The 115,665-nt window shown below is 42.4% G+C and overlaps 1 protein-coding gene across 1 annotated transcript; it reads left to right on the top strand.

The window, feature by feature from the left end:
* The first annotated feature begins 18,494 nt into the window (after positions 1–18,494).
* On the top strand, positions 18,495–72,925 carry LOC141129930 (uroplakin-3b-like). The gene is made up of 6 exons (XM_073617958.1): positions 18,495–18,650; positions 35,942–36,094; positions 53,430–53,655; positions 65,331–65,407; positions 69,891–70,020; positions 72,877–72,925. The coding sequence occupies exons 1-6, from the start codon at positions 18,560–18,562 to the stop codon at positions 72,923–72,925; spliced, it is 726 nt and encodes a 241-aa protein (XP_073474059.1). The 5' UTR covers positions 18,495–18,559.
* Positions 72,926–115,665: the final 42,740 nt, after the last annotated feature.

Here is a 115,665-nt window from a genome sequence, read left to right as displayed (position 1 = left end):
CTCATAAGTTTATGTCATTATTATGGAGATGCTCTGTAATACATATTACTGTGCAAAAGTTTGAGGCAAGTATGAAAAAATGCTGGCAATTAAGAATGCTTTCAGAAATAGAAGTATTAATAGTTTATTTTTAAATTAACAAATAAAATGTAAATGAACAGAAGAGAAATCCAAATCAGATTAATATCTGGTGTGACTACCCTTTGCCTTCAAACAGCATAAATTCTTCCAGGTACACTTGCACACAGTTTTTGACAGAACTCGGCAGGTACTTATCCATCAAGCCATACTATCAGGGAGGCATGTGATTGCCCTCAAATTTATCCTGCAGCAGGACAACAACCCCAAACATACAGCCAATGCCATTAGGAACTATCTTCAGCATAAAGAAGAACAAGAAGTCCTGGAAGTGATTGGCCCCCACAGAGTCCTAATCTTAACATCATCAAGTCTGTCTGGGATTACATGAAGAGACCCAAAGGCAGCCTACATACCCAGAAGGTCTATGGTTAGTTCTGTAAGATATTTGGAACAACCTACCTTCTGAGCTCCTTCAAAAACTGTGTGCAAGTGTACGTAGAAGAGTTGATGATGGTTTGAAGCCAAAGGGTAGTGACACCAAATATTGCTTTGATTAAGATTTTTCTTCTGTTCACTCACTTTGCATTTGGCAAATTGATTAATAGAATACATTAAAATATATATTTTGAAAGTTATGTGTGACACCTATACTATTGGATTTTAGACATGAGGCTATAAAATTGCAATAGTTTCCCTCAAACCTGCTATGCCTCATTAAATGTAAGGTGGAAGTAAAACAAGAAATATGCATTAGTTGATATTCTTCATGGTGAGAGGGTACTTATATGCATTTTTTTTAACAAGCTGTTCTGATAAATCCTCTTACTTAAAAAGGCTTCATAGTAAATACTGGTCTTGGGTAAATTCTATGTAATTGTTCTTTTATATAGTTTATACGTTTTTCACTGCTGTTTTGTGTTTTTTTAAATATATGTATGGAGTCTTTATTTTACAAATAAACATTTATTACAAAGAAGCCACAAACCTGATAGAAGACGGAAATGACAAGGGTGACCTCTCTTGTATTTCTTATGCCTTGTACACACGGTCAGATTTTCCGATGGAAAATGTGTGATAGGACCTTGCTGTCGGAAATTCCGACCGTGTGTAGGCTCCATCACACATTTTCCATAGGAATTTCCGACACACAAAGTTTGAGAGCTTGCTATAAAATTTTCCGACAACAAAATCCGTTGTCGGAAATTCCGATCGTGTGTACACAAATCCGACGCACAAAGTGCCACGCATGCTCAGAATAAATTAAGAGACGAAAGCTATTGGCTACTGCCCCGTTTATAGTCCCGACGTAAGTGTTTTACGTCACTGCGTTCAGACCGATCTGATTTTCCGACAACTTTGTGTGACCGTGTGTATGCAAGACAAGTTTCAGCCAACATCCGTCGGATAAAATCCATGGATTTTGTTGTCGGAATGTCCGATCAATGTCCGACCGTGTGTACAGGGCATTACTCAAACACCACAGGATATGGGACAGAGAGTGCCAAGGGACTAGAAGAAACACAAGTGCCAAAAGATGTTGATTGCAGAAGCTTGAACTGGAGATCAGCAGAACCATGAGGGGAACCAGCAGAAGTTAAAGAGGAACTCTGGTTGGGCCACAGGTTCAGGATGGCCAAGTCCACCAGTGATTCCAATGGCAGGTGGCAGGGATACGCATATATGGCTCTAGCTGGCTGCACAGGAGTCCAGAGCTGGCAATAGGTGGGTGGAACATATTTAGAGACAGTAGCAAAATTAAAGAGAAAGCCGGGGTCAGCAACAAGTGGGAAATGCAATACAAAATCACAAGCTGAGTCAAGGTCAGGCACTAGTAGGCAGTAGTATAGAGCAGGACCTAAAATCAGATGAGGGGACAGCCAGCTTAGTAACAGAAATCATAAGCAGGATAGAGGTCAGAACAAGAAGAACAATCTGAATACCGGTCATCGCTGATACTGAGTTAGAGCATCCTTAAATAGGCCCCTACTGGAGCCAATACTGATTATGGGCGTACACATACATTCCTGCGCATACTGCACGTGAACGAACATGCGCTCTTCTGCACACAGGTGCGCACCTAGCCACAACTCAATCTGCAGACCTGTGAGTAAAGATATGCATATGAGTGTGTTTCTGAACCAGCTAGATACCAGGAATTCCCTGATAAAGGATTCCAAGTTCATGAAGGGTTAGCTAAAGAGACATTACAGAAGTAGATGCCTTCCTTTTGTCTGATTGAAACTGTCAGAAAAGGAATGAGTCTCTGTGGTGACTCATTCACTTGTATTTGTAAACTTCAGTTTGAGTCAAGCTGTTGTCACGTAGGAGGCACTAGGAGAGAAACATTTTAAAAAGCGTGAAACACTCCACCTACCTGCTGAAAAAAAAAACACAAAAAAAACCTTACCGAATATTATCATGCAGTATTTCATATTTATGTGTTTTTTTAACCTTTACTATGAATGAAAATATGTACAAAACAACAATATATTACTTTAAACAACAGAAAGTCACTATGATAATTGAGGCACTACTTAGAAGATGACAATATTTTGTAGATTTCTCTGGCATGTTTTCTTAACAAGCAAAAGGAAACTCTATACAGAATCAACAAAGCTGTCCATCTGTAATCCAAACACCAAAGGAACAGCAAAATTAGGAAATGATCATCTTATATGCTGGGTACCTTTAACATTTTTAATAATATTCATAAATGCAGTCATGACTATTATTGATAACATTTTAGTTGTATTGTATCAGAAAGAGGAAAATGATATCCCCTGTATATGATGCCAAGGGAGGTTATTTACAAAAGGCAAATCCACTTTGCACTACAAGTGCAAACTACAAGCGCAAACTGCACTTGAAATTGCACTGAAAGTAGATCCAAGGGGGACATGCAAGGAAAATTAAAAAAAACAGCATTTTAGCTTGCACATGATCGGATGATAAAATGAGCAGAGCTTCCCCTCATTTCAGATCTACACCTCAGATTTACAGCGACTGCACTTCCAAGTGCACTTTCAAGTGCACTTTTCACTTGTAGTTTTCACTTGTAGTGCACAGTGGATTTGCCTTTCGTAAATAACCCCCCCATGTCTACCTACCTAGGAGCACCATCAAATCTATCATAACCATATGGAAAGAACATGGCACAACAGCAAACCTGCCAAGAGACAGCCGCACGCCAAAACTCACGGACCGAGCAAGGAGGGCATTAATCAGAGAGGCAGCACAGAGACCCAAGGTAACCCTGGAGGAGCTGCAGAGTTCCACAGCAGAGACTGGAGTATCTGTACATAGGACGACAATAAGCCATACGCTCCATAGAGTTGGACTTTATGGCAGAGTGGCCAGAAGAAAGCCATTACTTTCAGCAAAAAACAAAATGGCACGTTTTGAGTTTGCGAAAAGGCATGTGGGAGACTCCCAAAATGTATGGAGGAAGGTGCTCTGGTCTGATGAGACTAAAATTGAACTTTTTGGCCATCAAAGAAAACGCTATGTCTGGCGCAAACCCAACACATCACATCACCCAAAGAACACCATCCCCACAGTGAAACAAGGTGGTGGCAGCATCATGCTGTGGGGATGTTTTTCAGCAGTCGGGACTGGGAAACTGGTCAGAGTTGAGGGAAAAATGGAGCTAAATACAGGGATATTCTTGAGCAAAACCTGTACCACTCTGTGTGTGATTTAAGGCTAGGACAGACGTTCACCTTACAGCAGGACAATGACCCAAACACAGTGCTAAAGCAACACTTGAGTGGTTTAAGGGGAAACATGTAAATGTGTTGGAATGGCCTAGTCAAAGCCCAGACCTCAATCCAATAGAAAATCTGTGGTCAGACTTAAAGATTACTGTTCACAAGCGCACACCATCCAACTTGAAGGAGCTGGAGCACTTTTGCAAGGAGGAATGGGCAAAAATCCCAGTGGTAAGATGTGGCAAGCTCATAGAGATTTATCCAAAGCGACTTGGAGCTGTGATAGCCACAAAAGGTGGCTCTGCAATGTATTGACTTTAGGGGGATGAATAGTTATGCACATTGATTGGGGATGGCCTCTTCCTGTTCCAACATGACTGCGCACCAGTGCACAAAGCAAGATCCATAAAGACATGGATGAGCGAGTTTGGGGTGGAGGAACTTGACTGGCCTGCACAGAGTGCTGACCTCAACCTGATAGAACACCTTTGGATAAATTAGAGAGGAGACTGCAAGGCAGGCCATCGCGTCCAACATCAGTGACCTGACCTCACAAATGCATTTCTGGAAGAATGGTCAAACACTCCTAAACCTTGTGGACAGCCTTCCCAGAAGAGTTGAAGCTGTTATAGCTGCAAAGGGTGGGCCAACGCAATATTGAACCCTACGGACTAAGACTGGGATGCCATCAAAGTTCATACGCGTGTAAAGGCAGGTGTCGCAATACTTTTGACAGTATAGTATATATCCAGCAAATATTAACCCCTTCCCGCTGAGCGTACGCAGATGTGCGTACTCGGCTTTCGGGGGTTATACCGGGATGATGCCCGCAGCTGCAGGTATGATTCCGGTACTGTTTTTTAGAGCCGGCGATTGGCTTTCCTGGTATAACAACCGATGCGGCTAAAAGCCGCTCGGCTGTTATACCGGAGGAGCAGGAGGGGATGTCCCCCCTCCCGCCGCCCTTACCGGGCCTACCATTCCATCGGTAGGCCCGATGACCAATCCGCCGCCTCCGGCGGCTAGGGACAGACTGGAACGTTCCAGCCTCCTAATAGTAAACATGACCTCACTTCCCGTTTACTCGGCTGCCAAAGGCGCCAGTTTTAAAAAAATACACAGTATTCAAAATCGTCGAATATGGCGATCTGAATACTTTGAAGTGCAAAGGGTCTTTTAGACCCTCGATCCCTCCATAAAGAGTACCTGTCACCACCTATTACTGTCACAAGGGATGTTTACAAAAAAATGTTTTTTTGTTCAAATAATTTTTATTGAGAAAATATTTAGTACAAAGGCACAAAAATGCAGTCATACAGGAAAAGATTTAGTAACAATCCTGTATTAGCTGTACAGAAAACAATCAAAATCATTAAATATTATTTTTTAAACATTAAATATGTTTGTAGCATTCTTCAAGTATTTTATTGGCTATTGCTGTAATACTGTGAGGTAACTGTGAGATAAGAGTAATTATGCGAGTCTCATAAAGAGCTGTAGACATGTAATAAATGCATGTGAGATTTATATAGAGGGGGGGAGAGATCTCTCGGGCACCCCATTGGGAACAGACTGTGCACACAAAGAATCCCACCCCCTGGTAATGTATTAGTAAATCAATAAACAGTTCAAGAGTTATTAGAGTGACTCGAGGAATCTGGAAAAGTATTATTTTACATATGTTACCAGTAACATCTAGTTTGAATGACAAAATGAAAGATTAAAACAAATAATTAGAAGAGAGAAAAAGTTTCCATGGAGACCAGTTAAATTCAAACCTTGAAAAGTTTCCATCTCTGTATGCCATAATTTTTTCATATTCTGTTATAGTACTTATTTTTATTTTTATGTCCCTAATAGTAGGTACTTCAATAGATTTCCACCTGTATATCAGTTCCATTCTTGCTGCCAGCAATACTTGTGTTACTATACATCTATGTTCAGGTTTATAATGGTCCATGTTTAATCCTAGGATAGCTTGTTCTATTTTTGGAACCACCGTGCAATTAGTTAATTTAGAAAGCATATCGTAGACCTTCCAACAAAATTTTTTGACTCCTGGGCATGACCATAGCATATGTGCTAGGGTCCCTACCTGTCCACACCCTCTCCAACATAAATTTGAGTTGTCTCTAGAGAATTTTGCCGTAATATACGGTGTGTAGTACCATCTTAACATTAGTTTTTGTGTTAGTTCCTCATAGTTGGCACATCTGGAAAATTTACGATTGTTAATAATAGCCTGTTTCCATTGGAGATCTGTGAATTCTTTGCCTATTTCCTTTTCCCATTTAATAATCTGGTTATTTTTTGTGAAGGCATCTTTAGAGTGGAGAGAGTTGTAGATCACTTTTATTCCTTTTATATTGGGATTTTTGAATTGGAGGAAGGTCCATACTTTTTCTATTATGGATACATGTGTGGCCTTAGCCGCTTGGAAATATGAGGTAATCTGGGTATAAGATAAGAAATCAGAATTATTGAGATTAAATTTCTGTTGTATTGAGCTGAATGGTAACAGCTTGTTGCCACACATGATATCCACTATATTTAGTATGTTTGCTTTATACCAGTTATGAAGGTTAATGTTGGGAATTGTCCATTGTAGTGCGTCAAGGGGAATGGGTATCAATGTTGATGGGTAAAATTCATTCCCTGTAGTGCAGATCTCTTCCCAGGATTGTAGTATCGCTTGTATTGTTTGTGGGAGGGGTCTTCTACTCTGTTTATGTGCTTTGGCTGCAATTAGAAATGATAATGGTGATAATTTGTTTAAACATGCTATTTCTAAGTGACACCAGGGCTTAGCAGAAGGGGTAGAGAACCAGTTTTTAAGTTGGTCCAGGATTGCTGCTGTATGATAATCTTTCAGTACTGGTAAGCCCATGCCTCCTACTGTTTTGGTTTTGGTTTGTATATCAGGGGAGCACCTTGGTCTTTTCCCTGCCCATACAAAGTTGGTTAATTGTTTTTGCATTGACCTAAAGAATGATGCTGGGGCTGGTATTGGTAGCACTCTGAATATGTATATTAGTTTTGGCAAAATAAGCATTTTGTACGCCGCTAATCGGCCTAGCCATGTCAAGTGGTGTTTCCCGATTCTAGACAATTCTGGCTGAAAGGAGGAGAGAAGTGGGGTATAGTTAATGTTAAATATTTTCGATACTGGGTAAGTAAGCTTAAAGGGGTTGTAAAGGTAAACATTTTTTCACCTTAATGCATTCTATGCATTAAGGTGAAAAAACTACTAACAATACCACCGTCCCCAGCCCCCCCGTTTTACTTACCTGACCCCTCGAAATTCGGCTGCTCGTTCACGTCCTCGATTCCGCTGCTCAGCCTGGCCGCTGATTGGCTACAGTGGATGGATTGGAAGCAGCGCAGCCATTGGCTCGCGCTGCTGTCAATCACATCCAATGACGCAGCGCGCTGGGGGGCGGGGCCGAGTGATACAGCGAGCGGCTATAGCCGCCGGCTGTATCACGGGAGCGCGCCCGCAATAACTAACCACCATGCGAGGGAGCTCGCATTAAGGTGGTTAATTATTGCGGGGAGGAGCTGAGACAGCCGCCGAGGGACCCCAGAAGAGCAGGTTCGGGGCCACTCTGTGCAGAACGAGCTGCACAGTGAAGGTAAGTATAACATGTTTGTTATTTTTAAAAAATAAAAAAAATACCTTTACAACCCCTTTAATACCTAAGTAATTAATTGATTCGTTTGTCCAGGGGTATGGTAGGGAGTGTTTGAGGTGATGTTCAAGTTTTTTATGTATATGCATTCCTAATATGCTGGACTTAGATGCATTAACCTTATAATAAGATACCTTGCTAAATTGTGCAAGGACATCATGTGCTGTGGGTAGTGATTTGTCTGGGTTCGTTAAAGACAGAATAACATCGTCTGCAAATAATGAGATTTTGTGGTGGCGGTCTTGTGATGTGATGCCATGTATGGAGGGATGGGATCTTATTTTTTCTGCTAGTGGCTCCATAAGCATGGTGAAAATTATGGGGGACAACGGGCACCCTTGTCTTGTTCCATTTGTAATGAGAAATGGCTTAGAGAACATACCTTCTGTGTATACAAATGCGGAGGGTGAGGAATATAATGCCATTATAGCTTTTTGCAATGGGCCGACCAGGCCAAACTTATCCATGACTTTGGACAAGTATCCCCAATGCACTCTATCAAAGGCCTTCTCTGCATCCAAGGCCAGAAGCAGAGAAGGCTCTTTGTTCTCCTCCACCAAATGAAGAAGATTTAACATTCTTCTGGTGGGATCTGTAGTCTGGCGACCCATTACAAATCCCACCTGGTCATAGTTTATTAGTTTGGGTAGAATACTTGATAACCTGTTCGCTATCAATTTAGCGTGTAGTTTGACATCTACGTTTAATAAAGATATTGGCCGAAAGTTTTGTGGAAGATTGGGTTCTTTGCCTGGTTTGGGGAGAGTTATAATTGTGGCCGTAAGCATTTTTGAGGGGAATTTTGCTGTTCTTGTTGCGGCTTCAAAAACAGGAAGTAGGTGAGGGGTTAGGATGGAGGAAAATAGCTGATAATATTCTGAAGAGTAAACGTCTGGGCCTGGGGCTTTGTTGCGGGGGAGCCGTTTGATAGCTTTGTTTATTTCTTTTAGTGTAAATGGTTGGTTTAAGGATATTAAATCATCTTGTGAAATTTTAGGGAGGTGAATTGATTCTAGAAAATCTGATATCACCGCGTCATTGGGCTGAAAGGTATCTGTGTCCTTTTTAAGGTTATATAGTTGTTCGTAGTAATCGCTAAAGGCGTCGGCTATTTCTTGTGGGTTGTTAACTTTTTTGTTGGATTTGGGATTGAGGAGGAAGGGTATTTTTTGTTTAATAGTTTTTTCTTTTAGTTGTGTGGCTAATGTCTTTCCTGCCTTATTCCCGTATCTATATTTCTGAGCTTTTAATGATCTCAATTGGTGGTTATGGCCTGCTATTAAGAGTGTTCGCAGTTCCTGCCTGGATTTAAACAGTGCTTCTCTTATATTTTGCGTAGTATGTTGTTTGTTTGACTTTTCTAACTGTTGAATTTGAGTTAGTATAGCATTGATCTTCTCTGATCTCTGTCTTTTTGCTCTAGCACTCATCTGTATGAGCAAACCTCTTACGTAAACTTTATGTGCGTTCCATAGCGTGAAGGGGTCGTTCACCGAGGGGGCGTTGATGGAAAAAAATTCTTTAATTGCTGTTTCAATTTTCATTAGGTTTTGTGGTTGAGAAAGTGTGAAAATGTCATTACGCCATCTGTTAGCCCTGGTCTCGGCACAACGATCCCCCACAACTACAGATATCGGGGCATGGTCCGACCAAGTAATACAATGTAGTTCAGATTTTGCAATCTGTTGCAGAATAAATTTATCTACTAAAAACAAATCAATTCGAGAATACGTATGGTGAACGCTAGAAAAAAAAGTAAAGTCCTTTTCGGCGGAGTGTTGGCATCTCCACACATCATAGAAATCGGAAGATGAGATGAAATCGTTCAGGGTCATTCTGCTTCTTGAGTGTTTGGACTGGTTGGATACATCTAGGTCTCTGTTGGGGACAGCATTAAAGTCTCCACACATGATGGTATGACCTTGTTTCATCGATGATACTTTTTTCCATACTTTTTTAGAAATGATAGCTGTTTAGAGTTTGGAAGATAAATGTTCACTAAGGTGAATTTTTTGCCGTTGAGTTCACATACTAGGATAATGAATCTACCTGAATTGTCCAAATGGAGATCTAGACTTTGGAATTGTACAGTATCTTTAATAGCTATAGCGACACCCCTTTTTTTTGAAGAATAATTTGCTTGAAAAATATGTGGAAACTGACGATTTTGAAAATTAGGTGATTTTTTTGCTGCGAAATGGGTTTCCTGGAAGCATATCACATCACAGTGAAGATTTTTGGCTTCTTTCCAGGCCATTTGCCGTTTGTATGGGGTGTTTAAGCCTTTAACATTGAGAGATACTATTTTGATTGGCATGATGAGGTTTCCAGTTATTCTTAGCTATAAGCCTTAACAACAGTATAGGTTCTGGTTACCTTGGGGTCGATGAACGGCTTGACCCTGATCTGGTAGGCGGTGATTAGTTGTTGGCAGTAAGGTGGTCCGGAAGGTGGGATTTGTGGTCGACGGTGCTCTCAGGTGGTGGTTTTTGCGGATATGCTGTGAAGAAATACTGCGGGAGGAGTGTCTGTTCAGGTGGTGTAGTAAGTAGTGCTTAGGGTTACATAGAGATGGATCCGATTCCAGGAAACTTCTTGAAGAAAAAAAAACAGTTAACAGCAACAAACAGAACTTGTGATTCTTAAAAGAATCTGTGCGGTAAGAATAACCGCTCAATCGAGGGGTGTTTAACAAGTAAACGAAAGGTGGCAGTCCCCGGGGCCATCAGGGATGCAATGGAAGTAGGGGTTGCCTAGAAGTAGGTTTGGATTGTGGGTCTCTTCCTTCTAGCCATGGTTGTCTTGGACATCTGCGTCAGGGAGAATGATTTGCCAATCTCGCAGGAGGCGGAGGCCATCTTTGATGTTGGAGATCACATGTGTAGTTCCCTCTCTTATTATCATGAGTTTTGCTGGGTATATCCACCGATAGGTGATATGATGGTTGTTCAGTGGTTTTGTGATAGAGGCTAGTTGACGCCTCTGTTGCATGGTAAAAGCTGACAAATCAGCATAAAAGGATGGTTCTTGGAACTCCACTGGTAGGGAATCACAGTTTCTTGTGGCTGCCATAAACTGATCCTTGACATGGTAAAAATGTATCCTGACTATAGTGTCCCTGGGAAGGTTAGCGGCTATATGTTTAGGCTTAGGCAGTCTATGGATACGATCCACAACTAGTTCATCTTGAGGAACTTCTGGAAGGGCAGATTTCAGCATTTGTATAAAGTGAGGTTTCAGGTCAGGAGTTTTAACTGTTTCAGGAATCCCACGTATTTTAACGTTGTTCCTCTTGGACCTGTCTTCTAAATTTGCTAGCTTTAGTTTCATTTGCAGCATGTCGTCATCTCTGTCATTATGGGCATCAACTAAGTCATTAAAGGTGCATGCAAACTCACCCATCTTTGTTTCAACATGTGAGATTCTCTTATTCACTGATGAAATTTCAGACTTGAATTGTCTGGTCAGAGACTGAATATCAGCATGCAGTGTGGATCTCAGAGAAATCAGCATATCTTTAAGTGTGGTGTCCATGATTGGTGTGTTAGCGGTGGGGAAGTCAGTTATGGAGTCCTGCAGTTCTCTAGTATCATCCTGAGATGAGTGCAGGCTTACCTCTTCATCTTCCTCCTCTGTGTGATCCAGCTTTGGCTTGCTTTTGGCTGGGCTGGATGAGGCTGAAGGAGGCAGGGAGTACTGCTCAGCGGTGGGTAAACTGTAAGCTCTGCTTGATCTTCTCCCCTGTGCAGCGCCGCTCTGTGTGTGAGAGCCTCGTGTGCCTTTCCCCTGCTTGCCGCCTCCATCTTGCTCCGGTGACCGCCGCTGCCACATGAAGTAATCTGGCAGTTTGTTGGGGTAGATATCCTCTTTTCTTTTCCTGGATGTCATCCTTGGGGTTCCCCAGGCTGAACCACTCTGATGGTAGCAGAAATCTAGGCTTTAGGTCGCTGTATAAGTGTCTGATGGCCCCTGGCAGAGAGGAGCTCTTTCAGTGAGCGTCCATACACCGCGCCAGCTAGCCACGCCCCCCTACAAAAAAAATTTTTTAAAGCGCCCCCGTCCCCACGAGCTCGCGCAATAAAGAAAATGCATATGGAAGTCGCGCCCGCATATGTAAACAGTGTTCAAATCACACATGTGAGGTATCGCCGCGATCGTCAGAGCGAGAGAAATAATTCTAGCACTAGACCTCCTCTGTAACTCTAAACTGGTAACTAGGGGTGCAACAGATCAAAAAAAACTCACGGTTCAGATCGTTCCTCGGATCAGGAGTCACAGTTCAGATCATTTTCGGATCAACAAAAAAAAAATCTGCCCCACTGTAATATCCACAATCTCCCCCACTGTAATATCCATGTCATATGCCCCACTGTAATATCCACATCTCCCCCACTGTAATAATATCGACAATCTCCCACACTGTAATATCCACATCTCCCCCACTGTAATATCCATGTCATATCCCCCCACTGTAATATCCACAATCTCCCCCACTGTAATATCCACATCTCCCCCACTGTAATAATATCGACAATCTCCCCCACTGTAATATACACATCATCTCCCCCACTGTAATATCCACATCTCCCCCACTGTAATAATATCCACAATCTCCCCCACTGTAATAATATCCACAATCTCTCCCACAGTAATATCCACGTCATCTCCCCCACTGTAATATCCACATCTCCCCCACTGTAATAATATCCGCAATCTCCCCCACTGTAATAATATCCACAATCTGCCCCACTGTAATATCCACAATCTCCCCCACTGTAATAATATCCACACAACCCCCACTACTGTAATGATATCCACAATCTGCCCCACTGTAATATCCACATCTCCGCCACTGTTGTAATATCCACACTCTCCCCCACTGTATATACAGTATGAGTATAGGAATTAGGAAGGAAGACTATTAGACTAGTGTTGTTTAGTGTTTAGTGTTTTTTACCTTACAGAATACAGCCAGCCAGAAAAGATCCACGATGAGGGGTTGAGGAGTGATGACGTCAGCGCGCACCGCCGCCGCCGGGTGTACCAAGATGGCCGCGCTCCAGAGCTAGGTCGAAGCCGCGCCCTTTCCTAAGGCCGAGGCAGCGGCACGCTCCGGGGAGCGCATGTGTGCCGATCCGAACAGGGTGAACCGTTCGGGTCACGAATCGGTGACGATCCGTTGCACCCCTACTGGTAACTGTAAAAAAAATTTAAAGCGTCATCTATGGAGATTTTTAGGTACCGTAGTTTGTCACCATTCTACAAGTGCGTGCAATTATAAAGCGTAACATGTTTGGTATCTATTTACTCAGCGTAACATCATCTTTCACATTATACAAAAAAATCGGGGTAACTTTACTGTTTGGTTTTTTTAAAATTCATGAAAGTGTCCCTTTTCCCAAAAAGTTGCGTTTAAAACACCGCTGCACAAATACCGGGTGATATAACATTTTGAAATAATCGCCATTTTATTCTCTAGATTCTCTGCTAAAAAAATATATAAAATGTTTGGGGCTCTAAGTAATTTTCTAGCAAAAAATACAGATTTTAACTTATAAACACCAAATTTCAAAAATAGGCTTAGTCATGAAAGGGTTAATACCCATAATAACAGATATGAATACATACATAACGAAAAGCTATGAATGGCAATTTTTATCACATTAACACGCGCTTAAATTAAGCTGGTCACATATGGTATATACTGTACATACTGTATACTGGAGATTTGAAATAGAAAGAAAGATATTTGAAACACAAATATTATTATTGTTTTAAACAAATAAGAGCATAATTGACACTGTTTTAAAAAAACAGTCCTGTAAGTTGTTGTGCTACTTAGGACTTCTAGGAAAATGAAGGTAAACACTTTTTATTATCCAATCAGATGAACTCTGATGTCATGTGTAATGGATGAATGGATTCTGTGATATACACCTCCTTGTTTCAGTACACTATTTTATTGCATCATGCAAATATAATTGCTTCATAAAAATTCAAAGTGTATCGCAGTAAAATAAATTACTATATTTAAGAGTAATTGTGGTTATATTTTACAACCTTGAGAGAGCTTGAAGCAAAACCAATAAATATTTGATGATTAATTGCCATAAATGAGGACATGCTTAAGTTCTCTGGGAGCATCAGCAAATTCTAAGGAAACATTGCTGTCACGTGTAACGAGAAGACACCTGAAGACAGATACTAATAAAACACAAAGATAACATCATTATAATCAATGCACAAATACAAATATGTGCACAAATACAAATATGTTGTTTTTAGGATTAGAAGACTACAACAATCCATTCTTTAAGAATACACACGGTAAATGCAAGTAGCATGATTATACTGTTACCGGCTGCATAAAAATAAGTAATAATACCAGGTTAAAGAGCTGACAGAACATGTTGCTGTGTGGTCAATGAAACACAAAAAAGGGAGTCTACAAAAGATTAACTAGCCAAAAGCAGCTTTAAGTTGGCTTGAAAGTAATATATTTCATTGTCAAACCTTCCAGTTCTTAAAACAAATAGGACTCCACAGCTGGCATAACATGATAATAATAATATATTACAATTATAATAAATAAGAACTGGATGAATTTCTTACAACTAACAATATCTGAACTATAATTAATAAAAGCATTCATTTTGGATCCAGAGAATTATTTAGGCTGTTCCTGAGGGGGGTCGGGAAATATTTTTTTTTTCTCATTTTACCAAATTGGAAAGATTTCTAGGTTTTGGTTTGCTTTTCTTATGCAATGTACTAAAGGATCCTCTTAGTGATGCTTGTAGGCACACAGTTTGGTGGCCAAAGCAATATCATTCTTTTAAGATCACATCTTTAACGCAAAACATTTTCTTGTTTTAACAATCTCAACCTAGCTTAGACTGTTGTCCCAAAGTGTAAAAAAGCTTATACAAAACAACCGCAGTTCTGCTGATGGAGAGAAAAGCATGGCAATAACTATACAGGGAAGAGCTGCTGCTTTGCTTCTGCCACCAATAGGTACAGGCCTACCATGCTCAATAGTAAACTCAGTCCTCAGTAAATTTGATGGACACACGTAAGTCTTTTTTGACATTGCATGTTATGTGCTGTTTTTGGCTTCTTTTGTAAAGGTCTAGTTTATCACCACCCTGTAGTGCTTCCAAAGCCCCTACTGCTCTTACTAGTTATAGGTGGCCTCAATGGCCAATTGGAATGCTTAGGAAGAAAGACCAAGCTTAAAGTGGACAAAAAGTGAGCCGCTGCCCCCATCTATAACTGGCCTATACAGCAAGGAGCATTGGAGGGCAGCAAATGACAAAAAACAGCCAAGGAAAAAACCAAGCTCATACCAAGCTCATCTTACCGACCAGCTACAACCAACCAAATTAACCTGTTTACCAGTATGCATTCAAAACAGGGGTTTAGTCTGCACACATTTGTAAATACATGCGTAAGCTACAGGCCCCGGCAAGGCACTCTGTTACCTGTAGTTCCTACCTCTAACTTATAAGAGGCAGCACAGTGGAAAAACATGCATTCTGATGGGATAGATGAAGGGCAGATGGGCTTCATCTATCCCATCAGAATGCATGTGATTCCACTGTGAAGCCTCTTATAAGTTAGAGGTAGGAACTACAGGTAACAGGGTGCCTTGCTAGGGCCTGTAGCTTACGCATGTATTTGCAAATGTGTGCAGACTAAGCCCCTGTTTTTAATGCCTACTGTTAGACAGGTTAATTTGGTTGGTCGCAGCTGGTCGGTAAGTAGAGCTTGGTATTTTCCTTGGATTTTTCCTTGGCTGTTTTTAACTCCTCACCAAAATAAAAAAAAAAAAAACAGGGTGTGGTCCCCCCAAAACCCATACCAGGCCCCTATCTGAGCAAGCAGCCTGGCAGGCCAGGAAGGGGGGGATGAGCGAGCGCCCCCCCCTCCTAAACCATACCAGGCCCCCAACATGGGGACCCCAAAGCACCCTCCCCATGTTGAGGGCAAGTGTCCTGGTATGGTTCAGGAGGGGGGGGTGCTCGCTCATCCCCCTATCCTGGCCTGCCAGGTTGCTTGTTTGAATAAGGGTCTGGTATGGATTTTGGGGGGGGACCCCAGGCCAATTTTTAAAAAACTTTTGGCTTGGAGTTCACCTTAAAATCTATGCCAGACGTGGAGTTCCTCTTAAAATCTATACCAGACCCAAAGAGCCTGGTATGGACTGGGGGGAACCCATGCCATTTTTTTTCTTAATTCTGTCATAGGATTCCCCTTAACCACTTCAATACACTGTATTATATACTGTACACTGACTGCACTATATATATATATATATATATATATATACGCTACACTGACTGCACTGTATATATATATATATATATATATATATATATATATTACACTGCCTGCACTGTATATATATTCTACACGGACTGCACTGTATATATATATATATATATATATATACACACCGTATTTATCAGCGTATAACACGCACCCCAAGTTTAGGAGGGAATTTTAAGGTAAAAAACTTTTAGGAGGGAAGTTTAAGGAAAAAACTTACATTTAAATGCCCATCAATGCAGCCTTATCAGTGCCCATCTGCAGCCTTGTCCATCATTGCAGAATGATCAGTGTCCATCTGCAGCCTTGCCCAGTCTCATTGCAGCCTTGCCCAGTCTCTTGCCCATAACACAGGTCCAATGCTGAGGAAATGCTGAGGGTGGAGTGCACATGATCCAGATGTAGCAATGCAAGCAATCAGACCCTTGCACAGGTCATATATAGAAAAACGTTCAGATGGGATTGCTGCACTTCAAATTTATTTAGAAAAATTCCAAATCAAATTCCATTCAGTGTCAAATGCATGACGGTTTCGGGCTATACAGATAGCGCCCTTCTTTAGAGCAGGACACATACAATGATAATGGCTTTTACAAACATATTTACTCCTATACAAAAAAAAGGAAAGGGGTTTTTAGGGACTTTGGGGAAATCATGACCTGGTAAGGTCACCCATTTCCATCCCTAGGGACTTTATATGAAACCATGACCTGGTAAGGTCATGTGTTTCCATCCCAATCTATATCACGAACAAGGGGAATTGCTTGGAGGGAGGGTGGGACTTTATATGAAGCATGTGACAGCAAGAGGGTAATAGGATGAACATAGAGGAATTTATTGACATAATACTAAAGCATACACGTTACCACCGTAAAATGCATACAGTCAAACAATTAATGCATAAATAAATAAATAAAATATAACATACATTGTAATATTCATACAAATGATGGATAGGTAACAAAGATAAAAAATTGAGTAATGATGACTCAAGATACCACGTTGACAAATTCCCTAAGGCACCACAAACAGAGTTAGGTAAAATGTTGATGGGGACTAATTAGACAAGGCGAATGATGAATGCCATTATTTGCCGTGTCTAATTGTCCCATTAGTCCCCATCAACTATATCATATCTTAACCCCCGCCACAGGTCCAGCAAGGCCTTAGGTCCAGCAGGCATTACTGTTTCTAATATTAATTTTACCTAACTCTGTTTGTGGTGCACTAGGGAATTTGTCAAAGTGGTATCTTGAGTCATCATTACTCAATTTTTTTATCTTTGTTACCTATCCATCATTTGTATGAATATTACAATGTATGTTATATTTGATTTATTTATTTATGCATTAATTGTTTGACTGTATGCATTTTACGGTTGTAACGTGTATGCTTTAGTATTATGTCAATAAATTCCTCTATGTTCATCCTATTACCCTCTTGCTGTCACATGCTTCATATAAAGTCCCACCCTCCCTCCAAGCAATTCCCCTTGTTCGTGATATTTACTCCTATCTCATGTGGGATCAATTAATCAATCAATCATTTTGTACCAATGGGAAAAACCAACCAATGCAAAAGAACATGTAGGTATACAAGAAATCATGGATCATCAGGTGCTATCACTTTTCCTATCACATTCGATATGCGCTGAGAAAAAAAACAAAAAAAAAAACACATAATAAATAAGCATATCAAAGAAATAAATATAAATCAAAATCAGAATTTAATCCATTCGGCCATAAAGTGTTTAAACGGTGTATCCATTGAACCTCCCGTTTTCTAAGGGTTAATTCCCTATTTCCTCCACGTCTATTCCTGGGTATACCATCTATCACCATGAACCTCAATTGAGAAACGGTGTATATACTGTATATATATATATATATATATATATATATATATAAAAATATATATACTAAACTGCCTCTAGCTAACTTCTCTCATTCATAACACTATATATGGCCGCCATGTGAGCAGCCTTATATAGTATGGGGCGTGGATTTAGCCCCCTGAGCCATGATTGGCTAAAGGCCTTTGGCCAATCATGGCTCTCACAGCAGAGCATGCTGTGATTGACAAAAGCATGCAGGTCAGGTACATACTTTGGCCAATCATCAGACATCAATGTCTGGGGCGTTCTACGGTGCTTGAATTTGCTGTGAACGCCCCATAATGTTCGGTATTTGCAGAATGGGCGAGCATCCCGATGGTTGTGTCGAACTTACGTTCGATTTGAACATCGGGACCATCCCTAATCTCATAGTAAAGATAAGTTCTAAATCCTCCCTACTGGGTACTGTAAGGATAAATCTAAAACCCTACTGTTTGCTAGTACAGTAAGGATAAATCCTAAACCCTGGTGTGTCCTGCGACTATACAGATTAATCCTAAACCCTGTTGTGTACTACCACAACGAGGGTGTACTACCACCCATGGTACATAAGTAGTGCAGCTGTATACTGCAGATAAGTGATTTTGAAAAGTGAGTATTGAAAGAATCCAGTGATGCTTTGGTAGTAAAAGAATAATTACTAGACTCTCGCAAAGGAAGGCAGGAAATCTAGTACAAACATGCCCAGAATGTATTTTTACAAGTTTTTAATTACTCTAGAGTTCCCAGAGGGCAAAGCCTTGACCTCAATATAGGACAGAAAATATTTTTATATGTGCCAGAAAGTTTATATCAACTGGTAACAGGACGAAAATTTTATGTTTGTGATTAGCTAGGAACGTTGCTATATCACAAAGAAGATGCGGTCCTGTGCACCAGTGATGAGGTCCCTGGCAATTCTACTTTTTATTTGTGTAACCTCCCTGAATGCACAACCGAATGCGCCACCCTGTAAGTACAATTTTATATTTGTATTTTCATATCTATCTATCTATCTATCTATCTATCTATCTATCTATCTATCTATCTATCTATCTATCTATCTATCTATCTATCTATCTATCTATCTTTCTTTCTTTCTTTTTATCTATCTGGTGTATGACACAAATCATACATCATATATCCAGTATATAAATTCAGTTCTAATACAGTCAACCTAATATTATTTTGCTAAAGATAGGTAAAGGTAGAATAGTAGTATATTGTGGTATCTTCAACCTCTGCCACGGGCTAATTGTGAACTTTTAGGCCCCTTTCACACTACCGCGACTTCAAAGTCGTGCGATTTTGCCGTGCTTTCGCGGCCTGCGATTTTGACGCAATTTCAGGGAATGCCTGTGTAACTCACATCAAAGTTGGACCAAAGTAGTGCAGGGACTACTTTGAAGTCGGCACTACTTGAAGTCATACTAATATCAATTGTAGTCATTGGAAATCATGGGGAACGACTTGTCCTACGACTTTGCAGTCCCAAATCTTAGGACAAGTCACACAAGTGTGAAAGGGACCTTAAAGTGAAATTCCAGGCTAGGTCTAACTAAGCCAAAAAAAGTATCCCAACCCTCTTTTAACTTTTATTTTACCTACCATGTAGAAGGAAGATGCTTACACTTACCTATTCTCAGGGTGCTCCAGTCTGGTCACCTGATCCCCTTAGCGGATGGCTTCAGGGGAGAGGAGGGACAGCCAACAATGAATGCCCATAGTAAGCCTATGGGTTAAGCCTAGGCATTCCATCTGTTGTCAGCGCTCTCTCCTCTCCCCTGAAGCCATCTGCTGGGGAGATCATTTGACCAGACTGGAGAACCCTAAGAATTGGTAAGAATAAGGCTCTTTCTTCTACAGAGTAGTTAGAATACAACGATAGGTGTTAGAAGGTGTTTGGGAGCCATTTTAAGCTTAGTTAGGTCTGAGCTGCACTTCTACTTTAAGCCTAGCCCAGCAATTTGTAAATATGGACCTTTAAGAACAGGCAAATAGAGAGCAGAGCAGTCACTGTCTGTAGGTAAAGGTCACATGGATATTCCTCTTTTGCTAATTAAATCCTAGGTTCTTGATTCAATGAAAACAGTCACAGGTATCTTTATGGAGGAGCAGTGAGAACTCTGCAATGTACACCGGCAGCAGCTTATGTCCAGCTTATGTCCATCTGGTCACTCTGTCCATAAGTCCAAAAAGCTATATGATGTGTCCAAAATAAACAGTTGAATGTGACTGGAAACACAATCCAAAATTGCACATATGTGAGTGCTGACTAAAACACCTCTTGACGACAGTGCACCACCACTACATAGATATGCGCTTACCAGAGGCAAGCTAAAAGGAAGCCTGCGGCTAATACCCAGCCAGGGCCTTTTCCACAAGGAAGTTGTCGTAACACCACCAGCAGAGGGAAGCCTGGACCACACTCCAAAAGGCTCAAGATCAAACGTCAGCCACCAGGGTTTAATATAAGTATTGGCCAAAAAATAAAGGAGCAGCTGCTTTGGTATATTTTAATTTTTATTTTTCCATGCACTTTAGCGCAGTGTTTTTTTTCTGTTCTCACTGCAGAACAGAAGCCTTCCCCTAAGGGAGGGTCATTTCCCCCCAAGCTGCTGTGTCTTGGAAAAACTGAAAATCAGAATTGACCCATGCAGATAGCAGAGAGAGGAGACATCAGAGAGGAACCAGACTAGGTGCTTTGGATGCAGGCTAGTACACACTGCAGAGAGATGTGCTTTGTTTGTTTTTCATGTCTGAGGTTTACAACCACTTCAAGGCAAGCTTCCATACTTTAAAGCAAGGGTATCCAAGCTTTCTAAACAAAGGGCCAGTTTACTGTCCTTCAGACCTCAGGGGGGGCAAACTGTGGCCTTTGGGAGTAGAAATTGTCTTTGCGGCAGTGGGAGAAGACAATGGGGGTTATTTACAAAAGGCAAATCCACTTTGCACTGAAAGTGCACTTGGAAGTACAGTCGCTCTAAATCTAAGGGGTAGATCTGAAATGAGTGGAAGCTCTGCTGATTTTATCATCCAATCATGTGCAAGCTAAACTGTTGTTTTTTATTTTCCTTGCATGTCCCCCTTGGATCTAAAGTGACTTTACTTCCAAGTGCACTTTCAGGTGCACTTGCAGTGCAAAGTGGATTTTCCTTTAGTAAATAACCCCCAATGCATCTTTGGTACCAGTGGGGGGACTAGTGGCCCATCGTTGGTGTCGGTGGGAGGACTAGTGCCCCGTTGTTGGTGTCAGTGGGAGGAATAGTGCCCCATCATTGGTATCAGTGAGAGGAATAGTGCTCCATTATTGGTATCAGTGGGAGGAATAGTGTCCCATCATTGGTGTCAGTGGGAGGAATAGTGTCCCATCATTGGTGTCAGTGAGAGGAATAGTGCCCCATCATTGGTGTCAGTAAGAGGAATATTGCCCCATCATTGGTGTCAGTGAGAGGAATAGTTCCCCATCATTGGTGTCAGTGAGAGGAATAGTGCCCCATCATTGGTGTCAGTGAGAGGTATAGTGCTCAATTATTGGTATCAGTGGGAGAAATAGTGTCCCATCATTGGTGTCAGTGGAAGGAATAGTAAGGAATAATGCTCCATTATTGGTATCTGTGGGAGGAATAGTGCTCCGTTATTGGTATCAGTGGGAGGAATATGTTCCATCATTTGGTATCTGTGGGAGGAATAGTTCTCCATTATTAGTGTCAGTGGGAGAAATAGTGACCCATAATTGGTATCAGAGAGAAGATTAGTGGCCCACCATTGGTATCAGTGGGAGAAATAGTGATCCATCATTGGCATCAGTGGGAGGATTGGTGACGCACCACTGGTATCAGTGGGAGGATTAGTGACCTACCATTGGTATCAGTGGGATGAATACCTCCCCGTTATTGGTATCAGTTTGAGGAATAGTGCCCCATCATTGATGTCAATGGGACAAATAGTGCTTCATTGTTGATGACAGTAGCAAGAAGTATGCCCCATTGTTGGTGCCGGTGGTTGGAATAGTGACTTGTATCATTGGGAGGAAAGGTGCCCCAAGGGCCGGATAAAGGCAAGCAAAGGGCCACATCTGACCCCCGCAGTTTGGAGACCACTGCTTTAAAGCTATCAAAAATAGATTAATTAATTTTATATTTATTAACTCAAAGTGAGCAGTACAAATATGCAACATTTACTGAAATTGTGACACACATTTATCTATGTTTAGAGACTAAACATGGATATTAGAACTGTTATGGTCCAGAGAGACCATACCTATTAAAGGGTTTGTTAACCCATCCATATAAAACTATACCAGACCCTCTATTAGAGGCTGGCATAGCACACTAGGGGGTTATTTATGAAAGGCAAATCCACTCTGCACTTCAAGTGTATTGCAAGTGCACTTGTAAGTGCAGTCGCTGTAGATCGCTGTAGATCTGACGGGAAGCTCTGAAATTAAGGGAAACTCTGCTGATGTTATCATCATAGGCGTGCGCAGCCTATTGCATTAGGGTGTGCACCCCAAAGCTCAAACAGACAAAAGTATTGGGACACCTGCCTTTACACGCACATGAACTTTAATGACATCCCAGTCTTAGTCCGTAGGGTTCAGTATTGAGTTGGCCCACCCTTTGCAGCTATGACAGCTTCAACTCTTCTGGGAAGGCTGTCCACAAGGTTTAGGAGTGTGCCTATGGGAATGTTTGACCATCCTTCCAGAAGCGCATTTGTGAGGTCAGGCACTGATGTTGGATGATAAGGTCTGGCTCACAGTGTCCGCTCTAATTTTTCCCAAAGGTGTTCTATCGGGTTGAGGTTAGGACTCTGTGCAGGCCAGTTAAGTTCCTCCACCCCAAACTCGCTCATCCATGTCTGCATGGACCTTGCTCTGTGCACTGGTCCAAATCATTGGTGGAGGGGGGATTATGGTGAAGGGGGGGGGATTATGGTGTGGGGTTGTTTTTCAGGGGCTGGGTTTGGCCCCTCAGTTCCAGTGATGGGGACTCTTAAGGTATCAGCATACCAAGACATTTTGGACAATTTCATGCTCCCAACTTTGTAAGAACAGTTTGGAATGGCCCCTTCCTGTTCCAACATGACTATGCCCCCGTGTACAAAGCAAGGTCCATAAAGACATGGACTTAGCAAGGGTGTTGGAAAATTACCTTCAAGTGCAAAAATTTACATTGTAATAGTAACTAAATAGTAATCTAAAATTAAGTGTAACGATCTAAAAAATAAAAATTCCAAAGTGCTATAATGGTTGGAACCTCCCAACTAAAAAATGTTTCACTTGAGATTAATCTGTATTTTAAATATCTATAGGAGGGGTTTCCACCATCCCTGCTAAGTTTATTTTTACACAGTATGTCTTATTTTCAGCTTGATGTGTATTATATGTGAAGTTGCGTATCACAGAGGCCGGTATTGTGGAATATTGAAGTTTTTTGAGAGTTCCATACATTAGAGGATTCCATCATTATTGTTAAGTTATTGATCAGTAAGTTAGCGCTGCACTTTTTTTTAAATTTTGTGGTGTGGGAACACATAACAGTGCTTAGCGGCAGGCCTTTCAATTACACTTTTTTAATTTTACCTCCAGTAGTTTATTGTAAATAGTAGTGTGGTGATTACCTATTATACTGAAATCAGCATGTGACATTAATAAACATCAATAGATTTCAGTTGTGCCCCACCAGGCCGGCACCCCCTTGGACAATGTGCCTGGCTGCTCAGTTCATCACCCCATCCCTGCACTCAGTGCACTGATGGGCACTGATTAACAGCACTGATTGGCAGCACTGATAAGCGGCACTGATTGGCACTGATAGGTGGCACTCATTTGCACTGGTGTGGAACTAACTGCCACTGACAGGTAGAACTGATTGGAAGCACTGATTGGCACTGACAGGCGGCACTGGCACTGATTGGCACTGACAGGTAACACTGATTGGAAGTACCAATTGGCACTAACAGGTGACACTGATTGGAAGCACTAATTGGCACTGACAGTCGGCACTGGCACTGATTGGCACTGACAGGAGGCACTGATACTGATTGGCACCGACAGGTGGTACTGATTGGAAGCACTGATTGGCACTGACAGGTGGCACTGGGATTGATTGGTACTGATACTGATTGGACAGTTGGCAATGATTGGAAGCACTGATAGGTGGCACTCATTGGCACTGACAGGTGGCACTGATTGGAAGCACTTGGCACTTATTGGCACTAACAAGTGGCACTGATTGGAAGCACTAATTGGCACTGACAGGTGGCACTGGCACTGATTGGCACTGACAGGAGGCACTGAGTGGAAGCACTGATTGGCACCAATTGGCACTCATTGGCACTGACAGGTGGCACTGATTGGAAGCACTAATTGGCACTGACAGGCGGCGCTGGCACTGTTTGGCACTGACAGGTGGCGCTGGCACTCATTGGCACTAACAGGTGGCACTGATTGGAAGCACTGATTGGCACTCACAGGTGGCACTGATTGGAAGCACTAATTGGCACTCACAAACTGACAGGCGGCACTGACTGGCATAGACAGGTGGCATTAGCCGGAAGCACTGACAGAGGAGAGGGGGGGTTTCCAGGGGCGTACCTAGAGCATTTGGCACCCGGGGCAGATCCTATATCTGGCAACCCCCCACCTTTAAATGTAAAAACACCCCACTGTGCACCACTGGACCCCTTTACGTTATTCAACCCCCCTTCAGCGCAGACCCCCCCCTTCAGCACAGACGGACCTCCCTCTTCAGCACAGATCCTCCCATTCAGCACAGACCCTCCCATTCAGCACATACCCCCCCATTCAGCACAGATGGACCCCCCCTTCAGCACAGACCCCTACATTCAGCACAGACCCCCTTAGCACAGATGGACCCCCCCTTCAGCACAGATGGACCCCCCTTCAGCACAGATGGACCCCCTTTAGCACAGACCCCCCTTAGCACAGATGGACCCCCCTTCAGCACAGATGGACCCCCTTTAGCACAGACCCCCCTTAGCACAGATGGACCCCCCTTCAGCACAGATGGACCCCCTTTAGCACAGACCCCCCATTCAACACACCCCCCCTTCAGCACAGATGGACCCCCTATTAAGCACACCCCCCTTCAGCACAGATGGAGCCCCTTATTCAGCACAAACCCCCCTTCAGCACAGATGGACTCCCCCATTAAGCACACCCCCCTTCAGCACAGATGGACTCCCCCTTTGAGCAACCCCCCCCTTCAGCACAGATGGAGCCCCCCATTCAGCACAAACCCCCTTCAGCACAGATGGACTCCCCCATTAAGCACACCCCCCCTTCAGCACAGATGGACTCCCCCATTGAGCACACCCCCCCTTCAGCACAGATGGACCCCCCATTAAGCACACCCCCCCTTCAGCACAGATGGAGCCCCCAATTAAGCACGCCCCCCTTCAGCACAGATGGACTCCCCCATTGAGCACGCCCCCCTTCAGCACAGATGGACTCCCCCATTGAGCACACCCCCCCTTCAGCACAGATGGAGCCCCCCCATTTAGCACAAACCCCCCCTTCAGCACAGACAGACCCCCCTCCCCCCACCCCATTCAGTACCTCAGATCAGCGTGGCACAGGTACAGCAGGTCCCCTCCTCTGTGTACACATAAACACTGGAGGGGGAGGCGGCTTCACTCTGCTCGCTGTGCCTGTGTGACATCCGAGCAGGACCGAGCAGCTATTGAACATCAGCTAATAATTGAGCAGCTTGAGAAAAGGGGCGGGGCTACATACACGTAATGGCCCTGCCAGACCCATGCCATTGGCTGGTATTCGATACCTGCTCAGTCCCGCCCACCCCGACATCATACATGAATTCTGACAGCTCCTCAGGACAGTTTCACACTAAGCGGATCTTACGAGCCCCAATATCGGCAATGTTTTACTGCCTCACAGGCAGTGCGGGGTACACATTGCACATCAGCCCAGGCAGATCACAGAATACAGGCGGCATGGGGCTAAACACTGCTGGGGGATTAGGGTGTGCCCAGGCACAACCGGCACACCCCATGGGCACGCCTATGGTTATCATCCAATCATGTACAAGCAAAAATGCTGTTTTTTATTTTCTTTGCATGTCCCCCTCAGATCTACAGCGACTGCAGTGCACTTGTAGTGAAAAGTGGATTTGCCTTTAGTAAACAAACCCCATAGGCAGTGAAAATGTTTTAATTTTATTTTACAAAAATAGCGGCGGGGGGGGGGGCGGCGCCGGCTGGAGACAGACACAGAGGGGGATGACAGGCAGGAAGGAGGGGGGAGAGAGGAGAGCAGAGCAGGGCAGCCTATCACGGAGGGAGGCACTTTAACCACGGTGATCAGGGCGGAGCAGCCCTGATTTTCGTGGTCTGTTTAGAGAGGCCATACAGGAAGTGACAAGTTCAGGGGGTTTTTTTACAGTTTAGAGGGGGGCAGATTACACAGCACAAGTGCTGTGCTGTGTAATCTGCATTAAGAGACTGGAATATTTGGGTTAACAAACACTTTAATATCTCTCTCAGTGATTTGCAAGGTGTGTGTTCGCTCTTTTTAGATCTCTCTATGAATCCAATATTTAGCATTGTTTAGCATTTTTGTGTACTGCAAAGTATAGTAGTTTTGAGTTATTAAACTGTTTGAAATGGTTTTAAACTACCATATTAATATTGTGATAAAGAAACAGTATGTAAATCAATTAACAGGATAATAGTCATAAAATCAATGGAAAGGGGGCCAATGTCATCTTTGGCTAATACATGTTAGCAGGGCTTTTTTTCTTGGAAAATAGGTACAGGAACTCAATCCCCCCCCCCTCCCCCCCCTTCCCGTCCCTTACACACACCCTCCAAACCGCATCAAATAGTGGGTGAAAGGGAGGGGGTTACACACAGACTGCAGAGTTCAGGGTGTGCTATGTAACTAGTGCAGAGTTCAGGGGTGCGCTGCATACAGAGTGCTGAGTTTAGCGGTGCACTACACACAGAGTGCAGAATTCAGTCTTCTTCCACAGCTGCTTACCTCTGCATCCCCCATCCACATCTCACAAATACCCCTCTTCAGCTCTGACCTCTGCATACAACCCCCCTCTACTGCCTCCATCTTCTCCCCATCTCCTTAAAAGCTCCACCATCTTCCACAGGTCTTACTTTTGTTGCTGTATTAAGCTGAAGCACCCAGCCGGCTCTAGTATCTCCCCGCATGCTATAGTTGGCTCCACCTCTCTCACTTGCGGGGAGATCATCCAGTGGTGATGATGGCATTTGCACTGCACCCCGTGTACCAGCATCTCCCTTGTCACCATCCTTCACTCTGTGGGAGCCGCTCAAGAGATCTGATCTGTGGGAGCTGTTGGGGAACAAGCTGCCACTTGTAGGCATAGAAGCCAGACTTTTTGTGTTTTCAAGTAATAGTGGTCAGCAGGGAGCAGAGGGCCTGAGCCAGAGGTGGTGGAACTGAGTCCCACCAAGTTCCAGCTGAAAAAAGCCCTGCATGTTAGTGACACAGTCATTTTTCTCCATCAAAGTATAGGGTATTGGTCACAAAGTGATTTTTCAATTTGCTGTTGTATGATAGTGTTTGCTTTTGATTGTTACTGTACTTCTACTACCCCTACAGGAAAGAAACCAAGCATGGAATTCAGGGATTCAATTGATGTTTATATAACACAGCACCCCTGGTTTTAGAATTTCTTTACAGGGTCTCTGTAGGTGCCAATTTTATAGGCACAGTATTAGCTTTATATGTTTAAAGAAAATCTCTCCTTCTAAAGATACTAGATCCCAAGCTGTCATAATCCAGTTGTGGGCAGTGCCCACAGAATCATAGAGTTTGCCCCCTAGAGGGTGGGTCAGAGACCAAAACCTTGTTAGTTAACTATTCACATTTCAGTTCCCACCTAGAACCAACAGACACTGCCATCTCCTCTTCCTCTCTTCCCAGTTGATTAGCTGTTACAGGATGGGGCGCAGAGCACACCCCATGCCTTGCCAGTCTCTTGTGTCCCTTTCTTGACACCTAATGCATAAATTCCATGACCATTTGTGTACTGAATTCATTCCGCTATACACACACATTGCAACAAGCCACCATTTTGTACTTGTTGCAAGGCCTTGCCCCTGTCACTATCCAGGCCTGGTCCCTAGGTGGACCCTGTGCCGTACTGGATCCTTATATGAGTATACAGCTCTGAGGTGGGGGACACAAGCACACCTGTCCTCCCACCCACCTGGGTCACCGTCACCTGCCACAGTCATCCATTTCCACATCAGACTGGCATCCCTGGTAGTGTTCCCCAACCTTGAAGGTTAAACGTGAGCTCCCGAACAGCGCTCTGAAATACGGTATATACTGCATTTTTTTTATAAATCACAGAGACAGGAGCACACAGCATTAGCACACACACAGGATTCTATACCTTTTTTTTATGTTATTTCAGCAGTATCAGCAGGAGGAGGGGAGGGGACGGGCATTTGACACAGAGCAGACAGGTAGGAAGGGAGGGGGAGAGAGGACAGAGGAGAGACAGAAGAGCTGCAGATAGCAGCGGCTGACGGAGGTACTTAAACTGAACACAGTGTCAGGGCTCAGCAGCCATGATATACTGTGGTCATTTTACAGGGGAGGGCAGAAACTGGCTGGATCAGCCAGGTTTGTCAGGTGTTACAGGGGGCCAAATGACACAGCACAAGCACTGTTCTGTATAACATGCTTTAACCACGTAAGGACCTAGCCTCTTTTTGAGATTTGTTGTTTACAAGTTAAAAACATTTTTTTTTTGCTAGAAAATTACTTAGAACCCCCAAACGTTATACATTTCTTTTTCTAACACCCTAGAGAATAAAATGGCGGTCGTTGCAATACTTTCTGTCACACCGTATTTGCGCAGCGGTCTTACAAGCGCACTTTTTTTTTAAAAAATACACTTTTTTTAATTCAAATATAAGACAACAGTAAAGTTAGCCCAATTTTTTTTTTATACTGTGAAAGATAATGTTATGCCGAGTAAAGTGATACTCAACATGTCGCGTTTCAAAATTGCGCCCGCTCGTGGAATGGCGACAAACTTTTACCCTTAAAAATATCCATAGGCAGCATTTAAAAATTCTACAGGTTGCATGTTTTGAATTACAGAGGAGGTCTAGGGCTAGAACTATTGCTCTCGCTTACCGATCGCGGCAATAACTCACATGTGTGGTTTGAACACCGTTTTCATATGCGGGCGCTACTCACGTATGCGTTCGCTTCTGCACGCAAGCTCGGCGGGACAGGGCGCATTAAAATTTTTTTTTTCTTATTTATTTTACCTTTTATTTTTTATTTTTACACTGTTCTTTAAAAAAACAATTGTGTCACTTTTATTCCTATTACAAGGAATGTAAATATCCCTTGTAATAGAAAAAAAGCATGACAGGACCTCTTAAATATGAGATCTGGGGTCAAAAAGACCTCAGATCTCATATTTGCACTAAAATGCAATAACAAAAAAGTTGTAATTTAAAAATTTTTTTTTAAAAAATGGGCTTTTAAGAGCTATGGGCAGAAGTGACGTTTTGACATCGCTTCTGCCCTGCAATGGTATGGAGATGGGTGGGGGCAAATCTTCTCTTCACTCGTCTCCATACCCGGCAAGGAAGAAGATCGATCGCCTCCGCTGCTGCCGATGGCTCCGGTAAGCGGCTGAGGGCACCAGAGCGCAGCGGGAGGGGGTGCCCCTCTCCCGCCACCGATAAAAGTGATCCTGCTGCGAATCGCCCGCAGAGACCACTATTATCGGAAACCAGACCGCCGGCCTGAAGAAGAGGATACTGGGGTTATGGCAGTTAGCTGCTGCCAGAACAACGATATTCCTTTTCAAAGTTAGAACGTATATCGGCGTGCGGCGGTCTGGAAGTGATTAAGGAAACATGATTTTTTTTTTTTCAGGGTAACAAACACTTTGCGGGTGTGCATATCTGCAGATGTACTTCTTTTTGAGAATTAAAGTGTTTGTTCACCAATGCCAGAAGTCTGCCAAACAAAATGGGTGAGTTGGAAGCTCTGGTGCATGAGGAGAACTATGATCTAATTGGTATTGCTGAATCTTGGCTTCATTCTTCTCATGACTCGGCTATTAATATTCCTGGCTATGCTCTCTTTTGGAAAGACAGGTTAAAACGGAGGGGTGGTGGTGTCTGTCTCTATGTGAGAAGTGATCTCAAAGTGAGTGTGAAAGAGGTCCTAGTTGATGGAGAGTAGGGATGAGCCGAACACCCCCGTTTGGTTCGCACCAGAACTTGCGGACAGGCAAAAATTCTTTCGAACACACGAACACCGTTAAAGTCTATGGGACACGAACATGAATAATCAAAAGTGCTAATTTTAAAGGCTTTAATGCAAGTTATTGTCATAAAAAGTGTTTGGGGACCTGGGTCCTGCCCCAGGGGACAAGGATCAATGCAAAAAAAAAGTTTTAAAAACGGCCGTTTTTTCAGGAGCAGTGATTTTAATAATACTTAAAGTGAAACAATAAAAGTGTAATATTTCTTTAAATTTCGTACCTGGGGGGTGTCTATAGTATGCCTGTAAAGGGGCGCATGTTTCCCATGTTTAGAACAGTCTGACAGCAAAATTACATTTCAAAGGAAAAAAAGCCATTTAAAACTACTCGCGGCTATTAATGAATTGCTTGTCCGACAATACACATAAAAGTTCAGTGATAAAAATGGCATGGGAACGCCAAACCAAAATTAAAAAAAAAAATGACGTGGGGGTCCCCCTAAATTCCATACCAGGCCCTTCAGGTCTGGTATAAATAGTAAGGGGAACCCTGGCCAAAATTTAAAAAAAAAAAGGCGTGGGGTCCCCCCTCAAAATCTATACCAGACCCTTCAGGTCTGGTATGGATTTTAAGGGGAACCCCGCGCCAAAATTTTTTAAAAAATGGCGTGGGGTCCCCCCCAAGGGGACAACAAGGGGACCCCCAGATCCCGGCCCTCCCCCCTGTGTGAAATGGTAAGGAGGTACTACCATTTCACAAAAAAACTGTCAAAAATGTTAAAAATGACAAGAGACAGTTTTTGACAATTCCTTTATTTAAATGCTTCTTCTTTCTTCTATCTTCTATCTTCCTTCGGTTTCTTCCTCCATCTTCTTCTTCTTCTGGTTCTTCTGGTTCTTCCTCCGGTGTTCTCGTCCGGCATCTTCTTCCCTTCTTCTCCTCGGGCCGCTCCGCATCCATGATGGTTCTGACGGTTCTTAAATAACGGGGAGCGGAGCCACCCAGTGACCCCGCCCCCCTCTGACGCACGGGGACTTGACGGGACTTCCCTGTGGCATTCCCCGTGACGTCAGAAGGGGGCGGGGTTATGTAACGGGTGACCTCGCCCCCTCTGACGTCACAGGGAATGCCACAGGGAAGTCCCCGTCAAGTCCCTGTGCGTCAGAGGGGGTGGGGTCACCGGGTCGGGTGGCCCCGCCCCCTGTTTAAGAACCGTCAGAAGAGGAGAAGCGTCACACAGTGGGAGCCTCCCTCCATGCCATCATGGATGCGGAGCGGCCCGAGGAGAAGAAGGGAAGAAGACGCCGCGGATGAAGATGCAGGACGGGAACACTGGAGGAAGAACCAGAAGAACCAGAAGAAGAAGAAGATGGAGGAAGAAACCGAAGGAAGATAGAAGATAGAAGAAAGAAGAAGCATTTAAATAAAGGAATTGCCAAAAACTGTCTCTTGTCATTTTTAACCTTTTTGACATTGTTTTTGAAATGGTAGGAGTACTTTTTTACCCCCTTACCATTTTACACAGGGGGGAGGGCTGGGATCTGAGGGTCCCCTTGTTAAAGGGGGCTTCCAGATTCCGATAAGCCCTCCGCCCGCAGACCCCCACAACCACTGGGCAAGGGTTGTGGGGATGAGGCCCTTGTCCCCATGGGGACAAGGTGTTTTGGGGGGGCTACCCCAAAGCACCCTCCCAATGTTGAGGGCATGTGGCCTGGTACGGTTCAGATGGGGGGCTGCTCTCTCGTCCCCCCCTCTTTCCTGCGGCCTGCCAGGTTGCGTGCTCGGATAAGGGTCTGGTATGGATTTTTGGGGGGACCCCACGCCATTTTTCTTTTAAATTTTGGCTCGGGGTTCCCATAAAATCCATACCAGACCTGAAGGGTCTGGTATAGATTTTGAGGGGGACCCCACGCCATTTTAAAAAAAAAATTTGTCCGGGGTTCCCCTTAATATCCATACCAGACCTGAAGGGCCTGGTATGGAATTTAGAGGGACCCCCACGTCATTTTTTTTTTTTAAATTATGGTTCGGGGTTCCCCTGTGGGGAATTCCCATTCCGTTTTTATCAATGAACTTTTATGTGTATTGTCGGACCGGCAATTCATTAATAGCCGTGAGTAGTTTTAAATGACTTTTTTTCCTTTGAAATGTCATTTTGCTGTCAGACTGTTCTAAACACGGGAAACATGCGCCCCTTTAAAGGCATACTATAGACGTCCGTTTTTAAAACTTTTTTTTGCATTGATCCTTGTCCCCTGGGGCAGGACCCAGGTCCCCAAACACTTTTTATGACAATAACTTGCATATAAGCCTTTAAAATTAGCACTTTTGATTTCTCCTATAGACTTTTAAAGGGTGTTCCACGGCGAATTTGCCGCGAACACCCCAAATTGTTCGCTGTTCGGCGAACGGGCGAACAGCCAATGTTCGAGTCGAACATGAGTTCGACTCAAACTCGAAGCTCATCCCTAATGGAGAGTGTGATGAGTCTGAAGCATAATGGGTGGAACTGTACCTGGGTGTTTGTGCTACAAAGGTTATCATTGGAGTTTGTTATAGACCTCCCAGTGTTAATGAGGAGGTGGAGACTCCTTCCACCGATAGAAAGGGCTGCAAAGGCTGGGACAGTGATAATAATGAGGGGTTTTAACTACCCGGAAATTGACTGGAGTAATGGCACTGCTGGGACAGTTAAAGGGCAAAAATGTATAAACCTATTACAAGATCTATTTTATGGTCCAGTTCATTGAGGCCCCAGACTAGGACTGACGCTCTGCTAGACCTGGTAATCTCAAACCATGCAGAGCTTATTACCAATATTCATATAAAATAACATCTGGGTAGTAGTAACCATAATATGATTTTATATAATGTTAGCTGTAAGCAACAAACACATACGGGAAAGATAAAAACACTTAACTTTAAGAGAGCAAATTTTACAAGGATGAGGGCTGCTCTCCAAGACTTAGACTGGGAAGGAAAATTGGCATCAATAGACACAGAACAGAAATGGAATTCTTCAAAAAGACTGTATGCAAACTCACTGCAAAGTATATTCCAATGGGCAATAATTTTAAAAGGTTAAAAATAAAACTTATGTGGCTCACGGACAAAGTTAAAATGGCTATAAATAATAAGAAAATAACTTTTTAAAACTATAAAAATTAAGGAACACTATCATTGTTTAAATGTTACAATGAATATAACAGAATATGTAAAAAGTCAATCAAGGATGCAAAAATTCAAAACAAACAGCAGATTGCAAAAGATAGTAGGACAAACCCCAAAATTTTTTTCAAATATATTAATAGTAAAAAGGTCAGGTCTGAGCATGTAGGCCCTTTACAAAATAATCTAGAGTGGGTGACTGGGGACAAAGATAAGGCAAATGTATTAAATACTTTCTTTAGCTCTGTGTATAGGAGCATGGGGGAGCTCATGTCCATAATGGAGATGGACATGATCCACAATGGCTCAAAAGTGATTTGGTCCAGAAATATTTAGACAGAATAAAGGTGGATAAAGCATCTGGACCAGATGGCATACACCCACGGATCCTAAAAGAATTGAGCTCTGTCATTTCAAAGCCCTTATTTCTAATTTTTAGGGACTCGTTAATGACTGGAATGGTACCACTGGATTGGCGTAGGGCCAATGTGGTGCCCATATTTAAAAAGAGATCAAAGTCTTTACCAAGTAACTTTAGACCTGTTAGTTTAACATCTATAGTCGGGAAGATACTGGAGAGTTTAATAAAAGACCACATAGAGGAGTTCTTGCTGAAAAAAAATATTTTTAGTAACAGATAGCATGGATTCATGAAAGACAGTTGTCAAACAAACCTGATTTCTTTATATGAGGAGGTAAGTAAAACCTTGGACAGAGGGGTGGCTATGGACATGGTATACTTGGATTTTGCAAAAGCGTTTGACACAGTTCCCCACACAAGACTAATGTGTACATTAAATAAATAAAGTCTACAGCCTTGGAAAGATCAATTTATAAATGGATAGAAAACTGGCTATAAAAATGAATTCAGAGAGTAGTGGTTAATGATTCTTACTCTGAATGGTCTAAGATTATCAGTGGTGTACCCCAAGGTTCAGTGTTGGGACCCTTACGTTTTAATACCTTTATAAATGATATAGGGTCTGGGATTAAAAGTACAATTTCTGTTTTTGGAGATGACACCGAGCTATGCAGTGGAATAACATCCTTACAGGATGTCTCCAATTTACAAGCTGACCTCAATGCACTGTCTAATTGGGCAACTAAGTGGCAAATGAGGTTTAATGTTGATAAATGTAAAGTTTTGCACTTGGGGGCTGTCATTTTCCCCTGTATAAATCATTAGTAAGACCTCATCTAGAATATGCAGTTCAGTTTTGAGCACCAGTTCTCAAAATGAATACCGGGGAACTGGACAAAGTACAGAGAAGGGCAACCAAACTGATAAGAGGCATGGAGGAGCTCAGCTATGAGGAAAGATTGGAGGAACTGAATTTATTCTCTCTTGAGAAGAGGAGATTAAGGGGGTTATAATCAACATGTACAAATATATAAGTGAGCCATATAGTGAACTTGGTGTTGATGTATTCACTTTAAAGTCATCACAGAGGACTAGGGGGCACTCTTTACGTCTAGAGGAAAAAAGATTTCATCTCCAAATACGGAAAGGTTTCTTCACAGCAAGAGCTGTAAAAATGTGAAATAGAGGTGGTTCTGGCAAGCTCAGTCGATTGCTCAAAAAAAAACCTGGATTATTTCCTAAATGCACACAATATAACTGGGTACTGACATTTATAGGTAAAGTTGATCCAGGGAAAATCCGATTGCCTCTCAGGGGATCAGGAAGGAATTTTTTCCCTGCTGTAGCAAATTGGATCAAGCCCACAACAGAGCTTAGAAGCTGAATGCATTTTTGGTGGATCAACAGGTATTTTTCTGTAATTGCAGAGTATTTAAAGGAATAAAACATGGGCTGGGTGTGTGTGTGGCTATGGTGCAGAGGGATCAGGTGACACATTTTTTCCTTATAACATTCTTTTACTGTGCTGAATAAGTAGCATTGGAAAATAGTATTAAACTTTCTTCCAGTATCAATGTAAGCAACTAGGCACTTATCCACATCAAACATAAGTGTCGTTCAGTAGTGTAGTAGGCATACAGTGCTTACATTCAGTAAGTTGCCAGAAGCTTGCTTTCTTATAGTTGTTGTGAAAGATAATATTTTTTCTACCTAAAATAAAAAACCTGTTATACTTACCTGCTCTGTGCAACAATATTGCACAGAGAGGCCCCAAACCTCTTCTAAGGTTCCCCACTGGTGTGCTTGGCTCCACCTGCTCTGTATCTGCCCCCCATAGCAAGCTGCTTGCTATGGCTGCAGACATGCAAGCTCACACCCGGGCCCCATCCCCTGCCTTCTGCTCACAAGATTTGATTGACAGCAGCAGGAGCCAATGTGAGACTAAATGTAGACTGTAAAAACAATTTCTGTAGTGCTTGTTCTACAAAATTTACATGTTTTAAATAAGTATACATGTTTACATAGATGAATGAAGCTGGCCATAAATGTTTTTAAATTGATTCCCACATCCACGCATTTGACATGGATGTGGGAATCCACTTCCACTATGTGAATGTATTCTGACAGCGGGACTCCCCTGACATCAGAATACACTGATCAGCGCTGCCACCAATTGGCTGTGTACGCTGATCAAAGGAAAAATTTCCAACAAGCCTGTTCATAGATCGACTTCTCATGAACGGGAACAGCCATAGATGGATCGAGATTTGACTGGTCCCTGCTGAACTGGCTGAATTGCAATCTGTCTGTGGCCAGCTTGAGCTTTCACACAGATCTGACAGCTGCTGTTGCTGCGTGATTGTGTTGCTAATGTTTCCACATTTGTTAAAGTTAAACACAGATTATACTAAAATAAAATAGATTTTTAGATATTAACGTCACCATTTTTACTCTTATTTTCCTATGTACAGTATCTATCAATTGTCCACCTGTGCTTGTTGGATCGAGCTTACTTGGAAGACTCACATCTTCGGGATTTGCATTGCAAGATTTCTGCTGTGCAGCTGCAGTTTCTGGCATTAACCCTACCGACAACGTTGTGGTAGTCGTGGCTTTGGCGAATGGTAAGCAATGTATAAATATAACTGCAATAACTTGTTATCTTGGTATTTATGCTGCTGTCTTGATAGCCAATAAACAATAAGGCTGCATTCACACTTAGGCATTGCAGTGTTGCAACATGTGGTAATGCAGATAATATGCATCACTGCGTTGTTGTGCCATTCATTTTGAACGTCAACGCAATACACGAATGCAATGCACCTGTCTTGTAGCATTCAGCAATACGTAGCAGTGCACTGTGGTGCGTTGTGGTGTGTTGCATTACAAAAAAAGGTCATATGCATTTTAAGCACATTGGGGTGCATTGGGGTTCATTTTGAATGGGCCGCCATAACACAATGAACACTAATACACACCATAACACATGTGCATTAATGCACCACAAAGGCGTAAATATTCCATAAAAGCTTTGGTTTAGCTTTTCACAATTGTGGCCATGTGGGACCTGAACTGTTGAAACTGTGCCCGTAAAAGGCAAGCAAAGGGCAAAAATTTGTCACCCGTATTGCCAGAGTTCCTTGCAGCCGATCTTTTCCCAATTGCTGACTTACCATGCCTTGTTCTGCACTCTATCTCTCTGTCTCTGAGGCCATATTAGTAGAAGAGCAGGGCATTAATTCCTCATGTCAGAGGTGATCTGAAAGCTGATATGTGTAAAGATCAAGAAGCAGTAGGAGAGGTTCAAAAAGCTCAAAGCCACAGAAGAGATAAAGCAGAAGCATGGATATCCTTCTCTACAAGCCCTTAGGTACAGTTTTATCTGCAGTAACCAGCATAGTAGTTACGTCACATCACAAAATCTCACTCAAAATCTCATCACAGCCACAGCACTTTAGTTGCATAAAGTAGTGACTTCTGAACACTTGTGAAGATGGGTGTAGCTTGACGGCATGCAGCTTGTAGTGTGGCATCCCTTTCCCTTTGCTTCACTATATTTTAGACAAAATTAGGTCTATGGATACACTGTAGAGTAAAATAAGCCCCATCACTGGGATCAATAGTAATAGTAACCCGCAGCACTGGTGTGGTGGATGCAATAATAGCCTCAAATATTTGTGTCAGTGCAACAATAACCCCTAGCACTGGGGTCAGTGGAAGCAAAAATAAACCCAAGCATTATTGTCAGTAGGAACAAAAATAAACCACTTCATGATGGTCAGAAAATAAACAAAACAAATAATACAATGAATAGGGATAAAAATTGATACTCAATTGCATGATACTCATATGACAATCTATGTAAAAAAAACATATTTAGCAAAAATGATTATCCATATATACCTAGGAAGCACTAGTATACACATCTATACTGTATATGTACAGTATATATACATATTGATGGCATTAACCTCTATTTCCTCATTGAGCCCTCCTGGGCTTTGCAGTATTCAGTGCATGCTGACGCTGAGAGCAGCAAGGTGGTGATCTTAACCAGAGACTTAACGGATATAGAGATATAATGAATTGTTTCATTGGACTTTTCAGGACTTCTGCTTTTGGACCCATTTTGAGGTTCATCCAGAGCATAAGTTCGAGCCAAACATTCGCTGTTCGGACGTTCGGCGAAAAGCCAAACAAACGGGTCATTTGACCGTTTGTTCCGGCCACCCGAACCGACCACAATGCATTGCGGCGCTGAACAGTGCATTGCAAGCCCTGATTGTCTGAAGCAGTGAAAGCTTCAGCCAGTCAGGGCACAGAGCACTGTCAGAGTCATGATTTTATTAGATACTGTCATTATGACTTTATCCAATCATGGCTCATTCCCGCCCCACAGTATAAAAGTATTCTTTCAATGGCAGTCATTTTCAGTGTGATTTTGGCGTGGAGAAAGTTAGAACAGGGCTCTGTTCAGTGCTATTAGTTAGTTAGTGTGCTATACTGTGCTATTTTGCTTCAATTGTCAGTCTAGAATATTAGTTTAGTGTCAGTCTAGGGATAGTGTGAGTGTAGTGAGGAGGACCATCATTCAGCTTTGCATAGTGTGCAGCTAGAGTAGGGACAGCTCAGATAGTTTCACTGTAGTGTAGTGAGACCGTGTCATTCATACATACATTAATGTAGAGTAGGGACAGCTCAGATAGTTTCATTGTAGTGTAGTGAGACCGTGTCAGTAATATTTACATAAGTGTATAGCTAGAGTAGGGACAGTTCAGATAGCGTCAGTGTAGTGACGGTTGAACACCGTCTATTCAATTGCGTTACTGCCAGTTTAACGGCGTTTACTTCTGTGTGCGTTACTGCCAGTTTAACGCCACATAGTTCTGTGTGCATTACAGCCAGTTTAACGCCATATAGTTTTGTGCGTTACTGCCAGTTTAACGCCACTTACCTCTGTGTGCGTTACTGCCAGTTTAACGCCATTTACCTCTGTGTGCGTTACTGCCAGTTTAACGCCATTTACTTCTGTATGCATTACTGCCAGTTTAACGCCATATAGTTCTGTGTCCGTTACTACCAGTTTACCGCCATATAGTTTTGTGTCCGTTACTGCCAGTTTAACGCCATATAGTTTTTTGTGCGTTACTGCCAGTTTAACGCCATATAGTTTTGTGCGTTACTGCCAGTTTAATGCCATTTACTTCTATGTCCGTTAATGCCAGTTTAACGCCGTATAGTTCTGTGTGCGTCACTGCCAGTTTAAAGCCATATAGTTTTGTGCGTTACTGCCAGTTTAATGCCATTTACTTTTGTGTGCGTTACTGCCAGTTTAACGCCATATAGTTTGTGCGTCACTGTACGTTTGGCGCATTATATTGCAGTATATTATAGTGTATCTGTAGAGTGTGTCTGTGTAGTGTGAGTAATTAAAGTGCACTAAACACCTCTTTACATTGATTAAAGTCCATCTACGTACAAATTTCAAATTCTTCTTTACATTTGCTTATAAGCACCGCCCCCTCCCTCCCAATAATGTCTGGGGAAACAACAAGGAGAGGCAAACATTTCCTTGGCACTGTAAGGGGGCCAGCAACAAATATGTCCGCAGGCAAAGGTGGATGTGGTGGTCAGCCCTCAGGCAGGGCATCATTTCCTCTGTTTAGTGAGTTTGCCCGTGCTATCCAGCCACAGCATGCAGAGGAGGTGGTGGACTGGCTTACCAAACCTTCCTCATTCTCCTCATCCTCTGTCATGTAAGCAGAGACAAGTATGCCATCCCCTGCAGTTGCCAGAGTGAATAAACCTGCCTCCTTGTCCACATCTATTCCTGCCAAAGCCCCAACATCACCCATTGAGGAGTCAGCTGAGTTATTTGACCACAGCGTCAGCCACTTGCTCCTTGATGATGCCCAGCCATTACCGGATTCAGATGTTGGTTCTGAGGTTGAGGATGACAGGAACACGAGCCTAGAGAGAGGGAGGAACACTGGTAGAAAAATTGGCATTCATGTTCCCCAAGCCGCAGAGTATTGCCAAGTTGTCTCCAGTGATAATTTTGAAGATGGAGGAGATGGAGATGATGATGATGATGAGGTCACTGATGCGACTTAGGTGCCAGAAAAAAGCAGAGGAGGAAACTGAAGGTGAGGCAACACAATCCCTAGGAGGCTGACATCAAGAAAGAGTAGAGAGCAGCCAGCCTACTCCATCACATTCTGCAGCTGTTATCTCCCGGCCCATTCCCCAAAGCTCAGCTGTCTGCACATCTGTAGCAGATCGCACTGTTGCAATCTGCAAACTGTGTCTCAGGCATATCAAACGTGGCAAAAACACCAACCATTTGGGTACCACATGCTTAACAAGGCATTTAACGTCCAACCACTCAGCCCGTTGGAAAGAGCACCTAAAAGCCACACAAAAGGGGCACAAATCTGTCCCAGAATCAGGCTAAAAGGTGCCATGCAGTGCTTCAGCTGGAGTGTTTAGGGGACAGGAACCACACCAGAGCAGAGATTCTTGCAGCTCCGCAGGGACAGGCCTAGAGGTGGTTCACACCACGTCAGCTAAAGCCAGGAATGGTGGTGGGTGATAATGGCTCAAACCTCCTGTTCACCCTCAGACAGGGAAAGTTGACACGTGCCATGCCTGGCACATGTCCTCAATTTGGTGGTGCAGCATTTCCTAAATACGTACCCAGGGTTGCAAGGTGTGCCAGAAGAGTCTGTAGCCATTTCAGGCAGTCATACACAGCCAGTGCTCGGTTGGCTGAAATTCAGCGAGAAATCCACCTGCCCGTAAACTGCCTGATTTGTGACATGCCCACCAGGTAGAACTCGACTTTGTCAATGCTGCAGTGTCTATACATGCAGCAGAGGGCCGTCAACGAGTACCTGTACGAATACGGCACAACGACAGGCTCAGGCCGCCTCGGCTTTTTTTCCCTACGCCAATGGCTGATCATTAAGGATTCATGCACTGTATTGTTGGAAGGAAGAAAGGTAACAGCGCTCTCTGCAGGGACAACTCAATCCATACACCAGGTCCACTCACAGGTGCCGAGGCTCGATGTGTCCCAACACACTTCAATGCAAAAGTAGTAAGAAGAGCCGGCAGAACTGTAATCCTTGAAGTGTTGTTTATTGGTACATTAGAGTGACAATAAAACAATAAAGTTGATGCGTTTCGGCAATAGCCTTAGTCGTAGCTAGTTTGAAACAGATATGGCAAAATATATATATATACTCACATACACATATGCAAACTCCATCTCTACATAATTGGAATATCAGGTTAGTGCAGAGAGTTCAGAAGAGTGCAGAAGTTAAAATCTCTTGAGGACACGTTAAAGAGGATTTTATTGAACGTTTTTCTTGACTCCAGTAGGTTGCAGTATTGTGGAAAACATTGTTTTGAATCTTCTGTTGGTCAAGAGAGGAGCCTCGGAGAAGGCTTCCGCCTAAATGAGGCATTTCAGAATTTTTTAAATCCTCGCACCCAGGGCTGTCAGCTTCCACATCCCATCGGCAGCGTCTGCATCACATGGTAGATAATTACCTCGTCGTCATTTTCGGTCTGTCGGAACAGCATACAGACAATCGGTTTTCCTGATAGGAATTGGTTTCATCTGAAATATTTAGAACATGTTCCATTTCTAGGTTTGCCAGAATTTTCGAAAAAAAAAGTTAGATGAGGCCTACACACGATCGGAATAGACTATGAAAAGCTTCCGTCTGACTTTTTCTGTCGGACATTCCGCTCGTGTGTATGCGGCTTTAGTTGAAATCTGTTGAATTTGTCTCCAAAAGTTTGTGACCAGTTGTTATTAGGGAGTGTTAAAAATGGAGGCATGATTTTTTTTTTGGTGTTTCTACAAATGGGGGTGAGATATTTTTGTCCCCCCGGATTTTATTTAGAAAATCTGTTGACCTTATTATATTACAATTGGTCACAGAATTAGAAATTAGTAAAATCAGCATTTATCCAGTGAGGTCAATGATTATAGACATTTCATACACTGCACATCTGTAAGATAAATAGCCTATGATATGTTCATTATTTTTAACTTTTCAGAAACTCTAACTTAAGTGGAAGAAGTGGCAAATTAAATTTTTACAAACGTGGCATTTCTTTATGTCAGTGTTTCTTATATTCTGTATTGATTTTGCATAGTGCCAGCTTAGGACAGCCACTATTTATCCACTTTTCTGGCTGTGGGGGTGGGAGTTCTTTCATCGAGGTCCCAGCTGTGGCAGAGCTGGGGGGCCTGTTTCCCAATCTCTGTTTGGAGCTAGTCAGGAAACCCCCACTGGAATCTGGTCTGGAGAGCTCAATGAAGAGTGCTCAGTGGAAGTTAGAAGGAGTCTGGCTGTCCTGTGGCGTTGTGAGCATTAACCTCACTGAAGAGTAGGGATGAGCCGAACACCCCCCTGTTCGGTTCGCACCAGAACATGCGAACAGGAAAAAAGTTCGTTCGAACATGCGAACACCGTTAAAGTCTATGGGACACGAACATGAATAATCAAAAGTGCTAATTTTAAAGGCTTATATGCAAGTTATTGTCATAAAAAGTGTTTGGGGACCTGGGTCCTGCCCCAGGGGACATGGATCAATGCAAAAAAAAGTTTTAAAAACGGCCGTTTTTTCAGGAGCAGTGATTTTAATAATGCTTAAAGTCAAACAATAAAAGTGTAATATCCCTTTAAATTTCGTACCTGGGGGGTGTCTATAGTATGCCTGTAAAGGGGCGCATGTTTCCTGTGTTTAGAACAGTCTGACAGCAAAATGACATTTTGAAGGAAAAAACTCATTTAAAACTACCCGCGGCTATTGCATTGCCGACAATACACATAGAAGTTCATTGATAAAAACGGCATGGGAATTCCCCAAAGGGGAACCCCGAACCAAAATTAAAAAAAAAATATGACGTGGGAGTCCTCCTAAATTCCATACCAGGCCCTTCAGGTCTGGTATGGATATTAAGGGGAACCCCGGCCAAAATTAAAAAAAAAAAATGACGTGGGGTTCCCCCTAAATTCCATACCAGACCCTTCAGGTCTGGTATGGATTTTAAGGGGAACCCCGCGCCAAAAAAAAAAAAAAAACGGCGTGGGGTCCCCCCAAAAATCCATACCAGACCCTTATCCGAGCACGCAACCTGGCAGGCCGCAGGAAAAGAGGGGGGGACGAGAGTGCGGCCCCCCCTCCCTCCTGAACCGTACCAGGCCACATGCCCTCAACATTGGGAGGGTGCTTTGGGGTAGCCCCCCAAAACACCTTGTCCCCATGTTGATGAGGACAAGGGCCTCATCCCCACAACCCTGGCCGGTGGTTGTGGGGGTCTGCGGGCGGGGGGCTTATCGGAATCTGGAAGCCCCCTTTAACAAGGTGACCCCCAGATCCCGGCCCCCCCCTGTGTGAAATGGTAAGGGGGTACATAAGTACCCCTACCATTTCACGAAAAAAGTGTCAAAAATGTTAAAAATGACAAGAGACAGTTTTTGACAATTCCTTTATTTAAATGCTTCTTCTTTCTTCTATCTTCCTTCATCTTCTGGTTCTTCTGGTTCTTCTGGCTCTTCTGGTTCTTCCTCCGGCGTTCTCGTCCAGCATCTCCTCCGCGGCGTCTTCTATCTTCTTCTCCTCGGGCCGCTCCGCACCCATGGCATAGGGGGGAGGCTCCCGCTCTTCTCTTCTTCTTTTCTTCTCTTCTGTTCTTCTTCATTTTCTTCTCCGGGCCGCTCCGCAATCCATGCTGGCATGGAGGGAGGCTCCCGCTGTGTGACGGCGCTCCTCGTCTGACAGTTCTTAAATAACCGGGTGGGCGGGGCCACCCAGTGAACCCCGCCCCCCTCTGACGCACGGTGACTTGACGGGACTTCCCTGTGACGTCACGGGGAATGCCACAGGGAAGTCCCATCAAGTCACCGTGCGTCAGAGGGGGGCGGGGTCACCGGGTGGCCCCGCCCCCCGTTATTTAAGAACTGTCAGACGAGGAGCCTCCCTCCATGCCAGCATGGATTGCGGAGCGGCCCGGAGAAGAAAATGAAGAAGAACAGAAGAGAAGAAAAGAAGAAGAGAAGAGCGGGAGCCTCCCCCCTATGCCATGGGTGCGGAGCGGCCCGAGGAGAAGAAGATAGAAGACGCCGCGGAGGAGATGCTGGACGAGAACGCCGGAGGAAGAACCAGAAGAGCCAGAAGAACCAGAAGAACCAGAAGATGAAGGAAGATAGAAGAAAGAAGAAGCATTTAAATAAAGGAATTGTCAAAAACTGTCTCTTGTCATTTTTAACATTTTTGACACTTTTTTCGTGAAATGGTAGGGGTACTTATGTACCCCCTTACCATTTCACACAGGGGGGGGGCCGGGATCTGGGGGTCACCTTGTTAAAGGGGGCTTCCAGATTCCGATAAGCCCCCCGCCCGCAGACCCCCACAACCACCGGCCAGGGTTGTGGGGATGAGGCCCTTGTTCTCATCAACATGGGGACAAGGTGTTTTGGGGGGCTACCCCAAAGCACCCTCCCAATGTTGAGGGCATGTGGCCTGGTACGGTTCAGGAGGGAGGGGGGGCGCACTCTCGTCCCCCCCTCTTTTCCTGCGGCCTGCCAGGTTGCGTGCTCGGATAAGGGTCTGGTATGGATTTTTGGGGGGACCCCACGCCGTTTTTTTTTTTTTTTGGCGCGGGGTTCCCCTTAAAATCCATACCAGACCTGAAGGGTCTGGTATGGAATTTAGGGGGAACCCCACGTCATTTTTTTTTTTAAATTTTGGCCGGGGTTCCCCTTAATATCCATACCAGACCTGAAGGGCCTGGTATGGAATTTAGGGGGACTCCCACGTCATTTTTTTTTTTTAATTTTGGTTCGGGGTTCCCCTTTGGGGAATTCCCATGCCGTTTTTATCAATGAACTTCTATGTGTATTGTCGGCAATGCAATAGCCGCGGGTAGTTTTAAATGAGTTTTTTCCTTCAAAATGTCATTTTGCTGTCAGACTGTTCTAAACACAGGAAACATGCGCCCCTTTACAGACACACTATAGACAACCCCCAGGTACGAAATTTAAAGGGATATTACACTTTTATTGATTGACTTTAAGCATTATTAAAATCACTGCTCCTGAAAAAACGGCCGTTTTTAAAACTTTTTTTTGCATTGATCCATGTCCCCAGGGGCAGGACCCAGGTCCCCAAACACTTTTTATGACAATAACTTGCATATTAGCCTTTAAAATTAGCACTTTTGATTTCTCCCATAGACTTTTAAAGGGTGTTCCGCGGCATTCGAATTTGCCGCGAACACCCCAAATTGTTCGCTGTTCGGTGAACTTGCGAACAGCCAATGTTCGAGTCGAACATGAGTTCGACTCGAACTCGAAGCTCATCCCTACTGAAGAGTGTCCGGTGGATACTGGAAGCAGGCATCCAGTGATTCTGTTACATTGTGAGTACTGACCTGATTCCAGGGCTTTTGTGACTGTGTGCACTCCCTTGGAGTAGAGAAACAGTAATATTCCTGACTGAGATAGGCAGCTCCTGCAGAGAGACTCAGTCCTATCATTTGTGCTGGCTCCTAAATAAAGACTGCTCCGAGAGACTTGGTAAAATTAAAGTGGCCTCTTCTTCTGAAGTATTAGGAGGATTACCCTTAAGGCTGCATTCACACTACAGCGTTTTGAATCGCGGGCAGATTGGCCACAGAACTGTCTGCGATTTGTGGTCGGTGTGAATGACAAAACGCGGGACTCACATTCGAGTAGCTCCTGAACTATTTTTGAGTGACATGCCTCCTGCAATGCGGGTTGCCGCGATTGCAGCATGTTTTATCAAGCGACAATCGCGGCAGACCCGCACCGCAATTTGAGGTGTCATTCAAATGAATGGCATCTCGAATGCGAGTCCCATGTTCTGTCATTCACACCTCGGCGCTGTCAAATCGCGGGCAGATCTGTGGCAAATCTGCCCTGCGATTCAAAATGCTGTAGTGTGAATTCAGCCTAAGGGGTTTAACGAGGTGCATCTTCACAAGTATTCAATATTTCAGACCAAAGGAGCTCCCACAGCGTGGCTATTCAGTTATTTGATCTAGAACGTTAGTCACCTGAATCGCCTCTGTCACCAAACTCATAGAGAGTCTGTCAGGGAATATATTAGCTCATGCCATTCTGCTATCCAAGCCACACAATTGGTGTAATCAATAAGCCTCACATCCAACGCTGTATCCTGGCCTAGGCCGACAAGGCCCAGGCCTAGGGCAGCACTTTGAAGGGGGGCAGCACGGAAAAAGTCCCCGCCAGCTTGCGCTACACTGTTAGTGTAGTGCCGGTCTTATGTGGCGGACTGGGCTGAGAGGCAAATTAGTCTAGCGCCCCCATAAAGCAGCCGCACTGCTTCCGGTATGCGGGCGGCCGGCGTTCCGCAACCGGGGGGGGGGGGGTTGCCGCTTTTCATTTTGACTGTCCTATTATCATCGGACCACAGACCTTCCTTACTGTGCTATATATTTTCTGCTGCATTTTCTGCTGTACCATTGGCGTGGTTATATCTTCTTAGTCCTCTCCATAAAATTATCAGAAATTTGTGCTTAAAGTAGAACTATAGGCAACACTTTTTTTTTCATTTTGGATAGAATAAGGGAGGGTTATAACCCCTGTCAGTTTATTTTTTACGATCCCTGTCCCATTGCAGAGATTTCCCTTCACTTCCTGCCCCATAGCCAAACAGGAAGTAAGAGGAAATCTATGCAAATTAAGGGAATCCATTGCCCCCCCCCAGGCCCTCAGAACTAGTGTCCCCACTCGAAAATTTCAGGGCGGGTCTTAAACAGCAAGGGGTGTGGCCTTGGCAGGAAGGGGTGGGTCATATTTAAATTAGAGGGTGCACGAGTTTAGTCAGGCCTAGGGCAGCATAAAACCTAAATACACTACTGCTCACATCACAACAATCTGTCAGGGTTAGAGGTGCATGCAAAGTAGGAGTAGCTCCTCCCCTTTCATGCCACCCCCTAGGCATACCTAGTTGCATAGTTAGTGCTTTAAAGCAAAGGAATAAAACTGCTGCAGCAGTCAGTGGGTAGTAGGAGCTGTTAGGTTGGAGCTGATTGTTCCATCTTACCTGGCAATTTTGATACGGACATCTATGTTCTTCGTACTTTTTCTAGCCACATTAGACATTGAAAGTTGCTTATGAGGATGACAGCCTCCTGTGCTGTCCATATATGGCACATCTTTTCAATTTAGCCTGTGCTATATTTCTCCATATAGTATGATGCTTTTGCTTGCAAACTTTCTCAGTCCCATCTTATGCTGTTCTTTCACCGGGAGTCCGACTGACTGAAAACTTCTTTCTTCATAGCTGTTCAATAGCTACTCCTCTGTATGCTAAAGCTGTTGCATAGCTGATTCCTAAGCCACAATCATACATAAACTACTCTTAAATGTATATTTTGTTCAAGTTGTTCCAACTCAGTTCTATGGCCATACATTTTTCATTTTTTTTTCTTTTAACCAGCAAGAAAAAAAACGAACCGATTCCCCCATCCACACACTCGAGGTGGATGTGGAAATCCAATCCTCTGTGCCAGGGGTCTCCAAACTTTCTAAACAAACTTTCTTTACTGTCCTTCAGATTTTATGGGGGCCAGTGGGAGTAAACAATGCCCAATCATTGGTTTGAGTAGAAGGAATAGTGCCCTATTGATATCGGTGGGTGGAATAGAACCCCATCCTTGGTGTCAGTGGGAGGAATAGCGCTCCATCCTTGGTGTCAGTGGGAGGAATAGTGCTCCATCCTTGGTGTCAGTGGGAGGAATAGTGCCCCATCCTTGGTGTCAGTTGGGTATGGAATAGTGCCACAAGGGCCGGCTAGAGAGAAGCAAAGGGCCACATCTGGCCCCAGGGCCGTAGTTTGGAGACCACTGCTCTGTTCCATTGTTTTTTGACAGCGGGACTCCCTTGCCATCAGAATACACCAATCAGTGCTGCAGCCAATTGGTTGCATGCACTGATCGCAGCAAGATTTTTCCAACAAGCAAGTTTTGGAGAAGTCAATCGATAGATCGACTTCTCATGAATGGGAAAGGTCATACATGGATCGAAACATGTCAAGGTTTATGCGGAACTGGACAAATTTCAATCCACGTATGGCCAGCTTTAGGCTTTATTTCAACTAAGACCATTTCATGTTGCCAAATAACAAACAATGCTTAGACGATCCATTAGGTGGTCCTCCTTTCCCCAAACAAGGCATCCCCAATGCACAGTTAAGCTATTGGGATTGATTTACTAAAGGCAAATTGACTGTGCAGTTTGCAAAGTGCAGTTGCACTTTGCAAGAGCAGTTGCTCCAGAGCTTAGTAAATGAGCATAAGCTCTGCTGACTTGCATCGTCCAATTATGTGCAGGTGTAGCGACCTCCTGGACCTCTAGGAACCTGATGGTGACCTCAAAAGTTAGGGAGAGCTGACATCCTTCCTTGTAGAGTGGGTTAACAGGCATGATGGGTGTAATGCAAGATGAAATGATGGGCGCCAGTCACTTTTTGAATGCGAACAAGAGATTTATTGTCTCTTAACAAGAACTGTGGGAGATCGGGTTAGAGCCAGGACACCCTTAGGTATATGCAATGTTAATTGACAGACTCTGAGACACTATAGGTAGACAGCTATACAGGGAAAGGCCTCCAGCCGGATGCCACATCTGTATAGGTAGGAACGCTGTCTCATATGGCAGCTGAACTTGTAACAGTCACTAAAGGTAGTTGTATATAACTCTTGGTAACACAGAATAGTTCTTCTCTTATCTCACAATATCCCACTGTAGGTCTTCACTCACTGAGCTCCCAGTCTCTCACTAGACTTTCAGATCTCAGTCGTCACCGGATCTCCTGAGCTCTTCCACAGCTAACCTGCTGTATACTCCTCAAGCGTCACCACCGCTAACCTGCTGGGTCCCTTGCTTGGCACTCGCTGAAGCTTTCCCACTTCTTCACCATTCCCAGGTGGTGAGAAGACTGATCTGGTACTTGCTCAAGCTTACTCTCAGTAGTCTCTGGTAATAAGGTGGATGGTCCCTTAGTGGCGACTGCTACCCCTTTACCTCTGATCACAACTGGTTCCCCGTCCGGCTGATCCTTCGCAACACGGTTGGACTCCAATCCTGCAGTGCCAACCCTATGCTGCTTCTCCTGCTCCTGGATAGGCCTCAGGCAGCCTAGCAGCCAGGTGTCCCCGGGATAGGCCTCTGGCTTCTGGCCTAGCAACCCGGGACGACATAACACACGCTCACATAGACAGAACACCGATCACCTGACTCGACCCAAATAAATAGGCTCTCCCAGCAGGTCAAGGGACTAAAGAAACCCCTGCCAATTGTCTGAGGCACCCCATCCATTGTTAATCTGACCTTGCTATGCCCTTGTCGATCTAATGCCACCAGCCACAGTGCCACCTAGTGACAGAAGAGAAAAGGTGCAGCTATTCCAGAATTAGAGAAGAATCAGTTGATCTTCCATTGCCCTGTACACACGGTTGGATTTTCCGACTGAAAAAGTGCGATCGGATTGTGTTGTCGGAAATTCCGATTGTGTGTGGGCTCCATCGGACTTTTCCCGTCAGAATTTCCGACACACAAAGTTTGAGAGCAGGCTATAAAATTTTCCGACAACAAAATCCGATCGTTTAAATTCCGATCGTGTGTACACAAATCCGACGCACAAAGTGCCACACATGCTCAGAATAAATTAAGAGATGAAAGCTATTGGCTACTGCCCCGTTTATAGTCCCAACGTACATTTTTTACGTCACCGCATTCAGAACGATCAGATTTTCCGACAACTTTGTGCGACCGTGTGTATGCAAGACAAGTTTGAGCCAACATCCGTCGGAAAAATCTATGGATTTTGTTTTCAGAATGTCCGATCAAAGTCCGATCGTGTGTACAGGGCATAACAATTAGCCAGGACAATTACTACCTTGCAAATTAAATTTCTTAGCAACCTTGCTTAAACACCAGGGTGCTACACAAGCAAAAACGCTTTTTTTTAATTTTCTTGTCATGTGATTGGGTATATTTTGCCAAGTAAAGCAATCGCATTTGCAGGGTGCAACTGCACTTTTCAGAGTGCATAGTCTATTTGCCTCTAGTAAATCAACTCCATTGTCTTATACCAGTGGGCATTAGCATGCACTTTCCACACTCCTATAACCATTGACAATTTTTTTAGCACCAATTTTAGCCAGTCTTTATTTATGTAGCCCCAGACAAGATTAATGTTGCTTATACACTACTGTGCAAAAGTTTTAGGTAGGTTTGAAAAAAATGCTGTAAATTAAGAATGCTTTCAGAAATAGAAGTGTTAATAGTTTATTTTTATCAGTTAACAAAATGAAAAGTAAGTGAACAGAAAAGAAATCCATATGAAATCAATATTTGGTGTGACTACCCTTCGCCTTCAAAACAGCATCAAAATTCTTACAGGTACTGTATATTTACATACAATTTTTGAAGAAACTCGGTAGGTAGGTTGTTCCAAACATCTTGGCGAAATAACCACAGATCTTCTGTGGATGTAGGCTGCCTCAAATTTTTTTGTCTCTTCATGTAATCCCAGACAGACTCGATGATGTTAAGATCAGGGATCTGTGGGGACCAAACCATCTCTTCCAGGACTCTTTGTTCTTTTTTACACTGAAGATAGTTCTTAATGACATTGGCTGTATGTTTGAGGTCATTGTCCTGCTGTAGAACAAATTCGGGGCCAATCACACGCCTCCCTGATGGTATGGCATGATGGAAAAATATCTGCCTGTATTTCTCAGCATTGAGAACACCATTGATCCTGACGAAATCTCCAACTCTATTTGCAGAAATGCAGCCCCGAACTTGCAAGGAACTCACACCATGTTTTACTGTTGCCTGGAGACACTTGTTATTGTACTGCTCTCTAGCCCCTCGGCGAACAAACTGTCTCCTGCTACAGCCAAATATTTAAAAATTTGTCTCATCAGTCCAGAGCACCTGCTGCCATTTTTCTGCACCCTAATTCCTATGTTTTTGTGCATAGCTGAGTCACTTAGCCTTGTTTCCACATCAGAGGTATGGCTTTTTGGCTACAATTCTTCCATGAAGACTACTTCTGACCAGTAGGAGGGTGTACCTGGGTTCCACTAGTTTCCACCAGTTCTGTGCTGATGGCACTGCTGGACAGCTTCTGCTGTCCAAGGAAAGCAAGCATGATGTGTCTTTTATCTGCTACATTAGGATTCCTTGGCCGCCCACTGCATCTACAGTCCTCAACATTGCCTGTTTATTTGTGTTTCTTCAAAAGAGCTTGAATAGCACATCTTGAAACCCCCATCTGCATTTAAATCTTTGTCTGTGAGAAACCTTGCTGATGCAGTATAACTACCTTGTGTCTTGTTGCTATGCTCAGTGATGCCATGGTGTATGACTTGTGATACAAAACTGTCTTCCACAACCTCACCTTAGTAGCAGAGTTTTGCTGTTCCCCACCCAGTTTGTAGCCTCCTGCACAGCTGTCTCTGTTTTAGTTAATTACTGTGTTTTAACCTACATATGAAATTGATGATCATTAGCACCTGCTTGGTATAATTGATTAATCATACACCAGACACTAATCCTACAAAACCCCTGACTTTGTGCAAGTGTACAAAGTGTGCAAGTGAAGAACTGATGCTGGTTTGAAGCCAAAGGGTGGTCACACCAAATATTGATTTGATTTAGACTTTTCTTCTGGTACAGTGGTACAGTGTTGTATGACCACGCAATTATCATTCAAACAGTGACAGCATTGAAAGCTCAAAATTGGCCTGGGCAGGAAGGGGGTTTAAGTGCCCAATAAGGAAGTGGTTAAAAGTAGTATGTTCACTAGGCCCCAATAACTTTTTTCCTTCATCATTCAAAAGGAATATATTCAACCATCTACTTAGGGTGGGAGTTCAAACTGATTACATTTTAAGCGCTTCAGCCCCGGACCATTTGGCTGGCTATTGACCAGAGCACTTTTTGCAATTCGGCACTGCGTTGCTTTATCTGACAATTGCGCGTCGTGCGACGTGGCTCCCATACAAGATCGATGTCATTTTTTCCCCACAAATAGAGCTTTCTTTTGGTGGTATTTGATCACCTCTGCGGTTTTTATTTTTTGTGCTATAAGCAAAAAAAAAGAGTGACAATTTTGAAAAAAACGCATTATTTTTTACTTTTTGCTATAATAAATATCCCCCAAAAATATATAAAAAAACAAATTTTTTCCTCAGTTTAGGCCGATACGTATTCTTCTACATATTTTTGGTGAAAAAATCGCAAAATAAGCGTATATTGATTTGTTTGTGCAAAAGTTATAGCGTCTACAAAATAGGAGATAGTTTTATGGCATTTTTATTTTTTTTAATTTTTTTTACTAGTAATGGCGGCGATCAGCTATTTTTATCGGGACTGCGACATTATGGCGGACACGTCGGACAATTTTGACACAGTTTTGGGACCATTGGCATTAATCCAGCGATCAGTGCGATTAAAAATGCATTGATTACTGTAAAAATGTCACTGGCAATGAAGGAGTTAACACTAGGTGGCAGTGAAGGTTAATGTGTGTCCTAGGAAGTGTTCTAACTGAAGGGGGCTGCGGACTGTGCAGAGAAACTCTGTATGAACAGAGGATCTGTCAGTTCTCCCCTCAGAGAACCAGAAACTGTGTGTTTACACACACACAGATCCCGGTTCTCCGTGTGCCCCGAGCGATCGCGGGAGCCCGGCGGTGATCAAGACCGCCGGGCACTCGCATCGGCTCGGGGGGGTGAGCAGGGGGCATGCGCGCACGCCCCCTAGTGGCCGTCTATGGTACCGACATACCATGACGGCGATTTGCCTGCCTGTGCCATTCTGCCGCAGTATAACTGCGGCAGATGGTCGGCAAGCGGTTAATATAATTATAAAGCTCCTATATTTTAAAATAATTTATATATACACTATATTACCAAAAGTATTGGGACGCCTGCCTTTACATGCACATGAACTTTAATGACATCCCAGTCTTAGCCCATAGGGTACAGTATTACGTTGGCCCATCCTTTGCAGCTATAACAGCTTCAACTTTTCTGGGAAGGCTGTTCACAAGATTGAGGAGTGTGTCTATAGGAATGTTTGACTGTTCTTCCGTAAGCACATTTGTGAGGTCAGGCACTGATGTGGACGAGAAGACCTGGCTCGCAGTCTCCGCTCTAATTCATCCCAAAGGTGTTCTATCGGGTTGAGATCAGGACTCAAGTTCCTCCACCTCAAACTCGCTTATCCATGTCTTTATGGACCTTGCTTTGTGCACTGGTGTGCAGTCATGTTGGAACAGGAAGAGGCCATCCCCAAATTGTTCTCACAAAGATGAGAGCATGAATTTGTCCAAAATGTCTTGGTATGCTGACGCCTTAAGAGTTCCCTTCACTGGAACTAAGGGACCAAACCCAACCCCTGAAAATCAACCCCACAACATAATCCCCCCTCCACCAAATGATTTGGACCAGTGCACAAAGCAAAGTCCATAAAGATATGGATGAGCGAGTTTGGGGTGGAGGAACTTGACAGAGTCCTGACCTAAACCCGACAGAACACCTTTGGGATGAATTGATCGGAGACTGCAAGTCAGACCTTCTTGTCCACATCAGTGCCTGACCTCACAAAAGCGCTTCTGAAAGAATGGTCAAACATTCCCATAGACACACTCCTAAACCTTGTGGACAGCCTTCCCAGAAGAGTTGAAGCTGTTATAGCTGCAAAGGGTGGGCCAACTCAATATTGAACCCTACAGACTAAGACTGGGATGCCCTGGTTCATATGCGTGTAAAGGCAGGCGTCCCAATACTTTTGGTAATATAGTGTATCTTCCTAATGCAATTAAAATATCATACTTTCAATTGTTATCATACTGTTTTTCACTTTTTTTCAGCTGTTGCAAAAATCGATCTATCTGGTATAAGTATCTCAAACCCACCACTGTATTTAAATTTGCCTAGCAATGGTTTTTATGCTCCTATAACTGCAACTGTTGGAGGTTTGTGCAATGGACCCGCATTTCCATTTGGAGCAGTACTTATTGGAGATTCATTTTACTGCCTTCAAACTGGGAACCAAGCCTTCTGCAATGGTCCTTTGTTTCCAGGACTCTCATACAGGTAGGTTTTATCTTTACTCAAATATATATATGAGCTTAACAGAAATGTGTAGATCTTGTAATAGCACCTTTTCCAATAGGCATGGTTAGATTTATACTTTCTGTTCAAGTAGGTCAACTCATTTTTTAATAATTACCAAGCAGGTAGGGCATAGGTAAAACAGACCACTTGATACTATTTATTTGTACAAAAAAAAAAAAACATGTGCTGCATAGAGATGAGTGACTCTTTCAATTTACTAATAGTTTGTGGAATCCTACTTGAAATTCACAAAACCAGAACTTAGCAGTGAACATAAAAGGGGCAAGGGGAGCTGGGATCTCTCCATGGGACATATTTACCAAAGCAAAACGTACTTTTTAAAGATACTGCACAGCAGGGAGAGCCTCCTTTTAAACATAGAAAAAACACCAATCCTTTCAATTACATGCTTGGGAGATACTTTTAAGCTGTATATGGCCTCATGGAACAGTACAATTTTCCCAGACACTGTCAGCGACAATGTATTCTAGCATCACATATTTTATATGTGTAATTGATTTTTTAGCTTTTACTTTTAACTTAACTTTAAAACAGCAGTGGGACCTCAATGTGCCAGACTTATCCACCTTACCAACCATTCAGTGTCTGCTGCCCCTTTCTGCCAATCCTCTCATTGGCTTCCGCTCACCTAACAAATTAAATAAAACATGCTAGCAACAACTTACAAAGCCATCCACAACTCTGCGCCCACGTACATCAATAGCTTTGTTTCAAAATACCAACCGAATCGCTCTCTTGGTTCCTCCCAAGACCTCCTACTACCTAGTTCCCTTGTCACCTCCCCCCCCCCCCCCCCGCTCACCTCCAGGACTTGGAGGTCACCTCTCCTCTGGAACGCCATACTCCAATCTGTCCGACTATCTCCTACTCTGTCCAATCCTGAAAACACTTCTCTTCAGAGAAGTCTATCCTGCCTCCACCTAACAACTGTACTTTTATCTTTTCCATCAGCCCACCCCCACAGTTATTACCTTTTGTATCACTTGACCCTCCCTTTTAGATTGTAAGATTTCTCCTGTATTGAATTGTATTGTAACTGTAATGTCTGCCTCATGTTGTAAAGCACTGCACAAACTGTTGGCGCTATATAAATCCTGAATAATAACAACAATCATAATAGTAATCTTATTTATTACAGTAAAACCTTGGTTTGAGAGTAACTTGGTTTGAGAGCGTTTTGCGAGACAAGCAAAATGTTTTAATAAATGTTGCCTTGATATACAAGAGGCACCTCTAAGTGTAGCAATAAGGTTACATTTAATGAAGGTACAACGTTTAGCAACGTATTGCTACACCCAGAGGTGCCTCTCTTCTCTTTTATACCCTGTAAAAAAAATGCTTTGATATGAGTGCTTTGGATTACAAGCATGTTTCTGGAACGAATTATGCTCACAAACCAAGGTTTTACTGTATCTTATTTATTTCAATGTGATAAAGGCATTTTTGGTAGTTTGGCTGCAACAACAGTTTTTTTTTTTTTTTAATCAAGTAGTGATAGGCCTGAATTGAAAAGTGGAAAAAGTAGCCACAACAGATCTATAAGCTATAGGAAACCTTACTCCTAAAAAATAAATCTAAAGCCCTCAACCCCATATAAATTGGCCACTGACAACACAGTGTAATAGTATATTTTGTGATCTGCAGCACCTAAATATTTTAATAAAATGTGAAAACATCTGCTAAAACACAGCCCCACTTTCTGTAATGTTTGGTATTGATGCGGTAGTTGGGCTGCACAAGGCAGAAACTATGGACATCTGCATTTCTTCTTTGCCATGTAATCTTTAATCTCCCAGGCACTCATTAGCCAAGTGTGGACTTTTTTTTTACTTGTCTACTAATAGAGTGGAAGAAAAAAATGTCCCCAAATCACCCCCATGCCCAGCATCTTAAATCTCAACATCATAACTGCTGGCTTTGCAGCTTCTCCGATTACAGCTTGTGGAATCAGTCCAACGTCTACATGTTTATGGCCTCTGTTACATCACAAGGGCAGATACCCAGACACTGTTATTTTGTCAAAAATAATTCACCTGCCCTCCATCAGCTTGTGTCTATGTCAATGTCATGGCGCGGTACACAAGACCTCAGGCATGTGGTCTATAGTTGCCAACATTTTAATTTTTTTTCCAGGGGCACTATTTTTGCTTTCCTTTAATTGGGGGTGCTGCATTCATTTAAAATGGGTTTGGTTTTACAGGAAGCATATTGTTAACCTTTCTAAAAAGCTATTCACTGCAGATCGATCTTCAAAGAGTGACACGGGTGTAAAAGAGCCCTAAAGCTGTCCATAGCTTACTCTGTTTTTTTAGATTAGCCAGCAGGATGATTGAAAAATACTAACAGATTCCTCCATCCATTCAAATTAGATAGAGAGGAATCCTCTCTGCTGAGGCATTGACAGTGGGGACTTTCTGCTGTCAAAATACATTGACCAGCGACTGCAGCCGCCGATCGAGAAAGATTTTACAACATTCCCTTTTTGACAGATTTAAATTGTTAGATTCTTCTGTTGAGTGGGAATGGACACACATGGATCAAAATTTGTCTGGGTCAGCTAATAGCTGGCCATAGACAGTTCATTTTTTTCGATTAGCCAGTTTTTTTTTTTTTTGTACAAACTTTATTTGAAGTGCACAAAAGTGACACTTCATGTCACTGTACAGTAGCGCAGTGCTTTGCACTGCTGTACAGTGATATACAGGGATCCTGTCCTGTGCACTGCAACTAAATGCATGCATTTCTTTACAGCTCACTGCAGCACAGCTCTAGGTTGCATTTCATTGTCAATAGGGCACATAGAAAACAATTGCTCTCTGTGTGTCCTAGTGGTGACTGTTGTTCTTTCAGTGCAGAAAACCACACTAGTGCGAATTGGTCCTCATTCTACACAGTAAAGAAATAGTGGAAAACCACTACAAAAATAAAGTAATTAAAGAATAATTTCAGGTATAGATTTTTTTTTATACATAGTTACATTGTTCCAGCTTGGACCAATGTAACTATGTATATACCATACCTGGCCAATGCACCAGGAAGCTGAAAATCACTGAAATAGACAATGCAACTACAACGTTACCATAGCGATCTCCCCTTTTTTCCAGGTCTCGTGCCGAGTGGCTGGCCTGCTGCTTTCTGAAAAGAGGAGCTTGCCATTTAGAGAATTCTTTGTCTGACTGTACAACGTGGGGATACGGGACTGTGAGTTCAGTGCAGCAGGGCAGCCATTAAGCATGGGACCTGGATGAAAGCAGAGATCACTGGAGAAGTGGTGTAGTGGTATTGTCTACTTCAGTGATTTTCAACTTCCAGGGTCATCCACCAGGTATAGTATATACATAGCCACATTCAAGCTGGAGTAATGTAACTATTTATAACTGATTCCTGCCCAATAGACATAACTCTAATGCCCCGTACACACGGTCGGATTTTCCGATGGACAATGTCCGATTGGAGCGTGTTGTCGGAAATTCCGACCGTGTGTGGGCGCCATCGGACATTTTCCATCGGATTTTCCGACACACAAAGTTGGACAGCAGGAGATAAAATTTTCCGACAACAAAATCCGATCGCGTCAATTCCGACCGTGTGTGGCCTGTTCCGACGCACAAAGTGCCACGCATGCTCAGAAGAAATTCCAACACGGGACAGCTCGTTCTGGTAAACTTAGCGTTCGCAATGGATACAGCACTTTCGTCACGCTGCAATGTTAAAAATGGTTTAATACAGCGCACTCTCTTCTTCTTTATAATGTGACAAGAATTAAGTCGTTTTGCTGCTCGTATTCACACACACTTCTCACAAACTTTTATTTGTGTTTTTTTAGTGGGATTCCCCGAATATATTGTTATTAGTTGTCACATCTGACAGTTTTATATTTTTAAATTTTTTTTTATTTTGGATTTTAAGCCTTTTTTTTAATTTAATGTTTGTATTTTTTCCAAGGCTGATCTTTGTTCAATGTTATTTTTATTTTTACTCCAGAATATTTTTGGGTGTGTTTTGTGTGTCAAGTTACCCCAACACCATTGATATCTTTTATTATTTAATCTCAAGGAGATTGTTTGTTGTTGGTGTCCCTTGTTCATTTCACATTGTATATTTGAAATGTACCTGAATCCTCACAAACAAACTGTCCTTTTTGAAGTAAAACACATAGGAGAGTATAATTCAAAACAAAAATCCTTTATTAAGGGATCAGAACCAAAGAGGAAGGCAACACTGGATCAACAAAAGAAATTAGCGAAGCCTGGGACCCCCACGGCAGACATCAATTCTTGAACATCAAAATTGGTGGCCTGAGGAGTCCATATGTAAGGGAGGGCAGTCTGGTCCGGGATTCACAGAGACTTGGATAGCAGCAGATGACATCTGTGTCCGCAGGCTGTGGTACCACAAGAGGCTGCATTTTTTTGCCCAACAGACTGGATCCAGGATCCTCACTGTCTGGTCTTCCTTTCACGCTTCATTCCCGGCTGTGGCTGTGCAGTTGGAGATGTGGCAGGAGGAGGAGTAGGACCTGGAGGAGGAGTAGGACCTGCAGGAGGAGGAGGAGGACCATCCCAAAGCTGTGTGTGAGGTGTAATTTGGCCCCTCATACCTTTCGCCAGAGCCTCCGATATGAGGGCCTCACACATGGCTTTTTGGCCCTCCTCCATCCTCTGCATTTTATAGGCTATGAATGCAGCAATGTTCTCCTGCCTGGTGTGTGGTGCTCCCAGGACCTCTGTAGCCCTCCAAAAGAATCTGATAGCCGCCTCCTCTAGGCCACTCGTCCTACTGCCACTTTCTGTTTTCGGGGGGGTGGAGGGACCTTGATATCAGCCAGCCGGCTCAGGCCGGCCACCTCCTGGCTGAGACTTCCCTGTGTATGAAAAAGGGACATAGTTGTAATGTTTTGCATCATCAATCACAATCCTAAATTAGTACTCCTAACTAACATATAGTTCACATCATTGATTGGACAAGCAGAAATATTTAGAGGAATGCTATACCTGGCTCAATCTGGGCTCCTCCACATGCGGCCTGGAAGGCCCAGGTTGGGCGTCAGAAGCCTCAGCCGGGGGGAAGGAAGCGTGGAAGGAAGACTGGAGAGGGATGGACTGGGTTCAGTCTGGCCTGCCAGAAAGTGCAGCCTGTCGTAGTACAACATCCTGGGGACATAGATGTCACCTGCTGCTCCGGATCTCTGTGAATCCAGGACTTTATTGCGCTCCCTCAGATATGTGCTCCTCAGGCCACCAATGAAAATCTTTAAATAAGTGATGTCTGCCGTGGGGATCACCTGCTTCACAATTTCACACAATTGCTCCAGTGCTGCCTTCCTCTTTGCTTGGTTCTTGTAATGGGGGTGTTTAATCTCCCACAGACAGGGCAGCTCCCTTAGTATCTCTATGAATACTGAAATGAAGTCCTTATCTTTGAGTACCATATCCATGTTCACTGCAAGACACAACACAAGACAAAGCCTAATGTCACACTAAACTCTCCTAATCTTGGTACAATATAGGCCTCAATCTAGAAGCAGTATAGGCACAAGTTTGTCTCTTACCTTCGTTCTTACGATCGGCGCGTCCAATGCTCCTTCCTCCGCTCACAGGTCAAACGTAATACGCACGCGTGTTACGCTTTATATACACTGCGCATGCGTGTAACTCCGCCCGCCCCTGACGTTCTTTCTAGTGTATTCCCCGCCCCTTTTCGTTCGGCGCAGTGGGGGAAGAGCATGATGGCGGACATACAGCAGGTGCGGGCTAATTGTAGCAACGAGGAGGAGGAGGAGGAAAGGGCGGATCCAGGCACGTCCCGATCCAGAAGGAGACGTTTTAAGGCCACAAATATGTCGTTTGGGGAGATGTTGGAGATGGTCAACATCATGAGGAAGTCCGACTATGACGGAAAATATGGGCCTTACCCCAACCCGAACATCCGAAAGGCCAAGATCATGGCGAAAGTGGTCAGGAGTCTAGAGCGGAATTTCGGGGTACGAAGGTCTAAAGATCAGCTCAGGAAGCGGTGGTCGGACCTGAAGTTGAGAGAGCCAGAGCAGTACCGAAAGATCCGGAGAGTGCTGCATAAAAGTAAGTAGTTGTGCTGTGTTCCTATTCTTTCTGTCTTTATTACGTTCGTTCTGCTCCATATGCTTTTATTAGTTGTAACGTTTCAAAAGGTCAACTTTAATGTTCATGGGCACATTATTCATTCGTATCAAACATTTTTCTTTCGGCCTCTAGAACGCCATTGTTTAGGCCATATGCATTTTCACACATTTTTGGGGGCCTACTTGGATGCCAAATATTTGTTTCTGTAGATGGGTTTGTTACTAGAATGAAATGCAAACTAGATTGTGTGTAAGGAGAGGACACTGAGCAGCTGTTTTCACATCTGGACACTGGAGCACTAGTGTGGGACACAAGAACACCATTTTTATTAGGGGGGGCACACAGGTGCTCCAGTGTATACTATAGGGGGGGCTACATCTGTGAAGCTTGTACCAAACAGGTAAAGTATTGCAGCTTGACAAAGGGCAATAAAAAATATACATCTTGGAACTCTGCTAAAATAGATAATTGTACCCCACTTCCAAGCAATGTTTCCTATTTCTAGTTCTGCCATCAAATATCTGTGTGCTAAGTATACCATTTTTGTTTTACATAGGGGAGAAAAGACTCAGAGGACACCCCTCATCCCAGGAGAACACAGACCCCCCCCTCTGGAAGAAGGGGAAATACCAACACAAGAAGAAGAGCAGGAGGAAGAAGAAGACGTGGTGGAGATTGGCACCACAACAGGTGAGTGTCTGCGACCACAGGCTCAGGTAAAAGAGATGGATGGTGGCAGATTTTTGAGACCTTTTTTTTTGTTCTTTATCTCTTTTTAGGTGATCGTGATCCAGAACGCTTTACATCTGAAAGTGCCCAGATACTCATCGGGGAGATCATGAGGTGTAATCTCCAATTGCAAAACATCCAGCAACAAATCAGTGATGTTATTAAAAAAAATAATAACATCATTGATGTTTTGGGGCGAATTTAAACCCCACAAAATCACCTGTTTTATCGTACCAAAATTTTTTCAATGTTTAGAAAAGCCAAATTTGGAGGATGCACACAGTGTGCCAACATGTGCTATCTGCCATCATGGGAGATCAATGGACGCGTTTTGGGGGTGCAACCCCTTCCTCAATTATAAAGTAGCGTTGAGGAAGGGCTTGCTCCCCCAAAACACGTCCCTTGATCCCCCCTGATGGCAGATAGCACATGTTGACATTCGTAAATTGGTGTGCATCTTCCAAATTTGGCTTTTCCAGGGGTGATTTCCCCCCATCTGAACGCTATATCAAACCCAGTTCATAAATACTCATGTCTGATATAGCCTTCAGGTTTTACCATATGTGAACTTTGTAAGTTCAAGTTTTTTGGCTTTCTTGTTGGTTTTACACAGGCCTGTTTTATCTGAAATGGATATTTCGATTTTTGATAATGCTACTGCAAACATTGTTATACAACAAACATGTTGGTTTGTTTTAAAAACCTTTGGGAAATACACATGTGATTGTGCAGGTATAAAAAAGTGCCTTACTCAAGAATGTGTGGTTATTGTCTCAACACTACAACACTTTTGGGGTGATGTAATTGCTGTTTTATGCAAAAATGGGGTTTATTTCCTAAGGGCAAATCCTCTTTGCACTACAAGTGCAGGTTCAGTGCAGTTGCAAGTGCACTTGTAGTGAAATGTGTTTTTGCATTTAGGAAGTACCAGCCAACACTGTTTTTTATAAGGTTACCCAATCACGACATTTTCTGCACTCAACACATTTCTGTCAGGGTCAGCTAAAACAAACACAAGCAGTAAATGTCCACAAAGAATTTCTTTTGGTTGTTTTTTATTTGAAAAAGGTGTCACAGATTGTCTGGCATATTGATAGCCCCCCTACCCACAAAGAACTCCAGGTAGCGTAACCGGACATCACGGGCATTCAGGGAGGGCAAGCCAGGACGGCCACTTTCAAGCGCCGTCAGTGTTGATGGATTAGGGATTCCGGCCTCAGGCCCAACTGAGCCAGCATAGTTGGCTGAATGTTTTCTTAAAAAATTATGGAGAACACAGCAGGCAAGTATTATATGGTTCAGTTTATACTCCGCCATATGGATGGGTGTCAGAAATAATCGGAACCGGCTGGCCAGGATTCCAAATGTGTTCTCCACCACTCTTCGGGCTCTGACCAGCCGGTAATTAAAAACCCTCTGTTCCGGGGTGAGGGTCCTCATCGGGAATGGCCGCATCAGGTGGTCCCCCAGCGCAAATGCTTCATCAGCAACAAACACAAATGGGAGACCTTCAACGTTGTCCTCTGGAGGTGGCAAGTCCAAGCTGCCATTCTGGAGATGCCTGTAGAACTCTGTCTGGGCGATCACTCCACCATCGGACATCCGGTCATTCTTCCCCACGTCCACATACAAGAACTCGTAATTAGCCGACACCACCGCCAACATCACTATACTATTAAACCCCTTGTAATTATAATAGTACGACCCCGAGTTGGGTGGTGGGACGATGTGGACGTGTTTCCCATCAATTGCCCCTCCGCAGTTAGGAAAGTCCCACCGCTGGGCAAAGTGGGAGGCCACAGTCTGCCATTCCTGTGGCGTTGAAGGAAACTGTTGAGGAAAAAAAAATAAACATTACTATTTTTTCACAGAAACATGGCAAGCAGATTATACACAAACATTATGGGGCAACCTCCAGATAGCATTTACTAAGGGGAATTTAACAACAACAAAGTATAAGGGACACTTATCATATTCCCCCTCCCCCCTCTCATGGGCCATTTCTAACATTATAGGGGGGGGAACTCTTGGACAGGTAACCCTCTTCACTTCATTGAGAGATGAATGCCTAAATACAGGGTATTACTTGGAACAGCCCCTCCTTAGTTACACTATTGGCAGACCACTGGACAGCTAAGAAGTGTCATAATACAAAGATATAAATACACACTGTACACATTTGAGGACATTTGAACATTCTGCTATTACCTATCAAGATAATAATAGGATACAAAAACTTTAAACAGTACCATTGGAAAGTATACAGGCAGGCCCTTGCACTACATGCTTTGGGGAATTCATCCATAAATCTGACCAGTAAAGAGATGGGTATAGTGTGTATGGGTTTGGCAAAGTCAGCAGATAGATGATTGAGGATAGAGAATTGGGATCAGCTGACTTAGCAGTTGGGGGGGAGGGTTAAAAAAAATTTGGGGACACCACAAAAAAAAGCCTCTGGCACTCTGCCTGAATTTAAATCAAAAATAACATTTCCAAACATTTTAGGGGGTGTTTGGGGTAAAGCACTACTATGGAGCTGATAAAATACATTGTTAAGTGACTACATGAGGTGAATATAGGCCAGGAGACACCATGCTGGGGAGGTTATTGAAGGGCAAATATGTATGAAGGACATAAAATAATAATTACCTAAAAATCCAGCATGCATGAGAACAAAGGGGACATTCACAGCATATTACAATAATGGTAATTAGGGAATGAGGGAAGAAATACAATATATTATCAAACATTCAATACAATAAAATATGATATAAAAGGATAAAAATCTTACCTTCATATACTCCTTCTGCAGGACCTGGATGATGGCAGAACAGGTCTCTGGGATAATGATCCCCAGAGCCTGGGGGGAGATGCCAGTCGAGAACTTCAAGTCCTGCAGACTTCTCCCTGTGGCCAAATATCGCAAGGTAGCGACCAACCTCTGCTCCGGAGTGATGGCTTGCCTCATGCAGGTATCCTGCCTGCTAATATAGGGGGTCAGCGAAGCCAACAAACGGTGAAACACGGGGTCCGTCATCCTGAGAAAGTTCCTGAAATCATCAGGATTATTCTCACGGATCTCACGGAGCAAAGGCATATGAGAGAACTGGTCACGCTGAAGCAACCAATTCTTGGTCCATGAACTCCTCCCCACCCTGTTCATGGACTGGACTTGTGTCAAGGTCAGGACCCCAACACCAAGCCCCCGCACAGCACGAACTCTACGAGGAGTACGCATACGAAACATGGCTAGAAAACGGTCGGCTGCTCAGAACGAAGTAACAGAACGCACTGAAGAACAGCAAGGCCTGTGAAGAGCGACCTGAAAAACAGCAACGAGCGGGCAAGATCGCACAGGAAACTCCGATACGAACTGACTGCATGCACTGAAGAGCAGATACAAACCCACAAGCACAAACTGAACGGCAGAAAACGATCTGAAAGCCACGAGTCTGAAAAAGCGCGAATCGTCTCTCACCAAACTTTTACTAACACGAGATTAGCAAAAGGAGCCCAAAGGGTGCCGCGCTTGGTTCTGAACCGGCCTTTTCTAGTCTCGTCGTACGTGGTGTACGTCACCGCGTTCTTGGCGATCGGAAATTCCGACAACTTTGTGCGACCGTGTGTACGCAAAACAAGTTTGAGCCAACATCCGTCGGAAAAAATCCTAGGATTTTGTTGTCGGAATGTCCGAACAAAGTCCGACCCTGTGTACGGGGCATAAGTCCTTCCGTTTCAGCAGTTATACTGGGGCCATGGCTGCAGCTGCGATGCTGAAAAATGTAAAAGCAATCCCAGCGACTAAATAGCAGCTGAATTGCTTTTGCATGTGGCGGAAGGAGGTCCCCCTCTTGCCACCTTCTGCCGCATTCCCAAAATCTCCTGTTCCACTGGGAGCCCGGTACTGAAGCCGGCGGTTCTGCCGACTTACCAAAAAATGACCAAGGACGGGAACTTCCCTGATCATCTCTATGGTCTAAGAAACCAGAACCGACAAGTATTTTGTCACTTTCGGTTTCAGTCTAAAGTAAACAGGCCATTACCGGCCTGTGAAAGCATCTGATTAAACCGATCTTGGTTTGTTCAGATACGTTTGTTTAAGAGCAGAGGAGAAATCTGAGGTCTAATAAACCCTAGATCTCTCAGTAAAGAGGACCTGTCATGGCCCATGCTATCAAAGGGGATGTTGTTCATCCTTTGTGATAGCAATAAATTTGATAAAAATACAATATGATATACGATATGCCTGGCGAAAATCTAGTACAGCTCACCATCCAAATAACAAGCATGGAGGTGGTAATATCCTCTTATGGGGGTGTTTCTCTGCAGCAAGGACTGGAACACTTGTCAGGATAGAAGAAAATAGATGGGGCAAAATACTATCAAATTCCTGAGGAAAATCTGCTGCCCTCTGCCAGAAAGTTGTCAATGATAAGAAGGTTTACCTTCCAACATGACAAAGACCGAAAACACACAGCAAAAATGACCACACAAATGTATTTTTAGCTTTCAAGGAACCCCTGCTAAAAGCAATAAATTGGAGGTCAGTAGGAACAATGCTTGTGGTTAGAATGGCAACCTTACAGACAGCTAAAATAAAACTTTAGTATCATGCCACTGGTTCTGTCAAGTGGAAGTGGCTAGGGTCCTAGAACTATGCAGACACTATCAAATGAGGTCAATCAGCCACAACCTCTGGAGGAACTCTAGGGTTCCACGGTTCCCTGGTTGAGAAAGGCTAATGTATTATGTGATGGAAATAGTATGATTACTCATTTTGTATTTTTTTTCTATGTTTTAAAGGGTAGCTTTGCTAATATATCGTAATGGCCAACTTAGTAGGATAACGCCATGGTCAGATGTAATTACTCTTACAAACCGTGAGTAATTGTTTTTCTTCATTGAATACATAAAAGCATGTTTCTTAATCTCCAGATATAAAATGAAGATAATAAAGTGATTGTAAATGCTAACATTTTTTTAAATAAAATAACAAACATGTTATACTTACCTGCTCTGCGCAGTGCTTTTGCACAGAGCAGCCCCGATCCTCTTCTTCTCGGGAACCCCACCAGTTCTCCTGGCCCCTCCACCCTGCTGAGTGTCCCCATAGCAAGCCGCTTGGTATGGGAGCACTTGTGTGTACTCACTCCCGAGCCCTACTCTTGTTCCGCTGGCAAATGTCTACAAAGAATTTTCTACACACTTTGTAGAGATTTCTTCTTGCTGCCTGTTTCTGGGAGGAGAAGTGAAGGAAAATCCCAAAAAGACACAAACAGCATAAAATAAACACACAGGTGTTTTAACCATTCCCTTCTCTATCCAAAACTGATAAAAAGATTTGGCTTTAAATATAATTTAATCAATGCTCAGTGCCACCGACATCAGTGTTCAATGGTCAGGGCAACCTAGTGATCATTGATGAGTACCTGCTTAATTATTTGTGTTCAGCTGTCAGTGCCCCATAATCACTGGTGTTCATTGATCAGTGCCTGCTTAATCATTGGTGTTCAGTGGTCAGTGCCCCCTTTTATTGATGGTCAGTGGGAGCTTGGTAAAAACATTGATGTTAAGTGCTGAATAACCTGGAGGGAAGCTCCACAGATCATTTGTTACTGCTTCCCAGGTCTCTGCAGAGTGATGCCTGGTGGGAAATCACTCTGCCTGTTGCTGCATAAATATGAAGGTGGCGCTGCACCAGGTGCACCAGACAAAAGATCCAGGGTGTGTGCCCTAGGTCCCCTGGTTTAGCAACTCCACCTGAGGCTGCCTACCTGAAGGTGGCACTACACCTGGGGATCCAGACGAGAGACCAAGGGCATATGCCCAAGGTGCCCCGGTCTAGCAACCCCTGTAAATTAGTATTGATCTATGTTCGTGTGGATTATGAAGCAAATTAGCACTCTCCACAGACATGGATTGGTGCTTGTGATCAATATAGTGTGACACTTACTTTTAAATAACGTATTTATTGGCATATAATACGCACTTTTTCCCCCTTAAAATCAGGGGGAAATTGTGGGTGCGTGTTATACGCCGATCCCCGCCGATCTCCGCTGATTGTGAGTGGAGCAGAGCAATCGCGCCAAGATACACATAGCCGAGTGTACTCAGCTCTTCTCTTTACAGCCCACCTGTGTTATGTCCATCATAGGGCGGGACTGGGCATGATTGTGAGCGGAGCCGAGAAGAGCCGAGTACACTCGGCTATGTGTATCTCGGCTCTGCCCAGTCCCTGCAATCTCAGCGGCACTCGCTCTGCTCCGCCGAGTCCCTGCGATCTTGGCGGCGCCATATTTAAATTTGGACAAGGCTGCAATGGACACTGGGGGAAAAGGCTGCACTGACAAGGCTACAATGGACACTGGGGCAAGGCTGCACTGGGGAAAGGCTGCACTGGGGCAAGGCTGCAATGGCCAATGGTTAAGGCTGCACTGACAAGGCTGCACTGACAAGGCTGCAATAACAAGGCTGCAATGGACACTGGGGCAAGGCTGCACTGACAAGGCTGCAATGACACTGACAAGGCTGCAGATGGACACTTCCCTCCTAAAAGTTTTTTTCCTTAATGTGAGGAAGGAACACCCTATGTGTGAAACCAACTGCAGACCAAGAATATGTGGGAAGGAGGGCCTCAGGCCAGGATAGTGTGACACAATATGACACAGGTTCTCCCTAAAGGCAGATACTTGACTATCCCATCTGACAAAGAGGCCCAGGGACTCAGGGACAGCATGGTGCAAACAGCTGTCCAATCCAGGTCCTTTCGTGGCTGGCAAACTAGATTTCTACCTGTAAATAAAACATGCTTTGCATTAGGGTCTGTGATACAGTTGATTTTTGGCACAGGCATTTTCATAAGCTACCCACCCTTTGCAAAATAATTTTAGCACTACGTGATAAATGCCGAAAGCAGACTTTTGGACACTAGATGGCACTAAGTATAAATGAAAAAACATTCATCCAGCACATGAAATAGCCTAATAACATTTATTTTTTGCCCCTCTTCACACAGAAATAACATACATGCACATTCACTGGGTGAATTTGTATGCTTTTTTTTTTTTTTATAAATAAATATTATGGCCCTACAAAATTGTCCTGTGTAGCTGTGACAAACCCAATACATCTACTTAGATGGCATCTTCGAATTGCTCTGACCACCTATAATAATGTGAGACAAAACCGTTTATCCTTGTAATCCACCCCAGCCTGGCACTACTCTGCCCTTAACTGACTTTTATTCTAATGTCACGTGAGAATCATGTGTAGCACCCTCTAGTGTGCTAGTAGAGTAAAGTGTTTTTTAGGTATATAATGTAATAGGTACATTTCCAGGCTTGGCTGGCAGCCAAGCCTAGGCGTGTTTTTGTGATCTGGGTTTGGAGTGACCTAGAGCAGTGCTGGGTGATTCACAGGTGGTGTCACCAGGACCTCCCACTTCTTTCCAGAATGTTCTGGAAAGAGAGGTGGCGAGGGGAGGTGGACCCACCTGGGGTATTCTATGGAGCCCTGACCAATCCCCAACTTGGATTGGCAGGGGGCAGGCCTCCTTAAATACCATGGGTCAGCCCAGCTGGCAAGGAATTGATTGGCTGGAAGAATGGAGATGGAGTGTTAGGCTGTCAGGGCCTTTGAGGGAGCTCCCCAATCTGGGGGGATGACCTTGGGCCTGGGCTCAGGTGCAGACAGGGCCCTCCAAGAAAATGTGGAGGTGTCCTGGACAGTATGCACAGGAGCAGCAAGCGAGGAGAGCAGGAGAACACCGCCGGGCAAGTCTCCAGGAGTACCGCAGAGGCAGCCAGGAGTGCTGGTGAGTGAGCACACCGTCGGGAGGACTGGGGGCACGCCTGAGAGGACTGATGTGGAGCAGTCTGGGAGATGGGTACAGAGCCAGTCTGGGGGATGGTGGTGTCATGGGCAGTGGAGCGAGACAGCTGCAGCCAGGAGGGCTGGCAGTACCTGAAGAGGTGGCACTGGGAGCAGTAGCCACAGGGACAGCTAGCATTGGGACTTTTCTATTTGCTACACCATAGGGGCCTGCGGTTCCTTCCTGTACAGGGCATTTGCTTTGGGCCTGGCTGAGCCAGTGCCAGGCCTACAGTGCTAGTTAGTCTGGAGAAAGAAAGAAAGGAAGCGATGTGCAGGAGGAGTAAGGAGTGATACTCTGAAGAAAGGAAGTGATGTGCAGGAGGAGAAAAGGAGTGATGTATATACAGGATGTATATAAAGTCCCAATTGTTAATGTTTTGATTCCATGGGCATCTCATATGTCCCCATCCCTATCCAAGTTCAATCTCCCTCAATAAAACATTAAAAAAAACAAAGCGCATGGACTGCTTCATGTCTCTGGATGAATGACAAGTTTGTGCCTGGCTGGGGCAGGGTGACAGACAGACCACAATACTCAGCAGCTCCTACGGGGGTACCGCTACACATGTAATTTTGCATCATTTCAACTTCACATGTGCTCTAAAAGTGTTCTATGTGTAGCATTTACCCCCAAAGGAGCCACTCGGCATGGTGGATTCTCTGTTCTCCCCTCTGTCACAGGCTATGGTAATGGAATGCTGCAGAGGAGCACACAGCCTGCTCTCTAGCAGAATTCCACCATTCCTCCTCCCATTCTCCTACAGCCGGCAGAGTATCCGGGTACATGTGTGATGTTGTACTATGCATCACATGCTTCCTAACATGTGGCTGGTGGGTGCTCTAATGCACAGAGGGAAGAGTGAAGTTGCCCTGGCAATTGGGATGAATATCTCATCAACAGGGCACACTTAATAGTATCTCTCTGAAAGTACTGTTTCTCACTTGGCAGTCTCTCACATAATAGTATCTTTCTTGCAAGACAGTCTCTCTCCAATAGAACAGTCTCACTCTCTAGTATTAATCAAGAACATCTAGCCCTAACAGGACAGTGTAAACAATGTGAATAGCATCTCACAAAAAATTCTCTTACTAATAGTAGTCAGTAACAGAGCAGTCTCTTGGTCAGCGCTGTCCATCTAATTACCCAAAATTCACAGGCACACCATTATATCCCCCCATATTTATTCCCATCATATTGACAATAAATGAGTAGTCAACATTTTATTATTAAATAGATTTAAAAAAGCACACTTTATTTTTAATGCTACACATTTTTTTATCTTTTAACACAGAAAAATGTTTTATTGTTATTTTCTTTTTCTTTTTTTTATTCTATATTCCTAATATGCAAATAATAGGCATGGTTTTGCTGTTATGGAAAGCAATACAGCTATTTACTGATCATCTATATCTGCAGATTCCAAGTGAAATAAATCCATGTAGTTGCACTGTGGCAGAAACAACTATTAAAGTTTACGTTTTGTCTTGCAGCACAGGATTTCCATACCATTGACCCTAATCCTAGATCGCGCAGTGCTAGCATGATCGTTATTTCAACAATCCTCCCACTGCTCGTACTTGCACTACTAGCCATTTTTGTTCTTGTCTTATTCTTGAGATGGTAAGTTTTGTCACTACATTTAAAATCTATACAGAATGTATTGTGGTACTTCAAAAGCCAACAGACTCTTTTAAAAGATATTGCTATCAATACTATATGTAGCACAATATATTTGATAGATTCGGATTGAGTAGACAGGGAGATTGTTTTGTACAGATCACTAAGCTCCTCACCCTGTGTCATCATCATTTTACAATTCTGTAGTAGGTTTGTCCATTGTCTCTACCCTACATACTCTCTTCTCTTTTATGTTTAGAGGATGACCCTGTCTTCTTGTCTGATTCTACTTTTCTAGAGCATAGCAATATAATAAGCCTGTAAATGGTTGACCCGTTGTACTTTCTCTCATCTGTAGAATAGCAAACAGTAAAAAAAAAATGTAAAAAAATAATATTTAGACAACAGACAAGAGACAAGATGGTTAAAGTGATTGTAAAGTCTTGTTTTTTGTTTTGTTTTTAAATAACAAACATGTTATACTTACCTCCTATGTGCAGTGGATTTGCACAGGGCAGCCTGGATCCTTCTCTTCTCAGGTCCCTTTTCGCTGCTCCTTGCCCCTCCCCTGTCGAGTGCCCCCACAGCAAGCCTCTTGCTATGGGGGCATCCGAGCCAAGTCACAGCTCCGGTAGGCAATGGGGCTCCAGTAAGTATTAGGGGTGCTGGGGAGGCTGCTGCACACAGAAGGCTTTTTAGCTTAATGCATAGAATGCATTAAGATAAAAAAAAACATTCTGCCTTTACAACTCCTTTAAGGATGGTCCTGTCTATATGACCCACAAAGACCACCAGAAAATCACCAGCCTAAGCAGTAACATAAAAGTGATACTTAACTTGATGATAAGAGTAAAAATAAAGAACTGCAGCACTGTCATAAGCAGGGAGTGCTTGATTTTGTCTGCTGGGTTGCCAGCATATTGGTCACTGGCAAGCAATATTTAAAGTTCTGCAGAACAGTAGTTACAGAGAGATAAGGAGGATCCTTCCAACCCCCAGACATTAATGTTAAAAGGTGAAGACCTTAAAGGAGAAGTCCATCCTGAGCTTGTTTGGCTGGGCTTCTTGTACGGGTCACAGGAGTGTAGTTTGTTTTGCACTCCTGTGACCCGTTTTCAACAGAGAGCGATCTGAAGTCCGATCTCTGCTGATGTCACTGGAATCACTCCAGGCACCGCCTCATCACGACAATAAAGTCTGGATCCGCCAGGTGCCTGGAGTGATACCACTGAGAGCCTGAGATGGCCGCTCCCCGCCCCTCCACAGCTCAGCGCTCCAGTAAGTGCAGGGGAGGAGGCAGAGCAGAGAGCTGCTGACTGACAGACAGCAGCTCTCTGCTTGGAAGCTGAGAGAACCGAGCCATTGGCGGTGTTCGATGGCTTGGTTCTCAGTGCAGAGACACCGGGGGACAGATGCAGCATCAGTCCCATGTTGCATCCACCTAGGTAAGTATGAATATGGAGAAAAAAAAATCCCATACTTCTCTTTTAAAGAACTCTGTAGAACCATATTCATCTCTTAACTGCAACTTTCAACTGAAGATTGGGGATTACTGATGCACATTGATCAATGGGGATGGTAAGCTGTTTGTTACACCAGCATTTCATATTCCTGATATGTGACTGCTGTACCATGTACTTGTATGAAAAAGTATCCTGTTCTTTTTGTAATGCTTCCTTTGTGTGAAATCCCTGGTGTTCCTGTCAGTTCCTCTGCTTTCCTATTAAAAACTGACCACATTAAGTGGGAGAACACAGCATGGTTAGTTCTCTAGCTCAGCTGGGAACTCAGCCTATTCTCCTTCAATGATCAGACTTGTCCTGACATGCCTCCTCTGCATAGCCTCTCACTGGGAAGCTCAGTGTGCTACTGCTTCTCCTCCCCCAGCTCTTATGTAGCAACAGAACAGAGGGAACAGAGGGAAAGTGATCACTTATAAAAAAGTGAGAAAAAAGGTATTTGTAAAGTTTTTTTTATATCTATAAAAACAAATTTTTTGCCTTTCATTTCAATTTTAAGCTTAATGGGTTGTTTTACTAGGTGAGGGTTTACAATCACTTTAAAAACCAAGCAGGAGATTATGGCATTAATTGAAATGCCCATGTGGAATCCAGTTTTATTAGTTCGTGGATGGACCCACACATTTTAGTGTTAGCCATAACTGTCAGCATTTTTTATTAGCATCTATTATTTTTTATTTTTGTGGTCAAGGTGAGAACATTGTAGTATGTAAAAACAGTAACATGTATTTACAGATGAACATCTAGGACTGCTTCAAGTATACTTAGGCCCCTTTCACACTGAGGCGGTTTGCAGGTGGTATTGCGCTAAAAATACCGCCTGCAAACCGCCCCTAAACAGTCTCCGCTGTTTGTTCAGTGTGAAAGCCCAAGGGCTTTCACACTGAAGCGGTGCGCTGGCAGGACGGTGAAAAAAGTCCTGCAAACCGCTTCTTTGGAGCGGTAAAGGAGCGGTGTATTCACCGCTCCTAAACCGCTCCTGCCCATTGAAATCAATGGGACAGCGCGGCTATACCGCGGCAATACCGCGGCTACAGCCGCGCTGTACGAGTGATTTTAACCCTTTTTCGGCCGCCAGCGGGGGTTAAAACCGCACCGCTAGCGGCCGAATACAGCTACAAGAACGACGGTACAGCAGCGCTAAAAATAGCGCTGTTGTACCGCCGACGCCCCCACCGCCCCAGTGTGTAAGGGGCCTTAGGGAACTGTAGGGAATAATATAACAGCAACGGAAGGCAGTAGAGATATTTCAAAAATACATTTATTATTTTTGTACAATATAAAATGAAAAAAATCTTTGGAAAAAAAAAATACAGTAAATATTTTTGTTTTCTTTTAGCTGCTGCAAAAGATTTGCACCAAAGCGATGTCAACAGGGCTGTGAATAATTCAGATAACATTTTGCTGCCATAAGTGTGAAAATATCATTATTTTATGTTTAATTGTTTCTATCATATAATAGATTTTACCAAACACTGCTGTAATGATTACCTATAATCTGCATGTTATGTTTATCTATGTACAATTTGTATATTGTTAGGTGACTGTCAATTGTATATAATATGTATATATAAAAAAGCAAAATTGTTTTCTTTGGATAGTCAGTTTATTGCCTTTTGTGTCTCATTAGGAAGATTTACCTTCATGCCCTGTCCTGTAGAGTCAACAGGAAGAGAAAGGATATCTTTCCAATGTGAAGGATATTCCCTCTAAGACTGTTGTCATGGGTACAATTGTTCCAATTGGAAGATTCCCCCTCTATTCTCATTCTGGTGGCAACTCCAAACTTTCAAATTACCTTCACTTTCTTTCCAGTGACACTGGAGATCAGGACAATTAGAGAGGATGAGTCTCCCTGGTTAGTACACAGACAGCAATACAAACAGTGGTTCTATCACCTCTCTACTGTATCCAATTTACATTTTTTGCCTTTTGTTAAACTTTAATGTCTAGTGCACAATAAGAAATGGCATGTTTTCTATAGCAAGTATAATAACAATATTTATATATGTGTGTATATATATATATATATATATATATTAGGGCTGTTACTGATTACAATTTTCGTGTTGGATTAATCGATTTTTTTAAAATCGATTAATATTAATCGACTATTTTCGATTAATTATAATGCACATACAGATCCAACTACTTTTAGCTGATCTCCTTGCATTGCAACCCTGCATTAGTCAATGGTAAATGTGGTATATACTATATGCAATCACCCAACACTAGTTAGTTTCATTGTGTAGTTGTGTTTTATTGAACTTCAATCAACTTCAATACAGTTCTGCTACTGTAACTTAAATCTAAGTGTTTACTGCCACTGCACCGCCCCACAAGTGTTGTACCCAGTTTTCATGCTAGTGATGCCATGGTATTTTTTCCATCCATCACTGATAAACCTAAAAAAGATTCTGTCTCCTTTTTAAAAGTATTTAGCCATCTCCTCCTTTTTCTTTGTTGATTTCCCCACCAAGAGGATCCAACTATTTGGCCTTTAGATACCCTTTAAATGACCATGGGATTATTGAAGGGTCAAATTTTGCTGCATTAAGATAACTGTACATGGATAAGATCGCTAAATCATTTTCAGCACCGTACTATGTTAGACCTTGCTCACCTCTCCTCCACCTCCTGGACTTGGACCTTCATCTCCTTGTCCACACTCCACCCGGAGCTCTAGATCGCTCTCCCTGCAGAATGTAGAGCCACAGCTCATGACTTCAACTGTTTCTCCAGGTAGCACATCTGCCTCAGGTCCTGACAAACCAGCTCTGGTTTGTCAGGCCTTCATTAGCAGACGGAGGCACTTGGGGAAGGGGGGAGGAGTCAGGTGACGTCGATGTCCGTGACGTCACCGGATCTCCGACAGAACTCCCTGAAGACCCGGAAGCCGAGGCGGAGAGGTGAATACCGTTCAAAAGAATTTTGATCGATCAAAAAAATGAACGATCGAGAAATTAATCATTAATTTATTATATATATATATATATATATATATATATATATATATATATATATATATATATATATATAGTTTTTAGAAATTTAGATTTGCGTATTGCGTTTGACTTTGAAAGTTCTTCAGCCAAAACTTGAGGGACAAAACTCAATTTAAGTACATATGTGCGTATGTGCTCACAGGTTATGCTGTCTCTTACCAGTCTTATGTTAAATATGTTTACACATTAAAGGATAAATATGGCCAAAGCTTTTTTTGGCCATACTTCTCCTGTGGATCACATGAGTACAGCTCGATCTGTTTTTAGCCAAGAGAGGGCTAAAGCAGCATCGATTGAATGTTGTAGCCACCTAGGTGAGTATAAGGTTTGTTTTTTTTTGGAAACCCCATACTTCTCTTTTAATAATATTTAAATATGAATTCCAGGGAAAAGAGGTATTGCCAAATTAACTAATACATACTGGGTTAAAATGCAACTAGTGTAAATACCTGAGTTTGACTTGATTTCAGTATTTTGTTCTCCCCTTTACAGTAGCATTCATATGCCAACCAGATGTCTTCCATTAAAATATGCTACCCTAGGTAATACAACTCCCATTTATGTATTTCAACATGAATTCAGCTTTGATGATTCTACAGATTGAATTTAAATAAAGTGCAAAATGTGTATCTCAGCAGAACTATAATAAACATATACTATTATAAAATGTTTTTTGTGTTTTATTGTCCTCAGAGTGCAAGTTGAAATGAAGAATGTCTAGAAATGTAAGATTGCTAAAACCGGTAGAAGTTTTGGGTTTATATTATTAGTAATTACAGAGATAAAGCAAGCCAGTAAGGAAAGGAAAAATTTTGCACAAGAAAGAGCAAATGTACAAAGAATATGAGTATTGATGGTAGATAGAACATTATGCTCTCAGAGCTGAGGATGGACCAGAAATGTAATTGCATTAGGAAAAATCAATACAGGCTGAAAGGGCCCTGATTCCATATTTAATATTGTAGAAATACAAGTATTTACATTGGTTAAGAATTTGCAGAGATTTGAGTTCTTCCATTTTCATTGCAGTACAAATGTCCATAGACCATTCTGCAAGATGTGGGGGTGGGGTTAGTTTTCATTTGCTTCTAGCAGCACATAGAAAGCACTATAACAAACTTCAAAACAGTAAAAATCGCCAAGGTTACTCCTAGTTGACTCTGAGAACTGTAAGCGTATGTGGTGTGAATGTATTGTGTAGTTCTCATTTAGTATAAAAGCAGAAATAGTTTGAAAAATCATGAAGCAGGAGAACGGTTATAAACCTTAAAATATAATTTAGCGTGCTTTTCAACAAGAGGTGACCTGAGTTCCTAAAGAAAATGATCAATTTAATAAACAAAAGGTTTGGCTTAGTCCACATTTTGCCATATGGTTGTCTGGTCATCTGGAAAGTCTATAGCGATTATGGAGATGATCTGCCTTGATGCTGGTTGCATAAAAGGACTAGGAAGTCATTGTGGAAAAACAAGGAGGTAGGCATCAGACTTTCACAGTGGATAGGTAATACCTGGCAAACTTTGCCAGGTGAATGCATCCAGCACACCTAAGGAATGGTAATCTGCAATTTATCACAGTTCTGGTCTTGGGTTTAGTTAATCTTTAATAAAGTATTGTTTACAAGTAACTCCCCCAGTGCTTGTAAATGCAATGCCAGTAAAACAAATTATCTGGCACCATCACTAAGGATTTCACTCAATTCTCCATCATTAAAATCCAGGACAATAACCTTTTTTTTAGGGCTTTTATCTATAGTCATGTGACCGCTCAGTTTCCATCTTCTCCCCTCAGCTTGGAGAGCTGGAGGTGAAGACTGCAGAAGACCCTTGGGAGCCACAGTTACCCACAGTGGTGCCGGCTGAGCTATGGCACAAGAAGAGCCACTAGTAATCAAACACTCTTGCTCACCCCCTTTAGGCTACCAGGTACCTACATCACCAGCAGCACTCTCCTGACGGGGTGGATAAAAGTGTTTTATTTACAGTGGATTTTTTCCAAAATATTTTCTATTGGCCTACATACACAGGGATACCATGCAGCTAGGTTATAGTAAATACTTGTTGCTGCTTGCTCAGATCATTTAAGTAATGTATCAGTAGATTAACCACTTGCTGTCTGCCCTGTAGCAGTTTTATGCCCCGTACACACAGTCGGACTTTGTTCGGACATTCCGACAACAAAATCCTAGGATTTTTTCCGACGGATGTTGGCTCAAACTTGTCTTGCATACACACGGTCACACAAAGTTGTCGGAAAATCCGATCGTTCTATACGCGGTGACGTAAAACACGTACGTCGGGACTATAAACGGGGCAGTGGCCAATAGCTTTCATCTCTTTATTTATTCTGAGCATGCGTGGCACTTTGTCCGTCGGATTTGTGTACACACGATAGGAATTTCCGACAACGGATTTTGTTGTCGGAAAATTTTATCTCCTGCTCTCCAACTTTGTGTGTCGGAAAATCCGATGGAAAATGTCCGATGGAGCCCACACATGGTCGGAATTTCCGACAACACGCTCCGATCGGACATTTTCCATCGGAAAATCCGACCGTCTGTACGGGGCATTACACTTTTTTTATATATAAGTTATCCGGCTTTTGCGGGTAGCGGGCATGAATGCACGCCACCGGCGGCTCACTCTCGCTGTTATTATACACAGCAGTAGTCGATCAGCAGGTACCATGGACTCGATATCCGCTGGCACCCATCGATCACCCTGCAGAGGCACAGAACGGCGGCCTGCCTATGTAAACAAGGCAGATCGCCATTATAACAGGAGGGAAGGCATGGATCCTATGTCTGCAAATCAGGGACTAGGATCCATATCTTCCCCCTAGTAAAAGCACCTCCCACACTGTAGTAAAACACTGGCTAGGCACACAGTTAACCCTTTGATTTCCCCTGATGTTACCCCTTTCCAGCCAGTGTCATTAGTACAGTGACAGTGTATATTTTTTAGCACTGATCACTGTATTAGTGTCACTGGTCCCCAAAAAGTGTCAACAGTGTCAGTTAGTATCCGAATGTCCACTGCAACATTGCAGTCCCGGTATAAGTCGCTGATTGCTGCTATTACTAATTACTTTTTTTTTCAGTTTTTTTATTGGATATGTTTTATAGCAGAAAGTAAAAAATATTGTTGTTTTTTTTTTTTCTCAAAATTGTCCTTTTCTTGTACGTAGCGCAAGATAGAAAAAACTCAAAGGTCATCAAATACCACCAAAAGAAAGTTCTATTTGTGGGAAAAAAGGACATACATTTTATTTGGGTACATCGGCACACGACTGTGCAATTGTGAGTTAAAATAACACAGTTAAGCAGCATTAAATGCTCCCAAGGGGAACTCCAGGATTGTGGTGTTAGCCAGGGTTAGAGGTGGTGTAGTGGTTATCTTAGGGCATATTGGATAAAGACTGTGCATTCTGTGGGATAAAGGTTGTACATGACTAGGAGTAATCAGTAAACTAGTGCTATGAATGGGCATGGTTTAATTGGGTTTTCTGACAGTAGGATCAAGCTTGCCATACGCTAGTAGATTTTCGAATGAACATTTATACAAAAATTCACAACTTCGTGAATGTCATTTGAAATGACAAAAGTTGGTTGTTTTTAACATTCCATTTCGGAATGAACAGATTGAATAGACTTTCTCCAACAAAAATCGTGTTCGCTGTTAGAAATGTGTTCATTCAGGAAAAAGATTCCATCCTGCTCCTTCTAATGTTCTTATTACCATCCAATCCCGTCAGTTCAAAATGAACATTGAATTGACCCCATTAACAATTAGAAAATCAGAGAAACATTTTTAAAATGAAAAATGTAAAGCAAAACTCTACCTGTGTAAGACCAGCTTAAGGGTGGGTGGAAAAAACGAAGAAGAAGGCGAGGGAAGGGTGAGGAACAGGGCAAGAGGAATTAGGGAAAGAGAACACGAGGGGAAAATGGCAAAGCAAGAAAATGGAAGGGTAGGTGTAGGATCCTGGTTGTGTCTCAGATCAACAAATCTTTTTTTATATATACTGTATATTTTATTTTCTAGAAATGAGGCATGGTGTTTGAAGAATATGTAAATAAACAGTGTTTCAATTCATCAGCATAAACTTCTGATGCATCGCATTTCAGGGCACTGTCCTGTAAACAGAAGTTTTGTTGCAACATTAAATGAACACAGTCAATATCCACAGTCAAACTACTTCTTCATTTGTATAGAAATCTGTAGCATCAAATGAGAAAATAATCATTTCCAACTTCCTTGCCTCATGACAGATTTTTATAGAACTTTAAGAGGAACTGCAGTCTGCTCACATAATTTGTAATAAAAACATCTTTGCCAGTCTGAAGCTTCTCTCCAACTACTTTGCATATTATTTTATATATACTGTGATTCTGTACTTGCCAAATATGCTGCCGAAATCTCCCTCTACCAAGTCTGGCCATTTTAACTGTGGGCAGCTGAAGCTGCTGCCTGTTCACGTCCTGGATTTACACAGACACACAGAGGCACATCTCCAGCTCTGCAGCTCTCATTGACCCTCTTATTACTCATCCCCCCTCCCTTCCTGGCAAACTCTCACGAGAGAGAGAGAGCTGTACATGATGTCATAAGCCTAGGCTTTTTTCCAGACAAGAAACAGGAAAAAAAAAATGTTTTACTATCCAAAGTTAAAACAACAAGGGCAGAAGATGTAATAGATGGAAAGATGAAAATTGACTGAAGTTCTGCTTTAAGAATAGCTTAAGAAAAATTTAAAACAAGCACAAATATAGAAAAGTTAGCGCTAAGTAGTTCTGACCCAAACACACAAGTTCTTTCCCAGATAGCAAGGATAACTTGCCACAAATTTGTGGCAGTGTTGAATTGTAAGTCTGGTAACTTGCTGCACATCTTCACTGGCAAGTTGTACACTTGCAGAGCAATTGAAGCACAAGTTCTTGTTGACACTTTTCCAATTTGTAGCGAATTTGCGTGGTAAGTTTCTAGCAAGAACAAAGTTGCAGTGGTAAGTCTACAGCAGGAGCTCTGCAAGTTTACAGCATGAAAATTCAGCTACAGTGACCCCTGTGGTGGGATGACTATTGCACAACATAACTGAACCAGAACTTGCAGCAGACTTGCAAAATGTTTGCAAAAAAAGTTGATTTGAATTCATGCAATGCAGACTTGCTGCAATTGTGCAAAAAACTTGTGAAGCCTGGCAAGTCTAGCAACAGCTTAGTGACTTAGTGATCATGACTTGGCCTGATCCTGCAAGGTAATGCCCTGTAGACACGGTCGGATTTTCCAACGGAAAATGTTCGATGGGAGCTTGTTGTCGGAAATTCCGACAGTGTGTAGGCTCCATCGGACGTTTTCCATCTGAATTTCAATCACACAAAATTTGAGATCTGGATCTCAAATTTTCCGATAACAAAATCCGTTCTGGTAAATTCCGATCGTGTGTACACAATTCCAATGCACAAAGTTCCACGCATGCTCGGAATCAAGCAGAAGAGCCGCACTGGCTATTGAACTTCGTTTTTCTCGGCTCGTTGTACGTGTTGTACATCACCGCGTTCTTGACGTTCTCAATTTCTGACAAGATTTGTGTGACCGTGTGTATGCAAGACAAGTTTGAGCCAACATCCGTCAGAAAAAAAACATAGATTTTGTTGTTGGAATGCGCGATCGTGTGTACAGGGCATTAGGGAGGTATATGGAAGGAGAACGGGTATAGGTAAAAAAGGAAAAGCACACGAGAAGAGGAAAAAATGGGAGAAAAGGGGGGGGGGGACTAGAACTCCCACAGTGTTAGCACCTCAGTCTATCTATATGTACATCATATCAGGGAATGGCAGATCAACAGAAATTTATTATAAATTATATGTATTTAAAAAAATGAAGGCACACAATGATAGGCACATTTATTGTAGAGACTATATATTTTTGTGGATTTACTGACACTTTAATAATCATGGACTGGCAGGTGTGTGAAGAGCCTACTGCAATCACAGCTATCATGGACTGTTGGCAGTTGTGTGTACAGCCAGTAATAACCTTCAGCCTCGTTTCACACTAGATGCGGTGCAAATTCACTGCAATGCTGATTCTGCACCGCATCAAAATCGCAACCCGTTCATGCCAACCGATTGCAGAGTGTATGTTAAATTAACGATACCCCTAAATTGGTTTGCAAAAGGCAGTGCGATTTGCAGAATCAGATCACATGGGTGATCCGATTCTGGAGCGGACAAAGAAAAGGATCCTGAATGAGTTGGGATTTGAACCATACAAATCCATGGCTCAAATCGCACCCCAGAGACACCGCATGTAATTCACACAGAAATGTGCTGCGATTCCTGTGCGAATTACATGCAGTGTCACGCACCACATCAGTATGAACCCAGACTCAGTGATCACGGCTGGATGCATACAAACTGCACCTTCTCACTATCATATGTCCCTAACTGCAGGTAATCGCTGGCTGTGCAAACAGCCACAGATACATGCAGCCATCATTAGTTCTTTACACATGCCTGTTATTCCAGGCACAGGAATCCGCAGATTTTTAAGCTGGCCATACATTATATAATTTTCTTGTTCAATTTCCTTCATCTGTGTGGTGCAAGGGGCTGCCTGATTGTTAACCTCATAATATATGGTTTTGGTAAATCTAAAGGAAAATTGAACCAGAAAATTGTACAATGTATGGCCATCCTAACCACCTGAATTCACAGGGTGTGCTAATCGCCAGTGTGAATGGACCTATTAGGTTACTTGAAGCCCAGTGATCCATAGACATTATTTTCTCCTAAAGTATTAAAGTTCTTTGTGCATGTCTTGCATTATAATAGAACTAGCAACTCCCAAATGAAATGTATATGTGTACACTGAAGACTACTATCCCTTAGTGGGGCTTTAAACTATCTCATTCCTTTTAAATGTGGAATACATGGAGCCCATTTATACCTTCATGTACATTTGTCCATAGGCCAGAAAACATTCTTGCCTTACTGAAGTGCCATTAAAAACACAACACAGGTGTACATAATGAAATTGATGCACTAAAGGCAAATAGGCTGTTCACTTTGCAAGAGAATTTTCCATTAGCTTAGTGAATGTGGTGGCAATTCACTTTGCAAGAAATACGCAATCAGGTGCAAGGAAAAAAAAAAAAACAGTCTTTTTGACTAAACATGATTGGGTGACGGAAGTCAGAAGAGCTTCACCTCTTTCATTAAGCTAAGAGAAAAGTCCCTTGGAAAGTGAACAGCCTGTATGGCAGTGGTCTCCAAACTGCACCCTGGGGGTAGATGTGGCCCTTTGCTTGCCTTTATCTGGCCCTTGGGGCAAGATTCCAACCACTGACCCCAACAATGGGGCATAATTCCTATCAGTGATATCAACAATAAGGCAATATTCCTCCCACTGACACCAATGATGGGGTACTATTCCTCATATTGACACCAATGATGAGGCACTATTCCTCCCACTGAAACCAATGATGGGGCACTATTCCTTCCATTGACACCAATGATGGGGCTCTATTCCTCCCATCAACAAAAAAGCACTATTTCAGAGTCACGTAGGACCCCTTCGTCAGGCATGTGATGCGATACACTCTCTTGATATTTCCAGGATCCAGCTGGTAATCGCTACAGCACCTATCATTGATGGGCCTTGCTTTCCAGAAATGTGAGTGATAGGAATATAGACAACACTATTCTCCCCACTGACACCAATGAAGGGGGCAATATTCCTCCCACTGACACCAATGATGGGGCAATATTCCTCCCACTGACACCAACGATGAGGCACTATTCCTCCCACTGTTAACGTCGATGGGACATTATTCCTCTGACTTACACCAATGATGGGGCATTGTTTACTCCCATTGACCCTGAGGCAATTTCTGCTTTCACTGGCCACAGTACGGCCCCCTCAAAGTCTAAAGGACAGTAAACTGGCTCTTTGTTTAGAAAGTTTAGAGACCCCTGTTATATGCCATTAATAAATGAACCCCGATTTGTCACACACAGGTTGAGGCCGAGGTGCTGAGAGGGCCCCCCTTGTGGCCCTTGCTAAGTGCAACACACCCCTGGAGATGATACAGGGAGTGCAATGCCCAAAGAAGCAGAGTTTGCCAGATGCTGTAGTCAGAAGGACTGATCACTTGACTTGAGGAGCAGGTATGCTGAGGTGTGTGGTAGAGAGAAAACCAAGAGCCAGGCCAAAGGGCATATGGATCAGTCAGGCAGCAAAACTGGAACAAGCCGGGGTCATACACAGGAGACAGGAGAGCGGAGTCAGTGAACCAAGCCGGGGTCAAACACAGGGAAGCAAGCAGGAGCAGAGTCAGAAGTACAAGTCAGAGGTCAAACCAGGATATCAGGAAGCAGGGTCAAGGCAAGCCGGGTCGGTAACAGGAAGCCCAAGAATTTAGGGATACAGAAGCACAGGGAACACAGGGAAGCTGACGATAATCCAGCAACATCATGCTCATCGCAGCAGGTTCAAATAGGCCAGTGGGTGCCAGTATCTGTCACGCCATGCGTGCGCCATTGCGCACGTGCATTCACCTATTTGTGCCGGTTCGCAATGCGTGCACGGAAGTTCGCCATATGTGCCCATGATGGATATTGGCAACATTGCCAGTTCTTCTACGCCCATTTCCCTGACACGGTGTGTTGTAGTGCACATAGATGTGACTAGACTCATAATGAGGCAGAAGCTTATCTCAAGTGTCCTGACTGTCCCCAGATGTACGGAAACATTATAAAAAAACATTGTACCACTGACTCCAACAAATGTAACAAAAAATGTGTTAGCATTATACAATTTCAACTCTTCCTATAACACATGTAGACAGTAATATTTCATTTTAGTAAGTAAAAACCCCAGAATCCATTAGGACGGTGTCAGTGACTAATGCAGCATTATGAATGTGAGATCAACAGTGTAGCAGAACTCTTTGTCAGGGTGTACCAGAAACTCAGTTTTACATGTCATGAGCTCCTGCCCCGGCTTTTGTTGAGCTTGATCAATGACAAATGTCTCACTCTATGCTAGTTTGTTTTCAATATGTGTGTTGTAGCACTGATAACATTGTATTTTCATCTCAGTAATCAGAAAGTTCCTATAAACAATAGGAATTTTTGCAGGCCATGCCATTTATTACACACCTCTTCAATTAGCATCATCCCTTGTCAAGGAGAGATATGCCAACCAGGTGTATAAATCAATATTGGTGGTAAGCAAGGAGACTGTCTGGTGCAGATGGCCAGCTATGGTATATATACCAGCGATATATGAGGAGTCCCAATAACTGCAAAGAACTAATAGTCACATCATCAGCGGCTTTTGTGAAAGCAGAAAGCACCCTGAACAAAGAATAACGGTAAGTGCAGAATGCAAATTGGCACCTACTATAACTATTAAACTTATGGTGAGGTTGGCTAATGGACACATAATGCATAGTAAAGCACTATTAAGTATAATAGAGGCTTCTTAAAACAAAATGATCACATTCATTACTATTTTGCAAAACAGTAGGTTTATTTCTAATTTTTAGAATAGCCATATGAATGATTCCTAAAGCCCCATCAGCCAGTTGTGCATTCAGAAATGCAATTGGCAACACATAAAGGGTTCACGTTTACAGAGTTATTTATTTCATGGCTGTACAACTATCCTAAAATTAAGCACAAAACCTTTTTCTTTTTAATCTGTAATAGAAATGATGACATAAAAATAAAGTCTGATTTATGAATGCCATACTATACCGTTTAATAGCTAAAATCAGTATATACTAAAAACCTCCATCGAGAGAAATACAGAAAGCCATTTTGCAATGCTAGCAGTCAGTCTGTCTGTGGGTTTAACACTTTCTGAATTGATGACCTAGAACAAATATACAGATCACAAAAGAAGTCATATCTCCCAATAAGTGCTTCTAGTTGATGCTGCAGAAACTATTGAAGCCTTTGGATCTACATGACAGCCAGTCAAATAGGATTTGCAGAAAAGGTCAGAAATAGCATCCTGTATATTCGGTCAGTACAGGTTTCCTTTCAAATAAAGACTGAACAAAAAGAAGAGAAAGTAAAACATAAAAGTTACATTTTTACTATTTTGAAATGGACTTGAAATTGTAGAGATAATGAACAGGTATATGTATTGTATATCAGTAACTGAAATAATTGAATGTGCATACCCATAGTCCTGTAGACCAGTGTGTTTGGACCCATCAGACAGACAGACGGACAGACAGAAAATTATGATACACATTTTTTCAGAGAGAAAATTGGCTAGCCATCTTCCTGGCACATGGGGTGCAAAGATGCAGTTTTGCATGGCTGGTAGTCTTGACTTTGGAGATGCATATCTTTCAAACAGGAAAGGCATCACAACATAAATCCATATGGCAGAAATCAAAGATAAGATAATGATAAATCAAGATACATGTCTGATGACAAGTTGTGCATAACTTTAACTTTATGCAAAAATGTATAAAATATAAATGACTGAAAGAAAAAATACTGGGATTCACATCTTTCTGGCAGGCTGGGTATCTCATTCAAGATGCAAATTTTTTATGCACACTATGGAACAGGCTAAACTTTTGTCTGCCAATACAATATGATAAACAAGGGACTAATAAGTGATGTTCTAGGATACAAATCTTCCTCTCTGTTAATGAGACTGGGCTTTCCATCCTGCCATGTGGTGCCATAGGGTTTATGGGAAACTTTTCTACTTTGCAATCCTTACCCATTCATTCCAAGCAAAGTAAACGTTTAAAAAAAATACCAGTACTTAAAATACTAAACGTTTGTCTGCCAATACAATATGATATACAAAGGACTAGTAAGAGATGTTCTAGAATACAAATCTTCCTTTTTTGGAAATGGCACTGGGCTCTTTCATCCTGCCATATGGTGTCAGAGGGTTTATGGGCAACTTTCCTACCTTAGAACCCTTACCCATTCATTCCAAACAAATTGAACTTGGTTTAAAAAAATCCTCCGAAATCCACTGAACTGAAAACCTCTGTTTATGGAGTTTAGGGGAAGCCTATGAGAACATATGGAGGTGGTATTCTAACACCCTAAAAATTCTAAGTGCCAACTGTTTGACTGTTTGGCTTCAATAATGTTTGAGTCAACCTTTAGGACAATCATGCACATTAAAAAGTGAAAGTCACAGTCAGTCTTACTTTTTCTTTCTAACAAACGTACATCTTCGCCAGCACACCATGGATCAGCAAAAAGTTGTCCAAGAAGGTTTTTAATGGAAAGAAGTTACATCACAAAAGAGGTGGGGCCGCGCAGGACCCCTTCGTCAGGCAAAGAGTGGTCCATGATTTTTTTAAAAGCATAAACAAAATAAAATAAAGTATAAGAGGATACAGATATAATCATAGAAGATTAATATATTTATATTGATAATCATAAGTTTATGCAAACAAATCAATGGACATAAATTGATGCAATTCTTACAAAGAAGTACATGGGTCGTAAATTTAACAATCAAAATTACATAAATCACATGATGTGGATACAAACTCGGGTAAGTAATATTAATTAAATTCATGATAAAAATAGGCTTAGCTCAGCACCCTTAGTTTAAAACCCAACGCGTTTCTTGGCTTCCTGACAATCATCAGGGGTGGGATGCAAGTATTTACTAAAAAATCAAATAAAATAGAATGAATATTAATATATGTAAAACCTTCTGAATAGAAAAAAAAATTCAGAAACAACCATTTATTTAAAAAATTACTTACAGATTAGCCCATAAACTGGGCAAAACTCCAACAATGAGATTTTTGGTGGTCTGGAACAGACTGTCTCAGCCGGGGTTGAGGCAGGGCCAGAGGAAAGGACAGCCAAAGAAAACCAACTAACTAGCGTCTCCCGTGACACTAATACGGCAATCAGAAAATAGATCTGTACACTATATTAGTGACAATGGTGACAGGGGGTGAAAGGGTTAAATGGGGGGTGATTAAGGGGTTAAACCTTTATTAGGGGGTTAATGGGGGTACCCTAAAGCTATCTGGGTCTACTACTAACTGCCCTAACTCCGATTAGTGTCACAAGTGACACCAATGCAGTGATTAGTGAAAAATCTGAAAACTGCACTTGGTGACACAGTGACAGGGAGTGAAGGGGTTAACTGGGGGGGGGGTGATCAGGGGGTGACAAGTGTACCTATGTGTCCTGATGTCAGTGTAGTGTTGGTGTACTCACTTTTGGATGTCCTCTCTCCACTCTCTGGAACCGAAAAGGGTTCCACAAGGGGAGATGACATCACTTCTCCTCCCTGTGTTTACACTCACAGACAGGGGACATTCTCTCATTCGCCAGAACTGATCACCAGGTCCAGGTCAGAAACCATTGGCCTGAACCTGGAGACTGATCAGTTCTGCAACAAATTTGATCGCCGCTGGGAGGGTGGGGGTGCACGCGCACACCCCCCTACCCGCGAGCGCCGTACAGCTATGGCGATTTGCGCAGCAGTGCCATTCTGTCGCCGTATTTCGACAGCGGGCGTTCAGCAACTGGTTAATTTCCTACCTTTCTTTCCTTCCTACCTTGTACTTTAAATGTGCTCCCTTCTCCCTTCAAATTGTAAAATGCGGCACAAACTCTTGTACTGTACTGTATAAACCCTGTATAAAGATAATAAGGTAGGTAAGTAAAACATGTTTTTTTTAAAGGAAACCCAGCTTACCATGTCTAAAGCTTTGCATGAGTTGATTTCCACAGATATTGGCTTGCATTGATTTAGCCTAATCGAAGATATTAAATCCTGCAGATCACACTGGTTTTCTCAGTTAGAGATTTGCATCTGATGGAGGGTATTTCATTGAACTTTTCTACAAAAAAGTACATTTATTATCAATTCCAAAGTGTAAATGAATAAAATCGTACAGCGTCAGCCTAGCTAGTTGAGATTTCTGACCACTAGATGGTACCATTGTCACAAATTAACATTGAACACTGAACACAAAGCCTTTGCATTTCGCTTACCTAATTGGATTAGCTTCTGTTATGTTTCTGTGATCCACAACACAAATAACAATTACAATGCTCAAAACTGACCCAATTTTTCTTTTTAAGGATAATTAGGGCCTCTGTTGACAGAGTTTTGGCTTGTAAGAACATGTAGGATTCATATGCTTACTAAATCCACAAGACCATAAAAACACTCACTGTCAGTTGCAATAATTGTGTAGTTACTATGCAGTATTACCTACAAAAGTGTGCAACCACATTTTAACTCCAGGATAAGCAAATGTCTAAATACAAGAGTCTTGTTTTTTTACTTGGTGCGCTTGGCATATTTTTACCAGATCCGCGCAGTAATCCAGTGTGAAACTTCACCTGTGCAGGAGCTTCCTGTAATAAAGACTGGTCACTGTTGTTCTCTTTGTGTACAGGATGATTGGTCTTGTCTCCACCCCCTTCTATAGTTTTCTGCAGGCAGACTATAGTGGGTGGAAATGCTGGACCCCTTGCACAGTTCTGTTCTCTTCACAGGGTATGTATGGTACAGTGATGATGTCAACACTATGTGTACAAAGTAATATCTGGGCTTGCAAAGGTACTTGGTGCACACAAACTAGATATACAATGGGAAAAATGCTATATGTTTTAAGGAAGAAAAATGCTGACTATGGCCCTAAGAACACCATCCCTACAGTCAAGCACGGACGTGGGAACATGATGCTTTGGGGCTGTTTCTCTGCTAAAGGCCAACTTTGCCGCATTTAGGGGCCAATGGACAGGCTGTGTATTTTAAAATCTTGGATGAGAACCTTCTTCTCTCAGCCAGAACACTGAAGATGGGTCGTGGATAGGTCTTCCAGCATGACAATGACCTAAAACATACTGCCAAGGCAACAAAGGAGTGGCTCAGGAAGAAGTACATTAAGGTCATGATGTGGCCTAGTCAGTCTCCAGACCTTAATCCTATAGAAAATGTAAGGCGGGAGCTGACACTTCGAGTTGCCAAAAGACAGCCAAGAAACTTTAAGGATTTAGAGAAGATCTGTAAAGAAGAATGGACCAAAATCCCTCCTGAGATGTGTGCAAACCTGGTCACCAACTACAAGAAGCATCTTATCTCTGTGCTTGCCAACAAGGGTTTCTCCACCAAGTACTACGTCATGCTTTGCTTGGGGATCAAATACTTATTTTACTCACTGAACAGCAACTCAATTGATAACATTTGCATTATGTGTATTTTCTGGATTTTTGGTTGATGATCAGTCTCTATCATTTAAAATACACCTATGATAAAAATAATAGACCCTTCATTTCTTTGTAAGTAGGCAAACTTACAAAATTTGCATCTCTTGCCGGGCACAGTCATGCGGCAAGAGATAGGGAGAAAAAACAGTGCCAAGTGGGAGCTGGGAGAGACTATTGGTGTCAGTGGAAAAACTCTCACCTTGTACAGAAGTGTCTGTCCAGCATTGCTGCTTATTCCCTCCTCCTCTTGCTGCCAGAAACTTCTAATTCAAAGCAATGGTTAAATAGGTGTATGTGCTGATATTGTTTGTTATTTCACAACAATACATGCATATTATCACTATATATTCTGAGCATGTTCTATAAAGAACCAACCTGAAATGTGTCGCTTCAATATTGAATCAAATAGCATTCAAGCTCTGTGACCAGCATAGCAACACCACAGATGTGTCCAGTTTCAAACATTTGGTATATAACCCCATTCATAGATATGTAGCGCTGGTAGATTTTAATCTACCGCTGATAGGTAAATCTAGTGGGTCACTTATTATAGGAAGTTATATTTGCCTCTGTTCCAGGTCGGCTGACGTTGCGTGTAGTTCCACACTGTGCCGGTGGGTGTCGTTGTCACCATGCGCTGGTGTTGGAAAGGCAACATGTTGAAGCGTATGAGTGCTCCTCTGTCCCAGAGATAACTTGGTGGAGGTGGTCCTCCGAGTTGCATTCTGGGAGAGGTATTTATGGGACAGACGCCATGTTCTGGGGTTCGTTTTCAGCCACCTGCTGGCCCTCCTGGCCAACAGGTATGTGTTAGGAGTACCACCTCATGGTCCTCCGTTCCAGAGGCCCACGTCGCTGCGGCGTGTGGGTAGGCCCAGAAGCCTGTCTGGGGCCTACCACAGCAGCAGAGGAATGGTCCTGTCTATCCTGAGTGAAGAAGCTGACAACCAAGAAGATCCCAGGGGAGGACCCGTCATGGAAGGATCATGCAGAGTGCTGGTCTGGAGAGGGGCCTGGTGACTCGGTTGGAGGACGTATCCTGAAGTAGTCTTACTGCATAGTACTGCCGGGTTGGCTTAAAGGTTCAAGTACTGTGTCTGACATTCATCGCAAACCAATACATCCCATGGCAGAGGATCGTACGGATTTTATTTCAAACAAGTCTGTGGCAGAGTCTTTTGTTCGTGCTACGTACTGGCTGCTAGACAAGTGAAAGAGGTCTATCCAGGCGGGCAGAGATTGAATCCCACAAGGGGAGCGCATTCAACTACAAGTGTTCAATTACAAAGAATGTTCTGAAGAATACTAAGGAAAGGTATTTGAGCTTCCCTGCAGCTTTCCTTCTGCCTCTTTCCTGCTACTTCATTTATTTGTTCATTAAAGCATTGGAAAACCTACTCAAGTGTTTGGTGCTTATATCGTCCAAAGGTAAACTCAACGGAACCCTAGACCCGGTGCCGGTGAAACAGAGGTATCGAGAGTGAAGGTAACAAGCCCGCTTTAAACCAGCAGCTCCACCGAGAGTTAGTGCTACAGATATATACAATTCCTTGTATAATTTACCTAAAACAGTGGTGGTCAACTTTGGATTTAAACAAAAGCTACCTGTGTGCACTCAATAAACCTGAGAGCTGGAAGCAGTATAGAAAAGGACCTGTAAGGTGCCTGAATAACCACCAGGGGGCATGAGGGGGAGGGAAATGGCCAACAAAGTAACCAAATTGTGACAAGCATATTAAATGAATGTGAAAAGACACAAGAAGATGTATCCCATTTAATAGAGATTATGATAAATAACCATATCATAAAAAAACACAATATTAAAAATAGTGATGCTAGCAGTAAAAATTCTTAAATCCAGGAGGTAGTGCTCTTTGCTATACACTAATTACTAAATAGCTACCAAAGCTGATGGCTGTGCTGCCACCTTCAATATTGGCTTGGGGGACCAGCATCTAAAAAGAAAGAAGAAAAAGGGCTCAGACCAGCATTGGTGTTAGTGTATGTAATAATAACCCCCAGCATAGGTGTCAGTGGACCCAATAATAACCCCCAGCATTGGTGTCAGTGAATGCAGTAATAACCCCCATCACTGGTGTTGGTGGACACAAAAACCAGCAACATTGGTATCAGTGGACACAATAATAACCTGCAACATTGGTGTCAGTGGACACAATAATAACCTGCAACATTGATGTCAGTGGACACAATAATAGCCCCAAGGCAAGCACTGGTGTTGGTGAGTACAATAATAATAATATCTTTCATCACTGGTGTTAGTGCTCTTACCCACCCACATTGGTGGTCAGTGGCAGTGAAATTTATTTCCACTTGCATTGGTGGTCAATGGCAGAAAAAGTTAACACCTCTCCCCCACACACATTGCTGGTCACCAACAGTGAAATGTAACACACACACACACTGATGGTCATGTCAGTAAAGTTTAACCCCCCTCCCACATGGGGGGTCATGGCAGTCAAAATTACTCTCCCCCCCATTGGTGATAACTTACCCATCACACCAGAGACGTGCGGTGAGGTCAGTGGCTGGTGAGGCACTGGCTATTATCAGAGCCAGATACACCAGGCTACATACACCGCGATCGTTAGCATGAGAGCAATAATTCCAGCACTAGACCTCCTCTGTAACTCGAAACAGGTAATCTGTAAAAGATGTAAAAAAGGAGACCCAAATTGGGTAAAAGCTGCGCTTAGATTAATAAAAAGAAAAAAAGCTGCCAGCACCCTGAAAAAAATCCTGTATCTGACTTTCAAAAGTATAATAAACAATAAAGTGCAGCGCTAATATGATATGTGAAAAGATACAATTGAGTTCCGCCAAGTGACATATAAAACAATTAGTGACAAAACATATTGCGAATACAAGTAAGAAGCAAAACTGAAATCACAAGTGTATGTGAGAAAAATCCAAAAGTTCTTAATAAGTCCACAAATATATAAATAAATAAAGAACACCCATCCAAGAGAGGTTGTGACGAAAGGTGCCTAGATGTGATCCACCAAAACGTGTATGAGTAGAGTCTGCTTACCAGACGGCGATGACTGCTATTATGGCAGTCTCGCCCAGCATAGGGATTATGGTCTCCCAAAACCCAAGGTACAATGCAGGATCAGTAGTTCTAATACTCCATCAAACCGGAAATACAAAAGAGAACACCTCCATAGCGCAAACATTGTATGATATAAAATTTAATAGTATATAAAGAATCGCACTTACAATATTGTAGAAAGTATGCAGCATGTGAAAACTCAAACGGAGCGGCGGCGTCTCTGTGTGCCGCGATTCACTTCCTGTGTTCAAGCCCTTCCGAGAACGTGATGACGTCACCGTCGTAGGCTCCTCCCTACGCGTTTCGTCAAGATAGGACGTCGTCTGGGGATTGGCCGAATGACGGGTCATCACGTCTGGGCTTATAAATACATAGAGAGCGCCATTTTAACTACTGGCGAACATGGTGTGTGTGATAGAAATGAATCTAAAAGAGCCATGTTGAATTCTGGCTGTTAATGGTAAACCAATATGTAACAAGGAAGTGATAAAAAAGAAGATCGCCATCTTGTGGAGATAAAGGAGATCAATGGAAAAGGCTCTACACAGGAAGGAAAAAGGGCACAACCGATGCACCTGCCGTAACAAGAATAATAAAATGACATAAAATAAAAATCTGCTCACATCAGATTCGGAGTAAAAACTGATTTACCAAAGGGAAAAAATAAAAAAGGGAATAAAAAAGAGGGGGATCACAATAAATATGGATAAACATCATAATCTCAACTAAAAGAATTAGTTTTTAAGAAAGTAAAAATTCATAAAATTGTGGAAGAGGAAATAAACAATACAAAAGGCCAAACAATGGTGTGTTGCTTCATGCGTTGTTTATGAAGCAGTTTATATCCCATTCCACATTTAACCCCTGCGGTCTGGAAGATGCCATGTCAAAGATCCATCTGGTTTCAAGTCTAGAGATGGATCTGACCATGTTGGTCCCTCTCCAGTGGGGACGTATTCTGTCGATAGCTACAAACAGGGTACCTTTTAATTTTTTATTATGGTATTTGGCATAATGCCTGGAAAGGTTATGTTTCGTAAATCCTCGTTTGATGTTAGCGACATGTTCAGAAAGGCGCACATGAAGTTCCCGTTTGGTGCGACCAATATATTGTTTCGAACAGGGACATTGGATAAGGTAGACCACATATTGAGTGGAGCATGTTATAAAAGACTCTATGCTGTATGTCTTTCCCGTGGCTGTCGAGCTGAAAGTTTCACATTTCCTGCCCCTGAAGGAATTGATCTGGCAGATCTTGCATCTATGACAGGGAAAGAAACCCTTCATATTTTGAAAGAAGGAGATGGTACGTGGAGGGTCGACCACATTTGAGGCTACACTGTGTCTTAGGGAGGGGGCCCCTCTGTAGATCAAAACTGGTTGGTCAGGTATAACTGTACAAAGTATTGGATCATTCTGAAGAATACTCCAGTGTTTACGGAAAATCTTTTTGATAAGATAATGCTGATTGGAATATCCCGTGATCATGGACCACTCAAATTTATTAATAGGTCCCAGATCTCGTTGTCTATCTCCCCTCAGCATCTGAGATCTATCCATAGTGGCAACCCTGTTAATGGTGGTATCAATATCACTCTCCAGATAGCCTTTGTCCAAGAATCGTTGTTTTAATATTAGAGCTTGTGAATGAAAGTCTGAAATATCAGTACAATTGCGTCTGATACGTTGAAATTGACTTCTAGGGACAGACCTCAGTCATGATGGATGATGGCAGCTGGAGAGTGGTATGTATGCATTTCTATCCGTTTCCTTGAAGTGTGTGTTGGTGGTTAGACACCCATTTGTAACCATAATGTTTAAATCAAGGAAATGGATACTCGATTGGCTAGCTTCAAACATCAAAGAAATGCCTTTGTTGTTAGAATTGAGTCTGGAGAAGAAACTATGGAGAGATGTAATATCTCCGTCCCACACAAGGAGGACATCATCGATATATCTTCTCCATAGACGCAGTTCCTTGGGGGGATCGGTGTCTATGACTTCTTTTTCCCACCTGGCCATAAATAAGTTGGCCAGGCTGGGCGCAAACTTGGCGCCCATAGCTACACCGCATGTTTGCAAGAAAAAATCGCCCCCAAACCAGAAATAGTTATGGCTTGTAGCGAAATTAAGAAGAGTCATAATAAATTGTTTTTGTATTGATGTTAATGTTGGGTCTTGATCAAGGTAATAATTGACTGCCTCAAAACCTTGTTGGTGGGAAATAATAGTGTAGAGAGAGGCTACATCCGCCGTAGCTAGGATGTAGCCGTCTCTCCACTCAAAACTTTCAAGTAAATTAATGACTTGGGTAGTATCTTTCAGATATGAGGGAGTCAAAACAACAAGAGGTTGGAGGAAGTTGTCCACATATCTTCCAATTCTTGCCGTAATGGAATCTATGCCGCTAATGATCGGGCGGCCAGGTGGATGAATCAGATTTTTGTGTATTTTTGGTAAATAGTACATAACTGGGACCCTCGGAGCTGAGGGGACCAGGTATGTTTTTTCTTTTTTGTTCAGAATTCCTTGTTGATATCCTCTATCAACAAGGGTCTGAAGTTCTCTTTTGTATTTAGTGGTTGGGTTACATGCTAGGGGTAAGTAGGTGGTACGATCAGACAAAAGTCTGTTCATTTCCTCCAGATAGCTGGATTTATCTAAAATAACTACCCCCCCACCTTTGTCTGCAGGGCGTATAACTATTTCGTTGCGCTCACAGATCTGTTTAAGATGACACTGAAGGTCATTGTTGGTATTGTTCTTTGAGACATTAAGTGTCATCAGATCCTTAATGACCATCTCCTTGAAGACCTGTACTGAAGGGGCAACAAAGCCTGGGGGGTTAAATAGTGAGGCGTTAGAAAAGTTGGTATGTCTGATAGAATTACCATCAGTATTTATCGTAGAATTGGAACCATTGTGGTTAGCTACAGAGGAAGTAAGTGTATTAGTAGATACAATCTGACTTCGGTTCCCAATAGGATTAAGAATAAAATGTCTTTTAATGTTAATCTTCCTTATGAATTTATGTATATCTATGAAAGTTTCGAATTTATTTAACCTGTGTGGGGGTGCAAACTTAAGGCCTAAACTGAGGACCTTTTGTTCGCCTTCAGATAATTGTATTTGACTTAAATTGAAAACACCACTGATGTCTACTGTTTTCTTTTTTTTGGACCTGATCCTCCTCCCCCCTCTGATGCCTCTCTTTCGTCGTAACCCCTTTTGATTTTGTAGTTGCCCTGGGGAACTCAATTGTATCTTTTCACATATCATATTAGCGCTGCACTTTATTGTTTATTAATCTGTAAAAGATGTTAAAGCGTCACCAATGGAGATTTATAAGTACTGAAGTTTGGTGCCATTCCACAAGTGTGTGCAATTTTAAAGTGTGACATGTTAGGTATCTATTTACTTGGCGTAACATCATCTTTCACATTATACAAAAAAAAATCGGGCTAACATTAGTATTTACTTATTTTTTATTCATGGAACAGTTTTTTCCCCCAAAAAAATGCGTTTGAAAAAAATGCTGCGCAAATACCGTGTGTCATAAAAAGTTGCAACAACCACCATTTTATTCCCTAGGGTGTCTGCTAAAACAATATATATAATGTTTGGGGGTTCTGAGTAATTTTCTAACAAAAAAATGATGATTTTTACATGTGGGAGAGAAGTGTCAGAATTGGCCTTGTGGCAAGGGGTTAATTACCATAAATAAGTAATATACAAATAATTATTATATATTGTTGAAGGTAATTTACTATATTTTCAAAATCTGTACTCAAGCAGGTGGCTTAACGAACAAATTACTGAAATTTGAAGTTACTGTATAACTTCCAACCAGTAATTTCACAGTAAATAGATAAATAATAAATTATGTTATAACATCTAGCATATAAATAGCCCTGTAAGATTTTACCCCCATCCTAACCAGAGCACGTTTTACAATTTAGCATTGCGTTGCTTTAACTGGTAATTGCACAGTCATGCGATGCTGTACCCAAACAAAATTTGCTTCCTTTTTTTCCCATAAATAGAGCTTTCTTTTGGTGGTATTTGATCACCTCTGCGGTTTTTATTTTTTGTGCTATAAACAAAAAAACAGTTACAATTTTGAAAAAAAAACAATATTTTTTACTTTTTGCTATAATAAATATCCCCAAAAATGTTTTTAAAAAACAAATTTCTTCATCAGTTACTCTGCACAGTGGATGTAAGTATGACATGTTATAAAAAAAAAAAACGATCTTTTACAATCACTTTAAGCATACTCACATACCAGGAAGTGCACTGCTATTTTTCACGAGGAATTCAAGACAAAAGATACATTTTTTAAGCTATTGTTTAGGCAAATTAACATTTGTAAAAATTCAATATAGCTTAGTAAATCTTCACTTTTTGAGTTCCTTCACCAAGGCTACCCACAACTGTGGCCCACTTTAAGATCTAGGTATAAAATTCTTGCTGTGTGGATGTGACAAACATCCACACAGTTAGAATGAAGTCAGTGCCATCTAGTGGCCATAATATGTTTTTTTCTGGAAATACCTTGATCAGGGAAAAAATGCATTATGGCCACTAGATGGCAATGACAATATTGAAACTAATATTAAAGAAATCACAACACATTTTTGATGTCATTATGCAGATGTTTGTCACATCTGCACAGCAAATGGATTATACATAATCCCTATTGTGTTGTATGCTTTTCTATAACCTACAGCAGACTCTCCCTTGCATGAAAGAGCCAGTTGGTTGTGATTGCCACCCTGGCCAAAAGTAGTCAGTCCTCTACTACATAGTCTAACAAGGCTAAACTTTCCTTCTGAAAATTCGATTTTCTGAGACACTGACACTGAATATACATAAGGAATTCTAACTATCCTTACTTTCACTTGGTGAATGACAGACACGGTCAGGCAGCTAGCTATTTCAAAATCAAGTCAGCAATGGCAGTCCCTATTTTTCCTCTCAAATTCAACACACTTTAGGGCCCTGTTCTTACTGTAACATTGCAGTAGTCTGCCTTGGCATGCCCTGCACTGGCAAAAATGATGCATGCAATGTTTTAGTGTGATAGGCAGCCCATAAAAACAAAGAATCTGAACTAACACAATGCACATTAACACACTACTTAATGCACGGCTAACACAGCAAGACAGTGTGAACCCAGCCTAAGGCTGAAATTCATACAAAATAGAAAAATCTGTATTTTATATAGAAAATAGACAACATTTGTATTTAAGCCATATGCTCTTTATGCGACACAGCCACTAATCAATGGAACTACCTTGTCTTGAAGGAATAGTCTTAAATGCAATTTATGCTGTAGAATTAACACAGCAGAATGTGGGAGCGAAGTGCAGCAATCTCTCCAGGTTCACCTCTAGTGAGATGAGTCAGTGCTTAGCACATTTTATTTCCACTTGAAAGAAATAGCTTTTCAGTCTTCTACTCTGGTATAATTAGCATTACTGCTACAATTTATCCCATCAATCTTTTTTCATGTTCTGTTCCATCTAAGCTTATTTTCTGTAGAAACAGCAAAGTACTGTAATCCCAGAGAAACTGCACATAGAATAGTGGGTAGTATTTTCAGATAAATTCACAGATTTTTCTGTAAATGGGTATTTTTCTTTGGCAGTAACATTTTCACTGTCCTTCTATGCTAGCTTGTTTTATAAAAACACAAAAAACAGTAATTGTACACATTTAAACGCTTACTACCCATTTCCTTATTAATCCTTGCCAAATTATTGAATCACTTTGCTACTGTACGAGCCCCTGATTAGGATGTTCAATGCCTCAACCTTTTCAAAAAACCTTAGCCCCACTAACACACCAGGTAGAGTGTACAAACATACAATATCACAGGAGATCACTGAAAACAATACATAGTACCCAGTAGTAGTGCTATATCAAAGAGCATAGGCACAAAACCAGGTAGTAAAGGCAACCTAATATATTGTCTCCCAATATGGTAGGCAAGCATAAAATGGATTAGCAATGGTAATAACACAATTTAGTATACAAAGTGATGATTAATAATAAGGCATTTTACATTCAGATCAGCATAAACAGTAGCAAGGCCACCTCAAAGTGCAGCAGTGAGCAGTAGTAAAGTTTAACTTACCGAGTGCTGGAACTATGCTGCCAGAACACATTTATGGTGGCGATGCTAGCCCTAGACTGATTGGGTATGCACTGTCCAAAGGAAAGGAGAATGGTGGAGGAAGGGACAGGGGAACAAAGGGGACTTGTAGAATAACTATTACGGGATGGGCAGTTCCTAGAGATTTTCTTCTGCCGGCTAACATTGGGGCTCTTTAAGAGTGTTGGTGCACTTAACAACAGTCCTAGTTAACCTGCATGCGGTATAGGTACAGTATACAGTAATATGCAAAATTTTTAGGCAGGTGTGAAGACATGCTTTAAAGTAAGAATGCTTTAAAAAATATATTATGTAATAGTTTATTTTTATCAATGTACAAAATTTTGACAAACAGAAGAAAAATCTAAATCAAATCACTGTTTGGTGTGACTGCCCTTTTGCTGCAAACCAGCATCAATTCTAACACTTGCACACTTTGCACATTTGCACAAAGTCAGGGATTTTGTAGGATTAGTGTCAGATTATAAGTTTGAGTATGATAAATAGGATCAGAGTATGATTAATCAATTATACCAAGCAGGTGCTAATGATCATCGATTTCATGTGTAGGTTGAAACAATCATTAACTGAAACAGAAACAGTTGTGTTGAAGGCTTAAACCTGGGTGAGCAACATCCAAACTCTGCTACTAAGATGAGGTTGTGAAAGACAGTTTCATGTCACAGGTCATACACAATGGCAAGACAAAGATTTCAAAGCAGACTGGGGTGTCAAGATGTGTCGTTCAAGCTCAGTTGAAGAAGCACAAACAAATGTGCAACAATAAAGACAATAGACACAGTGGTTGACCAAGGAAACTTATTGCAGCAAATGCAAGACACTTTCCTTCAACATCAGAAGATGTCCAGCAGTGACATCAGCACAGAACTGGCAGAAACCAGTGGGACCCAGGTACACCCATCTATTGTCCAAAGAAGTCTGGCCAGATGTGGTCTAAATAAAGAATTGTGGCCAAAAAGCCATCCAATGTGGAAACAAGGCTAAGTGACTCAACTATGCACACAAACATAGGAACTGGGGTGCGGAAAATGGCAGCAGGTGCTCTGGACTGATAATTAGGAAAAAACCCCACCAGGATAAAGCACCTCAAAGGCTTGTTACAGTGGTACAAAAATGAATTTATTGGACATCAAGAATACATAAGCCATAGGTCAAGTGTGTCAGTAAAAACAACAAGAGAGGCAGGTGCATGGATGTGTCCAATGAAACTTGTGATAAGAAAAATTATATTGTTTTCCAACCACTGCTCCCAAACACAAAAGACCAGATGAGTCCCTGATATAGGAAGGAAGTTGATGTACAACTGGCTGTAAAAAACAGTCAATGTATTGGGACAATCTACTGGTGAAACTAAGTGTGTCAGTAACCCTAGTGAGGGAACCCCAGACCCCCCCCCCCCCGAGGGGGGTGCGGGTTATTTAGCATACTCCAGGACAATGGAGTGGGGGGGTGGGCCCATTTGGGTGGACAGGCGCTTGGGCGGGATGGGGGGATGGTAAGGGTTGGGCTGTGTTTGGGATTCCCCCACTGGGGTTACTGACACTTGGTCTATGGCTTTTGTATTCTTGATGTCCAATAAATACATTTTTGTACCGCTGTAACTAGCCTCTGAGGTGCTTTATCCTGGTGTTTTTTTTTTCCCTAATAGCCTGGTTCTTGGATGCACTTCCCCTGAACTGGGTTTGGCAATTAGCAGGCCTGTCCACTCCCAGGACTCTCATTTGGTCTGGGTTTTTTTCATTGCTCTGGACTGATGAGTCACAATTTGAAATATTTGGCTGTAGCAGGAGTCAATGTCATTAAGAACTATCTTCAGCGTAAAGAAGGAAGTGAAGGTTTGGCACCACAGAGCCCTGATTTGAACATCATCAAGTCTGGCTGGGATTGCATGAAAAGACAGAAGGATTTGAGGCAGCCTACATCCACAGAAGATCTGTGGTTAGTTCTCCAAGGTGTTTGGAACAACCTACCTGCCGAGTTCCATCAAAAACTGTGCACAAGTGTACTTGGAAGAATTGGAGCTGTTTTGAAGGCAAAGGGTGGTAACACCAAATATTAATTTAATTTGCATTTCTCCTCTGTTCATTTACTTTACATTTTGTTATTTGATAAAAAAAATAAACTATTAACACTTCTATTTCTGAAAGCATTCTTAATTTCCAACATTTTTTTACACACCTGCCTAAAACTTTTGCACAGTAGTGTAGGTACAGTATAGTCTCAGCACAGGTACATGGCAGATATGGTTCAAATGAGGTAAAGGTTCTGTATAATGCCGTCATTGGTTCAGTCATTGCTGGCAGTATCAGCAATGGGCGAAGCACCTTCTCACCAGACCCTGGGATGCTGCAGTGACCTCTCACTGTAGAAGAGGGGCCCCCTCAGTCTCTCCTTGAAAGCCTCTGGTGATCAGCGGTGGGATGCAGAGGGTGAGAGGACTTCCAGGCATCGGTGCAGGTGCTGTAATGTGGGTGGTGCTGCAATGCCCCAGGTGTCCTCACTCCCAGTCTCTGGCTCAGATTATTGCTGGTATAGGGGATCTGTAGTGTAAGGAGTCAACTGGCCCCATTATATGGCTGCTGTCTCAACCTATAACTCCCTTGACTCTCAGTACTTTGCATAGATGTCTATTGGTTTGCTTGGGTTTAGCACTCTCCCTGCTGGCTAAAGGGGAATGGTGCAACATAACGCCAGCTTTGAGGGAGAAAAGAATAAAGGGCAATGTCTCCTTTTCCATATTGCTTTAGCCCAGCACCTGGCTACACTATTAATCAAGCAAATTATTACATAAAGCAAGCAGATTATTATATACAGCAAGCAAATTATTACATAGAGTATACTGTATATTGATAAAAGTCTTTCATTGACTTTTTTTTTTTTTGGAAAATATGAAAGTCACCTTGTCTGTTTTATTCTTAGCAATTTTCGGACTCACAATCAGCAGAGGTGTCGATGGCAGATTCAGTGCATTTAATACTTTTAAAAGCTTTCAAGCCAAGACTGAAACATAATCTCATTCAAACACCATCGGAAAGAAATGTGGATTTTCCCTTGAGTGGCCACTTTTTGCTTGCTTGACTAGGAGACTCACCTGGCAGCTATAAATGAGATTTTGCCCCTGATCAAACACTTGCAAAATTTCTTTGTGACTGGGTAGGTATGATATTTTATAGAATAGTGTAAATCGATTCATTGGCTGAGTGGGATGAGAAACCATGGCTGGTCCTAGCTGTACGGACTATGGAGAATAAGTAGATGTGATCCTACCCATCATTTGCAGAGAGACATCTACCCATCTACAACATAGGTCATCTCCTGTATAAATAAGCATTGATCTTGATAGTTTATGTCTTTTTTTTTGTAAAGTAATTTACAAGTTATTTCTTTGGAAATACAAAATTTGGAGGCCATTCTTATTTACACATATAAAGTCATACATACAGTATCTCACAAAAGTGACTACATCCCTCACATTTTTGTAAATATTTTATTCTATCTTTTCATGTGACAACACTGACGAAATTACACTTTGCTACAATGTAAAGTAGGGAGTGTACAGCTTGTATAACAGTGTAAATTTCCTGTCCACTTAAAATAACTCAACACAGCAACCACTTAAGGACTAGTCTCATTTTGAGATTTTGGTGTTTACAAGTTTAAATCAGTTTTTTTTTTTTTGCTAGAAAATTATTAGAACCCCCAAACATTATATATTGTTTTTTTTCTAACACCCTAGAGAATAAAATGGCGGTAATTGCAATACTTTTTTTCACACTGTATTTGCGCAGCGGTCTTACAAGTGCACTTTTTTTGGAAAAAATTCACTTTTTTAAATAAAAAAATAAGACAACAGTAAAGTTAGGGCAATTCTTTTTTATATTGTGAAAGATAATGTTACGCCAAGTAAATTGATACCCAACATGTCAGGCTTCAAAATTGCGCCCGCTCATGGAATGGCGTCAAACTTTTACCCTTAAAAATCTCCATGTTTAAAAACGTTTAAAAAACTCTACAGGTTGCAGGTTTTGAGTTACAGAAGAGGGCTAGAATTATTGCTCTTGCTCTACCGATTGCAGTAATACCTCATATGTGTGGTTTGACCACCGTTTTCATATGCGGGCGCTACTCACGTATGCGTTCGCTTCTGCGCGCGAACTTGTCGAGACGGGTGCTTTAAAAGAAAAAAAAAATCTTATTTATTTTACTTAATTTTATTTGTTTTTTCACTGTTTTTTTTTTTTTAAATTTGGGTCACTTTTATTCCTATTACAAGGAATGTAAACATCCCTTGTAATAGAAAAAAGCATGACAGGTCCTCTTAAATATGAGATCTGGGGTCAAAAAGTCCTCATATCTCATATTTGAACTTACTGTAAATAATAAAAAATAAAAAAATAAAAATTGTCATTTGAAAAAATGACTTTGAAAAAATGGCCCTTCAGTATTGTAATGCTGATTTGTTTAATAAAAAAATTTCTGTTAAAAAAAAAAAAAATGGCCCTTCAAGACGTATGGGCGGAAGTGACATTATGGTGTAGTTTCTGCCCTGCTATGGTATGGAGACGGGTGGGGGCCATCTTCCCCTCACTCGTCTCCATTCCTGGCCATGGACAGGTCCTGATCGCCTCCGCTGCTGCTGACGGCTCCGGTAAGCGTCAGAGGGCGCGGGAGAGCGGCGGGAGGGGGTGGCACCTCTCCCACTGCTGAAAATGGTGATCTCACAGCGAATCCGCCGCAGAGACCACCATTAATGTAAACATGAACGGCTCCTGAAGAGATGGATACCTCAGTTGTGGCAGCAGGTGCTGTGGTTAACAAGATATCCTCTTTAAAGTGCCGACATATATGTGAGTACACTCCTAAGTGAAAATGTCCAAATTTGGCCCAAAGTGTTAATATTTTGTGTGGCCACCATTTTATTTTCCAGCATTGCCTTAACCCTCTTGGGCATGGAGTTCACCAGAGCTTCATAGGTTGACACTGGAGTCCTCTTCCACTCCCCCATGATGACATCACGGAGCTGGTGGATGTTCAAGACCTTGTGCTCCTCCACCTACTGCTTGAGGATGCCCCACAGATGCTCAATAGGGTTTAGGTCTGAAGACATGCTTTGCCTGTCCATCACCTTTGCCCTCAGCTTCTTTAGCAAGGCAGTGTTTGTCTTGGAGGTGTGTTTGGGGTCGTTATCATGCGGCTCAGTCTCTGAAGGGAGGGGATCATGCTCTGCTTCAGTATGTCACAGAACATGTTGGCATTCATAGTTCCCTCAATGAACTGTAACTCTCCAGTGCCGGCAGCACTCATGCAGCCCCAGACCATGACACTCCCACGACCATGCTTGACTGTAGGCAAGGCACACTTTTCTTTGTACTCCTCACCTGGTTGCCACCACACACGCTTGACATCATCTGAACCAAATAAGTTTCTCTTGGTCTCATCAGACCACAGGACATGGTTCCAGTAATCCGTGTCCTTAGTCTGCTTGTATTCAGCAAACTGTTTGTGGGCTTTCTTGCGGTCTTTCGTTTAGGGCCACAGGTATCGGTCGGGGGAGTACATGCAGGGGAGGGGCAGAGCAAGGTCCGCCTGCTTCTTGGTGTGCCATTGGGGGGCCGGGGGGGGCAGAGCAAGGTCCGCTCCGCATGGCGTCAGGGGGGAGCGGTGGGTCCTGTTTTGCTGCTATGATACCAAAGACTGGCAGCTGCCAGATTTTTATCTTTCATAACATCAACGAATGGAAGACATATTTCTTTGCTGTGCATATTGTTGGAGTCAAACCTAATCTCAACTGAGCCTGCGTGGCAACCCCTCTGCAATCTGACCCGTTACCTGATTCATGTAACTTTTACTGTCTTTACCTACTCCACAATGGTAACCCATAGCAAGGTACCTGGCTAACCCCAATCCAAAGTTCTCTTGTCTTATGTCTCTCTAACCTGCCTTTGTTCTACGACCACACCACCAAACTGTCATGCCCCTTCCCTAAATTGTGACTGTGGACTTGGACTATTGTAATGGGAAAAAAATAAGTAAATAAATACAAAATCAGACCCACCTCTAAGAAACTTGCTGTTCAATACTCACCGCTTCCTCTGCATTTCTGTAAACTTGTAACATCATATTCAGACGATAGAAGGTAAGGAATACAAAACACGATGGACTTCAGTAATCAACATTGCCCTGTACAAACCCACAGCAACCAGTCACACTTTCCATTTGTAGCTGCCATCTTCCATTGCTGTTGTCAACCTGATTGTTATTGGCCATCGGTGGTCCCTGACACGGTGGCCTCATGTTCCTGTTTCGGTGAGCTGCAGGTGGGGGGGTTTCTGCTGGACCCTGGCACCTCAGCAGGTTTTCGGCCACAGAGAGGGTTAGTGGGCATCTGGGAGGAGTAGGTTTATTTTGAGTCCAGCAGCTTACTTCCGGTGGGAGGTGACCAGTTTTCACATTTCTTTGTTATGTTGGGCCTTATTTCTTCTGGGCAGCTCTGTGTTATCACCTGGTTTTACATGTACTAGGACAAGCATAACTATCGGGGTACGGCTCAGGAGTAGCCAGCAACCGCATCCTGCCACGGGATACCCGGGGGTGGTTTAAGCTCATAGGTACCACCCAGTACCCAGCACCTAGGCACCCCACACACCAAGGTAATGTTTGTTTCTTCCAAATATCGGGAATCTGGGGGGGTTGTTACAAATGTTTTTTGTAACCGACATCATTGGTCTGTACACATTGATCCAAGTGTTAGCTTTTCATGTGGTTGTGTTCCTTTTCTATAGTGGGGGTTTCTACATATCAACAGGTTGCACGGAGTTCATTCTTTCAGTCAATTTCAGGTTAGTACTTCTTATCTCCCTAAACAGCAAGTTTATTGTCATCGCATACACGGTACATGATCATATCTTCACATTGTAGGTATTACTGGTCACACCACTGCAGTGTTACCTATAAAGTTTATGGGTACCAACGGATTGAGATGGTCGTTTCTAATGGGCTTGTACGGTGGCAAGTCTCCTCATCCGTTCCTCTATCAATAAACGTTTCATACGTCACGCTATTTTCTCTACTCAGATCATTTGGCTGACACATTTTCAGGTTTCCTAGGGTGGACTTTATGTTTAATTTGCCTGCTACGCCTACGCCAGGTGATTCGGCTTACGTCTAAATACCGAGACTGACACATTTTAGTCCTGCACTAACGTACATTTCTTTTTTCATTGTCATCTCACACATGAGTCAGATTCATATCTTCATGTTTTAGATCTCACTACAACACTCCACTGCAGGTTTACCTACCACGTCTATGGGTACCAACGAATTGAGATGATCGTTTCTAATTGGCTTGTGCAGTGACAAGTCTCCTCATCTGATTCTCACATGCCTTACATTAAGGCTCGGTTCACACTACCGCGACTTGAGATCCGACTTGTCAGACCTCAAGTCGCCCCAAGTCGCTTGACAAAAGAAATTGCATTCAAGTTAATGAGAGCCTTCTTAATGTACGCTACTGAAGTCGCTCTGACTTCAGAAAAGGTTCCTGAACTACTTCAATCCGACTTCTAGGCGACTTGTACCCATTGATTACAATGGAAGTCGGATCGTGTCTTAACTGAAGCAACAATACAGGAAGAGAAAATTGTTTTCTCAGGCAAACCCCTCCCTCCCCCCTCCCTCCCACAGAGCTGATTGTGGTTTGATTGGCCACTGGAAAGTCGCCTGTCCTGGAGGTGACTTGAAGTCACCTTGTAAGTTGCCCCAAGTCGCGCTGTGATGCGCACTCAGGTCGTGTCCAGGTCGCCTCGCAAAGTCCCGGCCAGAGTCGTGTTGCCCCTGTGTGAACCGAGCCTTAGTGTTCATACGTTCATAGGCCTGAGTTTACGTTTTTAATTTGCCTGATATGCCTCAGGTAACTCGGCCTTGCTAGTTTCTTTAGACTGACACGTTTTCAGTCCTGCACAAGGTATACTTCATCATTTAATTACGGTCACCTCTGGGAGGATATAAAAGATTAAAAAAAAGTAAAGAGATTTTCCTTTTCTTAGGGTAAGTTGGGGTTCATTTGGTTATAACTCTTGCTTATGGCGGTGTTGTTCTCGATTGCATAGGTCATGTCACAGGCAGTAGATATCAAAGATTTTGCCTCCATCCCTCCTGCTCTGGCTAGGGGTTATGAACATGGTAGCACGCCCTCCTTAAGAACCTGGACCGTCCCGAGACTCATGGCAGAACTGCGACACAGGGGTATTTCGTCCCCGGTTTCGGCTCGCAAAGTGGAGCCATTATTATTCCCCTGTGCTTCAGGCTGAGCAGGTTACCCTACGGTCTGTTGCCTCGTCCCTTTCACAGTTTCACGCCAGCCGGAGCTCACTGGCAACCTCCTGTCAGGAGATGCGGGCCAGGGTTGAGGTTTTGGTAAACCATCTGAGTCCAGCCCCAGAGGTTCCTACCGTTCTAGGGACATTAGCAGGTTTCGGGACCCCTTGGTACCATGCCCTGTACCTTTAGCTTTAGGTAAAAAATACATGTGCTCCTTCCATTTCCCTGGCACATTTAATTCCTGGGAATGTTAAAAAAAGGTGGTAACAGTCTGAAGCAATATAGACACAGAGCTGTTTTGACGACATTTTGTTGAGCTGAGTTAGCCAGTTTGTGCAACATGTCAGTCGTCCTTTCATACCAGGTACTGGTGCCCCGAAACGGAGCTTCACGTTCTACCAGGTTCGTCCAGGGCTTTCCCTAGGTAACCACCAGCTCCAGCTCATTCTGCTTCTTTTGACAAGTTAGGTCGGCCGATTCACTTTTTAGGGAAGTCGCAGATTTATAACAATTTCAACCATGGCAAGTAGGTATCAGTGGATCAGGCTATACAACGTATCATCGGGGTGGGTGAGGGCGCGTGACTGTCCAAAGCTGACATATTAAATGCTTTCAAATGCCTCCTGATTCTGGCATCACTCTGGCAGTGGCATGGGATAATGCAATGGAAATTTGTAAGTTCTGTATATAATTGTATTGTATTTTGTATGTATTGCACTCTGCCCTCACTGTGTACACGGCACTAATAATGTTTTCAGTAAATGTTTACATTCTTTCGAGTCCTGATTAGAATAAGCCTGCCTATGTAACGCCCCTTGTTACGATAAACCTACAATTGTAATATTAATGTGATACCTACGTAATCATGTGCATAAAAACCTTCAATTGCGTCATAATAAGGCAGAACAGTAATTTGGAAAGATGCTGAGTGTATCTTTTGTGTCTGTTCCCTACTGCAGTAGTTATTATTAATTTGGAACCACTAATCAATATGAGGATAGGAGTTGCCTATCATCAATTCAACCGAGTCAGCATGGCGAGCTTTGCCTTAGGAGGGGATTCCAGGTGACCCTGAGTATCCGAAACGAGGAGCTTGAGACGATCCGGGAATTTCTGATAATCAGCCGGCTGAGGTAAGCCTTTTGCTTACATTTGAGTTATCAGACTTCCTTGATCGGTAAGGCATTTTCGGGACAAAGGGTACCTATTTTACTCCCCTTAATCGAACTGTATTGATTGGTGGTTATATGTTATGTTGTCCCTGTCTATTGTCCATCGGAGTGTTATAGATAAGAAAGGGAAGAATAGTGCTGTTCACAGGTATATGTAGTACATCTGCTAGATAAAGTAGTTTAGAGGCAAGAGGGTATAGGCACAAGTAGAGAAGAGAGAAGACTGGCCAGTCATTATGGGCATTGAATTGAGTAAGGGAATGAAGGGTAAGAGACCCTCAAAAATGCCCAGCGCAAGAGGAGCGCTACATATGAACCAAAGGTGCGGTTCCGCCTATACTGAGCCCCTAGATTAATGGTTAGAGTGGACAGGGATCCACAATGGGTAACTGGGTTACCAAAGTCCACAGGGACTAAGAATCGTGCAGAGTAAATAGCTAAAGAAACAGTTATCTATGTGAGCAGGATGGATCAAGGGTGACATTAGAACTAGACAGAAAGGGACATTTTCATGTTAAGTTGTGGGATGAATTTGGGATCAGGCACTACAACTAGTAAAAGTCAGAAACAGAGAAATGAGAGGTAAAACAGAATACTTTATATGTTGTCAGAGAGAGAAGATGGGATGAGCACTGTGGCTCCCCAACTGATCATAGAATCATAGAAGCTAGATATAAAAGTTATTTAAACAAAATAAGGAAAGCAGAATTTAGGCAGGGAAATATTAAAGAGTTAAAAGAAAGTGAGAGAATGATATGCATGTGTTGTGTACAAATGGGAAAAATGTAAGCGATTTTAGAGAGATATTGGTGTGTGTGCGAATGCTGGGACCTTTAGTTCTATTGCTTGTGTGTGTCATGTACGCAGATGTGACCCCCTCCTTTGTGCTCTCATGAAAGAAATGTGGCTGGGATGAGAGGTTAGTGATAAGCTGGAAGGACATCATGCCAATTCCAGTTTTTTAGACAAAACATTTATAACAAAATGTGCCGGGTTAACGAATCTAATGGTAAACAATGTGATCACAATTATTTTGAATCTGTTTTCCAAACATGGTAAAATGAAGGTTACATTTAACCGTGTATTACACAAATTGAATATCCTTTGATAGTGGAAACAGTGCATTTAAAAAAAGGAAATTAAGTAAAATTAAGTAGTAATGAGTATTAATTTCTAATATGAGTTTAACAATTTTAACAATTATATAGATATAATGAAACTGGTTTAGACAACCTTTGGTTGGAAATGAAATCCAGGTTAATGGGGAAATTTGTAATGAATGAGATTAGTTTAGATTAAGATAACAATTTTGTAATTTTACATTTATTCAATAAGCCCTTATTTTATTGAGAGAAAAAAAGATTAAGATGAGGTTGTTATTTGGAATAAAGCTGCCATAATATTTAACAAAGCCAAGATGGATGGCATACATAAGAAGTTTTTCTACAAAAATGAAATTTCAAGGTTCTTGATAATAACTTGATGTCAGTCCATGATGTGAGAGTTGTTATAAATAAAATTTAAATATAACAGACCCATCACATCAAGTCCACACACCCTGTTAGGATAGATGCCACCTGCAGCCAGTTGTTTTATAGTTTTTGATGCTTTCTGGTCCATCATACAGATTGTTGGTCTTTTTGTTTTTATTTATTTTTATTTTTGAAATCCAAAGCAGAATGTATGGATTGTGAAATGATGTGCCCCTTTTTCTTGTAAGTACAGTGGTATAAGCAGAAGAATATTTTGGATTTATGGGCATCTCTCCATGACCGCAGGGTATTGTTATCATTTATTATAATATTGCCAGGAAAAAGTTGTCTTTTGAAACATGAAATGGGAGTTCTTACACAAATAGTGTGATAGAAAACAAGACATTGTAATATATTTATGCAAGCTGGACCCAGTAATGAAGGGTTCACCCCGATATATCAGAGCTGTAGCTTTTATGCAAAAGTGCTATTAGACAAAGTTAGATATTGTTTTGTTAATGGTCCGACATTCTGTGCAGCAAATATACAGCTAACTAAATGTTTGTTTAATGAAAGGTTTAAAATATGAGTTTGTTTATGTACAAATCTATCAATGAAAAATGCGTACATTTATTCAAGAGAAAGGAAGACACATGTGTTAAATTGATGGTGTAGGAATCAGCTGCTGTGAGCCCAGTGCGGGACACACTCCCTGAAGACCCAGATATTTAATTTTTTGTAGATTTGAGTATGCAGTTTATCACCCAGAAGGATACTCTGTATTCAAAGTCATTGGATCCTTTTTCCCCAGCTCAAGAAACAGAGCTCCATGTTTTAGCAAAGCCTGTGAGCTGTAAAAAGAGTGTATATTTATATAGATAGTCGAGATATAGAGAGCTTTTGGTTCCATTTAAAGGGCCAGAAGTTTGTTTTTACTTCAGCAGGTAAACCAACCAAGCATGCCAAGTTAATTTGATCGGCTGTTTTCAGCCTTCCAGCTTCTTGCTGAGGTAGCCATATTAACTTTCACACATGAAAGCAGACCAGGTGACTAAGGATGCTGCATTTACAGCCCCGGACACTTGATGGGTCTGTGCAACTCACAGATTCCACCCTAGTTCTGGCCCAGTATAGCTGGGATTAATAATTCAACTTTAAGGACCCCAGAACGAGAAGAACAAGTGGTCCACAGGGGGCAACTTCTTATGAAACAGGACTTTGGAAAAGGTGATCATTTATGTCTGCCAGCCACTCTTTTCCCTTCAGCTTGACACATGGACCGTGTCATCAGTCACAAGCAGTTATGGCTGCCTTAGTAAATGAGCGTGGGATAGAGCCAGGGTTCTCCACAGTTGTTTTTATAACACACCACTTCTTGTTTTACCTGTTACCAAAGGTTTTACCAAAAGCTGAACATCCCTCCCAGAGATTACAAAAAGATATATCCAGATGCCCAAGTTAGGATCTTACGAGTATGCATTTTGTCTGTATGGACATGTTTTTTGGATGTCCAGTGGCAAATGCTACTGCAAAGGCCACAGTAAAAAGTGTTATCAGAAGTAGTTTGTAAATATAGAGTGCAGAAAGTACAGAGAGTAACAAAAGAAATAATTTTTTATAGGAGAGTCCTTACTAGAAGTTTTGAGGTTTTATTTTTACACCCCCTACTGTCTACAATGTAGCGGACAAAGTAGAGTAAGAAACTAGAAAACTTTTGCCTGAATGTTTTCTTATATTTTATGAAGCCCCTAAGGGGGATATTGGACTCTCTCCCTATGGGATTTGGTTTGGGAGTGTGTTACTCACTTGCTTATATTTTGTCTCAGCAGCTGAAGTCCTTCATTCGGATCTCATAGAGAATGTTGCTGATCTTTTAAGGTTTTTGACAAACTCATTTATGTGTTTTCTCCCCAATTCCAGATCCTAAAAGTTTGGAAGGATCTAAAACTAAAGCCAGGTGACTTGTGGATTTTTAAGAGACATTTATATATAAGGAAATGTTTGGAGACTCAATACAGCATCTATTTCATGTACAGTTTTTGCAAAACTTGAAGGAAAAGTCACCTGGATCCACACCAGACACTGCAAAAATGACTAAATTAAAGAAATCTCTGTGTTTGATTTGTTTCCCTCTTGTGATCACAGTCTAGGGTATTTTTTGATTAAATTACTTTAATTGTAAGGGATATATATATATTTGAAAAATAGTTTAGCCATGTTGAAGTCATATCTTGTCTTTTGTACGTCTTCCATTTTATGTAGAATTGTCTGTGTTTACATATGCTGATAAGTCAGCATGCCAACAATTAAGCTAGAAGGCCATTCTGGCCACAGGAGTGTACAGCCAGTACTCTGTAGATATGTCTTATCAATCATTTGTTTTTCACAATGAAAAGTTATTTTGTAATGAAAAAGTTGCTCAGCTATTATTTTCTCCACAATGGAGTTTTTTTTTGCCTCTTTGGCCAGGACTACCTCCACCTAAGCGTGTGGAGGTTCCAGGTTAAAGGTGATAGCAGGTATGGTTAGTGATCAAAATATTGATCAAAAGAGGGGAGACTGCAATGGAAATTTGTAAGTTCTGTATATAATTGTATTGTATTTTGTATGTATTGCACTCTGCCCTCACTGTGTACACGGCACTAATAATGTTTTCAGTAAATGTTTACATTCTTTCGAGTCCTGATTAGAATAAGCCTGCCTATGTAACGCCCCTTGTTACGATAAACCTACAATTGTAATATTAATGTGATACCTACGTAATCATGTGCATAAAAACCTTCAATTGCGTCATAATAAGGCAGAACAGTAATTTGGAAAAATGCTGAGCGTATCTTTTGTGTCTGTTCCCTACTGCAGTAGTTATTATTAATTTGGAACCACTAATCAATATGAGGATAGGAGTTGCCTATCATCAATTCAACCGAGTCAGATAAGGTGGAGGGGTCTGTGATATTTTGCTACTAAACTAACCTTTGGGTCCAAAGTAGCCTTTGGCCATTGAATACTTTCGCGCTGGCACTCAGCTGGATACTCACCCATATAGTATGCTGTCATGAAGTCATCCACTATCTGGATGATTTCCTACTCATAAAAAAATTCCAAACAGGCCCCACTGATCTTTGGAAACTGACATCACTTTTTTCTGCGCTTAACATCCCTCTGGCAGCAAGGAAAATGGAAGGCCCGGTGCCTGCACTTACATTTCTTGGGTTCACGCTGGATACTCAGGCCATGCAGGCCAGTCTCCCTACAGAAAAGCTAGAGAGGATCAGAGACCATATACATATGTTTACGATCTCCAAGGCCTGTTCCAGAGTAGAAATGTAGTCATTGTTGGGCATGCTAAATTTTACCGTGAGGATCGTTCCCCAGGGTAGGTCATTCTTTTCTCGGTTGTGGGTCGTGTTACCCTTAGCCCTTAGTAGACTCAGACTGTTGGGTCAAATGAGATTCCGTGGCTCTATCTGACTTGCACATGTGGAACGAGTTCCTCCAACATTGGAATGGAATCGCCATGTTCATTCCTGCAGAGTGGGTTTTTCTCTTCAAGTCTTGACTAATGCAACAGCTGCCAAAGGATATGAGGCTATTTTTGGCACTCACTGGCTAGCTGGGTCGTGGCCAGACGAGATCTTGGCTATTCCAGGGTTTGTGAGGACATCAGCTTTGTTCAAGATTTACCCCTTAGTGTCAGTAGCACAGGGGTGGGGTCAATTTTGGACAGGTTAAACGGTTGTCGCCACGGATAATCAGGCTACCTCAGAAATTGTTAACTAAGGCAGATCCAGGTCTTTATTCTTTTTTGTATGTAGGCTGATTTGGCTGCCCCTTCAGTTCCATTTCCACATACACTGTAGGTTCATCAGTGGGGTAGAGAATACAGCAGCAGATGCTGTGTCCCGTTTTAACTACCCGCTATTTTTCCGGCAGGTCCCAGACGCAAACGCCTGTGCCACACCGTCCCCACTTTTCCTGCTGCAATGAAGCTTTGATCAACAGGTCATTGTCAGGTAACACCAGGAAGGCTTATGACATGGCCTGGTATACCTTCCAGGCTTTCCCGTCTTGGTATCCTAGGTTGGATTATCACAACATTTAATATCTACTTGCTTTCGTTGCATTCTGCCGCTCACAGCTCAAGCTATGCTACAGCGCTATCAAGACTTATCTGGCAGAATTCAAGACTTTTGTCTTTTCTGGACCCCAATAGTCCATTCATTTTTGCAGCACATCCCATCAAGGCTATTCTTAAAGGGATTTAGAAGAGTAGTCTCCTACCATGGTTAGCAGACTCCCCATTACAGGGCATATTACGGAGTATGTCGGATATACTTTCCTGGTCTCCTTTCGGGAAGCTTCCCAGTTAGGTCCTCAAAGCAGCCATGTATCTGGCCTGCTCTGATTTCTTCAGGCCAGATGAGTTCACTCGTACTAGGATCAGATCCCATATACTCTTGATCATCCAGTTAGTTAGGTACCCCGATAACTTCCGTTTGCATCTGGACGCTTGCAAGATGCAGCAGACAGGAGTCAGTACTGACATTAGAGATTTTGAGACCAGCAATGCCTGGTGCCTGGTCACAGTCTTAGACCAACTCATGGTGGCAACAGCAGATGAACCCAGGGATAGTCCACTTTGCCTTTCCCTAGTGCTCCCTTCTCCACAAGCACAGTTCATGAAACATTGCCGTACCCTGCTGTCAAACCTAGGTTTGGACTCCAAAGCTTATTACGGCCATTCTTTCAGGATAGGTGCGGTTTCTGCTGCTTCTCACCAAGGGGTCCGTGTTCACGTAATTAAGAAGTTAGGTAGGTGGAATTCAGCATGCGTCTCCAGATATATCCCAGATCTACATGTTGAGATGTCACTGGCTTTCATGTATTTGGCTGGTTAATGTTACATACGGTTACTTTCGATTAAATCTATTTTCTAGCTCATCCTACTGTCTTTATTTTTGCCCCCCTTTAGGTATATTGACCACATAAATATGGCACACCCCAGGTCACTTTTCCCGTTTCCCCTCAGACCTTTCCTAATACAGTCTACAGGTCAGCCCGAATTTGTAGGAGGAGTTGGGCTGTATTTAAACCCGTCCTCTATCCTCCTTTCCCTGTCGACGGTTCTCTCATGTCCCACCCTCCTGTCCCCTTTTCTTTCTATTTCTTCTCGTTTACTTCTACTTGGGTATGCCCCCTTTAGGCATACTAACCACGTGACTACGGCACACCCAAGGCCAACTTTCCCGTTTCCCCTCAGACCTTTCCTAATACGGTCTAAGGAGAAACGGCCTATATATATATATATATATATATATATATATATATATATATATATATATATATAGGCTTAATGTGATTACTATCCTTGAATAAAAGACATTTTTTTGACATGATTAGTCATATTTTCAATATAAATGCCAAAATGTCACAATTTCTGCCAGGGTATGCAAACTTTTGAGCACAACTGTATACTGTAGATAGATAGATCGATAGATAGATAGATAGATAGATAGATAGATAGATAGATAGATAGATAGATAGATAGATAGATAGATAGACTGTATAACAAGGCAAAGGATTTCCAGAGCGCTAAGAGTTTTCTATAGAGAAAATATATTGATAGTATCTCCTTGAAAACTCCCATGGAGCCATTCCTAAAGAGGGGTAGCAAGGGGAATAAATCCTTGCTTATGCTACTGAGCTGTGTAGAGAACACACATTTTACAACAGGAGGTAAGGTGAAACTGGGAAACGTGAAAAGGAGCTTAAAGCTCCACCAGCCGGCTGAAAAGAAAAACTATGTATATGCAATCATTTGATATTGGGGCGACCAACCATAGTTGGTCTTGACTGTAACAATTATGCTACTTTTGGTTCTGACCATAATAAATACAAAAATACATAAATAACTACTTCTTGGTAAACTCAAGGCAGAAACAAAAACACAAATGAATACAGTTTTATAGTCTTTAGAGAAAATAAATTAAATTGCATGTGCTGCAACTAGTGTAAGTGCATAAAGTGTTGTATCTGCAGAACTCTGAGCCAATCACTTTCTTCATTGTGTTGTTGTTGCTACATCACCAATATCAAATCAGCTACTTGTGTGTTTTGACCCAGTGTACTTCAGTAAGCTGTAATGTTGCTGCAATGGAGGTCAGGAATCTGTCTGTGCTATTTAGCAGGCTGTTCTAGATCAAAAGACTGGCTACTTGCAAATACATAGGTAAAAAAGATCTCATTGATATATTTCCATTATATTTTGCTGCTCGCCTTAAGTTTAGCTGTAAGCTTTTTTTCCTTGTTGATGTTCACTGCTGCCTGCTGATGATGCCACCTTCATTTACCCTTTAGCCAAAGCTCTCGGGATATGCTCTACTGTTAAATGTCTGTACACGCATAACAGTGCACAAAAAGGGCTAAGTCTTTGTTGGCTTAAAAATGTTAAGTTTAAATAATTTAACAGATATATATACAGTGGGGACGGAAAGTATTCAGACCCCTTACATTTTTCACTCATTGTTATATTGCAGCTGTTTGCTAAAATCATTTAAGTTCATTTGTTTTCCTCATTAATGTACACACAGCACTCCATATTGACAGAAAAACACAGAATTGTTGACATTTTTGCAGATTTATTAAAAAAGAAAAACTGAAATATCACATGGTC

Source organism: Aquarana catesbeiana, linkage group LG02, assembly GCF_042186555.1.
Source record: "Aquarana catesbeiana isolate 2022-GZ linkage group LG02, ASM4218655v1, whole genome shotgun sequence".
NCBI classification, from domain to species: Eukaryota; Metazoa; Chordata; class Amphibia; order Anura; family Ranidae; genus Aquarana; species Aquarana catesbeiana.
This window is presented reverse-complemented; position numbering and strand designations above follow the sequence as displayed.

Coding starts and splice junctions, on each gene's coding strand:
- LOC141129930 (XM_073617958.1), top strand. CDS start 18,560: ATGCGGTCCTGTGCACCAGTGATGAGGTCCCTGGCAATTCTACTTTTT. Junction 53,656..65,330: donor TTTCCAGGACTCTCATACAG/GTAGGTTTTATC, acceptor TATGTTTTAAAG/GGTAGCTTTGCTAATATATC. Junction 70,021..72,876: donor CTTGTCTTATTCTTGAGATG/GTAAGTTTTGTC, acceptor GTTTTCTTTTAG/CTGCTGCAAAAGATTTGCAC.